Source organism: Photinus pyralis, unplaced genomic scaffold (assembly GCF_008802855.1).
Source record: "Photinus pyralis isolate 1611_PpyrPB1 unplaced genomic scaffold, Ppyr1.3 Ppyr1.4_LG3b, whole genome shotgun sequence".
Taxonomy (NCBI): Eukaryota; Metazoa; Arthropoda; class Insecta; order Coleoptera; family Lampyridae; genus Photinus; species Photinus pyralis.
Window position 1 is genome coordinate 6,878,775 of NW_022170510.1, and position 144,179 is coordinate 7,022,953.

The 144,179-nt window shown below is 35.6% G+C and overlaps 8 protein-coding genes across 9 annotated transcripts; 6 read left to right on the forward strand and 2 right to left on the reverse strand.

Moving 5' to 3' along the window:
• The first annotated feature begins 12,253 nt into the window (after window positions 1-12,253).
• On the forward strand, window positions 12,254-13,801 carry LOC116167056. Its single transcript, XM_031482292.1, has 3 exons — window positions 12,254-12,370; window positions 13,468-13,646; window positions 13,698-13,801. The coding sequence occupies exons 1-3, from the start codon at window positions 12,264-12,266 to the stop codon at window positions 13,799-13,801; spliced, it is 390 nt and encodes a 129-aa protein (XP_031338152.1). The 5' UTR covers window positions 12,254-12,263.
• A 4,125-nt stretch (window positions 13,802-17,926) lies between these two features.
• On the forward strand, window positions 17,927-18,738 carry LOC116167431 (putative odorant receptor 85d). The gene is made up of 4 exons (XM_031482794.1): window positions 17,927-18,122; window positions 18,175-18,276; window positions 18,374-18,529; window positions 18,577-18,738. The coding sequence occupies exons 1-4, from the start codon at window positions 17,937-17,939 to the stop codon at window positions 18,628-18,630; spliced, it is 498 nt and encodes a 165-aa protein (XP_031338654.1). The 5' UTR covers window positions 17,927-17,936; the 3' UTR covers window positions 18,631-18,738.
• A 10,314-nt stretch (window positions 18,739-29,052) lies between these two features.
• On the forward strand, window positions 29,053-32,728 carry LOC116167430 (odorant receptor 43a-like). The gene is made up of 8 exons (XM_031482793.1): window positions 29,053-29,275; window positions 29,351-29,585; window positions 30,689-30,867; window positions 30,916-31,012; window positions 31,862-32,090; window positions 32,142-32,243; window positions 32,337-32,492; window positions 32,540-32,728. Exons 1-8 carry the CDS (start codon window positions 29,056-29,058, stop codon window positions 32,591-32,593), a joined length of 1,272 nt encoding a protein of 423 aa, XP_031338653.1. The 5' UTR covers window positions 29,053-29,055; the 3' UTR covers window positions 32,594-32,728.
• A 6,246-nt stretch (window positions 32,729-38,974) lies between these two features.
• LOC116166584 (odorant receptor 43a-like) lies at window positions 38,975-44,460 on the forward strand. Its single transcript, XM_031481581.1, has 5 exons — window positions 38,975-39,055; window positions 43,637-43,865; window positions 43,919-44,020; window positions 44,114-44,269; window positions 44,317-44,460. Exons 1-5 carry the CDS (start codon window positions 39,039-39,041, stop codon window positions 44,368-44,370), a joined length of 558 nt encoding a protein of 185 aa, XP_031337441.1. The 5' UTR covers window positions 38,975-39,038; the 3' UTR covers window positions 44,371-44,460.
• Window positions 44,461-51,086: 6,626 nt separating this feature from the next.
• LOC116166593 (odorant receptor 43a-like) lies at window positions 51,087-54,392 on the forward strand. Its single transcript, XM_031481590.1, has 5 exons — window positions 51,087-51,165; window positions 53,605-53,833; window positions 53,887-53,988; window positions 54,064-54,219; window positions 54,265-54,392. Exons 1-5 carry the CDS (start codon window positions 51,146-51,148, stop codon window positions 54,316-54,318), a joined length of 561 nt encoding a protein of 186 aa, XP_031337450.1. The 5' UTR covers window positions 51,087-51,145; the 3' UTR covers window positions 54,319-54,392.
• Window positions 54,393-60,774: 6,382 nt separating this feature from the next.
• LOC116167411 lies at window positions 60,775-87,590 on the reverse strand. 2 transcript variants are annotated; one of them, XM_031482768.1, is made up of 7 exons: window positions 87,410-87,590; window positions 68,727-68,795; window positions 68,479-68,670; window positions 64,025-64,157; window positions 63,835-63,968; window positions 61,185-61,383; window positions 60,775-61,134 (listed from the first exon to the last, which is right to left on the reverse strand). In XM_031482768.1, the coding sequence occupies exons 2-7, from the start codon at window positions 68,769-68,771 to the stop codon at window positions 61,046-61,048; spliced, it is 792 nt and encodes a 263-aa protein (XP_031338628.1). In that variant the 5' UTR covers window positions 68,772-68,795; window positions 87,410-87,590; the 3' UTR covers window positions 60,775-61,045. The 2 variants fall into 2 exon arrangements, with proteins under 2 accessions (XP_031338628.1, XP_031338627.1); XM_031482767.1 differs by lacking the exon at window positions 68,727-68,795 and having other exon boundaries at window positions 68,479-68,687.
• An 11,241-nt stretch (window positions 87,591-98,831) lies between these two features.
• On the reverse strand, window positions 98,832-100,242 carry LOC116167089. Its single transcript, XM_031482328.1, has 3 exons — window positions 100,202-100,242; window positions 99,657-100,142; window positions 98,832-99,603 (listed from the first exon to the last, which is right to left on the reverse strand). The coding sequence occupies exons 2-3, from the start codon at window positions 100,068-100,070 to the stop codon at window positions 98,956-98,958; spliced, it is 1,062 nt and encodes a 353-aa protein (XP_031338188.1). The 5' UTR covers window positions 100,071-100,142; window positions 100,202-100,242; the 3' UTR covers window positions 98,832-98,955.
• Window positions 100,243-134,502: 34,260 nt separating this feature from the next.
• LOC116167057 lies at window positions 134,503-135,493 on the forward strand. The gene is made up of 2 exons (XM_031482293.1): window positions 134,503-134,919; window positions 134,981-135,493. The coding sequence occupies exons 1-2, from the start codon at window positions 134,503-134,505 to the stop codon at window positions 135,491-135,493; spliced, it is 930 nt and encodes a 309-aa protein (XP_031338153.1).
• The last annotated feature ends 8,686 nt before the right edge of the window (window positions 135,494-144,179 follow it).

Genomic DNA, 144,179 nt, shown 5'->3' on the forward strand with positions numbered 1-144,179 from the left:
TTTATAGTTTCTCCCAGGACTAATAAAGTGAGACATTTTATTATTCCATTCCATAACGGAGGTACTAAAACATATCTGAATAATATCCAAAGCTGCAGCTTTTTCCATTGTAACAAACAAGCGAGAAGGCAAACTGTGGAAGGTAGTATTTTATTAAGTTACTTACGTAATATTTTGTACTGGCGCCATTTGCCCGTTTCAGGATCGCTACACGGAGATAACTGGATCTGCTGATATGAAGAACTGCGTTTTTTCCCAGTTCCTCCATTCGGAAATCTGTTCTAAAAACTCAGGTAATAAACTTGATCATGGGATGGGATAATTTATGTTATCAAAAGTTTATTTCTCGTCTCAAAATAAATCCTTTCGAGGTTTTCCCAACAAAATATCCGTATTCAACCCTTGGACGTTGCGATGTTCCACACATTGCAAATTCTGTGTCTTGTTCACGATGGCTAAGTTTATCAAAACTAGTGCTAGTTAGTCCCACAGCTTTCCTTTCTAATGCCACAATTTTGAACATTCTATGACCTTCTAACTTAGCGTCTGTTAACTCCACTATAACTCTTCTCTTCTCTTAAAGCTAGCACCATAATTTTGCCTCATTAATTCCAAATTAATAAGATGCAAAATGCAAAATCTCCAAATTTATAGTAGCTAGAGACATATGTCTTTATATTAATATTTCGTAGTCTATTTACGTGTATAGGTCATGAAGCAATTGTAACAGTTTGCACCGCATGTCATAAGCAAATTCCTTTTGCAAAACAGACGTACCAGAGCCAGAACCAGAACATCAAGCAATGATGGTATACCTGAGTAGTATCCAAAAGAAGATATCATCTCAACAAATTCAAGAAAAGTAGTTTCTGACAAGGGGCAAGCAAGTCTAATCTACCCATCGCCGTTACAAGTAGACGGAGAAGATCTGGAACATCACATCAAAAGTTTAAATATTAAGGTAGGTCATCACCCTGCTCTCAACAAACATCTTTCGCGGTACGAAAATCTGCTCACCAAAATAACCAAGGAATGGGACGTGGTTCAACAACAACACGTAAACGTCGTAATCTACTACGCAAATTCCACGCGGACATATCAATCAGAAATCTTCAAATTAGAGCGTGACGTCGATGAGGCAGTCGAAAAGTTACAAGCAAACATTCAAGAATCTGGAAACAACTAACCCAACACTAAATTTACCGACCTTGGACAGTGGACAGTGGATAGGTCCATCTCAGCTACATCAACTTCTTTGATGCCCACCAGCACAGCGACTGAACCTTATCCGGGACAAATGGTCACCGAAATATATAGGAGCATAAGTAAGGCAACCATCTCAAAGAAATTCTCTCCTAAATTTGATTGGAAGTGGCACAATGCGAGTGCTACAAGAACAAAGATCAGAAGAGCACAAAAGCTTTACAATGTAGTTCCGAACTGTGGTGGTGGAAGAATTTAGTTGTGTTAAGCTAACGCCACTAGCAGAATGCGCGGTGGTTCAAGTTGAGCGACAAATTCATTGAACATTAATTCATTACTGAGCTAGCCGCGGTATTAATTATTTTTTGTTAGCTGATTCCGTCTAAAAAAAGAGCGGCCTTTAGATACCTGCCAACTTGTTTGCCAATCATTATTCTCATTAGTTTTTAAACAGAGACAACCGAAATTTTCTTGATGAAGTGTCAAGCAACACATAGATCCTTCAGATAAGCGATCTACTGATAACTTTGTATACTAATTGATCCATTTCATTTCGGGGAAATTAAGCCCCATCAGAGAGTGGTCAGACATCTTTTTACCTCTCCTTAGGTGACCAGGCAGACTGGTTAAGGCTGATTTGTCTAATTTTATTGCTCTGGGCAGTTAAAAATTATACTATGAGAATTATTCGGTGAAAGAACCCATGTCCTAAAATATCTGGAGTAATAGAAATGGAAGGAATTAGATTTCGTATATATTATACATGAAAACAACTATTTGCTCTTATTAAGAATCTATGAAATTGGAGCGAGTAACTTCTTTTACGTTTCCAGTCGTAGTGAGAAGTAGCAATATTTGTGCGATAACGGAAGCTCGTCGGTTAATTACGGAGGTTTTAGTAAAGTCGTAAAAGAATAACGACAATAAAAATAGGAATATTACGTAAGGAAGGTTACAGCAGTTGTTCAAAAACAACTCCGTACATACTATTACACCGTATCAGTTGGCCAGTGAATACTTTTTACAAGTTCTAAAGGATACTGCGGAGGCTCAAATGTGCTGCAGTTATTTTTGGGTACGCTATAAAAATGGTAATTCGATCTTATAACTTCAATAAAAATACAATCATCTCAGCAAGGTTGCTTCTATTTTTTCAACCTCTATTTTATGTTTCTTAATAGTTCAGCTTTTATTGTTCATCGTAAAAATATTTTGTTCGAAACTTATTGCTACACCAATTTTAATTATTATTTAATTCATGTAACTGAAAAACATAGGAAATGCGTCTTTTGAATGGTGTGTAAGCGGAAAATACAGATCGGAGGTTAAGAAAAATTATTGTGACCTCCTTATAGAGAAGAGAGCTTCGGCACCCTTTCTTTGCGAGAGTGCTGCAATTTACTTTTGCAATTTCCATGGGAAAAGCTGAATTTACATTTAATTGAAAGCCAGATAGGTGCTTTTAGAAACGAAATGTACTTTCTGTTAATAATGTAAAGATTTTTATATTTTTTAGAATGCTAATTTCGTTATTGAATACCGCGAGTGGGTGTACTCCATTCCATTCAACTCGACTCAAACGCACAACTGAATTTAGAAGTAATACGTTCAAAGTAAAACGGTCTCCTAAAACACATACCTGGAGACGGTTGTTATGCATGAGTTTCGCTCTTAAGAAAGTACTAGGTATTTCTTGATGTAGAGCATAATCGTTTTCATTTTGTTTTCGTATTGGGTACGTTGTTTCAAGAGCGGTTTTTCCCTACCAATAAATTGAAAGGTTGTGATGTGACTGGCTGGGCCGTGTGAATTAAATTCCTTCCATTGTAGGGCTATATACAAACTCGTTCTGCTTTTCTACTTCGATTTCGTGTAAATAAATACATGCCATAGATATATGAAGTGATATTTTATTATAACAATATGCTTAATTCTGGTTCTACCATAACTAGTCCAGTCCAAAGTAGCACAGCTTTGAACAATGGTAACTAGGAAAAAGGAAAAAGGCCAACGTGTTTCATTCCTCCGGCACCCCTGACTACAGGGATACCGGAGGCGGGCTGCTCAGGGCTTCCTGGCCCTCTTCAGCCAGAGAACGGGATTGTAAGGATGGGTTAAGTTAGGGATGGGAAGGGAAGGAACGGAGTTAGGGTGCTGAGGGGGAGAGTACTGCTCCAGCATTCGCCTCGTAGATTTGCTACGTATGTCTGAGGAAAACCCCCTGACAAAACCCCAGACAGAGCAGTCGGCAGCGGGATTCGAACCCGCAACCTCCCGAATAGCATCGGTGAGCGCATCCACTGCGCCACGTGCCTCGGTTGGTAACTAGGTACATTGTGCAATAATCTCGGCAATAATAGTAGTCCCATAATTTACCATAACATCACCATAACATCTACTATAGGATGTGGAGATGAACCAGATTTATTTATCAATCGACTTAGGCCCGTGAAGTTGTCGGTACACATTGAAGATATTCAAGCCATCGACACGCTATAATTTTGTGCTCATTTTATGCCAATTTCTTCTGTGTAATGCAAATTTTATGCTCAAGCCATGTCTGAGATATTGAAAATTTTTATCTGTACAGTACATCCAACTTCATTTTGTTCATAACTCATGTCTAGGAAGAGAACATGTAAGTGCTGTCATTTAAAAACTGAACGATACCCACCACGTTTTAAATTTACCCAATATTGAACCATAATGTGAATATTGCAATCCTTCAACAAACTAATACATAGCGGAAGAACTAAAAATTACAATTTTAGTGGTGTGACTGAAGCGAATTTTCCGATTTGTCGTTCTTTTTTTGGTCACGTATATGGCCATTTATGGAATGGATCAATTTTACGGGTTAATTATTGTCGATGACCACAAGATCGCAAATTCGTCAATGATCACGAATTGGGCAAACAAATTTGATGCAAAAGAGGTTTAGGTTTTAAAATTGACTATAGGTGAACAAAATCATAAAAACCTGACAGTGTTGTTGTCGCATGGTTTATTTTTTTCTGTAATTTTTCATACCAGTTTTGTGCTTCCTATCAGTAGTGCTCAAAGCATTGCATATGACCGATGCCGTTTTGAATTTAGCTGTGTAATGATAAAAAGATACTTGAATACATTGATGAAATACAAAACACCCCTTCAACTACGTTCCTGACGTTGACGTACTTTCGTTGAAACGTATTTGTTAAAATTTGTGTAGATTCTATGTAAATTCCTGTTATAAACACAAGATACAGTGTCGTTATGTTTTTTATGACACAATATCGTACAAATACTTACGTAAAGGAATAGTGATAGGTACAATGCTGATGATGAGTTTTATGTTCGCAAGCTTACTTTTTTATAGCTTCCTTGCCACTGAACTGTAAAACACCGCAACTCTTCACAAGAGAATTATTAAATTATTCATCATTATCATAATATTCGGGTACCCTGTACACTGTGAATTTGCAAATTGTCATCGCATGGATCGTAGTGTCCTGAATTAAATATCAACCTCCACAAAAACCGGCGATATAACGATGTCACCGTTTGTCAAGAACGGCTTTCGGTAGAAACTTGACTGATACTATATCGCAAATACCGATTATAGAAAATGCCATTGAAAATAATTCGCCTCGAGTATTAGGTAGGTATAGGAAGTAAATTCCGAAAGCTGCTTAGCGCTTACGTGCCATATTGCAGAAAGATGAAGGAACTTCAGTTTCAGATCCTTCACACAAGGGACTTGTTTTTGCTGTAGCTTATTTTAAATTAACGAAACACGTCTACTAAATTGATTCACTTTTAATTAAATTTAATCTTGCATAACTCTTTCACCTGTATTCTCGCTTTTACGGAAAAGTCAAGGATTCTATATAATATAAGGATTGCTCGATCCCTAAACTTGTAATGTTGCCCGCATTTAAGTCATATGTGACGTCACCAACGGACCTGGCTGTCAGAATTGACAGTTATAATTTGCTAAATTGTCAACGTTTTTGCATTAGAGTTATAACTGTGTGTACAAGTGTTCGCTATATTGCAACAAAAATGCTTAGACGTCGACGTGCTGTAATAACAATTTGGGGTAGTATTCACATTTTACACTCAACTGACGCCCATTTTAGCCAGTGTCAAAAAGAACGTCGAGAAATCGTTATTTTAAGATGGACAAAGTTTAAATAAACTGATTTAGCTGCAATTTCCATGGATGATGAAGAGCAAAAAAACCAAAAAAGCAGAATGAAATGGGTTCACGACATTTTGAGTATGCGAAAAACCGAAGGAGAATTTGTACAGTTGTAGTGTAGACGAGGAATGACAAGTGTTTCTAATTTAAATACCTATCTATAACCTATAACATCCATTTGGACGTATTAGAGCCCCTTCTTATCAGACGTTTTTTGAAGCGGCTGGTAGCGTGACCCCTTCACACGGTACGATTTGCAGCGCCACAAGTAGCACGAAGCGATTTTCAGAAGCGCCTTCACGCAACAAAAGCGCACGTACCAAGAAGGGGCGTCGTTTTTTTAAAAATGGTGTCTGGTTTGAGGAGAATTGATTTATTTGTGTAATATTTACTTTAGTAAAGAGCGTACATATTTGTGCAGTGATATTTTGCATATAAAGCTAAGTTTGTTATGTTTAAGGCTCCTCTGTAGTCAATTTGTATTTCAATGTTATTACAGTTGGTTAGACCACCAACAATACACATCTCTAGACGATGTACCTCACCTTGAGTGAGACCAACGATGTATCCCTATCCTTTCCAGTTTTGCATATTCTCTTCATTTATTGTTAAACACAATAGACCATGTATAATGGTCAAGGACTAATATTATGTAAACAAGTTTAGCGAAAAGCTGTACAATATTTGAATGGAGATGCACAAATGCCTATTTCTGTTACTATTGAGTAAATTACTTATTCAATGCATTTACTGCATTTTTCTATAATGACACCTTCTGTAAATTACCTGGTTCTTAGGTCATTAGTGGACTAGATTAGCATTGTTTGTTAACATTTTTAATTAACCCTTTATTTCCTGTGAGTTTGCCTAATTAATTTTACTGATTTATAGATGTTTATAGTTATTAGATAGACATGTGCATGAATGAATTCACATAGGATTTAGGTATGGTAGAACCTAATAAACCGGCACTTCGACCACCTAAAATAAATCTCTTTATTTTCTTATACAATAAGGGTGAACAACAACAAAAAATGTATTTTTCTTATACATTCTGTTACAATGATTAAAAGTATAACATACACCGATTTTTAAATAAATTCTTATCTTTTCAAAAAATAATAATTGTACATAGTTATACTTATTTATATTTATGCACAACTCATGTAGATTTTTTCCGAACATCTTATGTGCAGCAAGATGACTTCGCTTATTTGTCCTAAATTGAGAATTCAGTTGTAAAATTGGTTGATTCCGCGGTTGATCCTCTATTTTCTGAGAGGCAAGATCCGAGATGATATCAGTTCATATTCGCTAAGTTGATGTGAAGTTTACGGGATTCCATCATATTCTCAAACGCAAAAAATAAATAGTTGAAATTTTTTAAAAGTGGGAGAATTTTTTAACCCACTTCTAATTACCGGGAAAACCCAAAATTTCACCCATGTTTTGATACAAATATTCATTTTCGTGATATCACACTACCTTGACTTGACATGAGCAAAACAATGACACTTTTTTTAAATAAATTTGTCTGTGTCGCCTATTAGTTATCGTATCCCGCTTAGAAATTTAGCTAAAAAGGGGAATTGGAACATTTTTTGTAAGTTAAAATTAACAAAGTGGAATTGAATTTCTTTGAAATGGTAGGCTCAGAATGTGAAAACTATTGGGCGTAACTTTCTCACCAATTTATTTGTAAAAATCGAAATTTGTCGTTGCTTTATTTTTTTGATAAGCGGATATTCCTGATATCTGATCATATTGAAAAAATAAGTAGCACTTGCCTCTCTAAGTTTCGACTCAGTAGTAGTGTTTGCGAATTGTGATACTGTGCTACCCGCTTGTGTGGTGGTCATGCGTTAGTCCAAAAAATCAAAACGGTGCCACATTTCTACACAAGAACAAATTTGCGGCAAAAATGTTTCTAATTACTGGTACAATCGTATTCCGCCTAGGGGTTTAGCTAAAAATTGGGCTACTATTTGATACCTTCCTAAACAAATTTCTTGAAGCATCCTGATAGAATGAAAAAGGTTTTAGAAATCAAAAATTATTTCCAATGTACCTACAATAAATATGCATTTAGTACACTTTTCGTCTTGGGAATATGTGACATTATGATTCACAAATCAACAGCATTCATGAACATTAGCTAATTATATAGTAATTTATCTAATCCATATCATTAGGAACGGCGTAACAATGTGCAGGATAATACCAGGTAGTTTCTTTTGTTTTCCCTTTCAAGTAGGTAATGAGTTGTCGCCTCAGGAGTTATAGTGCAATATGAGTTGCCTATCCTTACGTTAGCGTTTTGATTTTTTTCTAAAGATCGCGATACATATTTTTTTAAATATATGCATTATCATAATAGGTGGAAAGAATATCTTTAAGTACCGCCGTAGGAAATTCTGTCGGATTTCCAAATTGGTGCTGTAGGTTTTTCTACTTCCATTACAACGGCTGTTATTTACGAAAAACGATTTTTCTATTCATCGATCTTCCTAAAAAACTAAGACCGATATTTCAACTTTCTTTAAGTACCGCCGTTCTTTTCATCATTGCAAAGAATATCCACTATCGAGAATTTGTTAGACTGCAACTACAAAAGCAGCATTTGATAAGAAAGTTTAGCTATTTTTCCAATATGGCGGATTGACTACAGAGAAGCCTTAAGATTGTTGTTACTGATATGTGGGGGTTGTAGTTCGACCTTTGAAGGAACGCGAAGCCGTATTAGGCTAAACACTTCATATTGTGTGGTAAAAACCATTGTAGCACGGTGTGGTAAACTCCAAAATTATAACAGAAATTGTACAGAAGAGACTTGTAATATAGCATGCGGTGCGTCTGGGTCCGCCAGTGACATCACTACACGCGGCGAAAAAATTCAGTGATCGAGCAATCCTTATATTAGGGGGGCGCTCGGCGCCGAGCACTTTAAGTAAATACTCGAGTATCGAGCACCAAGCGGCCGCTCCGAAAGGTGATCGCGAGCAAGCGCTTTTTCCGCTTGGGACGCTTTTTCAAGCTCGCGAGTAGTACCCAGCTCTGGTTGAGAATTGGGCAGTGTTTGAATTGTGACGAATGAAATTTATTTATTAGGTCAGTCAACTGAACTGAAGTTGAACTATTGTGGTAGAACTGGTCCCTTGTAAAGCGCGCTTTATTTTCAAGTGATAAAATTTGGAATTTGACAATGACGTCAAATCTTCCTAACAAATTGGATCATTTGTCCTAAGTGGGGTGGTATTCTGCAAAATTGGCGTCATACTGCCAAATGTCCAATTTAAGGCTAGTTGTGAGTAATTATTCTATTCGTATTTTAGCCAATCTTTTACGCAGTTGACTAGAACGATGTTTCATTCGTACCAAAAGTGAACTATTATGAGTCGGAAGATAAGTCCAGAAACAGGCCATTTTATAGCGTATACTGAGTCCTGAAACAAGTAACCATGTGTATCGAGGGTACTGCAGATTATTTCCGAGGGCAACTCCAAAGAATGAGTAAATATTGAAAAACATATTAAACACATTATTATTTGCAACGATAATTTAAAAAATCAAAATGAACAATTTGACGATGAGAATAATGGTATTTTGATTTCCAATTTTTTAAAATAAAAAAATATACAAAACAGATAATAAGGCTATTTTTTCCACATTTAATAATACTGCTACAATTGTAGAGTGGTTCATAAGCGAATATAATGATTATTTTAGCCGCACCACCGTAAAGTTAATTTGTCCAATTAACATTTTTTTAAAAGATGCATATCGCGATGAAAAATAAATGATGACAGTAAAGTTTACGCGCCCAAAGACGATAAACAAATGACCTGCAAACTTAGCAGCAGTATGATCTTGGGCCAGCCACCGTGAAGTTAGTTCGATCATTTGGAGTTTTTTTTTTTTTTTAATTTAGGCTTTTGCCTGCTCAACAATTTACTCACACTGTTATACAAGGCATTGTTAACAAGGATGTGTTTAGTATATAACTAACATGAGCGGTATGTATGACCGCAAGAATGTTTAAATGTTACGCTACGTTCACTTGTGAGCACTGGATTTGTTGGAACTGGTCACTGGTCGCTGTCGTCGCTAAGGAATATATCTTGGGGTAGTTTACGCTTGAGTCGTACATGGATACCTCGTCGTCCCAGTGTGTAGTGGGCCGCACCACTGCAGTTGTTGAGGTTGGCGTGAAATTTTTTAGTAAGTTTCGCTATATGCTGCTCAACTGTATCGATGCCTAGTTCGTAATGCAGTTGTTGGTTTGTGATGAACCAGGGGGCGTTGAATGCAATTCTGAGGATCTTGTTCTGGAGTATCTGAAGTCTTTGAAGATTTGTTTTGGCTGTGTTTCCCCATACCACACACCCATAGAGGATTAATGGACGTATCAGTGCTTTGTACAGGATAATAGTGCATTGAGGAAGTAAGGCGGACTTTCGGTTTAGAAGTGGATACAGCTGGATTAGTCTCGTGTGTCCTTCGTTTAGTTTTTTGAGTATATGGTGTTTCCACGTGAGTTTACTGTCAAGGTATATACCTAAGTATTTAACGGGCTCCTCATTGGCGTTCCATTGAATGATGTGACCGTTAATGTTGATGTTTGGTGGGTTATTAATACGTCGTAGTGTGAATATTTTTGTAACGCATTTATCATAATTAATGGATAGGTTCCATTTCTTGAACCATCTACTGAGAATAGTGCTGGCGTCTTGCAGTTTGGAGATGGCCATTTCCAAGCATTCATCTTTGGTTATTATGACTGTGTCGTCTGCGTACATTGCAAGGTCTGCATTGATAGTAGGGAAGTCCCGCATGAAGATATTGAAAAGGATTGGGCCTAGGATACTCCCCTGCGGGACCCCTGATTGTATGGTTTTGGTGGGGGAAAAAAAAAGACATTACGGAAATGTAAACAAACGATGAAAATAGTTAAACAAACGTAAACAAACGATAAACAAACGATGTGCATACAAATAATATTAATGTGAACAATGGGCGGTGCCAACTTCACGGACGTCAACTTGTCCGCTAGTGTCAGATACCTCCATTCTCAACATTCGCAAAAACTGACCTATATACACAACGCAAATATTGACAATATCCTGTCTAAGAAAGACAAAATTAGAAGATATAATAAAGGGTGTTTTTTTAAGCCCGATAGAATTTTAAACTTGAATAAACAATACAAAAAACAGCTTTTGATAAAAAATCTATGTTTATTGGAAAGATCAAAATATGACATTAATGTTAAAAATTTTTTGAGGCATATGGCCACCGCGGCTGTCTCTGACGAAGCGAATTCTGTCAGTCCAATTTCAGGTCACTTTTTCGAGCATTGGTGCCATTATGTTATTAATCATACGAACAGTGTTGGCTTCCAAGGCGTGCAGGGTTGCTGGTTTTTTGGCAAAAACCAATGACTTTACGTAGCCACATAGGAAATAATCAAGAGGCGTCAAATCGCAGAATCTGAGTGGCCACTTGACAGGTCCATTTCTTGAAATCAACTTGCAACTGCTCTAAAGCCCAGAACGCCGCAATCGATGGTCTTGTGGCTTTAACTCCTGCAGCAACTGTATCTTATATGGATGTAGCCCAAGATCTTTGTGAAAAATTTTCCATGTAGTGGACGGACAAAGCCCTACCTACTGAGACAGTTTTGGATTTTCTCGCACACTTTCATTTACAGCGGCAATATTCTCTTCAGTGCGCACATTTCTTCGACATTGGTATTACTGCATCCATTAGAGAAATGGTGGTACGCAATCTTTCCACAGTCCGAAGAATGGCTATAGTTCAGATGGGCGATTATGTATGCCGTAAAATTCACGGAGGCGTCTATACGCTTTGCGAATCGATGACTGACTTTCAAAGTAAATTTGAATAATTTGATAGCGTTGTTCAAAAGTGAGTCTATTCATGATGATTTGTCACACTATACTAAATTTAAATGTCACTAATAATGAGCAAACTGACACCTGATTTCACAGCCATCGCGATGGAAAGTTCTATCATGCTTAAAAAAACACCCGATATAAAGATACAATACCACTAAAGTGAATTTCGAGGCTAAAAATCAGAAATAATTCATAAGGGACAAGAGGTTTGCCCACTCCATTTCTAATTCCATCAAACTGAACTCGCTTGTAGAAGTTGGAAGAAGTAAGGATTGGAACCAGCAATTAAATTTTTCGAAGATATTGATCGCGTTTATCGTAGCTGACGTGTATCTGAAAGTTAATAACAAAACTTTACCAGAATTACGTTTCTATTAGGTAATTTTTCTTTGGTGTTTAAGTAGGGAAGTAGAAGAGTAATTATACGGTCAAGGTATCATGTTGAAATATATATTAACGAAAACTACGGTGTGCACCTTTCAGAAGCGAGGTAGCGCTGCTTGAAGGTAGACTTCTTTACAATTTGTCGTCTAATAATGGGCGAGCAGAAACTGCTAGAATTTAACCTACAGTACGCAGTGTTATGTTCATTAATTCCGCCGAATACTAGTAGTACATGGATTAGATTATTCAGTAATTTTGGCAAATATGCCTACCTCTGTATACTCTACATGATATTGTTACCATTTCTCTACGAACTCTACTTAGCCGACAATTTAAAGATAATAGACTATTCACTTACTATTATGAATGCGGGTAATGTATTCTAAAATACTTCAACTATAAGTGTATAAAAACATAGAAACTAGTAAGTAACTCCACCCAAATTTTTAGGTATTTATATCTGCACTATTTTAACAATACACTTTTTCATACGATATGGACGAAATGGGAGAAATTTATTAGAGCATCTGAACAGAGCATTTAAATACAGGACAAACAGCGACATCGTTGAAATTGGCATGAGGAAGGAAAATCAACGTACGAAAAATATCACACAAGCGTTTTTGTTATTGGTTACGTCTGGTGTGATGAGCGTGACTGCTATTCCGATTTTAATGAAGGGAAGGTAAATATGGGGATTTTTACGTGCATACAGAAATGATCAGAAGTACCTTTGGTAGACGGATAAAGTAAACTATGACGTTTGATGGCGAACTAAAGATTTTATATTTTTTATCGCGATCGATTTCGAGTTTGGTTCCTATCGGGCCTAGCGTCAATTATAAAATTAGAAAATAAAAGATATTTTACATGTTGGTCTCAGTTAAAATGGGTTATATGACAATTTTCTCACGCAGAATTCGTGAAGAATTTTTTAATAAACTTGAAACGTGGTGTGAGTGTAGGGTTTCAACTTTATTAAAAAAATAGATTGATAGGTACTTATCTCCACGTTCACCATTGTATATACACAAAAATAGACAAAAAATAACAATTTGTATATGTTCCAGTAAATAATAAACCAAAACGAGTAAATAGGAGCAGATAAATCGCAGATAGGTACCTCATTAAACAATTATTGTTGTGTTGAGGTTACCATCACTTAAAAACCAAGTTAATATTAATTCCAATTGCATTATACAATAAATTAAAAAGAGAAAAAAGAACTTAAAATTGCAGTAATAATGATATCAGTGACGAGAGATTTAAAGACTACTGTAGTGGTGTACTAAATGTTAAACTTTGGATAAGAAAATGATACACTGTGAACATATCCTCTTATTATCAGTATAAATTGCATTCTTCACAGATTCCACGTGATAAAATTGGCTATACCATTAACAACCATTTTAACTTAGACCAAAATGTTGTTTATCTTTTATTGTCAAATGTTATAATTGACGCTAGGACCCGATGATGGGATCAAAACTCGAAATCGATCGCCATAGAAAATACTAAATCTTTCGTTGGCAATCAAACGTCATAGTTTACCTTATCCATAAGATCAGCGTCTAATAATGGACAAATTCATAAAACATACCTTGGGTAGAATTTATACTTCCATACATTATTAAATTTCTTGGGAACGAAACCGGTGGAATTTTTGCATTGTACGGCCGCACCTGCACAATTTCCACCAGTGCCTTAGAGACGGAACGTACCGTGATGATAGTAGAAATGAAATTTTAAAGAAACTAAACTTATTTCGTGTTAATTTTCCAGATTGTTACCATTACCTGGAATATACCCTGGAGTAGATACTAAAAACAATACGCTTCATTATATTGGAATATACACACTTCAAGCTATGGGGCAAATGATCGTGGGACAAATATCTTCAGCTTCGGATACTCTATTCATAGCCACGGTGTTAATGACTAGCCAACAATTGTTGGTGTTCGGTATGATTAAATTCTCACTACTTACCTATAGGTACTAAATGTTGTGTGTAGGTGCCGACATATGCAATTGCCTATATGACGCTTTGCTACAGCACGGTGTAAATAAGGAGAAAGTATTACAATTCAGAGAAATGTTGATGCATGGTGCAAGGTAAGAACTTAATCTATACGGATGCTCTGTTTCAAACTTTTTCCCGTGAAACCCGATTTGAGGGTTTACGATCTCGTAATGAAAAAGTCTCTGTGAGACCCATACGTTAATCTAATCCCCGCAACCATACAAATATTCTCAACTATGCTTTGCGCGATTTCGAACTTGACAAAAAGGTATGCTCTTTTGCTCAATCAAAGATAATACTCGTATTATACTAGATAGACACCGTCTGTATAAATTTTAAACGCTCACAATATATTGAGGAAAAAATCGATCTCAAACATCGTATAAAACAACAAGTAGACTTAGATCGATCAGTTCAATACCTGGTTACTCTTATTCAAGAAGCGGCATGGGAAGCTACGACTAAAGTAACAGAACCTGATCATCAGACAAAAAACGTCCCTTTCTATATAAAGGAACTAATTGCTGAGAAAAGACGAGCTAGGGCGAAATGGCAAAGATCTCGAAATGCTACTGACAAATTAAGCTACAACAGGCTGACTCGACGTCTCCGTACAGTCTTACTGGATTGTCAAAATGCCAAATTTAATTACTATCTCAAAAATCTTAAACAAGAAGATCATACCATCTGGAGGGCAACCAAAGGATTCAAGAGACCACAAGTCGGCATACCACCCATGAGAAAAACTAATGGAGACTGGGCAAGATCTAACAAGGAATTATCTAACACCTTTGCTGGGCACCTATCTAAGGTATTCCAACCCTTGGAATCAAACATAGCTGACGAAGCTATTGAGGAATATCTGGACATTCCCTGCCAAATGTCCCTAACTATCAAACCTATTTCGCCAGCAGAGATTCGGTCCGAAATGAAAAAGTTAAATAACCATAAAGCACCAGGTTATGAGCTAATAACAGGACAAGTTCTGAAAATGCTCCCAGTAAAGGCTATCGTGTTATTGGCAACTATATACAACCGCATGTTAAGTATGTCCTACTACCCCATCTTATGGAAATATGCGCAAATAATAATGATTCCCAAACCCGGGAAAGCGCCAGAAAACGTTACATCATACAGACCGATTAGTCTTCTACCATTGCTAGGAAAAATTTTTGAGAAACTTCTCTTTAAAAGGATAATGAACAATACGAATATATATTATCTCAACTGCCCCTGCACCAATTCGAATTTCGAGAAGGCCACTCAACAACACAACAAGTACACCGAATAGTAAACGAAATATCAAGGAGCCTTGAGGAAAAGAGATACTGTACAGCCGTGTTCCTGGACGTTGCCCAGGCGTTTGATAAAGTCTGGCACACTGGCTTACTACATAAATTAAAAAGGTCCCTTCCAAGCTATTATTACCTTCTCATTAAATCTTACCTTTCTGACAGATTCTTCTCAGTAAAGTATAACAACGAACACTCCAACTACCATCCTATAAAATCTGATGTCCCACAAGGCAGTGTCCTTGGTCCCCTACTTTACCTAATTTAGACTGCTGACATACCCGAAGCTGCAAGCACTGTCATCGCTACTTTCGCTGACGATACGGCAATTCTTTCTACGCACGATAACGCAATACTGGCATCTGAAAACCTCCAAACCCACCTAAACCTTATAAATGAATGGCTCTGTAAATGGCGCATAAAAATTAACCAAACTAAATCCGTACAAGTGACGTTTACTACGCGGTTCAACGTGTGTCCAACAGTTACCTTAAATGACGTTCCAATACCTGTCAAGACCTAAACCAAATGCCTTGGCCTTCACCTAGACCAACGATTAACGTGGAAAAAGCACATCCAAACTAAACGTAAACAACTAAATCTGAAATTTCGCCAAATGTATTGGCTGTTTGGACGACAGTCCAAACTGTCCTTGTCCAACAAGCTACTACTCTACAAAACAATGTGGAAACCAATTTGGACATATGGAGTGCAACTCTGGGGATGTGCCAAACCCACTAGGATTAAGACAATACAACAGTTCCAGTCCAAAACCCTCCGCGCTATGGTGAACGCACCATGGTATGTCTCAAACGAAACCCTACACCAGGATCTGGGCATTTCATTCGTCACTAACGAAATTCAAAGGCACGCCCAAAATTACCACGTCAGACTCCAGGGCCACAACAATGATCTCGTACATCAACTGTCCGCTGCCCATCCACCTTTTAGAAGATTAAATAGGATCTGGCCTCATGACCTGCAAGCACCCTAATCTGAAAGGACGACTATAGGAGTACTGCTAATGAGTGGTTCCTCCCTACAACGCTCATATAAGTCGACACAATTACTTAATACTCCCTGTAGAGTAGATTGTAAATTTACTGTTAATAAAAAAAAAAAAAATTTTGTCCGCGGGATATGTCGACTCTAACATTGGCTAACGGACGCGTCAATAAAATTAATAAATCTCGGTGAACTTAAGCTGGCAAACTACTTTTGTAGAAGTGTACTGGTTCACGGTGGAGTAGCTATATTTGTGAAACATCATATAAAATATAAAACTGTCACCTAATTTAGAGAAATACAGCATGGAACAAGATTACGAATTTTGAGCCATCAAACTAATTGATCGCTGTTTATCGCTCTGGTCTCGGTAACTTTAAAGTGTTTTTGGAACGCTTAGAAAATGTATTATTGTCTGTAGCAGTAGCGATATTTTTATTCTGTGCGATTTTAATGTAAACTTTAATGATAGAAGTCGTAATCTATCTGATATGTTAGCACTTTTTGCTTCGTTTGATTGTATTCCGATAATATCTGAAGCAACCAGAATTTTTAGAGGTAGTGAATCTTGTATTGACAATATCGTTACTTACCTAAAACATTGTGAGCTCAGTGCGGGAGTTATTGACCCGTGTTTGTCTAATCACAAAGGGCATAAATTTCACTATCTTTGTTAGCCGATTTTGGAAAAATTTGTGAAACACTGATATACTAAGGTCTTTCCATGCTTAAAAACTATTGGGAAAAATACTTGATTTAATTAATTTATTTATTGAAATAAATAAAAATGACATGTTAATTTCTGTGCCACAGACGTTTCAAGATAACCGCATTAGATTTAAATTTGCATATTCTTTCTTGGAATCCAGAATTTGGATCGATTTCTCATTTAGGCAAAGACAGCGAGACATGTGGTTTTTTAGGCCAGTCTCATTTTTATAACTCGAATTTTTGCACAACTGATGCTTAACTCGTGTATCTGTTTTTATTGGAGAACTGATCTGATTTCCAAAAGCCGGCATCAAAAAAGGCTCTTCTATGATACAATTGATAAAATATCGGGTGTACTAAATACTCGTAACCTGAAAGAAATAAAACACAAACTGTTACTCCAAAGCTATATTCAGGCGAAAATTTAAAACAATTATAATAATTAAAGTAGTTGTTGTATTGTTTCAGGTTTTTGTGAATTTATGGGAATTTTTCTATGGGAACGATATTTTTTATATTTTGGATTATTAAAATAAGCGACAAAGTGACATTCCTCGAAAAAGGTGACGTTTTCGTTGTCAAATACGAGCGCAAATGTCTACATTGGATATCGATCGTAGAAAAAACAATTAAACGCTTGTCCAAAAATAGATAATAAAATCGAATTGGTTGATCAACGGATTATGTAAATAAAATTCAGGTGGAGTAACGTAAAGTTAAGTAAATTCATAGTAAAATAGAAATCCATATCCTAAGAATTTTTTTCATGAAAGTGTACCTTTAGTGTTTAAAAAACAAGTTTTTACCATTTTTAAGCAGTTTCAACTTCGAACTTTCCGTAGCGACTAAAATGACTACTTTAGTCTTACTTTTGAGAGTACCCGAAGTGCAATACTATCTTCTATTATTGAGATGATAAAGAGGTTGCTTGATAGGTTGTTATACTGGGACAGGTGATTTAATAACGATTTAATACCTTTTAAGTAATAAATTTGATTAATAGTAGATAGTGATTTCTTAAATACAGCAATTTTCTGCAAAAGGATTTGTACTCTTTATACCTTTTGAAAATTAACATTTGTAAGGTATCACTAATTCGGGGCTCTGATATTTCTACTTCTACAAACTGAATTTGAGGCAAAAAATGCATGTCGGGGGTAAATTGAATTTTTTGTTACAGATGGTCAGAGGATACCGAAGAGCGTATCAACAAAGATCGCATTATGACAATAATACGTTCCGAGGATTTTAAAGTAAGAGTATTACACCTTCTGACTAAATACATTAAACACCATCAAGAAATCCTGGAATTTTGTAAGGTCATGGATGGCTATTTCTTGCCACTCCTCTTCATGAAAATGTGCGTATCCATGTTTTACCATGTTTTCGTGCCATTTGCAATCCTTCATGTGAGTGTTTTAACAACTTTTGACACTGGAATGTGACAACGACAATTTTTAGAGCAAACAATTAGGATTAACGCTCATCTTGGTTCAATACGAAGCATGCGCGCTTACCGAACTGCTTATATTTACCTTGGCCGGACAAATACTAATAAATAAGGTAATTAAATCAGAAATAAAGAAGTGGATACATATAATGAAGCTAAATGAAAACAGTGGTGGAATACAATACATTTAACTTTGTATAATCTTTATAGAGTGAAGAACTTCACCGAAACATATTTGAGTCACCGTGGTATATGTGTGATGTTAAGTACCAGAAGTATATTTTATTGGTAATCATGCGCACGGGACGTACTACTTGTATTTCTGTGGGAAAATTGGTTCCAATGTCTCTGGCACTGTTTCTATGGGTAGCGTTGCACTTTATGCCTATGTGAAATATATCTGTATGTTTTAGATGATGAAAACTGCATTTTCATACCTCGCTGTCCTACGACAAGTTGCAGACTGATAATGCAGAACATCCTAACCGAGGCGTTTTGGTGTAGCTTTCCATTAGATTTTCACTCTCACTTTCACTAAACTGCGCACGGCATCTTACTATACGGAGTACATAACCGTTCAGATATTTTCAAACGGCACACAACAAGCCTCGCAACAAGCGCATTTGTATCTTAAATTTTCAATAATTTTAAAAATTAAATAAACTTAAAGAATGATACTTCAAGATTCAGCGTCTTATTAATTACCATGCTGCATAGAGTGTTGGGATTTGTGCTCTCAGCGCTAAGAATAAAATATTTTGTGGGTATGTGACATCGTATAATCCGTGTCCATGCCATAAAAAATGGGTATGTTCAATTGTGTTTTCGAAAATCATCTTTAGCTACCAGAACATAGCTGCTTCGTGTTCACTACGCTATACCCTATTTTAACACGATGTACATTTTTACCAACCGATTTTAGCGCAATTAGTCTCTCTCTCTCTCCCTCTCTCTCTCTCTCTCTCTCTCTCTCTCTTCCCCTCTCCTCCTCTTTTAAATAAATGTTTATCCCCATTCCCCACATCGAGCTTCCAACCGTGTTACAATTTATTCCGAATCTCTTGCTGATGTTACAGCGTCGTACGCAAGACATCCAACGGATCTCCATGTTACGCAACTATAAGAAAGGTTGCCTTCTCTTCCAGTATCCAATTATTTATATCAGCAGCGGTTTCAAGTTGTCTCAAGTATGTGGAACACGGTGATTTTTCATCGAATGTTGGTGGCTTAACTCGAATTTTTGTCGTACCCCTATTTTCACAGGGTTTTGACTCTGAGGCTTCCTTGTGGGTAGTGATGTGGATTGCAAAATAACGATTTGTAAGTTACATAAAAAATGGTTATATTACGCATCACTTACAAGAGGTTGTTTTTTTATGTAATTTATGACTTTTATGAAATTTACGTAATTAACGGTTTTTATTTAAAAAACCGTAATTTTTTTAAAGTTACATAAATGTAATACCTATTTGATACATTTTGATCGGTACTACCACAGACCAGCAACGGTACTACCAACGTCAACGATTCACCGTTGAATCTAGTTTGGTTTAATGACGATGATACAGTATGTAATTCGGGATCTGGAACCTGTCCTTCCAAACGACGCGTGATGGCGAAATACCTACTGCTTGGGTATTTTATTTAATACACCAAAATGTATAACTCAACAAGAATATTAAAAAAAACACGAAAAACATAAATGGCAGGTAATTTTACAAAAATATTTGTAAATTACGTAAAAAAAATTACTGGTAATTTTACTGTAAAATTACGGTTTTTTAAAAAAAATGGTAAGTTACATAAATTACATAAAATACCAACATAAACAATTTTACACGTAATATTACGCACTTAAAAAAAACGTGTAATTTAACATCACTACTTCTGGAAGGATTGTGGAACAGCAAGTAGATCTCATCTCATCTTACTTATTGTTAGCCCGCTTCGATGTTAGTTTCCACGGCTTTAATTTTGGTCTGTTGACCCACTTTCATTTCTTGAGTTAGTTGCACTAACACAAAAAGTATTCACACCTGACACCAGTGTAACTTAATTTTAATTGGGTCGTTTCAGAGGTCGTTTTTATGGCGATGACTCATCTTTCATAGTGCCTCAAACGAGATTTCTGGAGTATTTGCTACAGTCACCATCATTTCTTTATGGAAACAGTTACTCGATTTCCCGATCTGTACAAATTCAAGCAGCTAACATTGTTTCTCTGAAACAAGACTCCTAGTCTTCACAAAGTAGGTGCGTGATTGTGTTTATCTTTCTCGTGCTTAATTATTCCTTAATTCAGAAGGTTCAAGGATATGGTGTTACGTTCCTTTTTTTTTGTTCAGTTTGTCGTTAGTTTTGTCGCCTTCGAAACCCCTTTATAAGTTTTATTTTGATTTTATTTTAGGTTAGGATTTATATTTAGTTTTAGAATTAGGGATTTTTGTTTGGGTTTCGTTGATGGTTGTATACCAGTGGCGTACCATTCTATAGTATTCATTTTATTTCTTTTAGGACTGTAAGTTACGTTTGGAATTCGCCGTATATTTTTTTTGGTATCTATGATGCCGTTTTTACCCTCTTCCTATTTCTTTTGGCTCTTTAATCTTTTCCTTATGATTTTCTGCCCCCATCCCTTTTTCCTCCCCTAGATTATTGTTTTCCCCTCAAAAAAAAAAACCCTAACGCAAACAGTTTGCTTTTATTATCATTTTTTTTTTGAGTCACAATTTTGTTATACCTATAGTTTGTTTTACGTCCCAGGCGAAATTAAATAATATGTTATGCTTCCTTTAATTGTCGTATTTCTCCCCTTCTTTTGAGCCCTAACTTCCTCGACCATCGTAGGGCTAATTTCTAATTTTGGAGCACGGATCCCTAACTGGGAAAATAAAAATTAGTGGCGCCTTAAATTTTATCTATTACCCGCCTAGTCTCTCCATGAGCAGCCGCCGCCGTGGTTAGGGCTATTTGTTCCTTGCTTCTCTGACTTATTTTGTGCCCCGTTTACTCTGCGTCCTTGACCACGTTACAATGGCACTTGACACTTATAGCCCTGATTGGGTTTGAGAAACGTGAAAGTAATTTAGCAAGTGTGATTAATGAGAAAATGTGATGTCCAAGAAGTGAATTTTGTGCATTTGCAATGACGTCGTGGATTTAGATAAAAAGAGTTTAAAATCTTTATGCTTGTAACGCTTACTTTGTATCCTGTAAAGAGAAGAACTGGCAGCTTATACAAAAAAAAATGCGCTGTCGTACAAAATGACGGTAAATATTTTTTTGTGTTTTTATGTTTTAATTTTCTCCTAAACCGTTTCAATACAACATCATAAAGTCAAAAAGCTGTTTATAAATCAGGCTTCCATTAATTTATGCTTTCATTTAGGGAATCTTATGGCTCTTGTCACTGACGATTATAAACTCTATTAGAAGAAACAAATGTTTGTGTCATAATTCATAAATGGTAAGTGATGGGAGAAATGTGGTTGATCTTGACGTAAATGTCGCTGAGGAAGTGGAGAAATGTTTATTTATATGTCGACGATTTATGGCCGTTTATACCGAGAAATTTAAGCGTTAAACCCATGCCATCGATTATTGAGGCAATGGTTACCATGGATTTTAGATTTGTCGGTGCAAACGGCCATTAATGATTTACTACGCAGGTAAAACGGTGGGTGATATAACACGTAAATTGCAAGTGGCAATAAATAAAATTATAGAAAATGAGAATGAGTTGCATTGACGAACGTTAAACAAATTTGGACAATTTAGTACAATAACGTGCAATTTATAATTTATCGCCAACTTTTATTGATGTTGTTGATTCTCTGGAGCGTATTTAAATAATCAAGACATATTTTACTGGTTTACATACGAATGGAAGACACTTCTCGTATGTGTTTCCGATGTATGAATCAGAGTCAACTTTCTGATACCCAATTTAACGGCATCATAATAATCTACAGGGGGGACACAGATATAATAGAATCAGCTAATTTGTAATATCTATTATGTCGCTGTAAACTACTGTTGGAGGATCAGTTTGCTTAGTTTGATCAATTTAGGGATGGACTGTCCTTCAGTGCGGTTGCATAATGAAGCAGTTTGGTTTAGGTAGGCGCCTGAAACGTCCACTCCCTTTACCACGACACGAGGATATTGTACTTTATCCTTTTCATGTTTGTGATTCAAATCAATGTGGGGACTAACGGAGTTGGGTTAATAAATAATTTATAAACTAAATAAAGTTTTAGATATACAGATAATACAATTCAAACACGTAGGTAGTTTACTAGAGTGCGGTTTATTTGTCATGCACGTTATTGGGATTTCACAATTCGTTACAGTAGCAATTGCACGTTGAATGGAATAAGGGTGTACCTCTCCTGGAGCGTCATTGAAAGAATGCTCTTGTTTGGACAGACCACTGGCTCAGTAAAATGAAATAAAGACACGTTAAAGGCGATTTGTACAATTTTTAATAGCAAATTTTGAGCTACAGCTGAATTCACGAACGGTGAACCCTGCGTCACTAGTTTGTGAGGCAATTTCAAACGAGTCCTTTATTCTCTATCACATGTCAACACATGAGCGAGAAAAAGTAACAATTTGAAATAGTGACGCAGGGCTCACCTTTCGTGAATCCAACTGTATAAACTTATTTCAGGCTAAGGTTTAGAAGCAATTAGTTAAAGTATGATGACTTTCATTCGCTTGCTTTGAAACAACCTCTATTGGAAATTACAACTTTATTTAGCTGAAATTTCGATGATTAGGTTTCAAAGAACCAATAGCTTTATTCGATGACGCAATGACGGGAAATAGGAAAAACTTCCGAAACTTGCGAAATATCTGTTGGCTGTTCTTCTTCGTTCAGTTGCAGGGTCTACAAGGCTCGCCATGTGCAAGGGGTTGCATATTTTTCTCAGATGATGACCTGGAAAGCGTTTTAACGTCGTTTTTTGAAGAGCAAAGATTTTGGATTCATGCAGTATACAGCCCCTTTTTTTTGGTATTGTGCCCACTGCCTACCCTTTGGCCGGGATATACATTTGTCCTCTCTAACATCCTATAAACAGGTGCGTTCCATTTGACACAATTGTTTGTATTGGGGAATATCTCTCATACCTTATGCCTTTTAAGTTTAGTTTAGTTCGTTCTTTTTAAATTCGGTAGCTTATAGCTAGCACCTGAGCCAAGAAAGATCTTTACGATTAATATGCGGAATGGTAACTTTTTTACTTATATTGCTCTGAAATTTTAACCAAAGATCTTCTAGTAAAAATAAACATATTACATATTGTAAACGGCAGGTGTGCGCATGAGCAGACTGTGGAATGTCAATTTTCTTGATTGTCACTTTTCTTTGAAGTGTTAACCATAATTATGTAGATGTTATTAGTAAAGAAAAACATAGCGCACATAGCTATGATTGATCAATGCATGGATAAACTAAAGCTACTCGCCTTAGGACCCTTTTTTCCTTTTCGTTTCGTTTCCAACTTCTCACCCGAAAATTTATTCGGTCGCTTCACGGACTTGTAACGTAAATAACTTATTTTATGGAATGAAGCACCAGGAGAAATGCTGGGCTAACTGTGTAAGTTCAGGTGGTAGATACTGTAACATAAATTGTGGTTTATTTATTTATAATTAATTGACAATGAATTTGTTACAGTATTCAAATGGATTAATTTATAACAGTTAATTATTATTTACATAACATAACTCGAGCGCGAACTATTTATCACTGATTATTTCACTTCTGCAACTCTGTTAGAACCGACTTAAACGCCAATGCGAAAGTTCTCCAACTCTTTTGAACACTTCCAAGTTTTCTAGAACATTCTCGAAAAACACGTCACATTTCCTGGAAAGATCGCGTCACATATCCGCCTTCGTTCTTTATGGCCGATGACTAATCCATGAAGGCGCCTCAAGGTCTTTCGGGATTTTTGGAATATTCGCTACAATACGTGTAATAGAATTTGTTTATAACTGTGTACCGTTTCCTCCATAGTTAGGTAATAAGCTTTTAAAAAAACGATCTCATAGATGATTTGAAATGTGACAATGTAATTTTCGATAAAACACACACTGAAATCAAGCACAAAACACTGCTAGGTAGCTCTTCAATTTTAACTTCCTTTTCCTGCACAGATCCTCACCCCGGTACAGAATAATGATTCCATTCTGATCTCAATTGTTTTCTTAACTCCCAACAGACAGTAGCCATGCACAAAATCCTCAGGTTCCAAACGAACTTTAACAAAATTTTGACCAACACTCAAAATGAACTTTGGGCGAGGATCCAATAAAATGGATCGTGTTTTGAATATGAAACTTCTTATTAATAAAGGGTCCGAATTAACACACATCTTGAGTGAAATTTCGCATATACTTTTTATTTTAAACTAATTACATGAAAAACAAACTAAATCCTGATAAATTGACATTAATCAAAAGTTCTATATAAAAATTGAAATTTTATATTAAAATACGATTTCGGGTAAACAAAACTCGTTAGTAAAATGACACTTGACTCGCCCCAAAGGGACCTAGTACTTCAATATTTCCTCGCCAGTAATGTGTCATTTTCCTGACTTTTAACTATTATTCCTTTATTACAAATTTTATCAGTTAAACTAATCTGATTCTTCAATAACAATAATTAATCGCTACAAAGCTACAAATTGGTTGCACTTACTTGAAATGTTAACTAACGTGTTTGTTCTATGTGCAACTATCTTTTTTTATTGAAAAGAAGTTCATTCGATTTTCATTGGCTCAATGAACAAATCGCAACGTAGTACCACAGACAAAGAGTATTTTAATCTGTGGTAGTACCTTACCTAGTACATTACTTTTACTTCACCAATCCAATATAAATTCAGGTTTTATTGTACGATTGTGTAAAGGCAGCGGCATAGAAAATTGGGTAAGTTCAAATTAAGAATTTACATGGGAGAGATGCCATGTAAAAGTGAATTTCGTTTTTATATATGCGCTCAAGTACCACATGTTTAGTGATCGCAGTAGCAGATATGGATTATATTGTATACCACAGACTGTAACTTTCTGTGCAAATCAGATAGGTATAATTTTAACTATAAAGTTATCTAGCTAGAAAATTAATCCATCTACAGCAAGCAAAACCTTCCAATCCAACTTTCACAAATGAACAGGAGGGTGTATAGTAATTAATTTACAACAAACCATAATAATAAGTTAAAATATCGAACGCGTTTCAACAAAAAGGTTGTCATCATCGGCGAACAACTGAACAATAAAATACAATATATATTTAAGGATTTTTTGCCGAATATATATATATGAATGAATGAATTTTGTTTAATTCGAGACGCCCGGTAGCTCGGCCGCCCACCTCTCTACCTAGTTTGGGTTTAACAGAGCATAGAATTTATATTATCAGGCGGGTACATTTTTTCCTTATGTAGACCTTTGGCCGTACTCGAAGTTTGGTCCTAGCAGTTTATTTTTCTGTCCTTTGTGTTGGCGCCATAGGCTTACTATGCGTGCTGCATTTTTTTTCTTGTTAGTTGATCGTTCGGTAGTTGAAATCTTTGATTCGATTTCCTTCTTAGCTTAAGATAAGTTTTTGTTTCTGTTGGGCATTTTTCTGCTAGGTGGCCGGTATTTTTGCACACGAAGAATTTCATGGTAGCTTCCATAGATAAAAATATTCTAAATTCTTCTACGTCGTAGTTTATGTCAATCGAGTCTGGTATCTGGCTGATGTCGGTTTTGGTAAGTGCTGCAGCAACGGTTTTACGTGACCGGCTTTAATGAACTTCATAGGCAATTTTAGTTCCATACCAGTCTTATCGACTATCGCCTTTATAACGCCGGTGTGGGGTATAATCAGGCAAACGTTACCTATCATTACCTGCTTTAGTGGGTTAGTGAGTGTAGCTTCCAGGATATAAATAATAAAATATAATAATTATTCGTGGTTTATTAACTTTGGAATACTTTCCAGATAAGAAGTGAATATCGACAGGACTATTCCATTTTCCTTTAGTTAGAGGCTATCGATTAAATTCTGGCGCGGTAACTCAAAATTTGTGGTTGCTAAGTTTTTCATGAGAAGTATGGTACGAAGGACCACATTCAAATTATGTTGAAACCTTGAAACAAATATCGATTTTGATGTTTTGTGTTGTCATGGTCGTTTTGATCGTTCGGGATTTTATATGCGAAAGTTTCTGCATTATTTTCACGTGATTTCGAAAAAATATCTTGGCAACCGCTCCAATTTATTCTATTCCATTATGTATAGTTAACAAATTTCAGAAAAACAAGAAAGATAAATCAGGTACTCCTCCTTTTTTAATCTATACCTAACAACTGGTCCGCTAGTTTCAGATACCTCCATTCTCAACATTCGCAAAAACCCTGGAGAAGTCTAATCGCAAAAGTACGAATTGTTTTGAATTCTACGCCCCAAAATTAATAAGAAAAGTGTTTTCCCGAGAAATTTTGGTGTAGACGATTTTTGGTAAAAAAGGAAGGTTATACACTGCCTATTTTAGATCTCCGAAAAAAAATTGTCTCAGATCGACCGGGAAAATATTTTCCGATAGAATGTGCCCTGTAGAATCCATAATTTCAAACGGTTCGAAGATTGGGCTACTAGTTCAAAAGTTACAGCCCTTTGAATTTTCTTTCGAAATTGGTTTCTAGTCTATAACCTTTGATTGAGAGGTTGGATCGAAAAAGTAAGAATTGATTTGGATTCTACGCACCCAAATTAATAAGAAAAAGTGTTTTCCCGAGAAATTTTGGTGTAGTCGAATTTTGGTAAAAAAGGAAGGTTATACGCTGCGGAGGAGAAGTTCGTCTTTCATTGCGAACGGACGTGTTTTGAGCCAGCTCCGGCTGATTTTAGTGTCTTTTGTGACTGTATAGGTTTAAAAATGTTTGTCCTGTGTGGCCGGGAGCGCACAAATATTTGTAATTGTTTAGTGCTTATTTGATCGAAATCGGTTCAGTGGTTGAGATTTTACGAATTTTTAAAGTATTAAGTTTAATCTCAAGATGCATAACGCGCGGGACTAATTAAATCGTGAGAAGACAGGGCAGGAACCTCCAACCAACAGAACAAAAAGGGCGTAAAGTTAAGATAAGTGCTTGCTTACTTACTTACTTACTTAGAATTAAGGCTAAATTAAGATAGAAATAGAGCGATAGAAAAGATAGAATAGAGCGGCTCAAGTCACTGGGAGCTACATTGAATATACCTACTTCGAAGCGGGGTCAGGGTGGAACAAATTGACCCTTGGGAAAGGAAATATAAACTTGTCAACCGGAGACATATAAAGAAAATATAGCCATAAATTACCTACAATATTTAAACTCTCAAATTTCGGTTTAATAGGCATGTTTGACAAAAAAGGAAACCTTTCTTACCAAATTTAAGCGGCTTTTTTTCCTGTTTTTTACACTTTCTTACTCTCGTTAGTACCTTTAGTTTAGAGTCTCACAGAATAGAATATACGGGGTGGCTAAAGATAGACTGAAGGGACGCGAGTATTTTCCCGAGAAATTTTGGTGTAGTCGATTATTGGTAAAAAAAGGAAGGTTATACACTGCCTTTTTTTGAGCCCCGAAAAAGAAATTGTCTCAGATAGACCGGGAAAAAAAATTTTCTTATAGAATGTGCCCTGTAGAATCCATAATTTCAAACAGTTCGAAGATTGGGCTACTAGTTGAAAAGTTACAGCCATTTGAATTTTCTTTCGAAATTGGTTTCTAGTCTATAACTTTTGATTGAGAAGTCTAATCGAAGAAGTACGAATTGTTTTGGATTCTACGCCCCAAAATTAATAAGAAAAAGTGTTTTCCTGAGAAATTTTGGTGCAGTCGATTTTTGGTAAAAAAAAGGAAGATTATACACTGCCTTTTTTTGAGCCTCGAAAAAGAAATTGTCTCAGATCGACCGGGACCGGGGAAAAAAAATTTTCTTATAGAATGTGCTCCGTAGAATCCATAATTTCAAACAGTTCGAAGATTGGGCTACTAGTTGAAAAGTTACAGCCATTTGAATTTTCTTTCGAAATTGGTTTCTAGTCTATAACTTTTGATTGAGAAGTCTAATCGAAGAAGTACGAATTGTTTTGGATTCTACGCCCCAAAATTAATAAGAAAAAGTGTTTTCCTGAGAAATTTTGGTGCAGTCGATTTTTGGTAAAAAAAAAAGGAAGATTATACACTGCCTTTTTTTGAGCCTCGAAAAAGAAATTGTCTCAGATCGACCGGGACCGGGAAAAAAAAATTTTCTTATAGAATGTGCTCCGTAGAATCCATAATTTCAAACAGTTCGAAGATTGGGTTACTAGTTCAAAAGTTACAGCCCTTTGAATTTTTGATTGAGAAGTCCCTGGCAAAAAACTGACCTTTATACACAAGGCGTTATCAAATATTGACAATAAATAAATAAAGGCAAAATTAGAAGATATAATATAAAGATACAATACCACTAAAATGAATTTCGAGTGATGGGCTAAAAATTAGAAATAATTCATAAGGGACAAGAGGTTTGCCCACTCCATTTCTAATTCCATCAAAATGAACTCATTTGTAGAAGTTGGAAGAAGTAAAGATTGGAACCAGCAATTAATTTTTTTCGAAGATATTGATCGCGTTTATCGTAGCTGACGTGTATCTGAAAGTTAATAACGAAACTTTACCAGAATTAAGTTTCTTTTAATTCTTCTTTGGTGTTTAGCTATTGAAGTAGAAAAGTAATTATATGGTCAAGGTTATCATGTTGAAATATATATATTAACGAAAACTACGGTGTGCACCTTTCAGAAGCGAGGTAGTGCTGCTTGAAGGTAGACTTCTTTACAATTTGTCGTCTAATAATGGGCGAGCAGAAACTGCTAGAATTTAACCTACAGTACGCAGTGTTATGTTCATTAATCCCGCCGAATACTAGTAATACATGGATTAAATTATTCAGTAATTTTGGCAAATATGCCTACCTCTGTGTACTCTACATGGTATTGTTACCATTTCTCTACGAACTCTACTTAGCCGAAAATTTAAAGATAACAGACTATTCACTTACCATTATGAATGCGGGTAATGTATTATAAAATACTTTCCACGGTGTATAAGAACATAGAAACTAGTAAGTAACTCCACCCAAATTTTCAGGTTGTTATATCTGCTCTATTTCAACACTACACTTTTTCATACGAAATGGACGAAATGGAAGAAATTTAGTAGAGCATCTGAACAAAGCGTTTAAATACAGGACAAACAGCGACATCGTTCAAATTGGGATGAGGGAGGAAAATCAACGTACGAAAAATATCACACAAGCGTTTTTGTCATTGCTTACGGTTGGTGTGTTGAGCATGACTGCTATTCCGATTTTAATGAAGGGAAGGTAAATATGGGGATTTTTACGTGCATACAGAAATTATCAGAAGTACCTTTGGTAGACGGATAAAGTAAACTATGACGTTTGATGGCGAACTAAAGGTTTAATATTTTTTATGGCGATGGATTTCGGGTTTTGATCCCATCATCGGGCCTAGCGTCAATTTTTAAATTTGAAAATAATTTACATGTTGGTCTCAGTTAAAATGGGTTTTATGACAATTTTCTCACGCGGAATCCGTGAAGATTTTTTTTAATAAACTTGAAACGTGGTGTTAGTGTAGGGTTTCAACTTTATTAAAAAATAGATTGATAGTTACTTTATCTCCACGTTCACCATTGTATATACACAAAAATAGACAAAAAATAACAATTTGTATAATATGTTCCAGGAAATAATAAGCTAAAACGAGTAAATAGGAGCAGATGAATCGCAGATAAGGTACTTCATTAAACAATTATTTTTGTGTTGAGCTTACCATCACTTTAAACCAAGTTAATATTAATTCCAAATGCACTATATAATAAATTAAACAGAGAAAGAAGAACTTAAAATTGCGGTAATAACGATATCAGTGGCGAGAGATTTATAGACTACTGTAGTGGTGTACTAAAAGTTAAACTTTGGATAAGAAAATGATACACTGTGAACCTATCCTCTTATTATCAGTATAAATTGCATTCTTCACAGATTCCACGTGATAAAATTGGCTATACCATTAACACCCATTTTAACTTAGACCAACATGTTGTTTATCTTGCATTGTAAAATTTTATAATTGACGCTAGGACCCGATGATGGGATCAAAACTCGAAATCGATCGCCATAGAAAATACTAAAACTTTCGTTCGCAATCAAACGTCATAGTTCACCTTATCCATGTAATAATAATAATAAATTAATAATGGACGAATTCATAAAACATACCTTGGATAGAATTTATACTTCCATACATTATTAAATTTCTTGGGAACGAAACCAGTGGGATTTTTGCATTGTACGGCCGCACCTGCACAATTTCCACCAGTGTCTTAGAGGCAGAACGTACCGTGATGAGAGTGGAAATGAAATTTTGAAGAAACTAACATTATTTCGTGTTAATTTTCCAGAATGTTACCATTACCTGGAGTATACCCTGGAGTAGATACTAAAAACAATACGCTTCATTATATTGGAATATACACACTTCAAGCTATGGGGCAAATGATCGTGGGACAAATAACTTCAGCTTCGGATACTCTATTCATAACCACGGTGTTAATGACTAGCCAACAATTGTTGGTGTTCGGTATGATTAAAATTCTCACTACTTACCTATACTAAAGGTTGTGTGTAGGTGCCGACATATGCAATTGCCTATACGACGCTTTGCTACAGCACGGTGTAAATAAGGAGAAAGTACTACAATTCAGAGAAATGATGCATGATGCAAGGTAAGAATTTGACCCATACGGATGTTCTGTTTCTAACGTTTTTTTCCGTGAAACACGATTTGAGGGTTTACGATCTCGTAATGAAAAAGTATCTTTGAGACTCATACGTTAATCTAATACCCTCAACCATAAAAAGATTCTTAACTATATGCTCGCCATCCTCGAAATACTACCGCCATTTCGCCGTCGGTCCAATGTCATATTTATAAAATGAGTTTGCTAATAAATCCTCCATTCGTCCCACAAAAATGCCATTATTATTATTAAGTAGCTCGACGTATCGAGTACTTTAAAAAAAAAATAATGAAATGCGTGTCCAAAAACAGGTATTAAAATCAAATTTGATGTTTTGATAAAATGAGTATATAAAATTCATGTGGAGTAAAGTGAAATTAAATAAATGCATAGTAAAAATAGCAAAGATCGTGTAGTATGATCTTTGAAAATAGTAAATCCATATCCTAAGAAATTTTTACATGAAAGTGTAGTTGTAGTGTCTAAGAAACAAGTTGATACCAGTTTTAAGGCGTTTCAATTTTAAACTTTCCGTGGGGTAGCCTTACTTTTGAGAGTACGCGAAGTGCAATACTATCTTCTGTTATTGACATGGTGAAGAAGTTGTTACTGGGGACAGGTTTATTGACGATTTAATACTTTTTAAGTGATAAATTTGATTGAAAGATAGTTACTGATCTCTTAAATACAGCAATTTTCCGCAAAAGGATTTGTTCTTTACACATTTTTAAAATTAATCATTTGTAAGGTATCACTAATTCAGAGGTCTGATATTTATACAAACTGCACTAGTTAACTAGAAGTGTCAGGGGTAAATTGAATTTTTTGTTACAGATGGTCGGAGGATACCGAAGAGCGTATCAACAAAGATCGCATTATGACAACAATACGTTCCGAGGATTTTAAAGTAAGAGTATTACACCTTCTGACTAAATACATTAAACACCATCAAGAAATCCTGGAATTTTGTAAGGTCATGGATGGCTATTTCTTGCCACTCCTATTCATGAAAATGTGCCTATCCATGTTTTACCATGTTTTCATGCCATTTTCAATGCTTCATGTAAGTGTTTTAACAACTTTTGAAACTAGAATGTGGCAACGACAATTTTAGAGCAAACAATTAGGATTAACGCTTATCTTGGCTCAATATGAAACATGCGCGATTACCGAACTGCTTGTATTTGCCCTGGCCGGACAAACACTAATAAATAAGGTAATTAAATCAGAAATAAAGAAGTGGATACATATAATGAAGCTAAATGAAAACAGATGGTGGGATACAATTAACTTTGTAAAATTGTTACAGAGTGAAGAACTTCACCGAAACATATTTGAGTCACCGTGGTATATGTGTGATGTTAACTACCAGAAGTATATTTTAATGGTAATCATGCGCACGGGACGTACTACTTGTGTTTCTGTGGGAAAATTGGTTCCAATGTCTCTGGCACTGTTTCTATGGGTAGCGTTGCACTTTTTGCGTATGTGAAATATGTCTGTATGTTTTAGATGATGAAAACTGCATTTTCATACCTCGCTGTCCTACGACAAGTTACAGACTGATAATGCAAGCCATCCAACCGCGGCGCTTTGTTGTACATTTCCACCAGATTTTAACTTTCACTTTCACTACACTACGCACAGCATCTTACTATATGGAGCACATAATCGTTCAGATATTTTTAAACAGCACACAACAAGCGCATTTGTATCTTAAATGTTCAATCTTTTAAAAGTTAAATAAATCTGAAAAGTGATATTTAAGATTCAGTGTCTTACCGTGCTGCTTAGAGTGTTGAGATTTGCCCCCCAGCGCTAAAAAAGAAATATTTTGTGGGTAGGTGACATCACATGCCATAAAAAATGGATATGTTCAATTTTGTTTCTGAAAATCATCTTCAACTACCAGAAGCTGCTTCGTGTTCAGTACGCTATATTCTATTTTAACACGATGTAACATACCGATTTTAGCGCAATTCGTTTGTTTATCCCCATATCGGGTTTCCAACTGTGATACAATTTGTTTGAAATCCTTTTGTTGATGTTTTGGAGTCCACCCAAAACATCCAAAGGATCCCCACGTAGCGCATCTAACAGAAACGCTGCCTTCTCTTCCATTATCCACTTACTTGTATCAGCAGCGGTTTCAAATTGTCTCAAGTAGGCGGACCGCGGTGATTTTTCATCGAATATTGGTGACTTCTAACTCGTACTCTTATTTTCAGAGGGTTTTGAGGCTTCCTTGTGGGAGGATTGTGGAACAGCAAGTAGATCTCATCTCATCTTACTTCTATTTTGGCTGCCATGGCCTGTTGACCGGCTTTCATATCATCTTGATCGACTTCACTAAATTCAACCGCACACCTGAAACCATGTGACATAAGTTTATTTTCGTACTTCCGAGACTAAAGTGACACACTTCACTCCATTATGACAAGTATTGAAGTGTCATTTTTTGTCCCGCCGGGATTAAATTTGGACGAAAATCCCGGAAGGATAATTAGTATATTAAGTAACAAGGGATTAAAAAGAGTTTTTGAACAAAAACTAGTTTAATCCAGTGTTACTTATACTATTTTTTCCAATACCGACCGATCTGAATCCTTTGAAAATTAATATGCTATAAAAACTATAACTCTCGCCATGAAAGATTACCGGTCACAGAACACTTGATCCCGATCTACAATCTCTGTTTTTCGTAAGGTGCTAGGGACTGCCGGGATAGTATCGTGTCAATGTTGAACGAAAAGACTTTTTGTTCAACATTAGCACGATCCTATTCCAGAAGTCGCTTGCATCTTAATAAAAACAAAGATTGTAAATCGACACAAGGTGTGCTGTGACCGGCAATCTTTCCTGGCGAGAGTTATATGAAAAAGTAAGGTAGGCTTTTTAAGATGTTATAGTTACGCTCGCTTGTTTGTAACTGTCAACAGAAATTAGGAATTTTTTATTTTGGTAAAATCATGCCTATAATCCCTGCTATAAACCCTTCTAAAAATATTGAAGACGAAAGTGACGAAGCATATAAAGGCGCTTCCTTTATCCCCTAAGATGTCACTTGCTGATAAAGGTTAGTTTGTGTAAAATATTGCATGCTCATGCTTCCAATGTTTGTGGTTGTAGATTGTGACAATTATGGATACCTATTGGAGGAAGTTGCAGCTTGCAGATCAGAAGAATTTTTAAAAATGAACGTAGACTACATAGAAGATGGAGAACTGATGCTGGTAGTTAGAATTCCAGATACAAAAACTAAAAGTCAAGAGTTTTTACCATTGTTGAGGCGGAGAAGAATTCACTTATTTGGCATTATATGGGAAGAGCTGGATGTACACTAAGGCCCTTTATAAGTTGTGCTTTTCATATTACCTGTTCTGAAAATAAAGAAAATGAATAGGTACTTTCTGTATGTTTTACCAGAAATCAAAAATGAGGGATTAAAATTTTTTTAATCCCTAGGGATTAAAATTACCTATTAATGCACAAAAATTAGGGATTAAATTCATTAAAAACGTGTCGGCATTGGAAAAAATTACCAATAAGGCAATTTCAGTAGGTTGTTCCACATTTTGTATGAGGCACTATTTCTTAAACGCATCGTATTGCTGCTCATATAGTTTTTTAGATTTCGGTGGTATCAATTCTTTACCTACTTTGGCTGCTCTTTTATCAATATCAAATACACCTTTGTCACGCACCACCAAAATTGACACTAGAAATGACAGTTGCCAAGTAATTAAGCAAGTGTGATTAATTAAAAAATGTGATGTCCAAGAAGTGAATTTTGTGCATTTACAATGACCTCGTTGACTTGGACAAAAAGATGTTAAAATCTTTGTGCTTGTAACAATTATGTTGTATCATGTATGAAGAGAAAAACTTGCTATTTATACAAAAAAATTGCGCTGTCGTACAAAATGACGGTAAATATTTATTTTGTGTATATTTGTGTTTTAATTTTCTTCTAAACCGTTTCAATACAACATCATAAAGCCAAAAAAAAGCTGTTTAGAAATCTGGCTTCCATTAATTTATGTATTTATTTATTGTCCCTCTCTTGTTATAGACCTTCAACAGACTTTAGCCTAATTACAGAGTGACCCGCATAATTCTTTTTAGAGGTGCTCCTGCAGAAGGTCTTAAGTTGTTCTATACTCTTCCGGCATTTACTTTACGAATTAGGAAAACTGCAGGAAAACCTAATTAGGAGTATCCGGCAGAATGCTCGAAACTGATCTAAGAAAATTCCCATCTCTGCCACAGATGAAAAATTCACCTCAACTCAGCTTCGAACATCCGACCTCCCGACTGTGTAGCCCAACTTTCTACCACTGAGCCACACAGACGGTTAATTTATGTTTTCATTTAGGGAATCTTATGGCTCTGGAATTATTGGTTTAGTAGAGAAATTGTTTAAAAGTAATAGTATTAAAAAATAATAGTATATTAAGATACAAGTGTATAATCAAGTCTTTAAAGCACGCGCAACGAATTTAAGGGCACGACGCAAAGCGGAGTGCCTTTAACGTTGCAAGTGCTTTAAAGACCAATTATACACGTGTATCTTACAGTATTTTTTATTATACCTGCAGTATAATTTAGAAATAGGAAATACAATGAAGTCATATTGACGTTATACTCGAATACATGTCTAATTAAGTGGGCTGGGTGTTCGTAATTTCACGATTGCCATGGAAATGTCACTTGATGTTTGCTTATAAAAATCATCGTCTTTGTGAATTAAACGATTTCCGTTGAAAAAAATAATACACCGTCCATTAAATCGGTTGTTGTAAAATCTAAACAAACGTTGGTAGGTGTAAAATCCAACTCCAGTAAGGCCTATTATAAGGAATATGAAAAGTTGTTTCCATGGATGAACAGGAAGTTACTTACGAATACAGTCTTAAATGCATCGATAATGCTGGCATATATGAAGGAAATGTCAAAGGTATTTAAATCTTCTATATTTTGGTGCATTCATTCAAAACTTCAAAGCAATACTGCGATTCAAAAGTGGAACAGATTTGGAAGCATACCCTAAATTACGCGCGTTTGTGAAAGCTTCAGCCAAAGGATAGGTACAAAAGCCAAAGAAATGTTCTGCATTTACAGAAAGCGACCTAAGAGGATTTTTTATTTCAGCCCCAGATGACAGTTTCAAAAGTCATACTTGAAGTATCGTTACTTAGCAACTTTAAAGCACGTGTGTTTTAAAGGCCCTTTTTCGCACGCATTTGAGTGTTTAAAACGGAGATTGTGATTCAGGTATAATAAAATAGTTATTTATATAACAAGAGCGCGAAGTTCAATTTCGCGCATTGAGACTGAAGGTATTTTGACGAGGCGAAGCCGAGTCAAAATATCAGTCAAATGCGCGAAATAACTTCGCGCTAGCGTTATATACAATATTTTTTCTACAACTGAACCGATTGTTAATTAAATTTGCTGTTTAAGTTCAACTTTGTCACGTGCGCGAAATACTTTTTTTCACTGTTGACGATTTCGCGCACGTTGTCAATAGCAACCTTACTTATTAATTAACCGTTTAAAAATCTAGTATTTTGCGTTTCGAAATCCGTCAGAAAATGACAGGTTTTTTTGACAGTTGTAGAAAAAAGAATTTATTTACTTATGAAGAAAGCCGAGCTGCATCAAATGGTATATGGTGGAAAACTTAAAAAAGTCATAGACGGTTATAAATTATATGAGAATAAACCGAAACAAATGTTTGTGTCATGATTCATAAATGGTGATGGGAGCCTGGATGGGAGAAATGTGGTTAATCTATAGCATTGAATAGATAAGTCATATTATTTACTCAATGATTAAAGTTAAACCACTACAATTTGTTCTATTCTATAATAGTTAAAAAAATTTAGAAAAGCATAAAAGGTAAATCATATACCAGTAGGTCTTTTTTTTTAATCTATACCTAACAACTAGTCCGGTAGTTTCAGATATCTCTATTTCCCACATTCGCAAAAACTGATGACCCTTTATACACAACGCGTTATTAAATATTGGTAATACTCTGCATAAGAATGACAAAATTAGAAGATATAATATAAAGGTACAATCGATACCACTAAAATGAATTTCCAGTGATGGACTAAAAATGAGATTCATAAGGGACAAGAGGTTTGCCCACTCCATTTCTAATTCCATCAAACTGAACTGAATTTATACAAGTTGGTAGAAGTAAGGATTGGAACCAGCAATTAAATTTTTTCAAAGATAATGATCGCGTTTATCGTAGTTGAAGTGCATCTGAAAGCTAATAACAAAACTTTGCCAGAATTACATTTCTATTCATTGTTCTTTAGTGTTTAACTATTGAAGTAGAAAAGCAATTATATGGTCAAGGTTGTCATGTTGAAAGACATATTAACGAAAACCACGATGTGCACCTTTCAGAAGCTAGGTAGTGCTGCTTGAAGGTAGACTTCTTTATAATTGGTCATCTAACAATGGGCGAGCAGAAACTGCTCGAATTTAACCTACAGTACGCAGTGTTATGTTCATTAATTCCGCCGAATACTAGTAGTACATGGATTAAATTATTCAGTAATTTTGGCAAATATGCCTACCTCTGTGTACTCTACATGATATTGTTACCATTTCTCTACGAACTCTACTTAGCCGAAAATTTAAAGATAACAGATTATTCACTTACCATTATGAATGCCGGTAATGTATAAAATACTTCAACTCTACGCTGAAAGAACGTAGAAACTTGTATGTAACTCCACCCAAATTTCCAGGTATTTATTTCTGCAATATTTTAACAATACACTTTTTCATACGAAATGGACAAAATGGAAGAAATTTAGTAGAGCATCTGAACAGAGTGTTTAAATACAGGGCAAACACCGATATTGTTGAAATTGGAATGAGGGAGGAAAATCAACGTACGAAAAATATCTCACAAGCGTTTCTGTTATTGGTTACGGTGGGTGCGACGAGCTTGACTGCTATTCCGATTTTAATAAAGGGAAGGTGAAGTATGACGATTTTCATGTGCATACAGAAATTATTGAAATTATTGAAAGTACGTTTGATGGTGAACTAAAGACTTAATATTTTTTATTGCGGTCGATTTCGGGTTATGAACCCATCATCGAGCCTAGCGTCAATTATTAAATTTGAAACTAAAACATAAATAACATGTTGGTCTAAGTTAAAATGGGTTGTACCTATTGCAATTTACACACTATTGGAATCCGTGAAAAATTTTTTAGTAAAGTTGAAACGTGGTGGGAATGTAGGGGTTCAACTTCATTAAAAAATTCTTCAGTCCAAATTCCAAGTCTAAAAATAAAACCCATTTTAACTTAGACCAACATGTTATTTATCTATTAGTTTCAAATTTTGTAATTGACGCTAGGCCTGATGATGGGATGGGGCGAAATCTATCGCCATAGAAAATATTAAATCTTTAGTTCATCATCATAGTTTACCTTATACATAAGATCATAAACGACTAATAATGAAACAAATTCATAAAACATACCGTAGAATTTATACTTCGATCCTTTTTTATATTTCTTGGGAAGTGTGAAACTGATGCTGGGATTTTTGCATTGTACGGTCGCAGCCGTAAATTTTCCACCACTGTCTTAGAGACGAAACGTACCGAGATGAGAATGGAAATGAAGTTTTAAAGAAACTAACATTATTTCGTGTTAATTTTCCAGAATGTTACCATTACCTGGAGTATACCCTGGAGTAGATACTAAAAACAATACGCGTCATTATATTGGAATATACACACTTCAAGCTATGGGGCAAGTGATCGTGGGACACATATCTTCAGCTTCAGATACTCTATTCATAGCCACAGTGTTAATTACTAGCCAACAATTGTTGGTGTTCGGTATGATTAAAATTCTCACTACTTACCTATACTAAAAGGTTGTGTGTAGGTGCCGACATAAGCAATTGCCTATACGACGCTTTGCTACAGCACGGTGTAAATAAGGAGAAAGTACTACAATTCAGAGAAATGATGCATGATGCAAGGTAAGAATTTGACTCATAGGGATGTTATGTTTCTAATGTTTTTTTTTTCGTAAAACCCGATTTGAGGGTTTACGATCTCGTAATGAAAAAGTGTCTTTGAGACTCATACGTTAATCTAATCCCCGCAACTAAAAAAAGATTCTCAACTATGCTTGGCGCCATTTCGAACTTTACAAAAAGGTATGCTTTTTTTGCTCAAGTTAAAGATCTCACCGCCTTTCAAATAACGCCACCATTTCGCCGCCGGTCCAGTCGCCGCAGTCAAGTGTCATATTCGTAACCGGTTTCCTTCACAATGGAAACTGGCTCATGTTAAACCTATCCCAAAGATTAACAATCCTTCGTGTTACAAAGACTAGAGACCGATTAGTATACTTTCAACTATGACAAAAATCTTGGAGAAGGTTATGAAAGATCAAATAAATGAACGTCTTGCAAAGCATATTCTCCTTTCACCTTTCCATTTGGAAAAAATTATAGTTGTACTGTACTGCTGCATTACTGAGTATTACAGACGATATAATTAAAGCTACAGATGCAGAGTATCTCACAGTTTTGCTATTGTTAGATTTTTCAAAGGCATTTGATACCATCAGTCACAAGCTTCTGGTACCAATACTTAATGATTATGGCTTCGACGTGTCTTCGGTTTAAGTAATTAATTTTTATTTTGAAAACAAGCAGCAATGTGTACTAATAGATAACGGTATGTCTTCCTTACGTACTTAATGTGCATATTGAAATGCCACAAGGCTCCAATTTGGAGCCCCTTATTTTATATGTCATTAACTCGAACAATATTTGCAGGGTCCTAAAACGATGTAAATATCACCAATAACCTTCTGGTTCAAATTGCTACAAACCATCATTTATTTATCAATGCAAAAAAGTCCACTGTGCTGCTTTTTGGTCGAGAAAAAGTAGAATTTAGAATTTAGATTCTATCAGGATTAAAGTACAATTTAGTACCGGTTAGTCCGAGGCCTGCGATACTTATATGAACTTATATGAGTGTCGTAGGCCTCGGTTAGTCATATAAGTAATGGTTTGCTCCAATCAGATTCTGCTTTAAAGCGTTTATATCCGAATAGACATCTTCTATCTACTAAATCAAAGTAACTAACGGGGACACTTGTTTTGTCACATTTTAACTATTGTGATGTTTTGTATCATTTACATGTATTGACACTGTTATTTCCATCCGAATACAAAGAGTGCAAAATTCTTGTTTGAGATTTATTTATTGCATCGGACACAGAGATCATATTTCACATAAGATGAAAGAGGTGAGAGGGCTTAATATGTCTCAGCCTAGAAGGTTACATTCTCTAGTTCTTTACCATAAGGTTTCTGTCACCCAAATTCCTATTTGCTTGGCAAATCGACAGAACCAGTTTAAAAGTTTAGAAATACTTCGATTTGCACCTCCCACGTATACCGGCCACTTTTCCGAAATTTTGAGTTTTATGAACTTCAAGTCTGGCTTATATGAACTTAAAATTCCCTGCTCTCATTTTCGGGTGCAAATTGACTTGAACACCTCCATTTGCACATTCAATGCAAGCCGTGAATTTTTCTAAATCTAAAATGAGTTTTATTAAGTTTGATGAAGTTTTCCATTGTGTACTTATATTTAATAAATATTTTCATAACCACTAAATAACCCAAAATAAACATCACACAAAACCACAGATTTCAACTATCTATTGACTAAGTTCTAGCTTGCGCTTGATGCAGAGCACTGGTGTTGATTGATGGTTCTGGTGCGTGGGTGGATTCTTAAACCCCTACCGTAGAGTACGACAGATGAGTATCTCTCGTAGCGCCACCTTTGCGGTGCGCGTCGCGAGTTACGTTTTGGCGCGTGTTTGAGGTGGTCCTTCGTGCGATTTAAGGGATGACGCCGTGCCGTGTAATGTGGGTTGTGGTAGGAAGGGGTTTGTGCGTACGTTACAAGTTTTATTAACTTCAAATACATTCATCTCGTCTTATTTTTGTTAATTTTATTTAATTTTTTTTATTTTTGTTTTATTAAAGGGTTTGAATCCTCAGTGCAGTGATTCGAATACGAACTCCGACTTTAGAAAAGTTTTCGAATCCCAGATTTTAAGAATAATTTGAATGTCAGATTTCATTGGAATATGAAACGGTCTCGGATGCGACCTTATACTGTTAAGTTTATCCTACAGTTAATATCTTTAGGAACATGTATTCACATTGGAGTAATAAATTATAACGGTAGCTAGCTTGATGTACAGATTTTTTTAATCCAGGCTATATGTATAATAGTGTCTAACAAAAAAGCTAGTTCCTGATCCAGACGGGGTTTTTTATTTAGGTAAAACGATTCGAAATCAGAAAAAATAATTGAAACAGCTTAATTTTTCCACAGGCAAAATCCCTATGGTTGAAAGGGGTAGAAAGTGGTATTTTGCAATTTGTGGCAAAATTACTATGGGCCCGTAAAGTTGAGCCGTTTCCAAGATATTCACGACTCTCTATTTTCGAAAACACTCTTTTTTCTATTTTTTTTTCATCGTGCAGAGCATAATTTTCGTCAACTTATATTTTAATGATCCAAAATATAATATCCAGAAATTGCAAAAACCTGAAACTATACTTTAATTATTATAATTGTTTTAAATTTTCGCCTGAATTTTGCTTTGGAGTATCAGTTTGTGCTTTAATTTCTTTCAGGTTACGAGTATTTAATTCACCCGATATTTTATCAATTGAAGAGCCTTTTTTGATACCGGCTTTGGAAATCAGATCAATTCTCCAATAAAACCAGATATACGAGTGAATTATCAATTGGGTAAAAAGTTCTTATAAAAATGAGTCGCTGTCACAAGAGAGATTTGTCTAAATGAGAAATCGATTCAAATTCTGGATTCTGGATATGCAAATTAAAATCTATTGCGGCTATCTTGAAACGTATATACCACGAGGAGCAAGATAACAGCTTCGGTGAGACAAAAATTAACATGTCATTAAATCAAGTATCTTTCTCAATAGTTTTTAAGCATGGACAGACCTTCTGTTGTTCGTATATCAGTGTTTCACAAATTTTTCCAAAATCGGCCAACAAAGATAGTAGGTGTAGGAACACTTTAGCGTAGGAAAATTCTGGGGACTGTGGGAAAATGTTTCGACAAATTTCGGCAATTGGCTCGTGCAAAATTTTGGCAATTGTCCCGGCGTGTAAGGTCAAATTTAGGCCATTGGCCCGGGGTGGCCGGTCATATTTCGGCAGTTGGGCCGGGGTACCACATTTCGGCAGGATCCACCATCTTGGATGCTGGCTTATGGAACCAACATCATAAATGCTAAACCTACCATCTCGGATGCTTGACACATCATCTTGGATGCTGGACTCATGCTGGACCCGACACATTGACGTCATCGGTGATTGCTGGATTTTTTTATTGATGTTATGATTCGAACCCACGCCCACGGTACATATACCTGATATAGAAGGCTTACCGCGTAAATTTAAGAAAACACTGTTACATATCATACGCCACATTTATTTTTATCAACAACGGTGAAACATTTATGCCGAATTATATAAAATTACCGAAAGTAAGCTAAATAATTATGATGTGAAATAGGCTATTCGAGTGTCCGTTGTGACAGCGAGACATGTGTTTTTTTAGGCCAGTCTCATTTTTATGAGAACTCGAATTTTTGCACAACTGATGCTTCACTCGTGTATCTGTTTTTGTTGGAGAATTGATCTGATTTCCAAAGCCGACATCAAAAAAGGCTCTTCAATAATACAATTGATAAAATATCGGGTGTATTAAATACTCGTGACTCCAAAGCTATATTCAGGGGAAAATTTAAAACAATTACTTATAATAATTAAAGTAGTTGTTGTGTTCAGGTTTTTGTGAATGTCTGGGAATTTTTCTATTGGACGTACGATATTTTTATATTTTGGATTATTAAAATACAAGCAACAAAGTGACATTCCTCGAAAAAGGTGACGTTTGCGTTGTCAAATACGAGCGCAAATGTCTACATTGGATATCGATTGTAGAAAAAACAATTAAACACTTGTCTACAAACGGATAATAGAATCGAATTGGACGTTTTGATCAACGAATTATGTAAAATTCAAGTGGAGTGACGTAAAGTTAAGTAAATTCATAGTAAAATAGAAATCCATTTCCTAAGATTTTTTTCATGAACGTGTACGTTTAGTGTCTAAGAAACAAGTCGTTAACCAGTTTTAAGGAGTTTCAATTTCGAACTTTCCGTAGGGACTAAAATGACTACTTTAGTCTTACTTTTGAGAGTACCCGAAGTGCAATACTATCTTCTATTATTGAGATGATAAAGAGGTTGCTTGAGAGGTTGTTACTGGGACAGGTGGTTTAATAACGATTTAATACCTTTTAAGTGCTAAATTTGATTGATACTGATTTCTTAAATACAGCAATTTTCTGCAAAAGGATTTGTTCTTTATACCTTTTTAAAATTAATCATTTGTAAGGAGCTCTGATATTTCTACCAACTGGACTAGTTAATTTGAGGCAAAAAGTGCAGGTTTGGGGTAAATTGAATTTTTTGTTACAGATGGCCAGAGGATACCGAAGAGCGTATCAACAAAGATCGCATTATGACAACAATACGTTCCGGGGATTTTAAAGTAAGAGTATTATACCTTCTGACTAAATACATTAAACACCATCAAGAAATCCTGGAATGTTGTAAGCTCATGAATAGCTATTTCTTTCCACTTCTATTCATGAAAATGTGCGTATCCATGTTTTACCATGTTTTCGTGCCATTTGCAATCCTTCATGTGAGTGTTATAACAACTTACGAAAACTAGAATGTGGCAACGACAATTTTTAGAACAAAAAATTAGGATTAACGCTCATCTTGGTTCAATATGAAGCCTGCGCGATTACCGAACTGCTTTTATTTACCTTGGCCGGACAAACACTAATAAATAAGGTAATTAAATCAAAAATAAAGAAGTGGATACATATAATGAAGCTAAATGAAAACATATGGTGGGATGCAATTAACTTTGTATAACTTTTATAGAGTGAAGAACTTCACCGAAACATATTTGGGTCACCGTGGTATATGTGTGATGTTAACTACCAGAAGTATATTTTAATGGTTATCATGCGCACGGGACGTACTACTTGTGTTTCTGTGGGAAAATTGGTTCCAATGTCTCTGGCAATGTTTCTATGGGTAGCGTTGCACTTTTTGCGTATGTGAAATAAGTCTGTATGTTTTAGATGATGAAAACTGCATTTTCATACCTCGCTGTCCTACGACAAGTTACAGACTGATAATGCAAAACAACCAACCGCGGCATTTTTTTGTACATTTCCAGCAGATTTTAACTTTCACTTTCACTACACTACGCACAGCATCTTACTATATGGAGCACATAATCGTTCAGATATTTTTAAACAGCACACAACAAGCGCATTTGTATCTTAAATGTTCAATCTTTTAAAAGTTAAATAAAGCTAAAAAGTGATACTTAAGATTCAGTGTCTTACCATGCTGCTTAGAGTGTTGAGATTTGCCCCTCAGCGCTAAAAATGAAATATTTTGTGGGTAGGTGACATCACATGCCATAAAAAATGGATATGTTCAATTTTGTTTCTGAAAATCATCTTCAACTACTACACCTTTTCCACTTTTATTCGAGAAGTTGTAAATTGTATTTGAGAATTGTTACTTGGATTTGAGAAAACAACAAATGTAGTTGAGAATAGTCAGTTGGATTTGAGAAAACAACAAATGTAGTTGAGAATAGTCAATTGTATTTGAGAAAGTATCATTTAATTTTAAGAAGTCGTTAATTGTATTTCAGAATTCAGAATGTAATATTAAGAATCAAATTTTTATAATCCCGCTACTGTATGCAGTCCCGCAACAGCAGCAGCAGCCTCAGGCTATGTTATACATGTGATTTTGTTTTTCTCATTTTCAACTGATATCTTCTCAAATACATTTTACCATTTCTTGAATACAATTTACTACTCTCAAATTCATTTGATGCCTTCTCAAATACAAATCACTATTCTAAACTACATTTGTTGTTTTCTGGAATACATTTTACTATTCTCAAATACAATTGATACTTTCTCAAATTAACTTTATAGTTTCTTGAATAAAAGTGGAAAAGGTGTAGAAGCTGCTTCGTGTTCAGTACGCTATATCCTATTTTAACACGATGTAACATACCGATTTTAGCGCAATTATAGTTTGTTTATCCCCGTATCGGGTTTCCAACCGTGATACAATTTAATTGAAATCCTTTTGCTGATGGTTTGGAGTCCACCCAAAACATGCCTTCTCTTCCATTATCCACTTACTTGTGTCAGCAGCGGTTTCAAATTGTCTCAAGTAGGCGGTGATTTTTCATCGAGTATTGGTGACTCTTAACTCGAATTTTTCTCGTACGTCTATTTTCACAAGGTTCTGAAGCTTCCTTGCGGGAGGATTGTGGAAAATCAGGTAGATCTCATCCCATCTTACTTATTGTTGGCCCGCTTCGATGTTAGTTTCCACGGCTTCTATTTTGGCTGCCATGGCCTGTTGACCGCCTTTAATCTCATCTTGATCGACTTCACTAAATTCAACCACACACCTGAAACCATGTACCTAACGTTCATGGCGCCCGATCGGGATTTCTACAATCACCATCATTTCTTTATGGAAACAGTTACTCGATTTTCCCATCTGTACCAATTCATGCGGCTAACACTGTTTGTCTGAAACAAGACTCCTAATCTTCACAAAATAGGTTCGTAAGATTGCGTTCATCCTTCTCGGGTCCTTAATTCAGAAGGTTCAAGGATATGGCACTTGACATTTATAGCCCTGATTGGGTTTGCGAAACGTGAAAGTAATTTTGCAAGTGTGATTAATTAAAAAAAGTGATGTCCAAGAAGTCAAACTTTATGGACAAAAAAATCTTTATGTTTGTAACGCTTACATTGTATCATGTATGAAGAGAAAAAACTTGCAGCATATACCAAAAAAATTGCGCTGTCGTACAAAATGACCCTAAATATTTTTTTTTTTGTGTTTATAGATGTTTTAATTTCCTTCTAAACCGTTTCAATCATAACATCATAAAACCCAAAAAAGCTGTTTAGAAATCAGGCTTCTATTAATTCATGCCCTGATTCATGCTTTGATTTAGGGAATCTTATAGCCCTTAATTTTTGGAATTATTGGTTATAATAACGTAAAAACAACGTTTACGATAAAATTCTGATATCCAGCTACTCAGGCCGGTGCGCAATGGTCGTAAGCAAGGATAATTTATCTGTAATAAACAATAACAATCCGACAAAGAATTAACTTCCTTAGTAAAATCAGTTTTTATTAAGAATTGAAAATGGTTTTCGTTGGCACGTAGTGTACATGTAAATAAATAATTAAATTGAAATGGGATTCCTGAAGATTACAAATTAGAACAACCGCTATAAAATCAATATGGCCATATTCGTACAGAGATAGCGTCGTATATAAAAACAAGTACTTGGTTTGAATACAATTGGTACCAATGGACAAGTAGCCAAATTTAAATTACTTCTAGAACATTAGGAAAAAATCAATATAGCTGCCATCTTCTATACAACAAGTTGTCCTTGTCCAGGCTTTGAAAAGAAATTACAAACTTGTCTGAAATGAAACCAATTCCAAAACTACATACCAACGGGACTGATTTGATTGGTTTTTCATTACAGGTAGGTTTTCTTCGCACACTGAGTATTGATAGGTGAGTTGGTAGAACACCCACAGAAGTTGAAATTTTCGGAAGGTTTTTCCAAATCCAAATTAATCTGGCGCTCGCTAACACCAAACGAAAAACGTAGAACCTCAAACGTGCTGCTTTTATCGAACTCCCCGCAACGTCAGTTCGTAATTCTGGATCCAATACCAATTTTACCAGAAAATAAATCGAGTAAAAATAAAAGGCTAAAATTGTATGCATGAACAAAACGAACGCTCAACAAAAAACTTACGATTTGATAACAAATCTCTTTTTAAATAATCCTCGTCGGACTCAAACTTCAGCGAAATTTCGGTAAGTTAAAAATGTAGTTTAATCTAATAAGAAAACAACAAGAACTGTTCTAAGGACCATTAACTTTACCTAATAAATAATCAAACTTTACCTAGCTCCATATAAGGATCTGGTAATTTTAGGCACATTAATGATCTCAGTAATTAATTTCAGATTTAAGGTTAGAATGCGGACTTTCATTATTGGTGGTACCATTGAATAAGCACCTTAAAGAAGTATAACCATTGAATAAGCACCTTATATTCAATAGTCCAGGCTATATAACATTTTTTGACAAAAAAAATTAGTTACCGGTTCAAACCGGGTTTTTCATGCAGATGAAATAATTAGAAATTAGGGAAAAATAATTAAAACAGCTGAGTTTTTCAGCGGATGAAGTCCCGGGGATTGAAAGGGGTGGAAAGTGGTGTTTTGTAATTTGTGGCAAACTACTAATTTTAGGCTAAAATGTTCAATATAAGAGTTATAGAGAATAAAAAATCAACGACTTTTAACCACGTTATTAATTGTAAATTGCACAAAACTTTAAAATGGATTTCGCAGGATCGGAAGTCAAACGTGACGTATAAAAGGAAGATCACTAACATCAATAATAAATAATTCAATTTCAATGTTATTATGTATTATGCAACAAACTACATAGATAATAAATAGTACATTATACATCAAGGGAGAGAAATGCATTATTTTTCCCGCGGTGCGATTTGTAGCCAGAGGGCGAAGCGAAGCGGAGCCCGAGGGCTACAAAGCACCAAGGGAAAATGGCATTTCGCTCCAGAGGTGTATATACTATTTTTTGCATTCGCGTCGACGTTTACCTATACTCTTTAAATGAATTGATGGTTCTTTGAAGATTATAACCACATATTAATCAGGTTAGTGGAGAATTAAGTATAACCGTGGCAACCAATAAATTAAAATGTAATCATGTTAGTCGAGAATTCAGATAAACCATGGCAACAGATAAACAAACAATGTTTGCTGTTGAAAAAGTGCGTGAATTAAAATGGAAGTTGCGGGTTGTTCTGAAGAACCTTATGAAATTACAAACGCCGCTAACGCTGCTGTTGTGAATTTACTACCTGATAAGTCGAAAAAGTTGTATGAAGCAGCATATAAAGGTTTTAAAGACTGGTGCATAGAAAAAGATGTCGCGACCGTCACCGACAATGTTATGTTGGTTTACTTTAGCGAAAAAGCCAAAAAGTACAAATGTTCAACGGTATGGGCACAATATTCCATGGTGAGGTCTTGTATGCTCATTTACGACAATGTTGACATCAACAAATTTCCAAAATTGATATCATTTTTAAAAAGGAATTCTGATGGATATTCTCCGAAAAAATCGAAAATATTTAATAGAGAAGAGGTGGAAAAATTCTTGCTTGAAGCTGACGATGATACCCATCTTATGCGAAAGGTAAAATTGCGTTTACTTAACGTATTAAACATTGCTAACCATTTCCTCTTTAGGTTGCGTTGAGTTGGCATGTCGCACTGACGAATTGGTCAATATGACACTGGATAACGTTGAAGATGTGGGGTCTTCTTTCATAATTACCCTGCCACATACAAAAAACAAAACATCCAGAACGTTCGTTATAGCGAGTAATGAAGGCGGTAAAGTGGATTTTCTTCAGATAATTCGCAAATACACGTCCCTTCGACCTGGAACTAACCATGGACGATTTTTTGTTTTCTACAAGAACGGAAAATGTACTCAGCCGGTTGGGAAAAACACGCTTGGCAAGGTGCCAAATATGATCGCCAATTACTTAAAATTACCAAACCCAGAACTCTATACGGGGCACTGCATGAGGCGTTCCTCCACCACTCTATTGGCGGATGCTGGAGCTGACATCACCACTATAAAACGGCATGGTGGGTGGAAGTCCACCACAGTCGCGGAAAGCTACATTGAGAACTCTGTGGCCAACAAAACGAAGATTGCAAATCAGATTATTCAAGGTAGCACTACCTCAAATGTCAATATAACATCGGGAGCCAGTTCTGATTCGAATCTATTGATTAATAAAATTCCAGCGGTAAATTTTACAAAATGTGAAAATATAACGTTTAATTTAAATATAAACAATGTACCTTTTTAAGTTTGAGTTAATATAACCTATATAAATATCAGGGAGTTTTCATTATCATTATTTCTCAAGGGACTGAAATGCAATTTCTGTCCCTGTTTTGTGATCATAGAAACGGATTTTTACCCTCGCGAGTGCAAAAAAAAAATTTTAATTCCATTCGCTTCAATAAAACGGACTATGTAGGTACCGAAATACTCGGTGCAGAAACATAAAATAAAATAAAGCTACTTTTCTTTATAACAAAGAAAAATATGACAACACTGTTCAACTCTGATAAACAAGGAAAACAAAGGGCCCCTAAGTATAACTGGTTTCCCTGTTTAAAATAGTCATTATTTACCGCCCCAGGCCAAATATCCTTCAATATTTGTGACAATTAACCACTTTGCAGTGTATGCAACACACCTTACACCAATTTCAGGTTTTCCTATGTCGTTATACTTCTTTAAGGTGCTTATTCAATGTCTATACCTAATAACTAAAGCGCCAGTTACCGATAGGTACTATTTAATCAAAAATATATTTGTAATATTCAATTTTGCATAAGAAAGACCCAAAATTAGAAGATATAATACAAAGGAAACATACCACAAATAGCGAATTTACAGCGACGGGCTAAGAATTTGGAATAATTTATAAGGGACAAGAGGTTTTCCCGCTCCATTTCCAATTCTATCAAACTAAACTCATTTGTAGAAGTTAGAAGTATGTACTGAAACCACCAATTAAATTTTTTCAAAGATATTGATTGCGTTTATCGTAGTTGACGTGTATGGTCAAGGCTTTCATGTTTGAAATATATATTAACGAAAACTACCGTATGCATGTTTCAGAAGCGAAGTAGCGCTGATTGAATGTAGTGTAGAGTTTTTTACAATTCGTCTTCAAATAATGGGCGAGATGGAACTGCTCAAATTTAACTTACAGTACGCAGTGTTATGTTCATTAATCCCACCGAATACTAGTAGTACATGGATTAGAATATTCAGTAATATTTGCAAATATATCTATCTCTGTGTACTATACTTGGTATTTTTGCCATTTTTGTACGAACTCTACTTAGCCGACAATGTAAACTATTCGCTCACCATTATGAATGCGGGTAATGTATTATAATATACCTCAACTTCGTTCGTAGAAACTAGTAACCTAAATTTTCAGGTGTAATCCTCTGCTCTATTTTAACTATACACATTTTCATACTAAATGGACGAAATGGAAGAGATTTAGTAGAACATCTGAACAGAGTGTTTAAATACAGGACAAACAGCGATATCGTTGAAATTGGCATGGGGGAGGTAAATCAACGTACGAAAAGGATCACACAAGGGCTTATAGTATTGCTTACGCTTGGTGTGTTAAGCATGACTTCTTTTCCGATTTTCATGAAGGGAAGGTAAAGATCGCGGTTTTTATGTACATACAGAAAATCTTACAATTCTTTTTTGTGTGCTAAAATATTTCCTGTGTAAACTGGTGGAATGTTTGCATTGTACGGCCCCAGCCGCAAATTTTCCACCAGTATCTTGGAGACGGAACGTACTGGAATGGAAGAGGAAATAAAATTTTAAAAAAACTAACATTATATCGTGTTAATTTTGTAGAATGTTACCATTACCTGGAGTATTCCCTGGAATGGATGCCAAAAACAACACGCTTCATTACATTGAAATATACACACTTCAATTTATGGGGCAAATGATCGTGGGACAAATAACTTCAGCTGCGGATACATTATTCATATCCACGGTGTTAATTACTAGCCAACAATTTTTGGTGTCTGGTATGATTAAAATAAGACTCATTTATCTATACTAAAAGTTGCTGTATGTAGGTGTAGACATTTACAATTGCCTATACGACGCTTTGCTACAGCACGGTGTAACTAAGGAAAAAGTGCTACAATTCAGAGAAATGTTGATGCATGATGTAAGGTAAGAATTTGACCCATACTCTGTTTATCTCGCCTTAGGCTCTCTGGACAATAGAGCAGACGTTCTTCGATCATTTATTTCTTAGTTTTCATGTCTAATGCGAGTGATATCTTTTTTGAAATAAAAGAGCGTTTACATCGATACTCGATTAATCAAACACACTGTACAGTTTCAATAGCTGAAGGTCCCATTGATGCTAAGAAGAGGACAACCACGAAAGATTTATCGTATCGGTCGACTCGCCAACGATCTACTCCTTTAGCGGACCCGCAAATTTCCAGGAGGGCGAGATCCACATCCACTACCTCCGATAAGAAACCTATCAAAGCTATGCTGTAATGCAAAAAGTGTCCAGAACGTTTCCATGGGGCTGGCGACATCGATTCGCAACCCATGCGTGATTTTATCCGAAAGAAAAAGAAACAATGGGTAACAATCCAGGGCTCATCACATATCAATCATCTCTCACGGGCCGACTCCAAAGACACATTGACCTACCACACTGACTAACCGAAACCGTCTCAGGATACGACAAGCGTTTTTGAAAAATTGCAAATCCCCCTCAGGATAGTCGGCAGGATCACGAAACGTGCCTGAGTAGTGCAATTATCAACAAAACTCACTAACTGCTTGGGAAGAGCTACTTCTTCTCAAATTCAAATCTTTAAATATGGGAGGTTCCGAAAAAACTAACATCGCCGCAAAAATAAAATATCAAGCAGTTCATAATTAGCAGTTGTACTTCTCCAAAGCGACATCCCACATCGCTTTCCCTAGCAAAGAAGGTGGAAGTAGAAGTTTCAGACTTTGATATAAGAGGAGCAGTTAGGATTCGCTGCCGCTGATTCCTCGACATTCCAAGCGCTGCAGGTCATAGGAACATCCAGCTCCTTTCCGAACGCTCGTGTTTCTTCCCGCTCCAGAGGTCACCTTAGATCGACACATTCTGCTGTATACAGAAATACAAAAGAGATCAACTCTCTTAAAGGCATTACATCGAAAGCCTGCCGATAAGGCCAGACGACGGACACTCGACGCCATTACAAAATTTTGCAACTTTCTTTTGGAAGGCAACGTGGTCCCAGTAGTACTCCCAATCATTTACGGTGCCATTATATGGACTCCTTCTAAAAAAGACACTCACACTGTCCACTCTTACTGAGATACTGGCATTTTTGTGGGAAACTATTGTGTGCGGTAAACTACATGCAAATTTTTTATTTTTATTTATTTTATTTTATTTTATCCCCCACTTGTTCTGGGCCCTCAACAGGCTTTCGCCCAATTACAGAGTGACCCGCATAATGCTTTTTAGAGGTGCCTCTGCAGAAAGTCTTAAGTTGTTCTATACTACTCCGGTATTTACCTTACGAATTAGGAAAACTGCAGGAAAACCTAATTCGGAGTAGCCGGCAGAATGCTCGAAACTGGTCTAAGGTAACTCCCATCTCTGCCACAGATGAAAAATTCACCTCAACCCAGGTTCGAACACCCGACCTCCGGATTTATAGCCCAATGCTCTACCACTGAACCATAAAGCCATAAATTCTGCTAAGGGTAGCACGAGGGGTAGCAAAAACTAACATGCACTTTTGCTATTATACTCAACAATGGGAACTTCACTTTTTCACGCAAGTTTTCCACTGGGGCAAAATGATAAATTTCTAGAACTATTGGATATCATGGACACTAAACGTCGCTTTGACTTTTGTCTTCTAAGCTCGGTTATTCCGAACGTCAAATCCAATTAGTTAAGCTCTAAAATCCGCTATATAAAACACGCTGTACTGAACAAACGCGAAACTTCCTGGTTGGGGAGTCAAACCAGAATCTTCTCGCCTTCAACGCTCAAACCAGATTCTATCGCTCAACGTATCTTTACTGCCGCTAATCGAATCTTTTACCCTCCACTGACCAAAAGCGACTTCCTAATTTCTTGCAAAGCTCATCCCATCTTTCTACACTAAGCTGACTTAATTAAAACGCCTATTTCATGATGGAAAGCAATGGCGGCGATACTTCGTCAATTTTCATTTGTTCACGCACTCTTAGATTGTCTACCGAAAAAACTGACTCAACAAATTTTTACCAAGGAAAGCTTATTTCGCAGTGTAAGAAATGAAACATTATACTACCTCTTCTTATAATGTAAAACGAAATAAATATTTCTATGAAAAAAAATCGCAAAAACTACGCAAAATAACCATCTTGTTAAAAAGATTAACCACAAAGGAGTTTTATGAATTTAATAAAATAGGGCACTAATGAAAATAATGCAAATTTGCTTCAACACTTGCACTAGTATTTAACTCTCGAAAAGCTCTCAAATATGTCAGTTTTACTTCATCCCTGATCTGTGAGACCTAAACACTTAAAATGACATCGACAATTGTCATATTGATCATTTAATATAATACAAATTGAATTTTTTTGTTACAGATGGTCAGAAGAAACCGAAGAGCGTGTCAACATTGATCGTATTATGACAATAATACATTCCGAGGATTTTAAAGCAAGAATATTAGACCTTCTGGGTAAATACATTAAACACCATCAAGAATTCCTGCAATTTTGTAAGGTCATGGATAGCTATTTCATACCACTCCTATTTATGAAAGTCTGCCTATCCATGTTTTATCATGTTTTCGTACCTTATTGTTTGCTTCGGGTGAGTGTTTTAACAACTTTCGAAACTGTAATGTGGCAATGAGGATCTTTTAGAGCACCGAATTAGGATTATCGCTAATCTTAGTCCAATATGAAACGTGCGCGTTTACCGAAATGCTCGTATTTGCCTTGGTCGGACAAACACTGATAAATAAGGTAATTAACTCAGAAATAAAGAAGCTAAATGACAACAGGAAGGACATAATATTTAACTTCGGATAACATTTGCAGAGCGAAGAACTTCGCCAAAACATATTTGAGTCACCATGGTATATGTGTGATGTGAACTACCAGAAGTATATTTTAATGCTACTCATGCGCACGGGACGTAGTACTAGTGTTCGTGTAGGAAAATTGGCTCCAATGTCCCTGCCAATGTTTCTATGGGTAGCGTTGTATTTTATGCGTTTGTGAAATAATTCTCAGTTTTAGATATTGAAAACTGCATTTTCATACCTCACTGTGCTACGACAAGTTACAGACTGATAATGAGAAACATCCAATCGTGGCGATTCGATGTAGATTTCCACTAGTGCACTACTTTACTTTAAACGTTTCCCACAGTCTCTTAGTATACGGGGATGGAAAGAAGTTAACTGCTGAGGAATTAAAATTATTTTCTGCGTTGTTAGTAGTTGAAGTTTGTTACCTACATTTTATGTTGGTTGGCAGTTAGTACTTTCGGGTTTTTTAATAAATGGTTTGTGCTAATGAACTGCTATACAATTTTACTAAATTAAGTCCTTATGCGGTGAAGTGATATCTTAAAACTGTTAGTAAGAAATACAAGTACTTCCACAGCAATTCTAATTAACACCCATTGTGTCGACTGATACTACCTACCGTAAACCTACACGGTCTTGCAGTTTTAAAACTTTAATTAACATAGGAAACCAAAATCATCTAATAATTACTGCATTGAAATTCTAAAATATGAATTTCCCCGTCGTCTTCTAAATGACAAGAGCTTTCGGACGTAACAAAAATAATTGAAATATCTTGACGGCAACGGTTGCAAACGGTGAATTATTACAGCTTTTGTTTACGGTAACGGCGGCTGAAACACAACCCTAGAAATTATTCAATTACCTTGATCTATCCTCGACTCCTAAATACTGTCGGCACAACACTTTTCGTAACAAAGCGCCCAACTTAAAACGCTTCTTCTGATCGCTAAAACTGGTAACTTCAAGGCGCCAAACGAGTGCTTTGTTACAATATAACGAATAACGAATGAAAGGAGAAGCAATCTGAACACGAAAGAATATTTTTACTTTCAACCGCCTGGCTCCCTACTATCTCCACCTTCAAATTTTCATTAGCATCCCACCACTTCGATTAAGCCGTGTGGTCAATAGACCTTGTAGGTAAAATAATAATCTGGAATAAATTAATGGAGTCTACTGTTGTGTAAACTACGTCATGCGGACATTTTATCAGCAAAATAGCGATGGACCACCCTGTATCTATTGAATTTCATTTATTTTTAAGCGTTAAATTTTGGTCTCCAATTAATAATGAACACAATTTCGATCATGCTTCTCGAATTTCAGATCATTGTTGGTTTTGTTTGGAATTATTTATTTAATGATGTGTAATTTTTGTTTAAATAATCGCTTGTAGTTTGTTTATTTAAATGTAAAGTAATTACGTGTTAAGTTTCTTTTTTTGTAAAAGTTTTATCTTTGCCCAAGGCGATAAGAGAGCGTAGTCTAATTACTTTCAAGTTAATCACGTGTTACCGCTGATGCTTTCTCGCCGTAGTGAACACAAGAGTTTAATTTATTCAAAGACACAGTTGGAAGTGGAACGGAAAGTGAATTTGTTTAAAATATAAGAAATGGAGGTTTATGGTTTGCTTTGGTCAAGCTCTTCTGGTGGTGGGCGTTAATCGTTTTTTTTTGGTGGACGCTGAAACGTAGTCGTTTAATGTTTTGGTGAATAGCAGATTTGCCGTTATTTGAGCTATTATTGGAAAGACAGTCAGTCTTTATAATCGTAAAGTTCTTGTTATAGAAGAAAGTTAGTTGAGTGCTACGAGTATTAAGAGATTTAAGTTGTGATAAACATGAAAAGTCGAATTAAGGAGTAAAGAAGTAGTTTTTTTCTCAGTATCTGTTAAAGGTAGTTTTTCCATAATGAAAGAGCCAAATTTTACATCTTTAATTACAGAAAATCCAGTGTTGTCTAAATCCAGATGCAAGTGTTATAATTATAGTCGAGGAGTAAAGTTTCGAGCATTTTGACTTGGCGTTTGTGTTAGTGCGTCTTTAAGGTCTTCTTTTAATTAATTTGTTCTACCGATCGCTTTTTGCGTGGTGTTTGTTTTTCTGACCCGGAGCATCTTTCAGGTTATATATTAAATCGACTTCGAAATCAAATAATATGATTGACTTTGCGTTTAATCTCCAATAAACAACGCCATTTAACGTTAATAATACATAATTGAAATGCACATACAGGGTGTCCTTATCATTTTGCAGTGCCGAAGTCAAATAAAACGTCCGCCTAACGTATTTTACATAACAATATTAACAAATATTCCCACCAACCACATCCTAGCTAAGCATGATCATAAGGCACGCTTTTTTCTAATTCGTTACAGAAAACTTTAAATTCAGTTTAATGCGGTTGGCAATATTGAGGTGTTATTTACTTTTAAATATTTGCTGAATACTACTCGTTACATCGATAAAAGTATATTTGAACAATTTCCTGAAGTAGACATAGCGCAAAAGGAAAAGGAACAAGTTAAAAAGTAATCGTAAACGATTTACATAAAGCGCATTTCCACTTGCATTCATTTCCTATTTGTAAGATGCAACTTTTGTTAAAATTTCAATTTCAGTTTATAAGAAGAATTTCATTTCAATGCTTTTCTAAATAAGAAAGTTGGAACTGCGCATGCGCAAACCTAAATTTTGAAACTAATGTTAGATTTTCCTTTGTTCCAAGCGCCCAAGTATCAAATTTCACTTAAATGCTTCCATAGATAAAAAAGTTGGCACTGCGCATGCGCAAAATAAAATTTTGAAACTGGCGTTTGATTTTCCTTTATCCCAAGTGCCTATGTATCAAATTTCGTTTAAATTCTCCCATAAATAAAAAAGTTGGCACTGCGCATGCGCAAAACCAAATTTTGAAATTGGCGTTTGATTTTCCTTTATCCCAAGTGCCTATGTATCAAATTTCGTTTAAATTCTTCCATAAATAAAAAGTTGGCACTGCGCATGCGCAAAACCAAATTTTGAAATTGGCGTTTGATTTTCCTTTATTCCAAGTGCCTATGTATCAAATTTCATTCAAATACTTTTATAAGTAAAAAGTTTGCAATTCGGTTTATAAATGGTCGAGATGCGAAAAGGGCACTGTGAATTTTGAATCGATTCGATTCAACTTTTGGCATTGCGTATTATATGGCTAAAGCTATCCCCATATTGAATTTAATGCAATTCAGTTCATAACTAACGGAGATGTAAAAGCGATCGAACATTTCTAAACAAAGTTATCGTTCACACGGACAGATAGAGGGACAGACAGACAAAGGAACAGACGGACAGACCAACAGGCAGACGACAGATAGCAATGCAAAATTATAAACGATCTCTAGGATCGTTAATAAACGGCAAAAGTGTAAAATTATGGAACATGTGAAAAACGGTTTTGTGTTTTTTTTACAACTTTTTTTGTAAGCGGTACAGAAAAAATTCCTTCCTTGGTACAAGACTCGACACCATAACGAATCAAATAGCGAAAAAAGTAGAACAATAGCTCTTAACAAGATAAAGAACTAGTAGCGTCGCAAAGCGAGCGGACGGACGGACGGACGGACGGACGGACGGACGGACAAAGTGGCCACAATAGCGCATTTTTTTTTTATTTTTGTGGAAATGCGCTAAAAATAAATCTGCAATTGCCAAAACAAACATTGTTTCCGATGTAAATAATACTTTACTACTTTACTCTGCAACCAGGTAATATGTGCAGAGGTGGGCCCATGTACATATTTTGTCGCCTCCCTTATTATTTTTTTTAAGGTAGACAATTCATTAAAACACTTAATAGGGTTGATTGCATTACTAGGATTCACTAGTATTTGACTTTTGTTAGTCCACACTGATATACTGCAACTTTGTGGTATCCTTTTTGAACACAATGTTACTTACCTTTAATTTAGTGTTGGTAGTTTTATGACTTTAGTTGCTAATTATGGTTAGTTACGCATAATTCAAGAAAGGGTGCGTATACGTGCAAAGTAGGGCGTATACTGGAGATTGTCGAGCATAGGTATAACACTTGGATCATTCTAAATATCAAAATGTATTCGACATTGGATTGTGGATGACGACAGTATCAAGGCATTTCTATACAGGGTGTTTTTTTGGGAGCTTTAGTTAAAAGTTTCTGGGAAAGTAAAATAGGTAGGTTTTTGAAAATTTGTACTTAGGAGTTACTCTGAAGGCCGAATCGATGTAAAATAGGTTCAAAATGGCCGCACTTCCGGAAACACCGGAAGTAGATAGTAACTTCGTTATTTTAAATGGCAACCCCTATTTTTTATTGCATTTTTGGATTCTACGTGAAATTTCAGTTCTTTTGATACCATATGTCGATATCTGCCATTTATGGTTTTTAAGTTATTTTGACTTTAAGAAAAAAAATGGCGGATGCAGATGGTACCTTGATAATTGATTACTTGAAAACGGTTCTAGTCATGGCAACCTATTTTTATCAGTGAATAGAGAATGAATAGGGCTTTCTTTTAGTGCACTTAAAACAAAGTTAAGTTGCATACAACCGCACCTATGGAGATCCAAATTTAAGAAACTTCAAAGTCTATAAACTCAGTTTTTTTAAATGGAATGACCATGTTCTTAATATTACATGAGATAGAGAATCGAAATTGGCATATTTTGACTATACATGTTCCTATAGCTATCTTTAACAGTTTCTGATTTATTCCCATTCCATTGAATTGATCTCGGAATTGATGCCATTTTTTTCGCATTTTCTTTTTAGTAGTTGGCCATGATTTTATAACAATTGAATTTTAAACAAATCAAGGAATGGATTCTTTAATACCATTGATTCTAGTTCTAGTCTAAATAATTCATTAATAAATAACTCATTTATTAAGGATATAGGACGGAAAATTTTTGAAAAATCTAAACAGAGTCGTTCAACTGAATTTCTTAAACAATTCTGGAAATTAAGAGAGGTAATGTGATATCTGTTCTAGCAACAATTCCATACCAAAAATGTTTCAACGAAGTTTTTTATATTTTGCATTGAATTTAATATGTTAATCTTGCATTTGCAATTCAATTCATTTTCTTAAATATTCTCTTGTAGAGCTTTGTATCACTTGTGCTTCAACGGTTTGTAGTGCATTAGGGGGACAAAATTTCCAAAATTCATACAATTTCGTTCCAGTTTTTGAGTGAATGTACGGAAAGCACGCGCCGCGATTCTGCCCATTTCACCATAAATAACAATTAAATTCCAAAATAGGTGAAACCACTGCGAGTCATTTTTCGATTTTTGAAAAACTTATGTTAACCTATAACAGTGGGTGATGGATTAGTGTCACTAGATTTGTTTAATATTCAATTGTTATAGAATCATGGCCGACTACTAAAAAGAAAATCCGAAAAAAATAGTGTCAATTCAATAAAATGGGAATAAGTCAGAAACTGTTAAAGATAGCTATAGAAACATGTATAGTCAAAATATGCCAATTTCGATTCTCTATCTCATGGAATAGTAAGAACATGGTCATTCCATTAAAAAAAAACTGAGTTTTTAGTCTTTGAAGTTTCATAAATTTGGATATTCATAGGGGCGGTCGTACGCAACTTAACTTTTTTTTAAGTGCACTAAAAGAAAGCCCTATTCATTCTCTATGCACTGATAAAAATAGGTTGCCATGACTACAACCGGTTTCAAGTAATCAATTATCAAGGTACCATCTGCATCCGCCATTTTTTTTCTTAAAGTCAAAATAACTTAAAAACCATAAATGGCAGATATCGACATATGGGTATCAAAAGAACTGAAATTTCACATAGAATCGAAATCTGCAATAAAAAATAGGTGTTTCCGGAAGTGCGGCCATTTTGAAAATATTTTACATCGATTCAGCCTTCAGAGTAACTCCTAAGTACTAATTTCCAAAAACCTACCTATTTTACTTTCCCAGAAACTTTTAACTAAAGCTCCCAAAAAAACACCCTGTATATTAATGGTGATTGTGTGATTCAAGAATAGTTTCCATGCAAGCACGGTTAGAAATTGTCACCTCGATTGGATTGAATTTAGGAAAAACTACCAATGAAAGTTTTATTAGGGGCATTAAAGATTGCGTAAAAGAAAATAATCTACTTCTTTGTTAAAAATGTAAGTCCCATTTAGACTTCTCAGGTTTTAACTTTCTAATTAAATTCTTCACAAAACCATTAACTATTTCGTAAACTTATAAAGAGGATTTGAACAAGCTAATGGTGCTATTACTTAATTTTGTTGGTGTTTTCCTAAGGGAATTATCATTAATGGTATACAACTGATAGCTGAATGTATTCAATAAACTAACATAACGTGCCCACCTTTCTAAAATACTTTAACTTGAATGATCCAGCTTCTAAAGTTTGTTCGTCTTACTAAAACGTACATTCCCCACGTGATTTACGTCTACTATAAACCTAGTAGGGAGGTTTTAATTATTATATTAATACTTAAAGCACTTTCATGTATATACCGTAAACATATAAAGCTTCTCCTTTGCAAATATTGCATGAGGTTCTATTATTCAGCACGGTAAATTGTTTTTGATTACAGCCTAGCTGAAATTTCACCCTGTATTACTAAAGTACTTACCACGGCATCTATCTGTCCATCATGTGAGAGTGTGAGTCTCAATTTATTTAGGGCAAGCTAAGAATAATACTCAGTTAATGTTTTTATTAATATTATCACAGTTTACACCTTGCAACATGTATTACCGATCACTATTAGCAATCAATAAAACTGTGTCGAATATAAATCATAAACAAATTACACCAAACGAAACGTGATACATATACAGAAATCGGTGGCGTTGACTAGGTCCATACAAAATGTATAACAAGTAAGAGGTCATAGAACATCGTTTACGTTAAAAAATAGACTGCAATTTGATATTCTAAAACCCTGAACACTAATGTACAAATGCCATAAATTATTTAAACATGGATGATATTAAATTAATAATTATAAGCTTCACGATTGTTATTCTCTCAATGGAATGGCTCGAATCGTAAGCGCTTACTGAAATAGGTACGTTGTATCACTTTGCATATGACATACTGAAAGCTTACCTCGCTCCGGAATTGGATCTCTGGCGGTGTTCAGCTTCAATTCCGCATATTTATGATATATATTTTCTATTCGTGCTTCGCAGCGTAAAATTAACCGCCCAGTTCTGAAATGATCTTCGGTTAATGTTAGGTTTAACAGTAAATCGCTCCATGACGGTTCTGGTGGTATTCGCTTTTGAAAGGGATCAGTACGAGCTACCTACAAGTGCATGGTTAGTTATATCGATACTTTCGGTAGGTATGGCGTTACTAAAGGCATCAAAAATAACAATTCAGTAGCATAGCATCTCTTTTAAGTATAGCAGCATATAAATGCAACATATGCATGTATAAGAAAAGCTACCCCTAAACTTTATATTTTATAATGCATTTTATAAACTATTTTAAAGCGTTTAAAATCGAAAGGCTCGTTTAAACCACTAGTAGGCTTATTTGTTGACATAAAATTAGTTCCCGATCAAAACGGTTTCTTTTATGTAGGTGATGTGATTCGAAATCGTGCAAAATTAATTAAACGAGCTGAATTTTTCCCCGGGTTGAAAGGGTGGAAAGTGGTGTTTTGCAATTTGTAGCAAAAGTATTTAAGCGAGAGTGTTGTAGGGAATAAAAAGACTTTTGTGTCTACACTTTTTTCAGAGAATCTCAAATTTTCCGAGAAAAATTGGGAAAACTGTCTGTTCATATTTTTGCGAACAAAAGAAATAGGGAAAGCATAAAAATAAGACAATCTTGGGTCCGTAAAATTTCCGAAATATTCATGATTTTCGAAAAAAAACAACCCTTTTTCACTAGGGGATGAAAAACCTATTTTTTTCATAGTACGCGCGGGGTAGCAAAATAATCAAAAATAAAAAATATCAATCCGGCAGAAAAATTTCGAGAAAATCGCCACAAACTGGGAACTAACGGTTTTTAATATACACGTTTTTGGGCAGGAATCATAATAATTAATCATTTTTTTTTCATTAACTTTTTTTCATTTCTTTGGAGACAAGTAGCTATCAGGAAAGTGCTCATTAACATTTATTCCAGGCAGGCGTAATTCAGTTCCATAAACGGGTGTAGCAGGAGCGTAACCAGAATCATCTCCTGGAGTTACACAGCCAAGAAGGATTAAGCGTCCCATGCTTGTCTATTTCTGGTGGTGTGTTTACGATGTCTGCTATTTGCTAGAGGATGTCGGTACCGAAGGCGTCGACGATGGTGTAATGTTTGGTGATATCGCTGGTGAAACCATGCGGTCTGGTCATCCTTCCAGAATGGTGGAGGTTCATCGCCACTAGATTGACAAATGGAGACTCTGAACGCTGTTCGGTGGGTGGTGGTATGTCGCTCAGCATGGCTGATTGCTTCTACGTAGACCGTGTTTACCAGTTATAATTTCACTAACATTCTGGGTGTGAGAGACTCGGAAGCAGGCTCGGAAGTCATTTCATTTAACGATTAGAAATAAACTTCACCAGGCTTTCATTCATAATTCCTGCAAATCAACGCTCAACAGGCCCAGCAGAAGTACATCAGTAGTAAAATAGGCAGGAAAATAGAGCAAAAGAATAATTTAATTAAAGTAGGTACGTAGTTGACAAACAAAAGAAATTATTTAAGCAACATTAAATAGAAGAGTGAAAACAGATTTCTGAAATTAGAGCGGATTCAAAACGTTGATTGTTTCATTTATCACGCGTATATCGAAAAACCGTTTTTCCGTTTTTGTCGATTTTCTCGAAATGTTTCTATCGGAATGAGATTTTTTTATGTTTGAGTATTTAAATACAAGTCTTCACGAAGCTTTTGCTATCCCTCGCAGCTCTGTACGATGAAAAAAATAGATTTTTCATCCAACCGAGAAAGAGGTTTATTTCGAAAATCGTAAATAGCTGGGAAGAGGCTCAATTTTACGGGCAAAAAATTATCTTTTGTTTTGTAATAAATATGTTGTTTCTTTCAAATTTCATAACCCAGTTTCATATGTTGGTCTGGGAGTATGACCTTTCCCAAAACTCCTACCCAAAACCTGACCTGGACGAAATTTGATTCATTGAGTTTCTTAGTTTACGAAAATAAAAAAAAATTGTCATTGAAATGTTTGGACGGACGGCAAAAACTGTTCGATACAGAGAGATACAACAAACTTTTTGGATTTTTGTCGGCGACGTCCCAAACGAAGCATTTGAGGGTGTGTTTCTGTCCCCAAATAGATCTAGATCGCTCGAAAAGGAAGCTGTCAGCAGATTTATTTTCAATGAAACATTATAAATGTCAAATTTAAGGATAATTTAAAAAATGAAAGACATTTATGCTCCAGATCACGGGAGGCAGGAGTTGAAGATAAAAGTAAGACTAAGGAAAACCAAGAAGGGAAATATTTAGCAATTCTTACGATCATTTGTCAAATGTGTCCTGATATATGGTCTAACTGGGCCAAAAAGGTAAAAGTATGACCGCTTCATCATTTTCAGGCGTCAAGCCACTTATAAATGTTCATTTACAAGTAATGGTATGTCTGATATTAAGACGATAAAAAAGAGTGTGTTCTACGTCTCATTAACGTTTAAATAGGCTAAATTTCCTGGAAGAAAAACATTTCGTTGCACTATGAACAATGCATATTTTAGATGCCTTTATATTGTTAAATATTCAATATTATTACCGTTCTATTATTTAATATAAATTTTAACATGGCTGGTGGTCTAGACGGTCGAGACATGCAATTAGCTATTAGTTCATCGCCGTAATCTAAGGGTTCTCTGCCAACACTGATCGTGGGTGCGTCATCTGGTAGTTCTGGTGCATTTAAATATTAAACAATTATCAGCACAAAAGGGGTAGTGGGTACTTACGAACAACTTGCATCACTTGGACGTCTTGCCTCGTAGAAAATGCCTTCTCCGTAGTTACTTCGCACGTAAAGTTTCCAGACAAATTAAATTCGACTTTGCGAAGCACTACTTGAGTGCTATTCGATTGGTCTTTCTAGATTCATAAACAATCATTAAAAAGTTGATTTCAGACAACAAGACTCTCGTAAGTTCTTGCTAGTTTACTTTGTACACACCAAATAACACTAACTATCCAAGATTTAGAAACAGCTGCAGTCGCAGCAGTTGTTAACTGTCACTAAAAGTAATTACGAAAGTTAATTTTGAAAATCGGCATCTTAAAGTGTTTTACGGAATTAGCAATGTTGTTTGAAAGATAAATAATACAGCTGTAGTCATTTGTTTTGATTTTTTTCACATATTACACAAATTCCAGACGTGAGACTTACGCTAGACATAAATTCTCATTTATACATTCCCTGTTGCTATAAATATATCCGGGCAAAGTCTTCGGTTACTACTACTGCACGGTACTTTATTGTGGATTTGTTTTTTCTAAACGCGATTTTATGTACAACTAAGTGCCTTTGATCTTCTGCCGGATACTAATCTTTTAGTTTCAACAGAACTAGTTTATATTGTAATTTACGTTGGCATCAAACGGAAATAAGGACTTACAAGTAATCTGTCACGTTAATGTGTCTAGTAGTTACAATGGTTTGTGTAACATTCCTCATTAGAAACAATGTTAACAGATTCTGAATTTTTATATACAAACAATATACAAACAACAATAACAGTGGTTCACCAACCCCTCACATTATAAAATATTCTTTTACTTATACCATGCCAATTTAAGGCTGGGGGTTGTTTTTGACAGGGTCTAAGGTGGGGTCGGTTAGAAACTACCCAATCAGATTCGGCTGCGATTCTCAATCACAAATAAGGCAACGCCAGAGCCACAAAGTACAGTCGAAATGCTCAGTGACAACAGATGAATCATTACCTTCGTGTAGCTTTATGACGATTGTGAAACTTTTCGAGATTTGAGGCGAGACTTAGAAAAGTCCGCAAGTACAATACATTAGTTTGATTGAACCGAACTTTTTGTATATTTTAGATGTACAGGGCATCCCAGGAGGAATGGCCAATATTTTGGGAAATTAAAATAGAGATGGCAAAGAAACACCCTAATAAACTTATATTTTTATTCTCAACCGTTTTGAAGATATGGCCAACAATTGACATTGACTACCTACTTTTAATGGGGCGGCTATAAATCAAGAGGCTTTAGGCAACTACAGTGCTTGGAATCACACATGCGTATAAATAACAGTGCATCATATGCAAAATAGATATATATAAATTATTAAATTACGCAAAGTTTAAGAAGGGTAGTTAAGTGCACTGAAGTACAAGGTACAGGCACACTGGTTCAAAAGAACTGAATTGTTACCTCAAGCTGACTATAATAGTGAAAAAAGTAGAACAATAGCTTTTAAGATAAAGATCTAGTCTAGACAGATATACGGACGGACAACATGGCAACAATAGCGCATTTTTTTTATTTTTATGTAAATGCGCTAAAAGAGATGCCATTTCGAACATCCGTTTCCGAAATTAATGACATGACCGCTAGGAAAAAATTAGCCAATGAGTATAATATACATTATTTACATTGACAGGAGTCTCTTTGTGGCCATGGCACGATTACATTTTAGTGGTGGAACGGGGGTTGACTTTATCGCGAAGGACGTCACTAGTCCTTTGTATTCAAATAAGCACATCCTTAAGTAGTGATTAATAATTTAGAACAAGCGCGACAAGAGAAGAGCGAAAGCTTAAATTGATCATGTGGGACTGCAGGAATTCGGTAACATTCGTCATATTTCAATTAAGCTAATGCAAAAGTCTCTCTAAGAAACCCTAAAATTTCTTCTACTAACACAATTAGGTCAACCACAACGTAAAAATGGATCTCATACTTCGCCAACTTCTGTTTCGGAATAATGTCCTTTGAGGAACCACCAAAGCGATCACTTTATCACATGTTAAATTATGCGCACTTATAAATCACCTCTGCTATAGTGACGCACAGATTTAGGGATTTAAAATTGCGGAAGCAATTACGGTTCGCGTCAGTTTTTCACGTAAATTTTCTCGATAATAAACACAATATTTATTTTACATTAAAAGCTACTTAGTAATTCCATTGAATTTTTACCCGTGAACTTATCAAATACATTACGCCGTAAGATGGAAACTTTATTCTCAGTAAGCACTTTTTTTTACTGTAAATTTACTTATCGTTTTTCTCGATCATATGCGCTTTCAATATTTTTTAGAGTTGAATTTAGTAGTTGAAATGGCCACTAACCGTTAAAATTCATTTTTTTCTGTAGGCTTTCAGCATGACAAGGGTAAAGAAATCGTTACATAACACATTTGTGTGTAAATTTTATAAATAAAAAATGTTTCATAAACCCTTCACCCACTTAACGCTTTAATTATTTTCTTTGCCTTACCTTTTCACGATTGTGGGATTTTGCCCTATTTATTCGACTAATTTGCGCATAACCGTGCTTCGCCCTTTTTTTTTGTTTTATTACCGTAGGAAATTACAGGTTTCAGTTTAAAGACACAAAAATATAGCATTTTAAGGGGGATTTTCCGAGATATTTTCAATCTCCAATCTACCTTATTTGTGTATAACCTTTTTTTTGGTATGATTTCACCCCACTAAATTGTTGATTTAGGAACCCAAAAAATTCTCTGAAATTGAAAGCATAACCATCTGCAAATAAAATTGTTCGCCAAATAAGAATCTTCTAGCGTCAATCTAAGGAACAATTTTTAATAAAAAACCACAATTTATTGCAGAATGTAAAGGGTGTCCTATTAATAAAGTTCACCCTTAAATTGCACAGCTTGGAGGAAAAGGGACCAAGATAAATCGCTGGAAATTATTTTCAATCTTTTAGATTTGCCGTTAGGGGGCGTACGATTCATAGTTAACTGGAAGAATGATTTTTTTGGTAAATTATACCTAACAAACATGCATAAAAATACATGCATCACACTCTGGTATGAATTTTGCATCATTTTGATGCAGCACACATTACCTTAGCTCATGAAATATGAGCAGCGGAGAGAGGAACAGCTCTTTAAGGAATTTAATGTATCTTCGGTTTGGCTTAAGCGATTTTCACATAATTGGTTTTATTGGTAAGACCCTTTCTTCAGATTTTACACGAATAGAGTCTTTTTAGTAAAGGTAATGAGTGGTAGAGGGCAGGATTTGACATTAATATGTTTTCTAATTTATTTTTCTAATAGGTTTTCTTTAAAATTGCAAATGGAACGATATAATTATCAAATAAAAAACTGAAAATATCAGCATATCCAAAATTTTAAATTGCAGTATTTATATTCATCCAAGTTGACTTTGAAACAAAAGAACACGACATAACGAGCGACAATTAAAATAATAATTGATAATTAAATTTAACACTTAATATAACTTTTTAAATTATGAGAAAAAATAAATTATACAAACTATACATCACAGTAAAATAAATTAAATAATAAAAGAGACAATAGTTATGACTAACTGTCTGCAACCATTTTTGATACAAGGACGAAGTCTCTACCGAGCAGTTTTTGAGTGGCATTCTATTTATTTTGTTTCAAAGCCAACTTGAATGAATATTACAATGTAAATTTGTGAATGTGCGTATTTTCGCTCTGCTTAGGGCACAGTTATCAAAATGCGGTTTTCATTGATATTTTCACTTTTTCATATTAGGTACTTGTTATCATATAATAATGATATTGTTCCATTTGAAAACTTCGAGAAAACCTGCCATCGTATTTACTAAGTTCATACAAGATTGCGATGCATGTATTTTTTGTTGGGTATATTTTGGGAAAAAGCAAACCGAGAAACCCCTTTTGTTAACAAAATTATTTTGCGTAAGCTATGCAATTGCTGTATATTTTTGTACCATTTCAATAACCTTCTTGCTCGAAACTGACATCCTCCTACCTATTTACGTTAACCTTTGGTTTGCATCACTTCCAGTACTTTGTGTGGTCTTGGAATAAATTCGAAGGTAGGAAGAAACCGAAATTTGTCCCACAGAATATCAAAAAGGTTAAGCAAATACATCAGTGATAAACCAAGTAAAATTAAAAGGGAAAGTCTGTACGTAATTTCATTTACTCTATAAATAATATTTTAGCGAGATTATATTTAAATGTAAAATTTCGTTAGATATACCGTGACTTCAAAATGTCACTTCAAGATAAAATAGCGATATCCAGCTACTATATTTTGTAAAGTGTCTTTCAAACAATATGCCGGAAACAACTAGATGCCATTCAACATTTAAACGGTGAAGCATGGAAAATTTTGTACCGATACAGTTTTGGACACATCGCATCACTTAAATTTAATTTATCAAAGTAATACTTACTGCTACGTTTATTCCTGGAGTTTCAAATACTTTTATAGATGGCGTTTCATTAGGTGTATATCGATAAAATTCTTTGATGCCCCTATACCAGCTTACTGTGTACAAAGGGACGTCTTCTAAATCATACGTGCAAATTAGGGTGCAGTTGTTATCTCGTTCCACTATAGCTGGTTGTAACGTTAGCACCACGTTCTTTAAAGTATATACATCTAAAAATAAATTTCTATAAAAATGTCGCAAGTACATACCTTCTGTATGGCGAATGTACAAAATTCGTTGCTGGACAGTAACATATAACCTTCATTAGAAAGTTTTTCCTACATATGGTCGGGAAACTTAGAAGTTGCGACATGTCTCTACTCAAGATGATTATAAAGTTTGCACAGAAAATAAGTGTTACGTAAATATATATTAGTAAATTAAGAATTCATTATTTCATTCATTATTATAACCTCAGTAAATGATATTCTGGCCCTTAAGACGGGTTTACATTGATTTTACTCGATCAAGCAAACTTGACGGAACTTGACTGAGATAAACGCTTCTTCAAGTATTCCATTGCTCGTTCAAGTAGTACTTGATCCCTAGATTCAAGTGATAAGTAAAAAACAAAATATTTTAATAATGGTGTCTTCGAAAAATGTGAAGTTGAACATTGCACAAAAAAAAATGGTGAACAAATTGGAAGAGAAGTCATTGGATTTGACCCATTTTCAATAGGCTTCTTACAGTTTCGGTTACTGCCTCACTGGTTGGATCTTAAAACGGAAAGTACGTGTAACTCATACTTATAAATTATATTGTAACTACACCTTATCCTGCAAAAATCAGATCTGGCTTAGGTCCCTTTCACACTTATAACACGTTTACACGAGACATTTGCATATAAGCCGGGTCTCATGTTTGCCTTATGAACTGCGATGTCTTCGTGTGAACAGGCTGTAAGCTGAGTTGTTTCGATATCTCTACTGGGTAGGGATTTAGAGAAGCTATAAATAACTTCGAATAAATCACAGCATGGAGCTCAAGCGTAAGAAACTGACTCTCAAAAAATGTCATGGACGTCTAATACGTAACTTTGGTGAGCTTTGGACTTGGACAAAAATTAACTTGCACAGAATGTTGGGGAAGGAACCAGCAAAAATTGAGGAAATGGTTCCTTGGGAAGGAAAAATTTGCTGTGGCTAGCACAAATACTCTTGTGGCCGGTGCAGATGCAGTGGATGAGTACAGTGTGTCATGGAATTGTTACCTTGTTACTTGGTTACATGCGCATGCTTGATTTTATTTTTATTTTTTTTTATTTTATTATCTCTCTCTTGTTTTGGGCCCTCAACAGGCATGCGCCCAATTACAGAGTGACCCGCATAATGCTATTTAGAGGTGCCTCTGCAGAAGGTCTTAAGATGGTTTATACTACTCCGGTATTTACCTTACGAATTAGGAAAACTGCAGGAAAACCTAATTCGGAGTAGCCGGTAGAATGCTCGGAACTGGCCTAAGGTAATTTCCATCTCCGCCACAGATGAAAAATTCACCTCAACCCAGGTTCGAACACCCGACCTTCGGATTTATAACCCAATGCTCTTACCACTGAGCCATAAATCCGATATTGATTTGGCCCAATAGCTTTTCAGCTCTCCTTTTATGTATAATGTGTACCAAATTTTGTTCCGATCGGTTCAGTTGTTTAGCCGGAATTGAGTGTGCAGCCAGACAGACCGACATAGATGATTAGGGGGTGCAATGAGCAACAAATGAACGTTATATTGAAGGATAAACGCACCTAAATCGGGTAAGGCGGTAGGTACTGATTTTTCTTTCGACTGGTGACAAATGGCCCGAGGTGGTCTATGTGTAGCGTATGCATCGGAACATCGAACTTTGGGATTGGATACAAAAATACTGGTCGTTTTCCAGTGGGTTCCTTATTATACATACATGACAAGCAACAGGTCACGTATCGTTTTACGTATTTTTTCATATCCGGGAACCAGTATTTTCGCCTCAATATTGCACACGTCTTCTCAGCGCCGAAGTGTCCGACGTTGTCGTGATGGTAAAACACGATTTGACTTCGCGCTGTTTTCGGAACTACCCATCGTCTACCATTTGCTGTTTTCTTATAAATGCGATTATTTTCCAATACGTACTCGTCATGTACACGTTTCTCTTCGTCATCGATCGGTTCTTTCGTCAATGTGGAGTGCAATCGTTTACAAAAGTCATCACTTAATTGGGCAGCAAGAACCCAGTCGTCTTCGTTTACGTTTAGATGCAGTAAGTGCGCATCGTTATCGGAATCGATCCCTTCCCCTGGTATGCTGTTCCTGCTCAGCGCATCTACATGAGCCATCTTTATGCCCGGCCTGTACTCAACATCAAAATCGTATTCTTGAGTAACCACCAACGCCCAATTCTAGGTATAAGGTCTCGTTTAGTCATGGTCGCACGTATAGCGTTACAGTCTGTTTTTACTGTGAAACGTTTTCCTAGTAGATAGATTCGGAATCGTCTCATCGATTCTACTACTGCGAGGGTTTCCAACTCAAATGAGTGGTAGCCCTGTTCAGCTTTACTCGTTTGTCTGCTGTAGTAACATACAGGCTTTAACGTTTGGTCTGACTGCCACTGCAACAGTATACCACCGACTCCAAATTTTGAGGCATCTGCGTGCAATTCACTGGGAGCATCCTTGTTGTATAGAGCTAGTACCGGACGTTCTAGCAACTTCCGTTTTAAGGCTTCGTACGCTTCTTCTTGATTTTGGCCCCACGTGAATGGCGTATTGGCTTTCGTAAGGGTGGTAAGCGGCTTGGCTATCGTGGCAAATCCCTTAATAAACTTACGAAAATATGAAGTTAACCCTAGGAATTGACGTATCTCATGGACGTTAGTTGGTTTTGGATACTTTTCCACTGCCTCGATCTTCGCAATACCCGGTCGTATGCCATGCGGACTAATCTCGTGCCCAAGGTATTCAAGTTTTTCGTGGAAGAACTGACATTTAGACAAACGAAACGTCATCCCTGCATCCCGAAACAACGTAAAAACCTCTCGTAGTGATTCTAATCCTGTCTCAAAGGATGAAGAAGGCAACAGAATGTCGTCTAAATAAGCCATTGCAGTTGTAAACCTAAGTTTACCGAGAATCGAGTTAATGGCGCGTTGAAACACGGCCGGAGCGTTTACTAAACCAAAAGGCATTCGAAGGTACTCGTAGTGTCCGTCGGGTGTTACGAAAGCAGTTTTTGCAACCGAGTCATTTCCATGCATTCGTTCTAAATCATCGTCAACAAGAGGCAAGGGATATTTATCTCTTATCGTTTTTAAGTTGAGGGCCCTATAGTCCACGCACATTCTGTATTCACCGGTTTTCTTCTTCACAAGGAGAATAGGACTAGCATATGGAGACTGTGATTCTTGTACGATCCCATTAGCGATTAAATCTTGCACAATTCCTCTTACAGACTCCCGCTCTGGATACGCCAGACGATAAGGGCGATACGTTACCGGCACGTCATCGTTTAAACGTATTTGCATTTCAGTTACAGTGGTTTTACCCAGTTCAGTTGTATTTCCAGCAAAGCAATTTGGGAATTCGTTTATTAGATTTAATACTAGAATACATTCGCTTTCATTCAAATTAGAACCTAACCGCCCCTTGATATCGTTTAACTGAAAAGACGGCAAGGTGCCTACATTAATAACCAAATTGCTCACCTCGTTTTGGGAGATTTCGTTTTCACATGGCGTTCCACGTGCAATAAGTTGAATCAGAACATTATTGGTTATTACGGCCAACAAACTTCCAACAGAAACAACTGGTTTTTAAATGCATTTGTTTTAACAGTTGCTTAGTAATGTAAGCGCTGCGCGGTTAGGGAGAGCGGGGAATCTCGACGGGCACTCGGACGGCGCGGTGATCGGCAGTATCCGACTTGCGGTGGCACGCCTCGCATCTCTGTTCAGTTGGGTTTTTGCTTTCAGGGTATTATACGAATTGATTAATTAATTATTACATAATAAACGGTTATTGGGAACTCGTGTGTTTTACAACGCAGTGTTGTCCACAGCTAGTAATTAAATCAAACAAACGATGTCATTATTTTAGTAAAATTGAAGTTACGTAGCTGAAATAGCATCCATTGGTAATAACGATTTTATATAATCTCTCCAGTTCTGATAACTCGCAGCAACCTGATTTCATAGAATTCCAGATTTGTCGAATTACAAATTCAATATAATTTAATTTATGGAATGCTTTGTTTGCGACACGAGAATGCACCCTTTTGTAAAAAGTATGCAGATCTTGTAAAAGCAATATCGCACAGTGCCTAAAGCAATGCATTACACTCTTACTTAGATCCTTCTGAGAAACTGTAGGTACAACAAACGGTTACGGACTAATTCGTCCTTTGCAAGCTTAATTCACGTTGCTCTCAATATTAGTTTATTTACTGCACTCTATTAAACAGCTTTATTAACAATATTATTGAAACATCACAAATTAGTAAAATATATTGCAAATTATATAAAATATATTTTCTATTAAATCAGTCGCATTCTAAATTGGCGTTCTGCATGCTAGTGAACATTTTAAAGTCTTGCGCCTCTAATATGTAAGAGAATTGCTATTTACCTATGTCGTATGTAATTGTTCAGGTTATTATGGTAGCAGAAATCGATCATTACTTGCAGAAGAATACATGCATTACAGTTAGTGGACAATTTTTGTCAGCCTGTTGGGATTTATTTGTGCTGTATAAGTTTAGTGAATGTAGTTTCTTGATATTTTGCTGTCATCACTTCATTGACGCATGTGCGGATATATTTTGGTTTTTTTTTGTATGTTAACAAAAACTACGCATTTACCTTTTGACTCATTTTTAGGCTTTTTACTTCTGGTTTACTCATTATCACCTATCGGATTGTGTTTTCTACCTCGATATGAATGGAAACCGCCGAATTTAGGATTTCCTCAATATTGCGCAACGCAGATTCATTTGGGGAGGCCCACCGCCATCTTATCAATTGAAGCGCGCCATAGATGAGTTTCTTCCTTACCGACAGAACGCAGTGAAATTAGTGAGCGTCATACCGCCAATGCTTGTGGTCTACTTACGTGGAATTGGGTTATCTACACTTCGATAATTGTAACTGCCACGAAACGTTTGGAGATTAACGACCTTGTAAATTGTTCCGCTATACCTGGTGCCAAGGTTTTGTCCAAAGCGCTATTCTCTACCTCTCTTATTTGTTTGTTGTATTGTTTTCTGTTACAGAAAAGGCTGAACGCGCTCTTCTGAATCCAAACGGCCGCTACGACCAGAACTCAAAGGTAATTTTTTTTATTTTTCGTCGACTCCTTGATTTAGCTTTTCAAGACCAAACCAACGATCTCCTGGTCTGCCTTGTTTCCCCTTTCGTAAGCATTCTCTCTCTCTCTCTGTGTTTTGAAAGTGACTGAAGACTAATTGGCACCTATCCAAAATCGTTTTTGGCATACAGTAACAAAAGTAGTGTGTAAAAGCTTATCTCATGTTTTTCTCCGGTCGTAGTTTTTTATCTCTGTAAAGTTAATTGATTTTACAGATAAAGGCATGTTATCGCCGAAGTTTAACACACGTGCAGACTACTCTAAAACGGTGCATTAGTACAGGAAGGAGGAAGGTAGTGAAATATGAAAAATGTTTTCAATAGAAGAGGAAGACGTTGATCATGATTTCTTTTGTGGTGAACTTTGGAAACGTAGTCGAATGCTTTAGTGTAAAAAATTAAGCAATCGCCACCGTCCCTAAAATTCCAAAGAATGATAACAAATTTTCAATTAACATCTGGTGTAATTTATGGGCACTAAATTAACTTGAGAACGCTTATCTGGTTGGTAATTTAGGCTCGATTAGTCACAAAACCAACTATTTACAAATTAATAAATTTATTCGACATAAAACAATCAAATAAGCTGAAAGAAAAACAGGTATTCAGGGACAGAATAACGCACAGCACGCAATAAGCGACCGATAGAACAATGGCCCGTATGAATAAAAGTAAGCAAATGCTTATACTTGCAAAATTCAAAGTAAATACTCGTAAGTGCTCCTTCGCACTGAGCGACTTAGCAGCGCTTCTAAGCAGAAGGACAAGACGCAGTGCAGCGCTGCTAAACCATGCTAAACAGACCAGTATGAAGGGGCAGTTAGGAGTATTTACTTTGAATTTTGCAAGTATAAGCATTTGCTTACTTTTATTCATACAGGCCATTAAATCAAATAAATCTTGCTGTCAATAATCCAAAATCTTCGGTCGTAACTGCGATTTACAATAAATGACCCACAAACACCAGATTTATTGCTTCAAAACTTCACTTCTTGACCTGAATTATAGCACTCGAATCTAGATTTATAGGATACTGACTTGATTATAATTACAATTATAGTATTGACTCTTTGACGGTGGACAAAACTCCATTTCAGTGACAACTTAAAGGAAAAATGTTCAATAACTACAGCGCTCCGACTAAACTGTTTCGTAAACGTGAAAACACGCCGATTAACTCGACTTACCTAACGGTTACTTTTATCACGACGTTAAGAAAATTCTTTAAGCACTCTTTATCTTTCTTTTAAACAACATTATAATTAAACAAGACCGACTGGAACAAGCAACAATTGCCGTCCATCACCAAAAAAGTCACGATTAACATCTTATTCTTCTATTTAAAACAATTTCCCTTTATCACTTCCGTCCACCCATCCTTAACAAAATACATCAGCTTACTTCAATGATAACATAATGCTTATCTTGAAACTAATTAGCATACATAGCGATAAAGACAATATGAGATAAACTTTTACAAAAACACTAAGCTTAATTTTTTAACTCGGACCCATCATTACTGCAGGATGCCGAAGCCAAATAAAACGTCCGCATGGCGTAATTTACACAACAGTACGGCTCGTGTTCGACAAGTGTTGAACTCTGACAGTCAATTGGGTATCAAGATGCTTGCCAATGAACTGAACTTGTCGTCTACTGTTAACAATGACGAAAGTGTGCGACAAGCTCGTGTCTGCTGTCAGACGACCAAAAGACCAATCGAGTGGAAAATTCGAGTGACCTTTTGCAAGGTATTGAAATTGAACCTGCTTATTTGAACAACATTATAAACCTAGGTGTTTAAATATGAACCAGAAACAAAACTCCAAAGCTCAGCTCCAAGCCCAGAAAAACAAGAATGAGCACAGCAAAAGTGAAACCAATGTTCATTTCCTTTTTCGGCAGTAAACTATACACTGTTCATGTTGAATGCATAACCCTGGACGCAAGTGACCCGCAAGTATTTTCCGTTCCCCCAAAATACTCGATGACAAATCCTATATCTTGGTTATTTTATTTTTAAAGACACTAGAAGCTTCGATATTTTATCTCAAAAGTTATATTATGTGTTTCTACTCAGTCGCTTTTTCAACCTGTGGGTCATATATTCATCAGCGCTTTTTATTAGAACAGTAAGCAATTAGAAATCGTTCTATTTTTAATTATGCTTAGTGTCACGTCACTTGGAACGTTGTATACTGTTAAATATGAACTTAATGGCTCAACAATAATTTCTATTTATTCATTAAATCCAAATCCATGTTAATGGAGACAAAGGAATCGTTTTTCACTTGAAATATATTGACTAAAAGTAATACTACGGCGATGGTCTCGGAATGTGAAAGCATTTGCATTCACTCACTTGAAATTGCACGCTTAAGAAAGACATCGGCGCCGTTGAGTATTGAAATGAGAGTCAATACAGGAAACGTCTTTGCCTATTTCGGTGTAAATTTATGCAGTGGTAGAAGCAGTATTTTAGAAGCAATCTGTTAGAGAACGAAATGGAGTGATGATTTCATTTGTGTTTAGCCGTAAATGTTTAGTAACTCTAACACTTTCAAGGCGGTTGTTAGAATCGTCAAAATCCGTTACTTATCAATGTAATTTTCTATACCATATGCCTTTTCCATTCGGCGTGAGGTTGGAATACTTGTTGTTACATTGTAGTACTGCATCCAGCACCAATTTTAAACGTTGTACTATTATAAATTGTAGGATTCTCCAAAAAATAAATTTCAAAAGCGATGCTTGGAACACAATCCGATGAGTCTTGTAGCTTGCAAAGTACAATTAATTATAGCGGTTGATGTGCAAATTTGATTAGCGCGTTATTTAAGAACTTTTAATGCCGACCTGGGAACATAAAGGGTTGGTGGATAAATAAACTCTAAAAGCTTAAAGGTGGGTTGGAAGTTCTCGAAATGTTAGAATTTAAATTTCACATACAATATGGGATAGAAGTACAAAACAATAAACTCAAATAAGTTAAACCCATTAGAACAAAGTCTCTTTTTCAACTTTATTACAACGAGACTTGGCAAGGCTTCACAATTTTAAGCAATTTTCGTTACGTACCCGAAATTCATTAATCATTACAACTCATTAGTTACTCTAAACACCATTAGCAGTTCAAACATTCCTGCAGTATATGCTTGTTATTACTTGAAAGATGAAAAGAGCTTGAAAACTTTTTCTTCGTACAACTTGGTTCGCAGCGCAATTAGAAATATTAAATTTTGGTTCGCAATTTCTTACCGCCTGCAATATCAAACAAACATTATTAATTGCCTAATTGGTGTAAAACGTTCGCACATGTTTTCTTTGGAGAGTGTGTTCTTAATTACTGCCATTTGTTTCAGTCCCCTGAACAAACGTTTCTTTTCTGTGATCCTGTGTTTGATTTATGTTTAGTGATACTTAAACTGACCATGCCGTATAATTACGATGTCATTATAGTTCAATCGCCCAGCTGTTACTATTATTAATTACATGTGTTAAAAATACGGACAACAATTTAAAGCTTCAATAAATAACTCACTTCTATGAACTAACATCACCTGAAGAACACTGTTGGCAGAATTACTTCGCACTTGTATTTAAAGGTGAGAAACACCATTCAAGTATTGAATGGGGTTTCCCTAATAGAATCTTTCAAATCTTTAATTACTTCGTATAAGATTATGAAGTTGATTACGCGCACGACTGATGATTGGGATTGTTACGCAAGTGTTTTGACAAATACATACATTTTTTCCAATAATCGTTTCGTAATTAATAGTCCTTTTCGACAAAAAAAATAGTTCCTGATCCAAACCGGGTTTTTGATGTAGGTAAAGTCGGTGAAAAATAATTAAAACAACTGAATTTTTCCGCAGGTGACAACCCGGGGGTTGAAAGGGATGGAAAGTGGTATGTAATTTGTTATTTGGGGTAAAACTATTAGGCGAACATGTTGTAGAAAATAAAAAATGAACAATTTTCCGAGAAAAAGTCGTCTAGACCGAAATTTTGAGAAGGCATATTATTTTTTTGGAACAAAGAGTCAATTTTTGGGCCGTACAGTTGACCCGTTTCCGTGATAATTCTCGAAAAAAACACCTCCCTTACAGGGAGATGAAAAGTTTATTATTTTTCATCGTACATAGGTCTTCGTAAAGACATATTTCAATAATCAAAAATAAAAATATATAATTCTGATATAAAAATTTTGAGAAAATCTCCAAAAACTTAAAAAATGAATTAAACTTCATGAAGCTTTTATTCAAAACTCCTGTCAATCAACGTTTAAAGTTCACTAGTCAAAAAGGTAGCGTAGTAGGGTTTGTATTTTCCAACTGGTTCGTTGTTTATTTTTAAAAATAGTTTATGTTGTGGAACAAACAATTAAAATTATTCAAAAATACATCGTTATGATTCTCCTTAGCTTTTTACAACAACCACATGTACCATTTCCTCCATATCTCTATGTAAAGTGTGTATAAAATATTAAAATGAGTGTACCTACACAATGTAACAATAATCCGTTCGCAGTTTCATTCTCAATATAATTTAGAACTGGAAAATTTAAAAAAAAATGTTTCAAAACCCACTCGTGGGTGTTGCCGCGTAACACAACTGTAAATGATGAGTATCGAGGAAATATATAGACCATAGGAGCTGTCAATTATCGAAAACCCGAGGTCTCTAGGTGGCCTAGGGGCCGAGATCTTGAAGGAACAGGCAGACAGACAGACAGAGGACGGAAAATTGAGCGTCACCGCCAAGTTGCGTTACGCTAAAAAAGTTGGGGTCAACATTCACGCGGTATCATTTGGATTCCCTCTGGTTTTTAAGAAACGGTATTTTTAATTTTTGTGATATCTCGCTTTAATAAAAAATATATAGCCATTGTAAGTTTTCAAAGGCCTACACTGTATTTAGAGTCCTTTGGTATTAAGTGCTGACAAAAAATTGGCGGTTAAGAATTGTATATTGCTGGTTTATTTAGTGAATATATAATTTGAGATTTCACTCGACAGTAATATGTGTACACAATGCCAATATCAATGCGACAATTTTTAAAACTATTAAAGGAATTGTGTACTTCGTCAAAAGATTGGCACAATTGTTTCAGGTTGAATGAAGAAACTTATTTCATTGGCCTTGGAAAAATTCCACTTATAATAGAGAAGAAAGATACCCCGTTTTGAGACCATCCAAGTTTTGGCTGCCATCATCTATCATGGTGTCTACTGAGGGCCGAAGAGAAGAAGGAGCGAAGGTCATACTACCATAATGTAGGTTTATATAAATCATCGATTCCTGTACTAGATTTGTTTGAATCATTCACTTTTCTTAATTCATTCCGAAAGATACTTCGTAACGCATTTTTTTTAACAGTGTGCCCTTGGTAGCATTAGCATTTGGTTCTGATGCTTTGAGTTTTTCAAGCAATCTCGCATATGCAGCTTCTCTCTCTACAAGGTGGCCCCACGAAAACGAAACAGACGGAATAACTCACAAGGAAAAAACTCAAAAACACGTCTATTTTGGTTGGAAGCTTCCACTTCAAAATTTACACCTTTGCTGTCAACCCCCTAAGCAGGGTTGCCACTCCTTCCTAATTTTAGATTAAACGTGACGCGCCATTGGAAAGGGCTCCTAATTTCTTACACACTCATGGTTTAGTTTTTAAATTCGAGCGACTATTTTGGAAGACACACTTGACCGTAGGGCTTAGGTACAACATTAGATACAACAAACTATGTAACATAAGTACGTATTCTCCACTGAAATAAAATCGTAAAACCTAGCTAAAAACCTAATCCAAAACATTGGCGTCTGACATATCATGATCAGCTAATAATAAGGATAACTGTATCCAGTTTTATGAATTTTTTCAGGGTTATTAGGAGGTTATTATGTTGATTTCTCATGGTTTATGTTTTTCAGGTTTGTTTTGTGTGGCAAATATTTCTTATAAACGTGTTCATTCATGTAAAAGCTTGAATACCCATTTGAATTATTTGTGATTTGCCACCCTGTATCCTACAAACGACTCTCTCAAATTTGAAAAATAAACCATAGGCGGGTAGGAAATTAAGAGCCCTTTCCAATGATTTGTCACACTACCTGACGTTCAATTTAAAATTATTGAACCGGTAGCAGTTCTGGTCAGCGGGTTGACAGCAAGGGTGTAACTTTCCAACCCAAATCGACGTGTTTTTGTGTTTGTTCCAAAAATTATTTCGTTACGAGTTATTCAGTCTGTTTCTTTTTCGTTGGGTCACCCTGTATATGGCTCGCGGCGGTAATTTTCTGTTCGATCCTTTATAACCTCTTGTTTGTTTCTTGATATTATTTATAAATTACACGTAGTAATAATTACTAATAACTATGACTGGAAACACAAAATATACGAATTGAAATAATAAATCTACTGCAGACAACTGACAGTTCGACCAGGAATTCATACAACCCATCAAGTCGAAGGGTTATGTGTGACAGGGGCACCTTCGACCTGTCTACTTTCACGGCAAGCGTCAAGTCAGTTCGCAGTAACGAAAACTAACAGTTTTTTGCTCATCCACATTCCCAGGTCCACTTGACAAGTCATCTGCGATAGGTAGAATTGACAGGTGTGTAGCTGCCAATAGAACGATAGAACGATTAATTGTTTCACTCCAATCTGATGACAGAACAGTTTCTGAAGACAGTGACTAAATCGTTTACACATAAAGCAGTGAACCTGGTTGTTTGATCAAATGGGTATAATGTCATTGATTCAATGAAGATGAAATTCGATAAGAGAGGAAAAGGATGGTTACAGTGTTTAACGAATGACGAAGAATGAGATTCCTTGCCATTTTCCTACCCAGTTTATCGCAGTTGGAGAGCTTAGAGTTGGAGATTAGAAATTATCGTTGATGGTTCAGAAAGAAATGTTTACTGACAAAAATAAGACATTTCCGTTTAATGTGAAAGATACAGGGGGTTTATTAAGAGTTAAAACACGGATAACAATGAGAACTTGTCGGTGCAAACGACCATTAGTAATTTTGGTGGAATGATGAAGAAAGATGCATCTGCATAGATGCATAGAGTCCATCGGGGATAAACAGTAATCAAGTGTGTAAAAAAAGATTTGAGATTTGTAAATAAAAGTGAAAGTAACGAATGCTACAAACATACAACATTACGATGTGAGGCATCCTCCTGTTGGTATAAATCCAGCTGCAGTTTACAATTGAATGAATTTAAATGCTGAAAAATTGCGGTATTAAGTTTATCTATATTTACAACTTTAACGGATTCTTATCCACATAATCGCACAATAATAAATCAGGAATTTCATCTAACCTACTTATAGTCGTACATAGAGGGGCGCTGGTGAATTGAAGTTTAGTAGTGACGTAACGGTTTATAAAAACGGCGAGGTTAAGCGCTTCCAAAGTGAAAGGGATCGACGATGTATGTACATGACAGTTTTCCATTTAAAATAAATTGGGGTGTAGCACAACCTGTTGTTGATGCAATGTGAATTTTTATAATTAAATAATGGCTTGTTGCACACAAGGGGAGAAATGGAACAAGTAGGTGCGGATCCATAAACTTTTAGTCTATTTAGGTAATATTTTAACTTGAACTGTGTACGGGCCCATTTTTCCTACAATGAGATGCAAATGAGAAATTTCAGGAAAATGAATTTTAGGCGAAAAAGTCTAACCCAACACATACTTGGACTAAATGTAAAAATATAGGTATCAAGGGGAAACCCCGAACTTTGTGAGGGCGTCTTTTAAAAAACTTTGAGAAAAAATTGTTCTACATAAATCACATTCACGAGAAAAATGTGTGATAAATAAATGGCGCACTATACGCATACATTCGCCGTTTTATTGATGGCTTAGCAAAGATTACAGTTTGAGATTCTCATCGATTTCCAAACCGACAATGCACAATCACACACAATGGAACATTTACAGTAACATCCATAACAAAACTTTCATCCGATAGTTCGAGATGCAATCCCCATAAGTTATACCGGGATCCCTAAACTTCATTTCTAGAATTGTACGCCGTTTCGTAGGATTTGAAAGCTTTTGTGTTTATAAATAGCACTGGAGCACTTCGATGCCTCTTTTCGATACCCAGTTTTAAATACTAAATTACGTGCCGGTATCTTCAAAGAATATCATTACAATGAAGAATTCGCACCCATATGTAACGAACTTGTTAGTAAACGGGAATGGATAGAATGGGATCATTATTCGTACTGAATGTAATAATAGTTAGTGGTATCTTGCTATTAGATGTTTCTTTCGTGGCAAACTTTTCCAGAGAAGACAAATATCAGTTTCCAAAGGTAATAAAGGCGACAACAAAAAATATGTCGCGTCACAGTCAATTGATATATTATGATTGGCAAAAGGGGGAAATTATAAGGCACTAAAAATGTTTAAGAATGCTTGATTTCCACATGTAAAATAGACCCTCTATGTGTTTGTCAATTTTTTTACAGAATAAAAATCGCCTTTACTTTACGTCTGTGTTTTATTGTTTACTACCTTATTAACCCATTAACAGGTTATGGGCCTAGGTAAATAACGCGAATTGACTGAGTGGGTAGTGTGCGAAAAGTGCAGAAAGTAGAAAGACGCGGAAGTGAAATTAAAAACTCAAGTTCTAAGTTTAAGTGTTGAGTGCATAATGGAGAAAGCATAAAAGCGCAATAGAAATCCATTCAAAGGTGAAAAATACGCGATCTGGAAATTTCGTGTAAATTCATTACTCGGTGAACTCGAAGTTTTACGCGGCGTCCCCCCCGAAGCAAGTGATGCGTGGCTTAAGCAAAACGCGACTGCTCGAAATATTCTTAATGTACGTATTTCTAAATTTTGCCAAGGGCGAGCTTTACGTCAAGGTCAAAGTTATTGTCGATAGCCTGGACTTCATGTACGAGAGAAAAAGTCTCGCCACACAATTAGCAAGCCGAAAAAGGTTGCAAGTTGACAAGACCTTGTTAACGACTAAGATTTATAATTATATGAATTCACTTGTATTGACATTAATTTCTTAAAAATATCTATATTTTGTACCAAAACGGATATACTTTTATAATTCCTGTAATAAGCATTATTGCTGTTGGAATTTTAAAAATTTTTTTTATTTTGCTTTTTATTTTTGAGTGAACGGGGTTTCAGCCAAGGCTGCTCTACCAGCCCAACCCACTATACATTTACAAATATCCATGCCCGAATCCGGATTTGAACCAGGGACCCTTAGCACCACAATTCAGCTTTAACTGAATGGTGCCACACGGGATAAAATAAATAAAAAAAACGCATTTCGTCAAATTCGACCAAATCATCACTCGCGTACATAATGATAAATCAAATTTAACACTTCCGAGTGCAATTACGGGACTATAGTAATAGCTAATGGCACTTATTTAAAGCAATCACAATATTACCACACAAGATGTTCAAAGCCTTAATACGTGGCCAGTGCCATTCTAGTGGGTAGTTATACAATTGTGTTACCATCCAAAAACATTGTTGTATTACTAATAAAAAAATTATAACTTCTAAAATTTTATTTTTGGCTTTTTTCTCGTGGGAAAATTAAAAATGGTTCGCTGGTGCTTTAATAGTATGTTATATACCGCGGGACTGAAGTAGTACTTTTAATTATTAAGACTAAAATTTTGGACCTCCAGGCATATGTCAAAATATCAAGTATTCTTCAGACTTACCAAATTCAATGACACATACACATCAAAAAATAAAATAGGTCTCCAATTATTTTGCGGTGGTTGGGAAACTTTCTAATGAAGAAATCATTATAAAAGAAATTTGGAAAATGAAAAGAAATTATGTTTGAGAAAGTTTAATTTCATAGATGAAGTCTTCCTGGACACGCCCGTAAAGGTGATTTGAATAAGATCGAGAATGCATTAATTGGACTAAAATGACACGTAAAGGTCCTTTTTAAGGATTACCCCCCAGCGAATCATCGCCATCATACTGTGCGATAGCTGACGCTTTACGATCTAAATATTTAACCGTCGACGAGGCAGTACAAGAAGAGTTGACATATTGCCTATTGATAAAAAGAAGAATATCGGTTGGATTATTGATCCCACTGTTAAATTCGAAGTAGACGAAATACAAGCCAAGATTTATGGTCCAACAACAGCCTTCTTCAAAGAATTATATGGATTACAAAAAGTCGATATCCTTGGACTACTTGTTGGTGCTCTCTTTTTTCAAAGAATTTTCCCACACTTTTGGATTACCATCAAAATTCTTAAAATTAATATCAATAACTACCATACAAAATTCCATTTACATTTTAAGAAATCATTTATGTACTTATATAATTAATTCGTTTGCTCTTTTTCATGTTTAAAATTGTATTGTAACCTTTGTTTGTTGTTGTTGTTTCATCAAGCCAGAATGTTGGGAAGGTGAAATTTATATAATAAATTTCTCTATACATACACAAATACGGTAATTATTCACACCTTTTATGTGCTATATCCAGGGGTTTCCCCTACAAAAAATCCGTTACCAAGTCTAGCTGTGTTATTAGCAAGACTTGCAAATACTGTAATTTCGTTAAAATTTCAAAAACCGTTTATTATTGCGGTTCAACCATATAGTACTCTCGTGGATAAAAATAGCCAACTTAACCCCTTTTGTAGCGCACAGAGTGATCAACATTAACGAATTAACAGATATGGATCATTGGAGACATGTGAAATGTGAACATAAAGCGGCCGATATTATTTCAGGTTGAATCAAACTAGCACAACTGTCACAGTTGGTGATTGGGGGGTGCAGGGACCGTCTTTCATATTCAACGGTGAATAGAAATCAGATATTTTTACTGAACAACGCTATCTCATCATTACCAGACATCAAACTAACTCTTCGAGATGATGAATTTAATAAATTTATTAGATATTCTACGTTAAGCCAATTGCAAGGGGTAGTAGTATTCTGCTTCAGATTTAAAAACATTACTTAAAAAAAACAAGATATTGACAAATACTCAGTTTCAGAGCTCGAAATATCACTTACAGCTTTAATTAAGATTGCTGAACACGAACAGTTTTCACATGGAAATCACACTTCCCCAGAAGTCACGGTCATACGTAATAATAGTAAATTAATTAGCTTACATCCATTTCTAGATGAACATATAGCGTTATTAGGGAAGGAGAGAGATTGAAAAATTCTCTTTCTGCTGAACTACGAAAACCAGTTTTCCACAATTTTGTGTGGTAAACATATTTTTACAAAACTCATCATTAAACACGAACATCTGAAACATTTACATGCCGGGACACGTTTAAAATATTGGACTATTCACGGTATTGGTGAAAACATACATACATATATATTTTTGTATGTGTCTCAATTCACGCAGTTCATATTGAACTAGTAAGCGATCTTTCCATCATCATAGTTTTATAATAGCAGTAAAGCGTTTTATATCACGGAGAGGAAAGCCAAGTGATTTGTTCCCGAAAAACGGATCTAATTTTATTGGTGCTCAAAACATTTTCGCGAACTCTACCTAGCTAACGCAAAATTCAGATCATAATGAGCAGGTTTAAATTTTTTTTCACACAAAAAAATTACTTGGCATTTTATTCCCCTTAGAATACTTCATATGGGAGTTTGACTTTGAAGTCCGTTTGACTAATTTCATTTAGCTGTTAGAATATTAAGAAATGCAAATGTGACGTATGAGGAGACGATAACAGTTTTAACGCAAATCGAGGTATGCACAATTTATTGTTTTTCTAAGCTTCCATTAGGGGGTTGGAGTATGTGCAATTTGCAAATATAATATCTAGTTAACAGAGAGTTTGTTTTAATGTAAATAAAGAAAGTCAGAAATGTAACGTCACAAAAGTAATCTACAGTCCTTCGATATTTATTTAATCAAAACCAATCACACGAAAGCCTTAGACGAATAAAGATGGTCTTTACTTTACGTCTGTGCTTTGTTGCAACTACCTCATTAACCCATTAACAAAGACATTTCAATAAAGACCATAGAGCTGATGATTTTTCCAAAACCAACATTCGAAGTAATCTTCAACACTGCTAAACGAATTTCCATGTGGCCATAAACATATCTGAGTTGTATTGAAATCTCTCACAGATTCCAGTAATTCTCATTGGACAAATTCACAGTAGGCAAACAAAAGAATAAGATTAAAGACCGAATTTTTGTTTAAAGAGGTACTTTACCAAAAGCTGGACTGGTCTTAGAGCATATCGGTTTATAACACAAAAATAATATCGATGCAAAAAGAGAGAAGACTCGACATTTGGGACTAATAAAAAAATAACCATTCGACGGATTTTGATGGTATGATACCAAATGAGACATTACCTAAAAAATTTTCGGTAATTAAACGTAGTGGTTCCTACACGTTCCCTTGTTTTATGTGCTTATTTACGGACACGTTTGATTAAAGACTAACACCTTTTATTACTGGTTCCACTTTTGTGTTGTATCAATACCACTTCGAAAATCTATATAAAGTGTTTCCGATTCTGAAAAGCTATATGTACATTCAAATTACATAGCGCTCAATCAAATCCAGATCGAAACACTAGCAGCCCATTTTTGAAGGATATCATGACATTGAAGGCGAAGTATGTCAAATTTGCCTGCCACGGTACAAATCATCTTCTGTATTTCAATTTGCAATTTGGAAAAATTAAGTAAAATTGGTTTTGTCAAAGTTAACAATGTGACGTGCAGAGGGGAAAATCTCTATTATTAGATTAGTTAAAATTCTAATTAAGAGATCATAAATATTTTTCTAGCTAATAAAGTACTTGAGATCTAATTAAGCAGAGCGGAGTCGTAATAAATAAAAGGTCGGAGACTATAAAGAACTTAAAAATATTTAATTATGATAAATCGTCGAACCTAAACGTACTTATTAAATTAGCCTTTCCAAAAATATACTCCCCTGTAAACGTGCAGTAAAATGTGGAATTCATTTTTCAGTCGCCCTGAAATTTGGTCAAATCGGTATTGTATATTTAATTTATGAAATTATGACGTACGAAAATTAGGTACCTTTTAAGCGATCCCAAAAATGCAAAAGTACTGTCGAATGGGTTTAACACATGTAAAGTTATCTCAAAGCCAAAAGGCGGAGAGCATTCAATTTTGAAGGTGACGAAGGATTAAAGGGAGGTTCTATTAAGGGAAACTGAACTAAATGTGTCAAATGCTAATCTTTGCTTAATTTAAAACGTGAGCACGCCATTTACATTAATTTCGTACCGAATTAATAAAGCAAAGGTCGTCGATTGTGTGACAAAAATATTAATTGCTTGCAGCCGTGGTAGCCACAGACGAATTAGTATTCGTGGTACGAGACAGATCATAAATTGGTTGATATAATAATTCGATAACTCAAACTATTCCCAATTGAGCGTCGAAGTCGCCTCGTCAATTGGAAATTAATTAAACTCGAAAACGCAAAACATATTTTCTGTGCAAACATAAAGTGTTTATCCTATTTTAAAATTACCTGTACAAAACACCGATATTTCTAACATCATCCTTAAAACTGTCGTAAAAATTTTCATCGTGTACATTCTAAATTGCCAAACTACATTATTTAATGAAACGTGTGAACACCTCACTTTCGAGACATAGATTACGAAACTTATGGAGGGAAAGCAAGTCACGTGTACGTAAAGCTTTCTATACGGCTACGCACCTACAGATACACTGAAAACAGGGAGCAATTCTGCAGCTTTTCCAAAATTTTGTGCGCAAGCGTTTGATTATGACGAACGTTTCAGAAGTTATTTTGTCAAGTAACTTTTTTCCGATTGTTACTATTACGGCATATTTTTTTTAGACACTGTCTTTAACGTTAAGGTTAATTGAATGAAGCGTTTCTTAGATCCATGTAATATGCAATGAGCAGGTCGCTAAAAAAGCTTAATACATTACGACGTTGGCTAATTTCATATTCCTATCCAATATTACAGCCACCTCACAGCAATTAACCTTGTTAAGCTTGCTAACACCACATTGCTTTACGTTAACACTACACCATTAATTTGTAAATCTTTGTACCTACTCCGGAACTACGGTTAGGTATACTCTCCCATTTTCTGCTGAGGACAAGCGTTGATCGTTGAACACAACTGAGAAATGGTATATGGGTAGTGCAATGATCCTGTAAATCCTGTAAACGCTATAAACACCATTAACCATCTCGGCCCGGTGTTCTGAAGAATCACGTACTCAAATTACAAATTTTGTCTGTTAACAACTGAAGGGGATTTATTTCTTTTCTGTTTACATTTTATCCTGGTTACAGCCCTTTAAATTTTCTTTCGAAATTGGTTTCTAGTCTATAACTTTTGATTGAGAAGTCTAATCGAAAAAGTACGAATTGTTTTGGATTCTACGCCCCAAAATTATTAAGAAAAAGTGTTTTCCCGAGAAATTTTGGTGTAGTCGATTTTTGGTAAAAAAGGAAGGTTATACACTGCCTTTTTTTGAGCCCCGAAAAAAAATGGTCTCAGATCGACCCGGAAAAAAATGTTCTTATAGAATGTGGCCTGTAGAATCCATAATTTCAAACAGTTCCAAGATTGGGCTACTAGTTCAAAAGTTACAGCCCTTTGAATTTTTCTTCGAAATTGGTTTCTAGTCTATAACTTTTGATTGAGAAGTCTGATCGAAAAAGTACGAATTGTTTTGGATTCTACGCACCAAAATTAATAAGAAAAAGTGTTTTCCCGAGAAATTTTGGTGTAGTCAATTTTTGGTAAAAAAGGAAGGTTATACACTGCTTTTTTTGAGCCCCGAAAAAAAATTGTCTCAGATCGACCCGGAAAAAAAATTTTCTTATAGAATGTGGCCTGTAGAATCCATAATTTCAAACAGTTCCGAGATTGGGCTACTAGTTCAAAAGTTACAGCCCTTTGAATTTTCTTTCGAAATTGGTTTCTAGTCTATAACTTTTGATTGAGAAGTCTAATCGAGAAAGTACGAATTGGTTTAGATTCTACGTCCCAAAATTAATAAGAAAAAGTGTTTTCCCGAAAAATTTTGGTGTAGTCGATTTTTGGTAAAAGAGGATATTTGGTTTTTCTGTCCGGCCATGCGTCCGTCCGTCCGTCTGTGTACATGATAACTCGCGAACGGTTTCGAATTTTCCAATTCTGTTTTCAGTAATAGGGCGACAATGGTCCAAGGGACTAACTGATTCAATTTTGGTCAAAACTTGTCAACTGGAAGAGTCTTTGTCGCCCGTCGTCTGTATTGGGGCAGTTTATTAGCTCTAGTCACAAAGTAAAGTAAAGTGAAAAACAAACATAGTTCTAATTCGTAATCACTATCGAAATTTCTCATGGTCTAAGCGAGTTCTCGCATAGGTCCTTTTCTCTGAGATATTATTGGCCATAATAAACTAAAACCGAAACTAAAACTTAACTAGACACTTTTGAAATTGATGTCGATTTCGTTGCTTGTTTTTATTAGCATCAAGCGCAAAAATAATGTTTGCGTTACTTTGCAATATAAAAGAGGAAAATACTTTCGCAGGAAACCTGGCCCCAACGCTTGATATTAAAATTAAGTTCAACATGCCATAGGAAAGTGTGTCTCGCGCCGATAATGAAATACTTTAGAGGGGTTTTATGTTATATGAAGAAGTGTTCGAACCAGGCAAATCGTTTTAAAAATCCTATTGAATTTAGAATCACGTTGGATGGAATGTGCTTACAAAGTGTTAAGTGCATTACACTATTATATTATGTATAAATTAATAGAAGATTAAAGGAAATCGCGCGTAAAGCGGCAGATGAGTGGATTGGATTTGAGCCATTTTCAATAGGCTACATGTGGTATTATACCACTGACCTATATAATATAGGTCAGCTAAAGAGATCTCTTTTGGATAACACAGGAAAATATTTGCTTTGAAAGGTTGGTAAGAATTTATGAGCTTATTACGAAGCTTTATGCATAGTGTTTGCGCTTTAAGTCGCGTTTAAACCGATGACAAAGATAAAATACAATTAAAATTCTTATTTTTGTATGTAATTTAATTTTACTTTCGCATTAGAATTAGGTAGTATTGGTTATTTTCTTTGCAGCTCCTAGAAGCTTTACTTTTGTCACGTGGATACCTCCTAGGATTATTTCATTTTCATGATCTTTGTGTCCACTGATGAAGATCAACAATCCTGATCACGATTGTTGGATGTTATAATGAATAAATATTATACCTGAAGATGAAATGGCGTCAATGGAAAAAACTCTCCTCACAATGAACATTGAACAATAGACGAATCTGTGTTACAGCGAGGATCCCTACCACCTTATTTGAAAAACCAAATAAAACTGCTAAATCATTACAACCGTTCCCATGATGGCGTTTACTGAAAGTGCTCGGCGCTCGAGCGCCTTTTACTGTTTGCGAGCGTTTTTTCCGCTCATGAGCCTTTTTTGATCGCTCGCAAGCTCTTTTCCTCTCGTGAGCGTGTTTTTTTCGCTCCCGAGCACCTTGTCCGATGACACACGTTTATTCGGCTTTAGAGCTTTTTTCCGCTCACAAGCGCTTTTTCCGCTATTTAGCGTTTTTTCCGCTCACGAGTACTTTTTCCGCGCGCACGCGATAAACCGCTCGAGCACTTTTAGGAGTGTTCGGAACTCAGAAACGAATTCGCTTTGCAAAACCGCTCGATGCTCGCGAGCGTTTTTGGGACAATTAAATCGTCGCTCGAGCGGTTTCTGAGAATGTTCGAGCCAGCTCTGTTCTCACCTAACCTAACCTCATTCGTACTTTAACATAACCTTCAACCACCTCCTCGCACATTGCTTTAAAAAACATTATGAGGGTCACACTGTAATTGGGCGCAAGCCTGTTGAGGTCCCAGAACAAGAGAGGGATAATAAATTAAAAAAAACATATTCTTCTGATCACTTACCCTAACTTTCACTCCAACCTAACCTCACTAATACTTTAACGTAACCTTCAATCACATCCTCGCACAGTTAGGCTAGGTGAAAAATCTTGTATCAGGAGAATGTAATGTGCGAGGAGGTGATTTGAGGGTTATGTTAAAGTATTAGTGAGGTTAGGTAAGATGCGATGTGAGAAATCTTGTATCAGGAGGATATAATGTGCCAAGAGGTGATTGAGGGATACTTTAAAGTATGAGTGAGGTGTTACCCCGAATAATGGTTTTTCTCCCGCGCCCCTCGAGCGGCGGGATTTCGAGTTGGCAAATTTGGGTGTATCTTTAGAAAAGCATTCTCAACCATCTCACCAAATTTCATCTCTCTATCACATTTTGCAATTAGACCCCGATTTTTAGTCAGCACTAAAATATTTTTATGCTATCCGATCCCACTAATCCGCCAATCACCTTTTTTTTTGTATTCAAGCGAAAAATCACTTAATTCGGATGAAAAAGTTTTTTTACAGTACTTTTTGAATATGATATCGCGTAAGTGGTCGCCATTGGCTCGCCTGACCAAATGGGCCCGCTTTCGACGTTTTTCATCGTTTTCGCCAATGTCTCGGTCGAGATGGCGGCTATTTCCCGTCGAATATTGGCCTTAGGTGCACGTACGGCCTTCGGCTTGTTCCCATAAATCTTTGACTTCAGTATCCCCAAAGGAAAAAGTCCGGCGCCGTCAAATCTGGCGATCATCACCACCACCTTTTGATATTAAGCGGCCAGGGAACAAAGTCTTCTATAAGGGTATAGTTTCTTTAGCAGTGTGTGATGGAACACCGCCTTGTTGGAACCAGAAGTGTTCCATACCTTTTTCACGAAAACTCGGATCATAGCCCGATAGCCCACTTGATTAAGGGGTTGTTCGCTGACCACGGTCATTTTCGAAGAAAAACGGTTATGGGATTATCCATGGGCTAATAAGGGTAAGGCCATGGGATTATCGACAGTACCAGTAGACAAAAATCTGTAATGATAGTTATATACAGAGTGTTTGTGATGGGTGTTTTTGTACCCATACCGTTAACTGGTCGGCCATTTTGTTCCGACGAGACCAAATTGGTTTTTTAATTAATTTAAAACGACCTAAAATAAGTCAATACCATTCATCCATACCATTTTCGTAGTAACACTGCCGATTGGCAAAATCGAAGGGATACAACAAACATTACTCATAAGGTTAATACAACACAATACTTGGCCCCATTTGCGAAATAATAAATAAATCATTTATGATTACAGGCGGTCGAGATTAAGAATTGAATACGTTCCTTTTGTTTTATATCTAAAACAAAATAATTGGAATAACAAAACTTGAAAACAAAATTAATATTTAACGTAACGGTTTGATGTATTATAATATAAGCAAGATGATAATTTAGTACGCTATTACGTTGGAAAGCAAGCAATATTGCGACGATATAATACCAGCCACTCAATAATAAACGGGCTGTCCAAAACAAATGGGACATTTCAGTAAACCACAAACACCAACCATATGCTTTAAGATACGTAAGCAATCGTCAACTACCCATCCTTTTATTTATGAAATCTCTCTCTTTTTCCACCCTTAAATTGAGTCCGAACGTCTCCATTTTCAAACTTCAAATGCAACATTGCTCAAAGTAACTAAGTTTAATAAACATCAGCTCGAAAAGAACGTCCCAAACTTTTAAAACTAAAACAAACACTCCTACAATAAAATAATTGGAATCTACATCCAGTTTCCATTAAATCATGTGATTTAGTTGCTTGTTCGTATACTCTGCAATTGACAATTATTTATTGTTATTGAATTTTCCCTTTATCTGTAGCCTAATAAATTTTTCCTTGTTATGTGAGCTTGGTCATAAAACTTGCAGAGAAAAGCTAACGTTTATGAACGTGTATAATTATAAAAAGAGAAGCTCCAGACGTGATATCAGAGAGATTGTTTTCGCCCCTATTTTTTTTGCCTTGATATTGGATGAAGCTTGCACGTTTGCATTTCTGGCGGAATAAATTTAAAACGGGACGCGACCGGATTTAACTGCGCTGCGATTGTCCGGGAAAGCAGAGCAAAGTTCCATTTGTTGTTTGTCGCTAATATCTGTGTCAATTGTGAGAAGTTTATGAATGTTTCGTCGGATTCAAGTCTATCTCCAAATCAGTCATTAAAAATACTTCATTGTTCTGTTTTTAGTATGCAAACGCCGAGAAAATTATTAGAACCAGGCAAATCAATGTTCTCTATTGTGCTGTAGCCTTATTAATTATTACACTAAGTTTTTCTTCAATTTATGGAGATAGGAATTAATTAATGAAAGTTTACATAGTAAAAGGGGTTACTTTTCTTTTATTTTTCTCTATCAATCTTTAATGTTTTTTTTCTAAATGTAAGATATAATCAGTTCCTTACAGCGAGCCTTATAGAAGTTCTATGCACTGTTTTATGAAGTTTTACTGATTTAAAAAAGATTATTCCATTATTCCAATAAATTCCATGCTTCAAGAATCAAGATATGTAGAAGAGACAAGCTACATCTGACAAAGTATTACCGCAAATTTCAAATTGCATCCAGGAGCACCAAACGAGGATTTCATACAAATTCCAAGAAACAAAATACATGCAAGTTGACTACAAAAACAGTTAGAATTCGATAACAATTCCAGCAATCCAGTGTTATAAGCTTTGTGTCTGAAGTATCTCTTTAAAAACCCCTTGCAGTTTTCTAGGCCAGGTTATCCATTACTCTGGTCGTTGGTGTTTGGATCTTTTGCCAGGTATGCTCTTGATAGATTTCATTGTCACTGAACCTCGTAGCTGGGCGCCCACGGGTAAATCTTCCTTTTTACTTTGTGACTTTCTTATGACTGGAACCATCGCGCTAATACTAATTATATCCCGTTTCACTCTCCCTATTAACTCGATCTTTTCCCTCTCACTTTTTACCCTCCCTGTTTACTCTCCCTTTACACTTTCCATTTTCACACTACCTTTTCACTCTCCTTTTTTACTTTCCATTTGGAATTTGGGATTTCTGTGAACAGAATTTTTCTACTTCGGTTCGGACGACATATAACTTTCAATTCAGGCCCTAGATGCCGAGCACTAGCCTAAGATACTGGAGAAGGTGGTCTTTGGGAAGACTAGAGAAATTATAGGGTACAGGTCGGGTTCTGGTTATGACTACTGGAGCTGGAGGAAGGTGAAGTAGAAGTGATGGAATAATTGGAAGAGGTAAGAGGAGGAAAGAGATAACTGAAAGTGGTACTTGTGAGAGGTAGAAAGGTGAGATAGGTGGCGGCATCTCACAGCAACTAAGAAAGTAGTTTTGTCATTAGCTACCTAAAATAAATATACAAAACTATCAATATTAGATTCCTTACAAGTTCAGAGTGTAGGTAGTTTTGTTTAATTTGTCCAAGTGGAGCGAATTTCAGGGGATATCAGGAAAAATCCTATTGGCTCTTAAAGCTCCTAGTGCACCGTGCAGCTTTTTTTTCGCGGTTAGCCAAAGGAGAACTAAAATCTTGCCATTTCGTACAAAATTGTCTTTTTATAAAGTTCTAAACATGGCCGTAGTACAATAAAATATACGTAATCATAAATCTTGATTGTTGTCATAACTCGTTCCTGCAGTGTTTTATTGTGGAAGGTTATTTTTGTACGTTATTTTTGGATTAGCTCTGATTCTATATACATTACTTTATGTGACAATTTATTGTTAAGCAAATAATTTCATTTTGAGAAGGGGGCACGGAAGTTTGCATGGTCATTTATTATATACGTACCTAACTGTATAATCAAGAACATTTGATAGCGTAACAAACTTATGATAAAAAAATGTAGAGGAGTTTTCTGTCGGCAGTCTATAGAAACACGAAGTAAGAAAACTGATGGTTGAATAAAAATAGATTCAAGACGGGATTGTGTAATAAATAGGGTTATAGATTACAACAACAAAGGTTGGTTCGAAGGGTAGGTGGATGAGAAATCTATTGTATAAAGAGGTTGTATTAACAGTAAACTAGTTTCAGAGCGGAACTTCAGCAGTATTCCGCTTGAAATAGACTGAATAAGTTACAAAAGTGCCTTTTTGGTTTTTATCATTGAAAAGAAGCGTATTGCAGGTAGACCTTGGAATAATTAAGCATGAGTAATAGTGGCGAATGGGAGCACAGGCATGTGAAAAGCACGCGCACCGACGGGAATACGAAACTGAAATTATTTACCTTTCAGAGCCGAAGGTGTAATTCACACTGATACGTTAATACATACATACCTATCACTCTGTACAACACAAAACTGAGAGATAATATTTTGGGGGAAATTATTTGTTTACAAGGTTATAGCGGTTCGGAGCATCCCTATTTTTCGTATACCTACTTTGCTTTAGAATGAACCCGTCAAAGTATTTATATAAAAATGCAGGTTTGATTTTGGGTAGGTATATCAATAATTGCTTCCCCCAAAGTACAGTGTTTTCCACTCACATTATCTCATAGACATATGGTGTTTTTAAGACACCAAAAACAGCACCACATTCTGAGGTAGGTACATTTGCAGAGATCAATATAAAATTAATAAGTCTATTGAAAACTACACATTTTAAATTCTTTTGCGCTATATAGAATGCTTTTTTATATTAAGAGATGTTTGTAGAGATAAATCTACATGTTATAAATTTGAGTACACGTGAGTGATAACATTATCTGCTATAAATCAATCTATTCAAGGACTGTTATAAATTCATTATTAATTTAACTGTAAATAAATAAATCACGTACCTAATTAAATTTACGTTACAATATGAATATCTCATATGAGGTTAAACGTATTTTTAACAGACTGGGTAGCGCATTTATTTTCCGAATTTCTTTAATTTTAATTATTGACTATTTCGGGATCTATGCCCATTCAGCCACATTTTCAATAATCAACTATTCATTTACCCACCCTTCTCACCAAGAGGTCTATCATGGCATTTTTTATGTGACACCGGTATAGACATTGAATTTTTATAGTTGTCTATGGGCCATACTGGAAAATTGCCTTTTTGACAATCATTTGAGTGGACAAAGCGCCACTTTGGGGGATGATAGTGGATGCTATTGTAAGCATAAACAGGTATGATAGACATCTCAAAAGGGTAGCTATTCAAAATGGCGAATTAGCCTAGTACTAAAAGTCGAATATTCCTGGTGGAAAGTCACATCAAGAGCTGTAATTATTCTAAGCTTTTAGAAATTGACACAGCTCAATGTTTGCAAAAGCTGTTATGCTGCTATACCTGCAGCTGTCCCCGACTCAACCGTTAGAGCAAAAAAAAAGGAGTATTGAGGCCTTTAATGATGATTGATGACATACCACCTTACGTTTACACGGCAAGAAAAAAACCTCCCGTTGTGATACTCGCCAAGAAAGACGATAGAGACCTTTGTCAGATCTGCATTCAGAAGTGCTGAAACGTTTTGTGTGTGTGTTAAGTCGTATAATGGATTCGACTGGCGACAGAGTAAAATCGTAGACTGGACTGGAAAGTGAGAGCAGATACTTACCCACTATCAACTTTCCGGCGACAAATATGGTCTCCGATTAAGAAATGTTACGAAATTGTTTTTTTTTTGTTTATTGATAAGAAAGAAAATAGATTTGGATAAAATTGTCGTTGTGATGGATCAACCTTTATTCTCGAAAGCTTGCGAAATTGTATGGTGTCACCCACTAATATATGATTCAATAATCCCAATGATTACAATTTGCAATTTACTTGCGACATATGGAAAATGTTTTGGTGATAGTGGACGCCGGGATTTAGATGTAGAATCGGACACTATTTCTGAAGGATCTATAACGAAAGTACTGGAAGGGCGACAGTACAATTGCGGTACATATATTAATATACGAAGTCAGTATGAGAGTCCTTTGGAATAGTTTTCAAGAGTGGTTGAAAATGCCAGATGAAGAGCTCGGAATTTTAAACGAGCACCGAGGAAATATTTTTTATAAACTCCTCAACGGTTTTACTTCGCAATCGTTCAGTCCCCGATTATGCTCAACATATTCGCCTATTATTTAGATTTAGACATTTCTCCGACATACTGGATGTACCTATTACCCCGAACTTATTGAAATTCTAGTGGGATTGCTTCGGGTAAACTGTAAAGGAGACTGCAATTTATACGTGCATTGTGCACAAGAATCTAGCCAGCTCGTTCCCTTTTATCAATTATCACGGCACAAAACTTCTCCCCAGCACAGAAGAGAGATTCGACTCTGCTCTCAGTTAACCTGTTAACTTCTAGCAGATAGTGGGTCAGACCAAATACCTCAAACTTAAAACTGAAATTCAAAATTTTTAATAATTAAAGGACCTTGGGCAAGTATCCCATAAAAACACACGAAATTAGAAAAGACGTCGTTATAAATGAAACACACGGAAGTTAATGTGAAACAATTACAAAAGTGCGATTTAATTCTAACACACAAGGAAAATGGTACAAACACACAAACAATTATTACAAAAAGACTAAAATTAAAACTTAACTAGTTACATTACTTGTCCGAGAATTGTATTCCAAATAAAAAGGTATCCTTACACAGTTTACAAAAACAATTACAATTTTCAATGAATGCACTTTACACTAACGTCCGGGTGATCGCAGCATTTATAGGGGCGCCGAAAAACACCTCTCCTTGCAGCACCTTTGATGGCCAAGACTTCAAAACGTAGAACAAAAACTAGCCGCGAATTCGGGTTCCGGCTACGCAAACGAAACTTCGAACTTCAAACTCACATTAGGCGAAACTTTCAATACTGGCCGTCGCTTCAACCCAAATAATCCACGATGGAACTCACAAAAAGCGAAATAAATTCTTCTACGAAACGTGACTCGGTGCTGACGTAGCAAAGAGCTGAATTAAATTGGCCGCACTTTGACCCCAAACTTGGCAAAAACCTGTTTTTAAAAACTTCAATGGAACATAGTACGGCGTAGACTGTGGCAAAAAGTAGATTTCGAATTTTCAACGAAGCGCAGTACTGTGTTGACTGGCTAAAAGCGACGCTTTTCTTCTTCACGTCCTATTTAAGGCGAAACTCTTCTTCTGAAAATCAAAATTATAACAACCAATCATACACAGTTGACAACAAAGCCTACTCCCTCAATGTATGTACGTTAATAGACCAAAAATAGCGGTCGGTGTTTGTTATCAGACATTAAGAGACCTAATTCTAGTAATTACCAGAAATTTCTACGTTAAATAAAATAAAAATGTAAACAAAAACAACGTTGACCGCTTTCTCGTATGACACAAATAATCTCAATGAAAATTTCCGAAAATGTCATCCTGCCAGACGAAGTAAACACAACAATAGCTGAAAATCAGAAAAATGACATGCGGGAATTATTTACTTATTCTCTTGGACCAGTTGCTTGGGTAATTGTAAATACGGATGTCTAAAGAAAAATAATAAGGCTTCGTTGGGCGCTTTGAGTTACTTTCCTGGACTGTAGAGTTTGAAGGGATTGCGTATGGTAATGACGGAAAAAATTTAACCTACAGCTGGTATCTTCATGCGTCAAATAATGCACTGGTCGAAAATTAAAACAATAGGCACGTTAATAATACCCATCAAATGTACTGACTGACTTGTGAAATAGTTGTGGGCTAAGTACTTTTTTGTAGATACACGTTACCAAGCCGATGACATTTTCAAGTGCCAGCCAACACACACACACACCCACACCCTCACATCAAATAAATGTGCTTTATGAGAGTCGAAATTGAACTCCATTTACAGACATTCAACTTTCTCATAAATAAAGAGCATCCAACAAACCCGAAATCTTTTATTAATCGTAAGCAGCGGCCAAGGCAACTTTATTTGATACGACATGTTACCTTTGACCTTAATATTAAATTTTGTTAAATAAAAATATGACGGCAGGCCATTTGAATTGAAATAAATTCTTTTTTGCACTCGCGAGGGTAAAAATCCGTTTCTATGATCACAAAACAGGGACAGAAATTGCATTTCAGTCCCTTGAGAAATAATGATAATGAAAACTCCCTGATATTTATATAGGTTATATTAACTCAAACTTAAAAAGGTACATTGTTTATATTTAAATTAAACGTTATATTTTCACATTTTGTAAAATTTACCGCTGGAATTTTATTAATCAATAGATTCGAATCAGAACTGGCTCCCGATGTTATATTGACATTTGAGGTAGTGCTACCTTGAATAATCTGATTTGCAATCTTCGTTTTGTTGGCCACAGAGTTCTCAATGTAGCTTTCCGCGACTGTGGTGGACTTCCACCCACCATGCCGTTTTATAGTGGTGATGTCAGCTCCAGCATCCGCCAATAGAGTGGTGGAGGAACGCCTCATGCAGTGCCCCGTATAGAGTTCTGGGTTTGGTAATTTTAAGTAATTGGCGATCATATTTGGCACCTTGCCAAGCGTGTTTTTCCCAACCGGCTGAGTACATTTTCCGTTCTTGTAGAAAACAAAAAATCGTCCATGGTTAGTTCCAGGTCGAAGGGACGTGTATTTGCGAATTATCTGAAGAAAATCCACTTTACCGCCTTCATTACTCGCTATAACGAACGTTCTGGATGTTTTGTTTTTTGTATGTGGCAGGGTAATTATGAAAGAAGACCCCACATCTTCAACGTTATCCAGTGTCATATTGACCAATTCGTCAGTGCGACATGCGCCAGATATTCCAAAAATCAACGCAACCTAAAGAGGAAATGGTTAGCAATGTTTAATACGTTAAGTAAACGCAATTTTACCTTTCGCATAAGATGGGTATCATCGTCAGCTTCAAGCAAGAATTTTTCCACCTCTTCTCTATTAAATATTTTCGATTTTTTCGGAGAATATCCATCAGAATTCCTTTTTAAAAATGATATCAATTTTGGAAATTTGTTGATGTCAACATTGTCGTAAATGAGCATACAAGACCTCACCATGGAATATTGTGCCCATACCGTTGAACATTTGTACTTTTTGGCTTTTTCGCTAAAGTAAACCAACATAACATTGTCGGTGACGGTCGCGACATCTTTTTCTATGCACCAGTCTTTAAAACCTTTATATGCTGCTTCATACAACTTTTTCGACTTATCAGGTAGTAAATTCACAACAGCAGCGTTAGCGGCGTTTGTAATTTCATAAGGTTCTTCAGAACAACCCGCAACTTCCATTTTAATTCACGCACTTTTTCAACAGCAAACATTGTTTGTTTATCTGTTGCCATGGTTTATCTGAATTCTCGACTAACATGATTAAATTTTAATTTATTGGTTGCCACGGTTATACTTAATTCTCCACTAACCTGATTAATATGTGGTTATAATCTTCAAAGAACCATCAATTCATTTAAAGAGTATAGGTAAACGTCGGTCGACGCGAATGCAAAAAATAGTATATACACCTCTGGAGCGAAATGCCATTTTCCCTTGGTGCTTTGTAGCCCTCGGGCTCCGCTTCGCTTCGCCCTCTGCGAAAATGATTCTTATCTAAATCACATCTAAGTTTGAAACGTTTGAATTGATCACGTGATATTGGAAAAGTACTCTATAATTCACGGAAGGTGGAATAGGTAGTTACGGTATTTAAATACATTTTTTCATTCAGTAAATTGAAAAGAATATAAGGTAAATTGAATCAGTGTTAAACTGCTTTTATTATGTTTCTTTATCAATTCAAAAGAAATTTTAGATTACTTCAAATTTTATTACAACCGCGCCATCTAGGTTGTATCAGGCGCATGTTTTCTCGTCTAGCCTGGAAAATGATTTGCATACCATCGATGGATATAATAATGCTTTAAGGATTTCATTTCATTCATAACTAATTATCTTGATAATTTAAAAAAGGTTTAAAGATTTAAGAGAGGAAGAAAATTATTAATTATTAGTGAGCTTGTGCATTATATACGATTTTAATAAGTTCCACTGTCATACCACCGAACTATAAATTTGTAGAGAATATACATCTGTTTTTTCGCCCTGCATATCTAATATTTTAAAAAAGTTACTTACTCCCTAAATAAAAATTTCGTTTCAGCTCAAATCTTTTTGAAGTTATTTATTGTACTGAATAGTATTATTTAGTAACCTAGGAGTAACGCTATACTTTGTTTATGGCTAGGTTTGTTTTTTTTTTGTCATAAGTATTATATTTATGTGTTAGGAATTAACTTGTAGTCTTAGTTGCTTCACTTCTCACTTATCACGGTTAAAACAAGTATTACTTTTTTTTTGTTTTTTATAGTCATTATTCTGTATACTGTAATTATTAAATTATCAAATGTAGCTTATCCACTAAGTGAATTTATAACTGAATATTGTTCAATTATGGACCCGAGTGTCTGTCGAACAATAAATTCCATTATTATAGTAGTATAGGTACTCAGACAAATTGCAATGTATAAATAGGTCAATATACATAGTGGCAAATTTTGTTACACAGTTTTTTATTGTTGATATTTGGATATAAGATAGTAATGCGTATGCTAATAACATATCCGAGCATCTGGCAGCAATTTCTCGGATGGTACGGCGATGGTGAGTGGTCGAAGAGGGATAAAAATTTGAACATCTAAACAGTTTTATTATAATAATTCTTTTATGCATTAGTTTTTAAATTACTTTCGTTGATTTGCCTGATCGACAATCCTCTTCGTACGTGTTGCCAGTGAAAGCTTCTTTTTTTACAATTATTATATGTATAAAAACACGCGCACGTCCGGGGTTCGAACTCGCGACGCCAACGTCGTGTTCAAAGTTGGCAATCTAATGTGCGCCAATCGGACGGCAGTGATCTTCGTTTATGGTATTATAAATGGACAATTCGCTATTACGTGTAATTAGTGGCGTCTTTCAAAGTCTATATTCCGCAAAAATCGTCCTGCATAATTATTTATTATTTCAGTACATTCATAAGATAAACAAATTAAGGCAAAGGTTATTAATAATAAAACTGCTTGATTTTTCAAAATATCTTCGACCACCCACCACCTTCAGCGCCGTCCACAAAATTGCTACCAGACGCTCGGATATGTTATTACTTATTAGCATATGCATAACTATCTTATATTAATATATCAACAATAACAAAACTGTTTATAAAAAATAAGCCACTAGCTCTCCTACTAACAAGCTTGCAAACGAGCAATTTGCCTTCAGTAAATCCAAGTAGGAAACGTTAAATCAATCTAGACATAATGTAATCGAATCCCCTGGCAACGTATGTACTATTACCATTGAATTCTATTACGTACAGAATTCAAATACAATTGCGTATATTTTCAGCCTTGTACCGGCAGCTGAATCACACTTCGTTAGCTTTAATAACAAAAATTTACCTTGCGGCTGTTGCTAATATATATTTTTGTTTTTGCCCTCCGTGAACTAAATCAACGTGTTTTGTCTTTCATTTAAAGGACTAAAGCGAGGACTAAAGTGTCACGTTTTCTCCCGGAGGGATTAAAATTGGCAGTACACAACGGAATGTCAAACACAATTTAATTATTAGTGGTTACCTTCAAATGTAAATGCTGGTTCTTAGGCTATATTTTCTACTCCTTATACCGTTTTCTCTACAATTTTTTGAATTTGGGAGAAGTGATTTCTTCATAGCTTATTCTGCGGTTGTTTAAACAACAATTTCTGCCGGGTTATTCGCAAGAATCTTTAAATTACACACACATTTATTATTATACCGTAACAATAGTAAAATTACAATGTAGGTATGTAGATTCTACTATCTTTTTTTTTCAAATTTATGTCTTCAACATTGAAATTGGTGTAGAAGATTACCGGAGTCGGGAGTACAAAAAATCGTTTATGCTGAAATTTCAAAAATATCGCTCGACCAAAAAGAAAGTTCTAGCAAATGCCAGTGACTACTCTGTTTCTTACTTTAAGCGAGTGCTACATCGAGAGTGCGTGGTTTGTGGAACGTGAAATACAGGTGTACACACAACCTCAATTTCGTAATATCGTTCGCTTTTAAATTTCAAATTTTAGAAATTAACCACTTTGGGGTAAATGAATACTATTTTAATGAAGCTATTTAAGTAACGCTTTCCATATAATATTTTACCATTTTATGTTGCCTAAAACCCAACAAAAGATACTTCGGGCCAAATTTAGAATCAAACACCTACTATTATATTATTTAAAATAAACAGTTCTGGTCGAGGTTCTTGTAGTGCAGCTAAACCAAAATTATGTAGTCAAGAAACAATTGATATTGTATAAAAAACCAAGATCTACGCAAAAACACGAAATGGTGACTGTTGTTTTAGTAACGTAGATTAAATCAATTATCAAATTCAAATATTAATATTGAAATGAGCAACTTTTCATACACGATATTCCGCAATATACAGGAATCTTTTTACCTCTTTGATTATGATATGATGCGACCAGGGATGCGACAGATAAAATAATGTAATTACAAACTACCGTTATTTTGCAGTGTAAAAATGCATTGGTGTTCAGAAAAAAATAAACTAAACGAATAAAGTTTTCTCATTTCCAAAACTATAAAATTGTTTATTTTCCATTTGAATGCATACTCGAATTATACATTTTTAAATAGTATATGCATGGTTATGGCTAACTTGTAAAGTTTGTCCATTTTAATTCCTTCTACTGTTATTTATTCATTAAAATCGATTTTATATATTTGCTCAATTGCAAAAGAGTCACATAAATATGTTTTAGTACCCGAATTTTTTACGAAATTTATCTTCGTTGGGCTTTTGAAGGAAGTAACCGAATAGACATTGCTGCCAACTTTCTTAATGTGCCATTTTAATATTAGAAATTTCAGTTTTAACGAAACAAGGCAGTGAAAGCGATTTAAAAGACAGAGCACCTTCAAATGTGTATTGTTCTTTTCTACTAAACCTTTTGCCGTGCAAATTTTAGTGCATGTAACACCTTCTTGAAAGTACCGTCTGTTTTCGTAAACGAGAATTTCATCTTGTATCCATGCGAAAGATCAGAATGAAGTAGGTGATCAGTATTCGAGTAAGATACAGAAGGCACAACATTAAGTAAACGTTTTTATACTGCTGAGCAATTAAACCCTCTTTTTGTATCAAACATAAAGCCTTTTTCTATGTAATTAAATGCCATAGAAACCAAGCTAAAGTTTTTTACGAACTCCAACGTAATTCAAAACGATTCGAACGTGGCAACTCGAAACCTATCCAATAAATAATTCTCCACCCTTCATTTACTCTTAATTAGAAACAGTTGCGGTATAAATTAGAAGCTGACGATATGAAAGAATTCGTTAATTTCCTACCGGGTTTTCGACGAAATCAGTCAGAAAATGTTTCCTACTGACTTCGATCGGTATGCGGAAGCTGTTTTAAAAAGCTCAGATGGCAGTTGCTAAAAGGTCTCGCTTTGCGAGAACCGTAATTGTTTGCAGGTTGCCGTATAGACTTGCAGGAAGCTTTCCAGGAAAATGTTGGTTGCCGTTTTGGATAGGGTGAAAGAGGTGGCGCCACACTTCAAATTTCTGAACGTCTGCCAAAATGAGGAACGGCGCCAAGTTCGTCCGAAATTAAACTACGTTCATATAACAACAAATATCTACAGTAAATGATGTCAAAAAAATAATTGACGTCTTTTTGTATACGATACAGAATCTTGTGGGTCCTTTCAGTTGTGTTATCGTGACATTGGCCCAGGGATGATCCTCCCTGTCTGAAAAAATATTTTTTTCCGCAAATAAGTTTGGATTATTACTAATTATTACTATTTCTGAGACCTACACATTTCATTTCATTTTAATTTACCCCGTTTGAAATATTTGTAATGAATTTAGTGATTTGCAGTTCCTATACTATTGGGGCGTGTGAGGGTTGTGGTAAGCGTTTATAAAATGCTTCAACTGCTTTGGGGTTTTAAAGCCTGTAAGTCCCCCTCCCCCCAAAGATTTGCATGCACAACACAATTTGTAAACACTCAGAGCTTTCATCAAAAAAGGGTAAGTGCAAACATTCGTTAAAAATTACAGTCCATTTAAATATGTAACAGTATGTTGGCGCAAAATTGTGCACTTAAGATGCCACTTGGCTTATTTAAAGTATATCTACTAAGACCTAGATATTTTTGGTATCGACACCTCACACCACTTTTCAAGATGGCAAACCCAATGCAGTAAGTAGAGCTTTCAGACGTTTTGACGTATACAAGAGCAAAATTCATCGATAATAAGTTTCCTACAGATTTTATTATTTGCAATTAAGTCTGAAACACTGTTAGGTACATATTTGACTGAAATGGAACAAAGAACTACTTACTCCTTGAGACCTAAAGTTCCTAAAAAGTATTTCAAAGAAGATTTTCGAAAAGGATTTTAAAAAGTTTCTAAAAAGATTCGACAGATATTTTTTAAGATTCCCGGGTTCTGCCTTCGAGTAACTTCAGCTGGATGGCCAGAGATCAAAATTCAGAATACTTTGAGACTCTAATTAAGTAAACCGTTTTGAGACTCCCATAAATTATTTGTTACTGAACTATATTAATTATTACCGAAGGGGTAGTTTTTCGTAAGGCCTTAATTTCGATCCATTTTGTGAAGCTCTTGTGAAACACAGTGGCGTAAATGTTACCCTTGGCGCATTTTCGGAACCTATGAGGGTCGTACTGCCTACCTACCTGACAGGGTTGATTAACTTTTTATTTATTATTACGTGCTTTTGATGGGGTATACACAGTTTCCATGAGGTGGGAAACCTTCAGCCACTTCCGTTGACGAAACAGGAAAGGACAGGTACACTTCTCCGTTACGGATCTGGTAGCCTTTGTTGTTTTCGGCATGCCTTTGTATGTTGTTTTTCAATTTCTTGTACAATTTACACTTTATTTCTACCGGTTCGGTTCCTTCTACTGAGGATTCTTCCTCCTTCTCAAAGTTACGCGACAATGCGTCGGCTACTTGGTTGCACGTTCCTTTTCTATAAACAACAAGGAACCTGTATTGTTGTAATCTAATAAACCCTCTGGTTTCTGGAAAGAATTCCCCTTATGTGCGATGGTTTTGTCCGTCTGTTCCTTGTCTAAGTCGAGAACAGAAAGAGACAGCGATGCTTCGCCAATTGACTTAGTGCGATTGAATATGAACTAGATCAAAGCTCTGGTTTCCGAATACGAGATTACGAGCGGAATGACAAAAAAATTCCTGGAAGCATTTCCAAAAAGTTCTTTCTACAAATACTTCTAAGGAAAGTAGGTAATATAAAGATTTTCAAAAATTATTTTCCGAAAAGGTCTCGGAAATCTTGGCAATTCGAGGTCTGTTAAAATTGTCTAATCCGCTGCGTTTATTTATTTAAACAAAGATCAATAACACTTTAACTTTAAATTTACAGATTTATGTACAGGGTGGTTCAAATGCGTGGCTCACCATTGGGATCTCCGCTACGGTGAGAGATACAATGTAGGATAGATGGGGGGCAAGTCCCCCTTGTGACTAAAAAACGCTTTTGAAATTTTTGAATTTAAAATAACAAAGATATCACCGAAGACCGGATCATAATAAATTTCTTCACCTTCTAAATGTAGAAGCTACAGGCTATACTGCTTTCTTATTTCTTATGGGCACCATATTGGATTTTTACGGAATGATATACTTAAAGAACAAAAAAGAAAATGAATTACAAGGACCGTTTTAAAATTTACATTCATTTTTCAACAAAACTCCCATGGGTAACTAGATCTTGCTGAAACAATGTCTCTATGCTGACGATGATTTCAAATGAATTTTTTTGTCTTCTATCTCATTCAGTAAAAATTCATTGTTGCACTCATAGGAAATAATGAAGTAGTAGTCTGTAACTTCTACATCTAGCGTGTTATGGAAATTCTCATTACAGACTTAGATTCTTCGAATAAAAGTGTCCACAGAAAGTGCTTTCGACCCTTTAAGCTAGGGAAAATGAAAACGAAGTTTCATAGTTTTGCGGTAACATCTCAGTCATTTTCAAAGATTTTCAAATATTTCAAATACGTTTTTTTAATATTAAAAGGAGGCAACTTTGTCTCCATTTAACCTCTCACTGTTACGGAGATCCCAATGGTGAGCCACCCTGTACGTGCATCACGAATGCAATTTATTTTGAATCTGCGCATTTATCATATATCCTTTGAAAATATCAAACTTCTTTTTGGAGTAATTCCGTAACCCGCAACACTAAAGTGTGAAAAGCAAAGCGCACGTATGTGTTTGACAATGCAAACAAGTTAAATAGTAATCGTAAACGATTTACATAAAGCGCATTTCCACTTGCATTCATTTCCCATTTGTAAGATGCAACTTCTGTTAAAATCGTAAAAACCCGGCCACAAATATGAAAGATAGCGTTGCACATGGGCAATCCATTTTTGACGTGCTACTTCAATTTCAGTTTATGAGAAGAATTTCATTTCAATGCTTTTGTAAATAAGAAAGTTGGAACTGCGCATGCGCAAACCTAAATTTTAAAACTAATGTTAGATTTTCCTTTGTTCCAAGCGCCTAAGTATCACATTTCACTTAAATAGTTCCATAGATAAAAAAGTTGGCACTGCGCATGCGCAAAGCCAAATTTTGAAACTGGCGTTTGATTTTCCTTTATCCCAAGTGCCTATGTATCAAATTTCGTTTAAATTCTTTCATAAATAAAAAAGTTGGCACTGCGCATGCGCAAAACCAAATTTTGAAATTGGCGTTTGATTTTCCTTTATCCCAAATGCCTATGTATCAAATTCATTCAAATACTTTTTATAAGTAAAAAAGTTTGCAATTCGGTTTACAAATGGTCGAGATGCGAAAAGGGCACTGTGAATTTTGAATCGATTCGATTCAACTTTTGGCATTGCGTATTATATGGCTAAAGCTATGCCCATATTGAATTTCATGCAATTCAGTTCATAACTAACGGAGATGTAAAAGCGATCGAACATTTCTAAACAAAGTTATCGTTCACACGGACAGATAGATGGACAGACAGACAAAGGAACAGACGGAGAGATCAACCGGCAGGCGAGAGATAGCAATGCAAAATTATAAACGATCTCTAGGATCGTTAATAAACGGCAAAAGTGTAAAATTATGGAACATGTAAAAAACGGTTTTTTGTTTTTTTAACAATAACTTTTTTTGTAAGCGGTACAGAAAAAATTCCTTCCTTGGTACAAGACTCGACACCATAACGAACCAAATAGCGAAAAAAGTAGAACAATAGCTCTTAAGATAAAAAACTAGTAGCGTCGCAAAGTTAGCGGACGGACGGACGGACGGACGGACGGACGGACGGACAAAGTGGCCACAATAGCGCATTTTTTTTTTATTTTTGTGGAAATGCGCTAAAAATACGTGTGCGCTATGCTGTATCTGTTGACAAGTGAACGAAATACGCCATTCTCACGTCGACTTATTTCAATGGAGCACACACAACATTTTCCAAGGGAATCGTAGGAAAATTAATTTATAGAGTTTCAGATCTTACGTTTTGGTTCCCTTTGCAATAAAATACCGTCCGTTTAACATTATGCTTTTTATTACAGGAGCTATAAAATCCACTGTATAATGTCTAGGTAGGTACTTCAATAAAATATTTTATTTTGTTTTTGTTAGGAAACGATGGTTGGATTGGGATGAATGCAGGTTTTTCGTAACTATGTACGTTTACTTATAACAAAATACATTTTATATCTATTTAATTAATTTTATTAAGAAAGTAGATATAGGGATTTACGTATATTGTTTTTCCCTATGTCTACTTTTCCCTCCGAAGTCTTATAGGAGCAAGGAGCAAATCCATTTAATTTGTTATGTTCAAAATTATTATGAAGAAATTAGAAGAAAACCAGATAAGAAAATAGTTACAAAAAACAAACAAAAAAAATCAAGTCCAAATTCAAGAGATTCAAGTAGTTAACTATAAAAGAAGAAAATTTCGACAATCCATGGTGTGATGAAACTCAAAATGGGGTTAGAATAAAGTCGTTAAAATAACCATCAAAAACACAAACCTTTCCCTAGTGAAGTAAATGAAGCTTATCTTAGTTTATTAAAAGTTAGTTTAGTGAAATGAAGTTATGAAGTTGACTACAAGTTATCGAAGAAGTGAAGATTCTTAAGGAAGATTTTTGAATATAGTTAAAAGTAGTGAAATGAAGTGAAGTGTCTATAATGTCTTTTTCTTGATTAGGATTAGGATTTTTAGGTTGGATAGGATAGGGTTTTGGGATTTCTTAGGAGTTAGTTAGATTTGTGCATTTGCCATTCTTGTTTATATGATTTGATAGTTTTAGGAGTTTTTTGATTAAGTTAGTTGGTATGGTTTTTGATTAGGATTTGTGGTAGAAATTTTTTTTAGTGTTATTTAGTAGTTTATTTTTTAAGATCTCGTGTCTTTTATCGTTGTTTTTCAAAGTTCATCAGGTTTTTTTCGTTTAAAAAACAGAAGGGGGTACTATAACAAGGGGAAAATTTTGCGTAAATTTTTTGCGTCGTATTACATTAAAAAATGCGGAAACATACAATAATTCTAAAATTAAAATGCAATCAATGTTTCGTCTATATTCAACGAACCAAATATTCATCGGGCCACATTCATCATTTGTTTTGTCGATTGGATTTCGGCGAGCTTTACTTTCTCATCTCTGTCAGACTTATAGGAGACTTCTTTTTTTGAATGGCATCAGTCGCCACATGAGCAAATAGTGTGAGAAGGAACGATTGGGAATTTTGCTGTATAAGCTATTTTGATAGATAGTCCTCATGTTAGGTACCCAATGAGAATCCAGGAATTCGCTAAATAGATCCGACATTGCTGTCCATTTTGAAATGGCCGTTTGTACCAACAAATTTAAGTGGAGCAAATCACTACGTCTACTTCTTAATAAATAGCTGAAATTTGAAAACTATGAAAAACATGTGATTTCTTGATATAAATCTTTTCCATGGCCCTTATAGTTTAGTAATTTAATTGATCACCTAAAGAAATCACTTATTCAGCGCCGCCCCCAGTTAATGCTGCTAGTTACGACTGGCAGACGAGTAATTTTATTTTTACATAGTGATGAAATTATCGGACTTTTTTTAACGAAAAATCGTATGGAAAGTGGTACTTTTTTTTACGATTTTTACTATGCGTTTCGATGGAGTTTAGTCCTGTCTATAAACTATAGCATCCATTTTTGAGTGACAGTTAATCGCGAATGTCAATAAAATTATTCAATTGTTGGGTATTATGGATCACTATGCAAAAAAATTCGTGTACAACACGTGTTGAAAGTGTCTTTTTTCCATTAATTTGCTTGATTAACTCGGGCTTCGCCCTCATTAATCAAACTGCAAATTCATGAAAAAAAGTATCACTTTCAAAACTAGTTGTACAAATAGCTATTTCTAGTTTTCAACGTACTTTCAGCGTGAATTGTCGAATATTTCGTCGGTTACGGTTTAGTTACTATGTACGCTGCCTTGTGTCTTCAAAATTGATTATAATAATAATTATTATTATTAGGAAATGCATTAAATTTGCAAACTACCAATAATTAATTTATTTAGTTATCAACATATATTACAATTGGATGGATTTGAAGTAATCGCAAGTTTTCTCTCTTCGTTCTTACCTCTATTTCGGAAACTTCTGTTAACAGTAATTGTAATTACCACCCGAAGCCCCTATTAACCTTGATCACCTTGTACTTGAAATTTCAGTAGGTACATTAGAGTAAATTACGAACATTTACCCTCAAACTACACGGAACATAAACATAATTGTATAGAGAATAACTACATAAAATTTAGTTCTAATATTGGCTTTACATAATGTAGATGTAGGGGAGCTAGTAATGGAGATAAGAAGTTTAGTACTCTTAACAACTAGTCGATTGCCTATTAAGAAGGTTAGTATCCAAAGTACTTGACTAAAGTTTAAATGTAAAGTAATAATTTCTCTTGTAATGGACACAAAGTTTGGTTAATTGAATTAAATTTGGGTAGTTTGGAAGACGAGGTCAAACTATAAAAGAAAAATTAGGTATAATGCTGTCATCACAATGGAAGTAAATTTGTTTTTTTAGTTAACCTGCATTGATCTCTATAATGCTGTAAATATAAAACTCGTGTCTTTATAGGATACGTTTGCTGTAATTTAAGTTTCTAACTAGAGCCAAGTTGGAGAAGTCGCGCAAAAGTTACAAACATGCCGGTATCAGCGGTTACGAGGGCAGTTTGGGAGCTCAAGGATCCGTAGCCAGTAAATATCGACGGCGCTATAGCTCGTTTACTTCTCTAAGTAACATATAGGTTATATTTGTGAAGGACGGTTTATTATTCAATTCGCAAACTTTTGAATATACTCCAAGGAAAGTTTGATTGGATTATTAGCATCCACAAAATATTGGTATTATCCTTTCAGTATTCATCCAATGGACTTAATAGACTGTGATAATACATTCCTTCCCCCTAATAAGCGAAAGATAGTTTAATATAGTACCGAAAGTTAGTCGAGAATATTTAAGTTAAATCTTGAACAATTAGGATATTTCGAGCTTATGTTGACTTTTAATTTATACGTGATAAATCTCGTCCGCTTTCCTTACGGTTTTCACAATTCATGCAAGTCGTTCTTACATTTTATTTGCTAAATAAAGTAAATGAAATGAGACGCTAATGTCATTACACGTAACGCTACATAATCCTCAAGTACGTGCGCCTTTACCCAATTGGATACTTTGAAATGATCCGGCGACTGCGTTTAAATTAAGCAGATTAATTGGTTTTCCATTACTTAACACGTTTAAGGTTTGCGCTATTCGCGTTCAATGCTAATGTAACGTGATTTATAAATTCGGGTTCGATTTATATTAATATTTATTAAACAAAACTAAAACACTATAAAAAAAACCGTACAATTTATATCGATTATTTATATCACACACTTCGCAATTTATATTTCCGCGCTCTAATGTTTCATACGTACTCGATCTCGTTCGATAGTAAACTGCCGCGATGTTCGGTCCGCAACCATTTATACACGCAAGCAATGTAAGTCCAGAACATTCGCGCAATTACCAGACACGCTGCAAACATCCCCACCATCGCGCGTTTAGAAAATTCCAGAGCGCCAAAGGCGACGTCATGTCTGGAGCGTTTCCGTTACAATAATATTCATCGATGTGTTCAGACTATTATAGCAATTTCATCCAAGTGTAGAAAGGGAAATTCTCAAGACAAATCGGTTGGTAGCGAGATTCGAAACTATGATCACTCGAATAGTACCCGAAATAGCAAATCACTAAACGATAGGTGGGTACTATTAGACATTCATATGTTATGCAATATGTGGAATATATGGTCACCAACGTTTTTTCCATAGGGCTTTGCCTTGAAAACTTTTATTTTCGGTGGCATATCGACTTAAATCGTTATTTCTTTTTTGCGAAATTAGATCACTCATTAGTAGTAGTATCTTCAAGTGAGAATAACTTTTGTTTGAAAAGTTATTTTAAAAAACTGTTCGACAATTTTGTTCCTTAACTCATCAAGTATGTACACAACAAATTTCGTGGAATTCTCTACATTTTCGTTGTCCGGCCAAGAATTGCAGTGGAACTTTTTTTTAGAATTTTCAAAAACTAATTCCAGATTCGTGTTCAAAAACCCCCTGATCCCAAATTTCGTCGAAATCAGAATTTTTGTCGCACTCCCAAGTAGGGGTGCGCCCTTTCGTGGTAGGAATGTAAAATGCTCGAAAACCTATTCAAAGACGCGCCACTCATATTTGTAACTTTTATGGTTGCTGAGAAAAAAAATTAAAGAAGAAATCCATATTTCACCACTTCTTTGAGGGAGGATCCCAAAAGAAACACGTTGGACCCTCGATTTATTTGGAAAAAGTGCTTGTCAAGGAGGTCAACCCTCTATCATCCAATTATAGTAGTCTTGAGATATGCGGATGGACTTTTATTGTATCTAATTCTGGGAAGTATTGAACATGCTAAGTACCCTTAATTGCGTGTAATTGTGTCATATCCTGTTGCAATTAGTATTGTTATAATTTCCTGTTGGAATTAGTGGTTGATTTGTGGAGGGTAAATGTAACGTTATACCCAAATTTGAGTTTACATCATTTGTGTCATACAAGTGGTACTTTCAAGTTGGTGCTGACTGCTGAGCGTATTTCCAAAATGGCTGAAGATTTCGTCTCGAACAATAACGTTAGCTAAGAAAGCACGACAAATTTGTCGTGGTAAGTCTATTATTTTCAAATTGGGGTGGGAGCAAAGCATATATATATTGGCTATATTTACTTCCTGTTACTGTTATTGTTACTAGGATCTCTCAATAAGTAAATATTGGCTGCTTTGTAATGAAAAAACTAAACCGTAGCAAATGTTTGTAGAATAAAGATTCGATAAGTTTAATTCGGTCTAATATAATTGCACTGGTACCTGTTATATCGGGTGATCAAAAAGAACTGCAGACAGTTTAAATTGGGCGCTTTAAGTTTTTAATATTTTTGACTTGGCAAACATGTTTAGAAGGTAGTTTATTTATGCATTAGTGATTTAAATTCATCCACCACTGCTTTTACATAAATGACATTTGGTATGTTACCAACGTTATAAATGTTTAGTTTTACGGAAAATTCAAATTGTCCGCACTACTTTTCGATCACCCGGTACTACCGATGACATCACAACGATTACCGTTGGCCAATGTACAAAATTAACTATCGTTTTCGTACAAGTATCCATAATCATTACTGAACTTGAACATTGAATGTCATCTTTCTCAAAATCTTTCTTAACTAACATTGTGATTTTTTTACATGGACGTAAAGAGAAAACAAAAGACTGTCTAACCATTGCAGGTTAAAATTGACATGTCATCACATTCTGAAACTATGACGTCAGAAAAAAAATTGAAAACCGTCAGATTGTGGCAAATATTTAATCATTCAACTCTTATTAACAAATTTTTTTTATATGACCAATAGTAACGGATCTAGCATCAATGTTCCTTACTTTTTATTCACCCGGTATGTGTAAGTAATTTAGATAGGAAGTTAGTATTGATATATTGTGATCACGGGATAGGTGTTACATTTTCTTTGTATTTTACAACCAAATTCATGTTTTATATCAGACGGAATGTAAGGAAAAATGGAAGTGGATCGACTTTATTTTTCTGAATATATTCGGTCATCAATTGATTTTGAAGAGAAGAAATTTGCAACGACAACGAAAACCGAAATGCAATGGAAATAAGGGTCTAGGGACCTTTATGGGAAACGAAAAACAGATATAATAGGGGAGAGACTGAAATGAAAAATTGGAACGAGATACATGGGATGAGGAGCGCGAACCTTAAAAAGAAACATATGTACTTACATAAACAGAAAGTCGAAGTCTAGACGATTCGGGACGAAACGAGACGGGAGTCAGAACTGAAACGCAGAAACGCAAAAAAAAGGAACACATATAAAAAATGGAAAGTCAACGTGTAGACTAAGCAGCGCCGAACCGAAAAATAAATAATAATGGGGACACAAAAACGGGCGGAAAAAACTAGCAGGTTGTGTTTCAGCCGCTGTTGGCGTAAACAATAACTGTAATTAATTCGCCGTTTGCAACCGTTCCATTCCAGATATTTTAATTATTTGTGTCGTGTCCGAAAGCTTTTGTCATTTAGAAGACGTGGGCGAATTAATATTTTGGGATTTCAGCTCCTTAAAATCATTATTAGCAGGTGTATTATAAAGTGCAAGGCCATACAGGTTTATGCTTGTATCAGTCGTGAGTGGTTTCAATAGAGGCGCGCTTAATTAATTGAGATTTCCCGGATTTTTATGATGACCAGAAGCGGAGAAATTTATTTAAATTGTAACAATTTAAACTAAAGGCAAAAAGCTCCCCCACTACTCTGGCAGCGCGCTCTTAATTTTGGAACGTTCTTATCCGAATACACTGGGCTGTTCGGGAAAAGCGGCGTTGCCTCCAGAGCATGGCCAAATTTTATAAAGATAAAGCCCTTGTTTAGAGGAGATCTTTTCTGTCTTTGGTGTTTTAACCGAAACGTAAGTTTTTTTGCCTTTGTACATTTTTTAGTACCGTATTAATTTTTTGATACTTTTCGGAAACTTATTTTGCATTCATACTGTTTCATTTTTGCTTTTACATTGTTTTTACCGCACCGTATTTACAGCTTGTGCTTTTTCTAGCACAGTAACTTCTACCGCTACGTTTAATTGCAAGGCAAGATTTTTTTGACTATCTGTCCCATTAGTTAGGAGGGGGGGGGGGTATCGTTTCGCTTTCCTGAATTAATTTCACGTAGCTAATTAATAAAATTTGTGTTTTGTTGCTTTTGGTGCGCTGTAATTTTGTTAGAGTTCTTCCGAAGTGACCGTCACCATTTGCTAAATTCGTCCGATTCCTGGAGCTATCTTTACTCTGATTGAGTTTACCTGTCGCTTCCAACCCCTTCTGGAACCGCCGTTTTCCGTCTGTTTATCTGGAACTATCGGCGACCTTAACCAAAAGCCGGGTTTTCGCTCAAACTGCCGAAGTTCGTAGCAAAAAAGAACAAAGTAGAAAAAGAATACAAGAACAAGAAATTTGTGAAAGAATATCAACGATTTGAGAAAGACTGACTATTACAAAATAACCGTTAAAAACAAACTTATCCGCACTAGACCCATCTTAGGGAATTACATTTTATAAATGCACTTCGATTACCGATTCCCTTTCCTTGCATTTCAATTTCAGCATCAGAGCACTTCGAGTTACTACGGTGATCAAAATGTGGATTGAAATAAAAGTAATGTGTAAATTCACAACTCTCGTTCTTTTATAAGTGTATTCGAAGTGACGACTTTATATTTAGCAGAAAAATTCTTTTTAAATTCATCGAATTTATAGACAGTTACACCCTTTCATGAGTACCCTTTTTTGTTATAACTATTATCTTTCTTTGCAGGAGTTCTCGTTAAGGCGCCCGATGATGCTTTTACGTTACACATTCAGTAAACTTTGATTTCGTTAGCTGTTTATTTTTGTAGATTGAATGTTTGGACAGCTAACCCATTCTATTCTGAATTATTAATAGCAGTCTAGGGTGACGTTTTGTGGTTTTGCATTATACAAAATTTCTCATATTAAGTTAGATGAAACTTAAAGTTCGCAACAAAGCGAAATACACATTTAAAACACAAGCTCAACTTTTTGAAAATGAATGAAACCACTAGAAAGGTAGATACGTCCTTAGGAACATATTTCTGTACAATTTAAAGCAAGTGCTAGAATTATTTACGACCACTCAAACAATGCAAATTTAATATTTGATTTAAACTTCGTCGAAAGTCGAAAACAAATTTAAATTTGATGAAGTTGAGCACAATATCTAATGGGGTTTGAGTAGCTGCTTTTATATCGACTTTGATAGGGGGTTCATCTGGGTTAAAGTGAAATGGCACCTTATGTCTTTCGCCAATGAAATACAACCCTAATAAATAGGACGCGTTTTTATTTGATAAAGCTCTTCGATCCGGGCGGTGTAATTTCAATCTGCAAAGTTTCGTTCTGCCACAACAAGACGAGTAATAACAGTCACAGCGACTAACAAGATTTGCACTTTTCATAAACTGCATAAAATTTCGCAACTTTCCGCAGCTGAGAGTAAACTTGTTTTGACATAAACATAAATTAAATTTGTTGACGCGTTTATGAATTTTAAAACAGCTCCATGAAAGTTTTCATAAATGTTTTCAATAATAACGGTACAAAATTGAAATTTATAGAAGAAAGTTTGCTATAAATTTATGGGTAAGGCGTGTCCATAAACAAACACCGATTATCGGAAATTATAATACGGGAAATTGAAAAAAAAAGTGTCAGGATGGGAAGGGAAAAGCTCGTAAGGCAATGAATAATAGATAACTTAAATGAAGCCACTTATGTTTCGAACTTAAGGAGCTGTTTTAGCTTTAGCATGACAAAGTAGCATTATCGCCATAAGATCTTGAATTAGTAAGTAAATTTCATTGCACTTCGTAACTGAAGCGTTATCCTTATAATTAATTCACGAAGAAAAGCTCAAACAAAGCTGCTTTTCGTTCGGCGTCCTAACTGAAATGAGCCGTTTTCATTAGTACACCTAACTGAATTGACAATCATTTTCTAATTTTCACCATAAATTTTGTAACAATTATGCATTAGCAAGCGCTATCCTTTCGAGGACGACAAGAAAATTAATGGAATTCGCCGTTTTTAAACCAGTTAGCTCCCACTTTCTAAAATGACAGGCCTTTTATGTGTATATCGTTTAGTTAACATATCTAAAGTGAATAGATTGTTTTACCTTCATTTGAAAAATGGTTATGTGGTTGAAACAGTACATTTGAGATACCGAACAAAGGATTAGATAGCGGACGGCTTAGTCTCGCAACATAAAATGATTTATGATGTGAATTTATGAGGATGTATTAAGTGAGTTTATATAAAGCCTATAAGCCTACCATTCTTGCAATTTTTTGATTTATTAATGCATAAGAAAGGGCAATAGGGAGATGTTTTTAGGAAATCACGATAATGGACTTCACGTAGAAGAAATGATAAGATAATACCTAAAATATAACTGAACGTGCACTGGATTCAAATCCTTACATCACATAAGAATAGGAATACATTTGGATACGTATCATTTTGAACACTAATTCGTTATTGTAATTGCATTTGGAATGAAATTCAAGGGTTACCACATTGATACACGCTACCTTTATATGCAATCCACTGAAAGCACAAACCGCGAGATTCTTTGAGATTCCAGGTTTTATTACAGCTCCCTTCCTCATTTCCCTTTTTTGGAAAATTTGCGCTTACTGTGAAAATAGCAACAAAAAAGGCAATTTGATCTAATCATATTATGATCAAAGAAAAATATTTATTCAAAATGGTTCAGATTCTGCAAATACAAAATAAAAATTTATCTTTTGGAATATTTTTAAATATAGGCGCCACACGCAAAGAATATTGACAAATGGAATACAATACCTACCTTCCCAACTACTGCAACGGATTTGCATATAAAAGGGGTATTTCGACCAAACAAAATAAATGAATAAATAAATCTTAGTTACGTACTGATTAATTCGCCCTTTTTCTTCTTTATTTTTCTGAAATTCATCTTTCAAATTGCTTGCTCTCAAAAATAAACACAAATTCATCATATAGTTTTGGTTTATTGATGAAAAAATCAAACAGTGAAATGGTTCCTATTTACATTTCCCTTTACAGGATTTTCTATTTCTGGTTTCGATATACATTTCAGAATAACTAGTTTGTAACCACGATTTTTGTGAATTACCCCTAACTTAATGCCTAACCTAACAAAAATATACGCCAGAATTTTTTATACACAAGTTTACCTTATAAAAATCATAATGGAGCCATGAGTTTGGAGATATTCTTGCTTGAATTTAAATACGGAATTGCTTTTCTCTGCCAAATTGAATTCCGATGAGTTCATAAATGGGAAAAATACATGCAATACAAACGACTTCACTTTTCCCAGAGATTGTAATTTTTAAGAAAACTAATTGTAGTTTACGACAACCCTTATCCCTGTACCTCGCAAAAAGAATGCGTTTGTTTAGAACAATTTTAGTATTACGAATACAAACCACATAGGTCGGTTCTCTTTTTTTTTGGTTTCACTAGCTGTAAAATAACTACGCTAAAAAAAAATGGCAAAGAAAATTACGCGCTTAATTAGTTAGTTCTTGATGCAAACACGGTCCTTTAATTTATGCTACTAAAATGTACGCATTTTCGCGATAGAGAAACTGACACATTTAGTAACTCGCTGTTTGTAATCACTCTTTCTAACCCAGAGTCTGATCTCATATTCTATTAGTTGGACGGTTAACAAACCCGTTATCCAAACTCGAATGAATTTTTACCTTTTTCTTTGTAACTGAAAAATTAATGTTCTTACGATCAAAGGACCGGATTCTTTTTTTAAAACTTTCCCGGAATAATTCTTCCCCGATAATTTCTCAGGGAAATTTTGCTAACTACTGTTTACTCTGGTAACCAAGACCGGAATGAAATGAAAAATGTTACTATAGGCCACGTATCGGTGGCCCAAACGCGAATGAATCCAGCATCTTCCAGAATAACCCCTCCTTATTCGCTTACTAGGCAATTAATGAACGTCTGATAACTTCTTGTAATCAAGTAAACCGTTTTTAAAGAGAAAATCTGACTGGGGTACCCCCCGAAATATTACAACGGCGGAACGGTCAACTCGGGCGCCACCAGGGGATGGTGCAACCTTGCTCCTGGCCTGGATCGGTCTCGGAAGTCTCGGGCAAACTCAAACGGAGCAATCTTCCTAAGCGGAAACAGTAAATAATCAGATTCGGTAGCGGTATCTACGGGAAAGAAGGTGCAGAAAAACGAAACAATATCCCCACCCCCTTGCAATTAAACGGGGCGGCGGTAAAAATTACTGTGCAAGAAAAAGCAAAAGTTGTAATTACGGTGCAATGTACAAGCAAAAATTAAACGGTATGAATGCAAAATTTCTCAAAGTTACGGTACTTACGAAAAAAAGCAAAAGACCTTACGTTTCGATTAAAACACCAATTTTATAAAATTAATATGTAAACCATATATAAACACTTTTTTGTGAAAGACAGAATAATTTGAATAATTAACATCCCAAACAATGATGGACCCACCAATACAGTATTTTACTAGAGGTAGTCGTTGATGATTTATTTAATTTAAAAGATTTAAATTCAATCCATTTTCGGTTTATTTCAAAGAAAGGAATCGCCACACCCTTAGATGAAAAAAGTCCATTTTGTACTCTTAGTTTATTTAAAAAAGGCTCGATTAGGGTTCCTAAACGACCTAATTTTTTACCTGGATTTTAAGTTAATCACATGGGAAGTTGAGATTGCAACATCAGATGTTAAAACTCAATCCTTATCTTAAATATTGAGAAAAAATACTTTCATAATATTTCTACCTTTAAGAAGTGTAACACAAAAGCTTTTTCCGAGGAAAATAATGTAACCTATTAGGAGATTATCTAAAATACGATCGGGAATTGTGAACAAAGCAAACGGCACAAATGGGCTTTGTCTTTACTGATAGAGTTTGACGTACGTTACGACGGACAATGAAAGTACACGGAATGAAATGAGCCTAATTTATCAATACACGAACGTGATTTTTACATCAATGTTTACACAACTTTTAACTCGAAAGAAGGACGGATTACCAGGTGACCCGTATCAAATTTAATAATACGGTCAAATGCCCTTTACAACCAAATTGCCTTTTGATCTGTTGATGCTTCTTGTATATTTAACCCGTGCGGTCTATGCTTGCACTTGACTTCATTTTAATTATTTCGCCGTTTAATATAATTTTTTTTAATTTATTGTGATCAGTATTCAATTCTCGCAAGCGACCCTTATTGACATCGGGTATTGTTCAATAAAACCTCTGTCAGAACCCACACGTCCAAAAAAATTGTGTACCGAATAGAATACACGATGAGAAATATTATGTTAGCTCCATATTTCTGAATATTCGACTTTCGACTATTTCTATTAGAAGCGGACATCCAATATTTCATGCAAGGAAAGTATTTCCCTTAATAATTTGGTATAAGTGCCCCGTCATAAATATGCAGTAAGTAGAAGCACGGATAGGAGTAAAATGTGACTGTAGCGCCAACCATCATTAGCAGCTGTGCCACCTGAGTTTGCGTTCCGGATACCCGGACCCAATGCTGATAATACTTAAACTTCCCCCCTTCGATCCGCAAATACACAATTTATAGCTTGATCTTCGCTGTAAATTAGGTTAGCTTGGCTATAACAACGTATAATGCCAGCTAGCTAGAGCCCTTTGCTTTCTAACTGAAATTGGAGATTTCGGTAATCCCTTTGAAATACTACGCGAAATAATTAATTATTCCATTACACAACATATGATGCTGTAATTGAAATCTACCAGAAACTTATTTTCTTTTAACGAGGAGTTCGATTTTTCAGTAAAAAAGTGAAGACAGTAAAACGTGCCGATGAAAATTCGAAGGCGTATTTACAATGTATTATATTATTATTTTCTTTAGCAGGTTGATTTGTTTTAAGTACTCTATTAGTACATCTTGAGTGAAGTCTCTGCCGATGTGTATTTAGTGAGGTTTTCCATATCCGTCTTCTACGAATTTTTGTAATTCGTCGTATGATAAGATGTATTTATCTGGATTCGTTTTTATTTCTTTTTGTAATGGTTCTAACGACATGTGCAGGACTTTGTGATCTGGGTTATTTGAACGTCTGTTTTATTTCAGTTTCATTAGTATATAGTACCCTATTTCTTTGGGTACTTATTGTCAAAGGTTTGCTTGTTTCATTTGATTCTGGGGCTGCTCGTTTATTTGTTGGTTGGTGGGTCTTTTGGTACAGTTGGCGATTCGTTTATTGTTTCGTGTGTGATAGTATTTACTGTAATGTTGCTGGGTTGGTGGTTTGTGTTTAGGTCTTCATTATTTTCTTCGCAATAGTTGCTTGTATGACCTGTTTTTTTTACGGATGACGCATAGTGTTGTTTCCTCACTTACAAAAATTCTATATTCGGTTTCTTCGTATTCGATTGTTATTGACGAGGGGATTTGTACGATTTCCTTCGTTTTTGTTATATACACTTGGTGTCTAAAGCAAAATATGTGTAAGTATTCGGTCTCTTGCGTCACTACTTTTAAAAACGGTGTTGGTAAAGCTAAGTGTAGTCCAGTATTTTCTAGTGTTTCCTCTATTATGGTGATTATTCATTTTGAGGTCGTTATCATTCGCCGATTATAGATTGCGTTTCCATGTTTAGGTCTGTGTTATGATTGGTTACTATTTTTTCTACCATGGCTTCCGTTTGTATATAAATGCATATTCTATTTTTAGAGATTTTGAATGCGAACAATATATTTTTTGGACCTATGATGTTGCCTATACATAAAATGTAGTATTTAATTTTTAGGGAGTCTATACTGCTTGTTCCTTTTTGGGTGGCCTCTTGCGATAGGATGGGCTTTTTCATTGGCATTAATTATACAACGCAAACGAGGATGCAAAGTTGAACAAAAGCCTCAGGAGAACCAACAAGCTCAGGCCGAGAACAGTAGGAAAAGGAGCAGGGTAGTTCTGTCTTTAGATGATAGCACATGATGCCCTTAAAAACCCCGTCTCATCTCCTCAACTTCAGATTCGAAGAAAGAAGACGAATATACCTCTACATTTCTACAAGGGGATCAACTTAGGGATCTTCTCGACATACCTTAATCTGGATACCACCCCCGATGAGATGTTGAAATTACTGAAAACGAACATCGTCGAAACGATATTTGACGGCGAAGGAGAGACAAAGCCCGTTTCTAGGAATCGGTTACCAGGCAAGGTCCAGTGGTTAAAAAACCACACCAAAACAGCCAAATCGTGGAAGGGAGCTCGAACTTCGGAAGGAAAAGGATCTCACGGGCCTCACGTGTTCATGGCTCATTTTCCGGGAAAGGCAAAAGAGTCGATTTTAAAAAGGTTACATAACGTGGTGATGGTCGACAACACCACCGCGGTATAGTGGTTTTCACGCTCGACAATAGGTCGACCAGTTATCTAGACAAGAATCCGCGATTGATTTACAAGCTCAGGCAAATTCTGTTCACTCGCAGACAGAGAATGACGGGACAAAAACCCACCGATGAGTCTGGGCCCTCAAAACCCAAAGAAGCCTCTGGTGGAACACTCAAATCAGAACCCAACAACGTGACTTCAATCATACGAGCATAAATAAATAAATAAATAAATAAATTAGGGTGCTGGAGTACACTCCAGAATGCAAATACTTAGGAGTCATGCTGGGCAAGAGACTAACTTCGACTCATCAAACCACAATGACCGACAACAAGGACACCACGGCCTTAATGAGCTGTCGAAGCCTTATGGGGAGGAAATCGGGCTAAATTCCAGCTTCTCCTTCTGGCTATACACCACTGTAACTAGGCCTATTTTGACCTACCTTGCTGTCGTATAGTGGTCCAAAGCAGAAGGCTGTACCAGTCTTCCACACAAACCTAGAACAAATAGGCAGGCCTAATCGTGTAACGTTACTGTTGATTGTTGGTGCCAAGCGCTAAGGGGATAGCCAGTAACGGGGAGGCTGATCGCCTCGCTAAGTCGGCCTCAAACAGCCCTAATTTGACCGGAACCCTACTGTTGAGCAAGCAAAGTGCGTAGGTGCGATATAGCCCAACCGAAGGAGGTAAAAAGTACTGAATCTTTCTCAAAATCCTAGCCACACCAAACAATTTTGTACTGGGTTTTTGGTATTTTTCTGGCAAAGAATGATGTTATTCTTTAAAAAAACATCCGATCACATGCCTTAACAACGCTGTTAACCTGACAACATAGTTAAGTATGCTTCATAATAACGGCCGCTACGCTTCCAATGAAAAAATATTGCTTACTGCGGCAAATACGAACCTAACAAATTCGCGTTTCCATAAAAGAACTACTGCTATTTCTATAAGGTCTAGCTATAGACACGGAGCACTGAGGACTACACTATTTGTTAATTTTCACATTCACCGCAATGTACAATTCTAGATTGCTTTCAATTTGCATACGTAAATAGTGACACGTTGGCTTAAACAGATGTTAGGTCAGACCGTATTATTCACAGTGGATTGGAACTGTACAATTAAATTAATAGAGCATTCTCGAATGGAATCGTTTACGAAAAGGGCTTCTTTCGCAAGAAGGTGAATTCGAAAACACTATTTTTCGTATCGAGCGAATTTCTGCAGAAAGCGAGTTACGAATAGTAGTGTTTCCCAACTTGTTTCACACAGTATTTTTCCTAATTTTGATACTTTTCATCACAAGTTGCCAAATATTTTACTTTTCCCAACGAGTTTTTTAAAAGTGTCACTTTAAATATCAAAATTAGATCGATCGTCAACCTTTGTGTATCTACCTATAATAATAAGTACCCGTTATGAAAAACTATCAAATCTTAAATAACTTTTCAAACTATTGTTTTTACAACTCTAATTAAAGTGCCTTATTACGATTTAAACTTCTTTGATTTACTTATTTAGATTACATGGAAGCCGCCGCGGTCTTGATAAAAGCAGTCCTTTCACAAATGGCAGTTTGAAAATATCTCCACTATTTTTTCATAAACTTGTATGTACTTTTCATTATAAGTACTTTATTGTCTTTAGTTTCTACTTCTCATTAATATTGTCTCTGTCGCCGTATTTATTATGAATTATATCAAAAAATAACAAGCACAGCACATTGCAATTTCGCTGTGATAGCACGAAGTTGCCTCTGTATAACTCCATATAATTTAACTTGCTAAAGTTATCTAAATAGTTGTTTGTATTATTCCACTTGGTTCATTTCCAGCCGACGGGCAGCTGTCATAAACTATGTTCCAATCAAAACAGAACGCTGAAAGCGTTGGTAATAAATCATTTCGGTTTATTTAGTATTTGACGGAATTAAAGCTTCCTTTAGAGAGGTTACTTTGGTAAACAATTCAACGTAAATGTAACTCGATCAACACATATTATCAAACAAAATTGTATATCTGCGTATAAATCCTGAAACACGCAAAGCAGGCAAATACAGCTTTTGCGGTAAACCATTTTCCTTTAAGGTACCTATACCTTTTTGGTAAAATAATTCAAACCAAACTTGCAGAAGCTAGTATTAACTATGAATCAACTATTGTAACGTAAATTTAATTACGTGATTTATTTATTCGCAATTGATTAACAGTCTTGAAATGGATTAATTACACTTAAGTAGTATTTATCACTAGCATCCGATGGATGTTGGAATTGGAACTATTACGACACACAATTCGATTTGCTTCTATACCAAAAAATCTTTCCAGAATGTTCTTCGAGTGCTCCCGAATAATAATAATAATATTTTTATTCCTAACTTTGCTTAAGTACAAAAAAAATTTAACAAAATAAAATAAGGTAAAACTAATTAGTAAGAAAAAAGCAAAGCGTAAACCAAAAAAAGGTATTAGGAACAGTAGAGAACTAAAGATATCTACTAAACAAGATAAACCTATAGATAAACTAATTGCAGAAAAAACAAAATTTAAATCCATGTAAAAAAGAATGAAAAAGTAAATCCTAAACTTTAAACAAATATTTGTTAAATACTAACATACGCGTAATACTCTCACAGTTCCCTTACCTTCCCTTAAAGTTTCTCAGTTTTCTTTTACGTTCTCATCAGTCTTTCTTTTGGATTACGAGGATCTCTTCGTCTGCGTTGTTTCCCCATTTTAGGTAAGTATTCTCTCCTCCCGTTTGAAAGTGACACTAAGTGGTGCCTGCCCGATTTACTATTACTACATTTTCCTTTTCTTTCTCAAGTAATTTTGTTACTTTTGACCCTGCTTTTGACTGAAGTAAACTTCACGTGTTTCTATTTTCTGTAATGTTGTCTTGTCTATTTATTTGTGTTTCAGGCTGTACTGTTATAACTGGTCGAGCTATGATCCTTTTGAAGTCTAACAGGTGATGTTCTGGCTTCAAATCTTTTCTTGGGTTACTCCAAGCGTTGTTTTCTCCAATGGCGGGGACTGTATATTGTAAGGTAACAATGTACCCGTACTTTATTTATAGAGCGTGTAAACGCAAACGCTGCTTTACAAATTAACTACATTGTCGATCACCAGATGTCGCGAACTAACCATAAAAAATGATGAATCGGAGATATCCATGGTGTGATGAAACTCAAAATGGGGTTGTGTATATTAGAGTCGTTAAATCCCAAAAAGGGAAGGTTTTGTGTCTTTTTGGGATTTAAAAAATGATAACAAAGTGTTATTTACCTTCCTAGTGTCATTCATATAAAAACAAAACACGGCGTTGCCCATAATTCGATAACAGATATATATCCCTAACTTATATAGGTAATTGTGGTTATATTGAATAAATATACAGGGTGTACAATATTGTTGCAAAATAAATCCAAGGTGTGTGTTTATAAATTTTATTTAGAATCTTGATCATGACTGCAGCTATCCGAGTGCCCACCAAGAAGCCTTACAATATTCTTTCAATTCTCTTGCAAGTTGCAATAATTCCGGTAAGCTGTTAAAATTTCTTGGTTGAATGTACTGTTAAGGAACCAAGTAATCCCTCGTATTGGACGTTGCGGCGTGCCATAAATGGACAGTAAAATAACGCTTTTATTTGCAAATTTTTACGAAATTTCGTTACACATACAATGGTTCAGTCAGATTTGCCAATAAGAACTGAGGGCACTAGAGTTTTAAACGCAATACACGATATTATCAACGAATCAATACTTGCAAGCCATTCTGGCGAATTTGTTTAATCGCGTAAGCTTATCTTAGTTTCCATTCTCAAAACTCATCACCGTTGAAGTGAATCCTTTCGAGTAGTTCAGCGCTGCAAGCTTTCGCGTCGGATCATATATCTCAGTCAGCCTGTTGGTAGCGACTTATTGTCCTCTTCCGGGCTATTTGCTGTTAACGCGGACTCGAACCCAGAATCTATGGCCACATCGGCTGCGAGGGACAATTGATTTAATGACACGAAAAATTTCATCGAACCAGTAGTTTGCAAATGTTCCACCACTGCACTTAGGTATGACATATTGTGATTGACTTCAAGATCTTTCGCACTTAGTATTTACAAATCGTGAATGCATCAATTTAGTGTGTGTAAACTGCTGATATTCTCAAAGTCCGCATAAATTAAATAGGGGTTGAGGATATTTTCTATTTAAAGCGCTACTGCTGTAATCTATCATCAAACTTGACCAACTAATCAACTTACTATCTCGGCTTTATACATGCAACGTTCAGCTATCCATAACTACAGAAGCGTTAAGAACAGCATACGTTAGTTCCTCGTCAATAACTAGGAGAGCTACCTGATGCGCTAGAACCAAGAGAAACATTTATAGATTTTCATATCGTACCATTGCGTCCGTTATTTAGTCACATCTAAAGCAATAAAAACCCGGAGAGTGTCTCGGGGAAAAGAATGTGCCATAAATAAGAGTTGGCTTTATTACCTGCATTAAAATAATTTCTACTATCCACAGGACCGCAGGTGAAATATGATCGTCGCTTTCCATTAGAATTCCAAAATGTTCTTTAGAATTTTGCGGTTTTCGCGCAAGAATTGCAGAGAATGTTAAATGAGAGTTATTTTATATTTTAGAACGCTTTTTATTCCTTTCCAAATTTATCGGTTAGAATAAATAAAAGTTTTAAAGAAGTTCCTCATAGGCCCGAACCTATATAATTTTGACCTTTATAAAGTTAAATTGTGTTAAAGTTTTTCTTAGTCCCAAACAAAATATCCTAACAAAGTCGATACATATTGAAGGAAAATAAATTTTGGCGTAGCGTCTTTGGAGCTTTTCACTAAGAGCGCAAGACAGACGAAAATCCACTTTATAGGGAATTAGAATAATGGTCTTAGAAGTGTCGTCGAACGCAATCTTTTATCGACAGGCGTAAATTTTATGTCACGAAGCGAGAATTTTCCTTGTTTCAAAGCAACTCGTTTTGTTACGAGACTGTTTGAATTTTTGTTTATTTTTTCTTTTACAAATGTCAATATTTTACATGAAACTCATGGACGGCTGAGCATTCCATACACTTATATAAATGCACTTCGTCCTAAGTTTTGCAATAAAACTAAATAACAAGTGCAAATTATACAACTTCACTCTAACGTTTTACTTTTTATGCCGAAGGAGTTTACATAGTGTCACATAGTATCAATATTTTAATTCCCTAGTAGCGTATGTACAATAATTAAGTAAAATGAATTAGACTGAACACATAAAGCACTACCCAACTTTTCACTGAAAACTTCACCACCTTCGCTGTTTCCGTTTTTCCGTCAACTCATCAAAACCTAAAAAAATGGGTTTTATATTTACGCACGAGGTAGGGAGAATCTTTTACAGGCCACTGCCCTCATACATTGATTGGCGAGAGATACTGCTTTTAAAACCCAAAAACGATTATTTTATATGGAATTGAAAAATGTACAAAAGAAATTTGTGATTAATTAATAATTGAGTTATTCACATAAAAATGATAAAAAAAGGCCTTATGGTATCTATGAAATCCTAATGTTGTGTTTGTGTCGCAAGATATAGAACGCAATTTAAAATTTCAAGGTGGGGTGTAATGGGTGAAGGTTTACTAGTTTAACCCTAGTTTACTGGCCACTAAAACTTTCAAGTTTACGGGCGTGGGGTGGAACGAACCCCAGATAGAAAAGACTAAACTTGGAAGGTACTCGAGCTCCCAGGCCAAAATATTGAAAGAAAAAAAACGCATGGACAGTGAAAGTGGCTGTGGGGTGCGATTCACCCCAGACCTGTAAATTAGGGTTGGTAACTGCAATCTTGTACGTTCGGTTAGTTCCCTTTCCATACTACGAAAACGGTTCTGAATACCTTTTGCTATCTCTAATAGGAAAAACATGACCCATTAGGACTATTACATTTTTTCTATATATATATTGCTGTGTTTATTTCGTCCGGCAGGATGAAATTTTCGGAAATCTTAATTAATATGGACAAGGGTGGTCTCCTTTTTATGTAATTAACTTTTGTAATTAAATTTTATTAATTTGTCGTTGGTCTATGTAAAGGCATGGGGACTATTGTGTCATGTCAAGGTTGTTTTGGTTTACATTTGTATTTTATTTAACGTAGAATTTCTGGGAATTGTTGGGTCTTTATCTGTAAATGCTTAATTTAATTGACAAGTGCCTGTGATTTATAGATTTTTGTGTGTAGTTAAGAGAGATGAAAGTTTATTTTTTCCTAGAATTTAAGTCTCTTAATGTCTGATAAAAAATTGATTTATAAAAATTAATTTACCTTAATTTTTCTTGGTCTACTAACGTACGTTGAGGGGATAGTCTTTGTGGTCAACTGTGTATGATTAGTAGTATTTTAAACGTCACGCATTGAATTAAGCTACTCAAATTAGCAAATTAAATTATATTTTATTAGGCTAAGGTCGTCCATTCGGCCTAGTTAACAAGTCAAAGTTGTGAATAAAAGCAAAACCTTTAACACGCAAAGGAAGTACTTTTGCATTAATAATAATAATACTTTATTATCCTGGAGACCAGCTGTAAGCTGTTCTTCCCAACCAGAATTACAATTTTCTAGAAAATATTATATTATATAATGTACGAAACTATATGAAACGAAAATACATGAAATCTTATAAGAATACGACAGATTGACAAAATTGACAACTTTTATCCGCGTGTGTGCATATATCTGTGTATAGAACGATACATAGAAAGATTAAGTAACAGAAACTTGTTATACTTAAAGGTCTATTGTCTATTAGACGAGAAAAACTGTCAACTAATAAAAATGCAACAATTGCACTGCGGCTTATGCGATTTTTTATACATGAGTTGAATTGTCATTGTAAATCATAATTTTTACTTTGCGTCTTATTAGTGGAAAATTCGTAAATAAGTGTAGCTAGAATCAAGATCGCGTCCAGTGACTGATTTATTCATAAAGAGGAAATTTTCCGAAGCCTGCGTTGTTTTTGCGATAACTGTGTTATTCTTTCAGAAGCTTGCCTTGTTTTGTGGATTCCCTATCCACTTCTAAAAAGGATGTAACTTGACCTTTACTTCCACATTCTTGACGCCAACATGAATTAAAGAATAAAAAGCTCATTGAAAGTGAACATGGAAAAATGACGCACATTACACTGATTCCAATCATCCAGATCAAATTCTTTATATTATTTATCATAGCAAAAATTTGTTTGGGACTTTTGAATCTTCACATTTTTTACAGAATAAAACTTCTACTTTCCGTATTTCGGCGGAAAATTCGAAAAAATCAAGTCTAATATAAAACTTTCCGTTACAAGTAATTGCTGGTAGTGTTAGAGGGCCGACTCGAGAGATTTTTTCGCTTAGGGTGAAATAATTTTGCCACCTTATACGTTGGCGAAATATAATTCTGTTGTTCTGTATTACAGGTAGCGGACTGTTACAAGGCGGGGATTGTAAACCCTTAATCGTAATAATTAAAATCAAGTTTATATGGCAAAGTTTGAACGATTTTGTGTATAATTAAGACTAAATGTAGGTACCTACAAATAAGCCAAAACTTGATGAGAACACAGATTATTAGACAAATAAGGAAATTGCAGCGTTATTGCTTTATAAAGTCCATATAAGTTCGTCCCAGAAAATTTAATAGCATTAGAGCCTGTTCGTACAAACTTTATTAACGTCAGTTATCACCTGCTGTGTATATTAACTTAATAGCAATTTATAACTTTAGTCCTCCTTCCAAAAGCGATCCATTGTCTAGTATACAGCTTTACTAATTAAGCACGTCTGTCCTCGTTTCCAATATTAATGTTTAAACAACCTTACTTTGATGAAACACTGTTTGCGAGGTAAAGTATTGTAGGTAATTAAGCATTTTTTGACAGGTAGAAAAGTACCTTTGTTGAAAACATTTTCCAAATTATCTTTATTGCTACAGTTTTTACACTACTTCCATAATATAGTAAATTCATAACATTTTGATGGGAGCTAATGAAGGTAACTTTCATTGTACACTAATAAGGATTATCGAAAATGTTCACCCAAAGGATGAGATTCGCGTTGAAACGAGGCGTGACTTTAACAAGTGTTGTGCTTTTTTAAAAACAGGTTCCAGGTACGACGGTACTGTATGATTAATGTCGTAATCTTATAATCAATAATTACAAACTGAAAACCAAAACATTTGGCAACGTAAGCCACGATAATGGTGTTGTGCGGTATGAATCATAAGCAATCTAGTGTTAATTAAAGTATACTGTGACTTTTTTTTTATTTTCTTAACAAAAAGGGAAAACTCGTATGTTTCTCAAACTGTTTAGTGAAAGATGCTGCTTCTCTTGAAGATATAATTATTCGTATGATATTATGAAAATTATTGGCGTAATGCCTAAAGCGCATAGTTTAGTTTGCATGCATGAGGACGTTACGGGTTCAAAAGCTGTCAGCGATATAATTAAACGTCACGACGGCTTACGAAATGCACGTACAGCGTCCCCTTCGCAACCTTTATTAACAAACTTCAAACGTGTGCAACTATACAACAACGATGTCTAAAAACCAGAAAGCCCGCCTTCCATCAGACGTTACTATAGGTGAAGATTGATAAATCACATTCCAATATTTTTGTCTCTGCTCAGCCCTCAGTGTCGCCTTTCGACGGTTCTTCTAGATGAAATTCAAAGCATTCTTCAGCGAAGTAGGGAGTAAGTGCGGGGATCAATTCGCTTATTATTATTCAATAAAATCATTGTTATTGGCTATCGAGATGGAGGTGACGAACTCATCATATTAAAAGGTTTTCATTAACATTTTATTATAATAATTTAGAGCAGGATCTCGAACTCGAGTAAACTGCGATTGAGTTTAATCGTATGGAAATCGACAAACATATTTTATTGACAGGGTGTCAGCGATTCGAGAACGATGTTTACTTATTCGTTCAAGGGATGCGTTGGAAGCAGTGAACCACTCAAAAGACCGACAATTGGGACAAAGGGTCATATCTGGGTCGTTACTATACAAATATCACTAATTGATGTTGCAAATTCTTATCGTAAGCGCTTCTAATCAACCTAATTATGGATTTGGAATTAAATCTCCTGTAGAACCATTACACATTACGACGTATTATTTTTGCTGTTCATTCGTGAGAGCTTTTAGCACTGTCTCATGCAATACAGTAATCTCAGTCTCTAGCACTTGACACTAAAGCGGAAATTTCAATTGTCAGCTGGGATTCTTTTATAAAAGAAACGTTTCCACATATTAAATATTAAGTTAAGTAAATCTCAAGAGGAATAGCGAACAAATGACTTTAATGTAAACATCCTTCCACTTTTGTTCAATTGATATTTGGAGTTGCAAATAAAAAAAATTAAATCTTTATTATGAACCTAAATAATATGATAAAAAGAAAAAAGTATCAAAATACGTGTAAGGTATAAATGGTATGTCAAAGTAGATCGCGGGTTTCAATATCAAAATTACTGTAACAATTTCTATACCCTTACGCAGTATGTACCACATTGCCTGTTCACAATTATTTTCTAACGTGATTCAGGAAACAACGGTGTGTAAAGTAATGGTTCGCCTTCCCCATGTCCTGACGAGAAAATTTTGATATTAATTAACTGAACTGGGAGTAATTATTTTCTTGAATTGTTGGTTTGGCCGTTATGCAAACGGGGCGTTTGATAGCTCGCCTAAAGGGATGAGACCAAACTCATAAATTAGTTGATAAATATTTAGTCCTCGTTTAAGGAAGAATGGTGGTCAAATTTTAGTTGAAAAGCTTAAAATTTCAATACATGTATCCGATATAATCAATCGATCTACTATAAACTGAGATTAACACATCTTACTCTACCCACCAATTTACCGACCATCAGAAACATTTCCGTTAATTAATTATACTCAATACCAAAGTTCTTCGGGAAACAATTTAAAATTGCTTAACGTGATTTATACTGCAGTAATTCGGTTACGGTACATTTTTCTTCATTCCACAAACTAAAGTGCAAAAACCAATTATTAACTTCACTGATGACAGCGGTATTATAGGGGAAATGGAAAGCCGATGTCATTGATAATACTCGAGGGGTTGGAAATAATTTCATCGGCTGTTACAATCGTTGAACTCGGAAACTTGCGTTTAAAAAATTAAAAAATGAAGTTATTGCACTCGCTCCTGCAATTATGCATAAATCGACATTGTTGCGCCGGTAGTACGAAATTGCTTTGAAATCGGCACGTTTGAATCCACTTTATTATGCCCTAACCGATTCGAATTGATAATGAAGTGCAGCTCATAAATTAAGGCATATTGTGTTCAACATTTTATTTTATTGATTATATTTACTACACTCGACACCGATATTTAAATCTGTCTTGAAAGAGTAGATAACCACTTTATTTATTTTTGGGAAAACTGAATTTTGACGCCAATTTTTAAATTTCTAGGTAGTAATCGCAGGGTGATACACACCGTTGGTTTTGAATACCTTGTTAATCAGAATGAAGGTGTAGTCCTCTGTTTAGAGGTAGCCCGTTATTAAAACTTGATTGTGTATGCAAAAAGGGAAAATTTAATATGAAATACAGTTTCCCTATCGGAAATTTTGTTGTTGGCTATAGTAGGGGAGCTAGCACGAAATCCACTGAACGAGAATGATCAAAATTTTAACCGATGGAGTTCCATTTTGCCCTATCATATATAACTAGGTTAAGGTTGGACGAATGAAGCTGATTTTTTTACAGACTAATGATAGGTACTACTAATGACTTAACGGTGTTTCGTTTTTAAATTTTTTCTCTAATTATAAGATTATCTTATTATAAGGTATCTTATAATTAGAGAAAAAATTTAAAAAAGAAACACTGTCATAGTCATTGGCTGTACCTATCATTAGTCTGTAAAAAAAATCAGCTTCATTCATCCAACGGTAACCTAGGTATATCCGTAGAAAGTTCGTGAAAAACCGACTAAGAATTGTTTTTTTACGGAGTTATCAAAAGTGCGCGATTTTTTTAAATATTTTTTTAAGAGCTGTATATTATCAACGTTTTCATTTGGTGTATAACTTATTTTCTCGAAAAACAACCTTTCAGAAGTGGTACCCCAAGAAGTACCCGCAGCGCCTTAAGTCATATGACCTGCGCCGGCAGACGATCGATTTTAGCATACTCTGATAGGGCAAAATGTAACTCCATCGGTTAAAATTTTGATCATTCTCGTTCAGTGGATTTCGTGCTAGCTCCCCTACTACTATAATCGCAATTATAGTGGTGTCGCCCAATGGCTACTAGTGTACAAGTTCGAGTTCTACGCTTGATTGAAGATGTAAGTAGTCATTCGAATGATTGCCGGCATAAATGTGAAATTATTGTTGTTATTTGCGGTGGATCCCAGTACAGCATCAGTTCTAGCGAATAGGTAGGTAATTAGCGTGAGCAGGTATTCCATATCGGATGTAGGTCGTAGTACAACAAAGTTGAAGCAAGGAACAGTGCCTAAGTGGGTATTTCTAAATCGGTTTGTTAGGAGTAGGACGGTAATAAATACTGTTGGTAACCGCGACTAATTCGATATTTGGTGGGATTATTTCCTACCCCGTAATAGTTATTTATGGTATAAGTGTGTTATATTACAAATAAGTCACGCGAGAAAAAAGTAAGCCCACGAGGCCGTCAGGCCGAGTGGGGTTATTTTCTCAAGTGACTTATTTGTAATTAACACACGTGCTCCATACAAAACTTTATCCAACACCTCCTCAAGCTGGTTTAAAACGTGGAAATCTTAAAAACTGCGTGTTCCGCGAAAAGCTAGAGTGCATGGAATACAAAAGCAATAATTCGTTGCTATGGGGAATAATAAACAAAAAAAAATTTAGTCAGAAAATTTTCTGAATAATGGCAGATTTGCAAGAATCCCTTTTTGTTCCTGAAGAAGTAATGAAACAGGCTGAGGCAGCATGTCTTAGTTTGCTGCCAAGAAAATCTAAAGACAATTACGACAAAGAGTTCCGCCAGTTTGAAGAATGGAGGGAACAGCAAGGTCTGAATGGAGTCAACGAAGAGGTCATGCTGGCTTATTTCCACAATTACAGAAGAAAATTGGCACCTTCTTCGATGTGGACGAAATATTCCATGGTAAAAAGTACTTTGAAGGTATATAAGAATGTCGACATATCAAAATATGGAAAACTGATCAGCTATCTGAAGAATGAAGCAAGGACTCACAAACCTAAAAAGGCGAAGACTTTGGAAAGAGAACATGTAGAGAAGTTTTTGACACAGGCACCTGATAGTAAATACTTGATGATAAAGGTACCGATTCATAATTTCTTTATATATTAGCTTTATGTTCATGTGTTTTGTATTTTTCTAGGTTGCATTGGTAATGGGGATATCAGGTGCCTGTCGTTGTGATGAAATCACCAAACTGACAGTTGATGATATTGAAGATAAGGGAGGATACTTATATGTCTCCATACCCGACTCGAAGACAAATGTGTCACGAAGTTTTACTATCATGACAGAAGGATTCTCTATAAACATTCTGGAGCTGTACAGGAAATATGTTTCTTTGAGACCCAAGAACGTTCCACACCGCAGATTTTTCGTGAATTACCAGAAAGAGAAATGCACTATCCAGGCAGTTGGTATAAATACCATATCTAAGGTACCCCAGGCAGTTGCTTCCTTCTTGAACCTACCCGAAGCCCACTCATATACTGGACACAGCATGAGACGTGCGTCTGCAACTCTTCTGGCAAACGCAGGAGCCGATATAACAACACTGAAACGCCACGGTGGATGGAAATCGTCCACGGTGGATGGAAATCGTCCACGGTGGCCGAAGGCTATATCCAAGATTCAGTCAACAACAAAATCGATATAGCCAAAAGGATTCAAGGAGGCGCCAAAAAAAAGTCGTTGATATTCCGTTAGCCCCGACTTCCTTCTCGAATGAAATGGATTGTGTTTCTGTTGAAAATTCTTCCGACATACTTCATGATTCCAACGCAACATCGAAGAAGAAAACGATTTCCTTTAATTTCAATATCAATGTGAATTTAAATTAGATTTTTGTGTTGATTTTGTCAGAATAATTAATAAAAGAATGTTCCTGTACTTTATCTTGCTAGTGAGTTATTTTACGTCCATAACTCATTAGTGGGTTATATTATACCTTACTCGTTTAATTTCGTCATGATAATGACTGGATAACATAGAGGTGTTGGATAAAATCATAAATTTGATTAGTTATCTTGCCACATCCCATAAACTGTTCTAATTAGAGACAGAAGTGCGTAGGAATTAAAAAAATGCGTACGGAAGCAAAGTTAGTATCCTTAGGTAGGTAGGGAGGGTTCATTGAAAAGATATTATCATTAAAATAATAGCAGGATTTATTGGCAGAATGTTGCAAAAAGGAATTAGTAAAATTAGTAAAAATTTATAAAAATGTAAGAAATTCATTAAGTGAATTTGGTCTGGGAAACATCTGGATGATCGAATCTACATACTTTGTTTTAGATATTCCATGATTTTTAGTTCTCCAGAGCTTTTTCTGATTTCTTGTCCTAGTAATTTCATTAGGTTTTTGCATTGATTTCCCCAACCTCCAATTGTTTCGTATCCTATAGGAATCAGTTGGTCATTATCGGGCAATTTTAAATATTTCTGTAATTTGTCTTTTTCTGCTTTGTTGGCAGCTCCTCCGGCAGTTTTCAAAGTTTGTGGGTGATGGGATTCGTATATGGTATTCACACATGTAATATGCCATACAAATTGCTTTCCGTGTGTCCATGGGATTATTGTCAATCCATTGCCGTGGAGTTTTAGAGTGGCAGGGGTTCCAGTAGAAATTATGGCTCTTTTCATTACATCGTCGAGTGTGATATGACCAGTACGACCTTCATGAAAGGAGCATCTTAGACCGTTATGACCTAGTTCGTCAATTCCTTTCCCTCAGATTATACAGATAGATTCGGGGATGATCAATTTTGCCCCGATCCTGAGATTAAGACAAATCGTAGGACAAATCGGTAGTTGTATATTAGATAACTTGTTCCCCAGAGAAGAAGATGGTATTGCATGGAGCCAATCACCTGAATCCTTAGATCAGGTGCCTAATGACACGGGAAGAGTCAATAAAGGACGAGGAACTTTTCCTCATCAGTACACCAAAGAATTTTTGAGCGAGTTGAATGTCCCAAGCTTTTTGATTTTTTTTATCTTCATCTTTTATGGGTATATTCATTGTCAACAACTAAAGCGGTCTTCATATAATTGTCTGATGGTTTGTTTCTCAATATTGGACCAATTCTAGATTAGCGAAGTAGGATGAGCGATAAGCTGGTATAGAAAGTTATGATGTTCTCCTAATTCCTAATCCTCCCAGAGTTACGGGGAGACTTACCTGGATCCTCTGATCTTATCCAAGTTTAACATTAGTGATTTCCTCCAGCAATAAACGCGCTGTATCATCGATATCCTGGAGGGATTCAGGATGAGGCCAGCATGTAGAAGTTCTTAGAGTGTACATGAGTTTCGTAATTCCAAGAGCGCTTTTTAATACCAACAATGCGGGATGGGAGTCCAGTAGTTTCAGTCTCTCACCCAGCAGCTTTGGCTTGTTTTTGTTATTTAAAAGTATTTTTGGGATTCCTTCGCAGCAGTACCAAGGAATTTGGTTAAATGGGACAATAGCTGGGAAGATATCGTTTAGGAAGAGATATTCTCACCAACAGCCAAGCTACACTGAAGCCGTTAATAGCCGGTATCTGCGACTCCAAACAAGTCTTGAAGTGCACCTGCAATCTAAAGAAATTGGCAACTGAGAACCGCGTCAGACTATAACGGTGGGTGTCAGAGCATTCTGACATTGCCGGCCAAACAAAGAGCCAGACGTCAAAATACCCTCAGTCTCAAGAACTAGAAATTGACCTTTGCGCTCTTGTTCTAGAAATAACTATTTTGTGAATGAATGCTCTTCAACAATTTGTTTTCAAGGTCGTTCCGTCTCAAACCTCATTCACTACTATGTATTCTATTGCAGATAAGATATATCTTAATGAAAATAAGAACTATTTTGATTATCGGCTTATTGTTTGTCTCTTTGCCGTTTTCCTTAAGAGGTCAAAAAAGAATTACCTACTGACAGCTAGCCGGAAATCCATTTACATATAATTACATAACAAGAGCCACTCCCAATTTAGTTAAGTTGCATGAAGATTAATCAGAGGTAGAATGGAGTAGAAATAACCGTAACATCCCCCCAAGGGAAGCATCTTGTCGTGGTGGGGGGGGGGGGGCTCAGTAAGGAAGCTAAGCTATCCCATGTCGTTTTCTGTGGTGGTTATAGTCCTGTACCTCGTGTTTCATGTATTTCAAAATCCCAGTAGCGTCGGTCCCATAGTGGGCGGCTACTGGGTCGGCGTCTGTTAGGGGCGGCCGGTTTATATGCCGCAACTGACATGGCGATGGATTCAGGTTTTTCGCGATCGAACATTACGGCACAGGGGTTCGGCAACTTTGGGATTATTTGGATAAAAGAAATTTTTGACTTATCATTATTACCATTAAACTGTAAACGAGAGATCATTAAGTTGTTTGAATATTATGTAAAAAATTATTTATATATTTTTCTAATTTCATCTAAAGAAATTTCTGAGTTTGTGACCAGTCTTTCCAGACTTTGTATTTTCCGTCTAAGCTAATTCCAACTAAACCTCAGATTAAAGAGATCGAACTCAGTGGGATTCCATTAATTCTGTGGCTTGAAGCTAAAAGGGCCAATGTCAAAATCTTCACATTTGAGAAAATTGCAGTTGAAGTTTTTGTCTAAAATACTTTTAACTACAGCTTAAGTTGTGTCCAAGCTTCACTTACCAACTTTGGCTCAGCACTTATTATGCTTCAGCAGAATATGATAGTGTTTTTAGTTTTTTGAAAAATTCAAGCATTTTGAAAAAAAAATGACTTTGGCCCTTGTTGCACAAAATTTATGATTTTTTTATGTTTTTTTTGTCACATTGGCCGTCATAACAAGAAGAAATTTTGCTTGTCTTTAGATTCATATTCATTACCTTTAATCAAAACACTAACACTTTAAAACTGGAATCACACATACAACAAACTAGTCAAAGTGATTAATACAATTACGGCCGATGTCGCTAGTGTCACTAGAATACATTTGTATCAGTTGGAGCTAGAAGGGCCAATGTAGACATTGGCCTACATTGGCCTGCTGTATATTTCACAAAATAATAACATCAGTTGTCACTAAAACGGCCAAAGTAAACTTTGGCCCCTTTAGCAGAAGATGATTGAATGAATTCATAATGACATTGGCTACTAATACATTCTATTTACCGGCTATTGGTTGAATTTGACATTGGCCGTTTTAGCATATGCAAGAGTGCAAGACAATAAACGTAATGCAGGGGTTAACTCAAAACAGCAAAATATTGACATTGGCCCTTTTAGCTTCAAGCCACAGAATTATTGTAACAACCTAAAACAAATTAAGTTGCATTTGAGGTACCAGTCATTAACAATCTTAGTATAAATTATCCACCAATTTAAATTTAAGAAAGAGATGGCCACCTCTAGCTAGAAAGTAATTACTTATGTCTGTGCTAGTTAGATACTTAAAGTTTAATCATTTCCATAAGAAATTACTATAACTAAGGAGATGCATATTTAAATGTCCGAATATTTTCCTTGTCTATTTTTATTAATATATCGAAAGTTAACCATTTCTGTTGTCATTATCTTGGACGGTACAAGTGTCTAGACCCCCTTTCTGGCGTAATCCTTTCAGCTAAAGGAGATCCGTTAAGCAAAGTGATTAAAATTGAAACTTTAGCCTCAAACGAACTGGGTGTGCCTTGAAGGTACAAAACGTCGGCAATAAAAGGTGAAATTTAAAATTCGAAAATTGAATCTGATCAATGAAGCCAACTGTAATAACGCCAATTTCCCTACAACACGAACTAATGTAATCCGATTATATTCTAGCACTTTCAACGTAGCAGTTTATACATCAATAAGCGCTATTATACTAACAACTTATACATGATTTTTCGAATGAGCGAGTTCTAACGGTAACGATCCAGCTATTTTCGGTTGAATAACTCTGCCTAATGAACAATACATTTGTCAAATCGTGAAATAGTTGTTTGATCATTGCCGAGGAACATCAAATATGTTCCCTTGGATTAACTGAAACTAAAATTAGAGTACTGCGTTAGATACGTGTTAGAGAAACGGAAATGTGTCGAATTTTGTTTGTTAATGTAATGCGTTTTAAATCGCGAAAATCCAGATATTCTTGTGCTCGAATTGTTCAGAACCGGAAAACTTAGCGAAATGCTTTGAAGTTGTATATCACTTTGGAGTATTCGTCTCTGGTTATTAGCAACGCAGACAATTGAGACGCATACCTGATAACTACTGGAAATGCGAGATCAAACGATGAGGAATTTTCAAATATACGCACATCTCTAGGTATGACGTGGAAATAGCAATTGGGGTGGAATATTGTTGCGAAATAGCTCGATACATAGTTTCTTGGGACAGATACTGACGATCCCTTATATTGCTGCCTAAAGAGGTAAAACGGTATGTGGCTCTTAAACAATGGTATGAAATGCGCAACTCGGTCACGGAACGAATGAATGAATTATTGAAGACAGTAATTAGATTAAATGGTAAAGGGTTTGCAGCTTCTTTTTACGAAATTTGAAAGTTCGGATCGGATTCATCCGGGTGTTTACAAATAAAACGCGGATCATAATTAGATTAGAAAATGCTGACCGCGAAGAAACGCGTCCCCACTTAAACCGAAATAATGCGCGTATCGTTGACCACCTGCACCTCTTGTTATCGGCACCAGAACACGCGCGTTAGTTAACTTACGTCCGATAAGGAAACTTCTTATGGCAAACAACCAGATATCCCTACATTTTAATGCACAATTTCGACACTTTTTAAACAAAAATGATGCAATGGAAAACAATTCTAAAAGGAACAACAAATACGGAAATACAGATACAAAAAAAATCAACCAACTCTGACCTTATTCGTTCCCCCCCCCCCCTAGACTAGCAATGTATCCAAAAATATTTTTTTTTATTTGGAGCTATTTATATGAGAAGCGAAATCAATTACCGTTATGATCAATGAATTCTTTGCATTTTACTCCATAAGGTTTACTTCAATTTAAAAAAAATCGGTTCATATTCCATCGTTCCGGGACTTACATCGCGCTCTACACATTCAATGTAGTCAACAAAATTGTTATTGAAAGTAAAAGGTCACAATCTTTCGACAGGCTTCGTAAACATTCAATTAACTTACACTTTGCACGTGGGTTACCAATAACCCTGTGACTTAGTTAGTAAATGGTTCACGTTAGGAGGATTTCCAAGAGTGCTATGGTATAGTGCTAAAGCTACATCAAAAGCGTTGCTCTCGGCTTGGATTTGGGTAAGCTACAAGCCACCGCACTTTCAATACATAAAAAGAATTGACTGCTACTATATACATCAATTTATGACCGCATCGGCGAAGTAGTGCACATAAATTGCGATTAGTAGACACAAAGGACTGCGTTACAAAAAAAGTTACCACAGTAATCACCATTTTTCTCAATAAACGTAGGTATCCTTCGAACTGCCCGTTACATTTATATATAAACTCACCTTAGTGGTTTAATGTTAAAAAATCTCAAATCCTAATGTATTTATTTATTCATTTGACACCTCTCACCGGTTCCATTGTCGAGAATGCACACGAGGGAATTCTCGTTCGCCTAAAAGAAGATGAATGTTTTCAATTTGCTGTTGCGCAAACTACCTAACACACGTGTGGAATAACAAAAATGAATGATGCTGTAAAGTTACGAAAAGGAGAATGTTGGTGGTGACAATAATGAAGTCACGTCGAACCAAGCGAGAATCGCTTTGCCTTTGGCGTTCAAAGAACTTAGAAGTCCACATAATGGAAACTGACGCCCTTTTTCGAGTAATTTTAAATAAAATTATTAGATAAATTTAATGTCGGAATTGCCGTAGGAGCCGAAGTAAATTTTTTAAGCGAGTTATAAAGATACGAGGGATGAATTTTGTTAACATTATGCGTGTTGGATTATTTTGGGAGACATTAAAAGTATGAGAAATCTAAACCTGTAACTTGCCCACAATAGAAAAGTTCATCCAGAATTGTACCACTTCTACTGGATGGCCCTTATTGAGTAGCCTAACTCAGCACTTAAGCACGACAGCTGTTAAAATTTTATCAAGGAAAATAATACGCCCCACACTCTCTTCACACACTAGCTACAAAAAATCTACACGAGAAATATACATCAGATGGCGTAACGGATAGTGAATGAAATAATGAAAATGAATTTAAAATCTCTTTTAGTCATTAGAATATTAAAATTATATGCGTAGCTATCCTCCAAACAACTTTTCAAAGGATGTCTTCAATGTAATTAAAATGTTCTGGCAAACCTAAACAAAATTGTGCGTCATATACGTCATGCCAGTGAGAATGTTTTATTGTAAACGATATATCGTGAGCCCAAAATTTACTTGTCCGAGAAATTGTTCGAAAATTCACTTTAAGCGATCCGACTAACTAAAACCACCTAAACACAGCGTTCCATTAGACAACAAAAATTGGCTAAAGAACTTTATTAAAAAGTGATATAATGAGGTTCATAATATAGTAACTTTTGTGCTTCGGTCACGTTAAAGGTTTATGAACAATATACAAAAATTACTGTTGACATTATATAACAATGTCCCATGTGTGCAGGTTCGATAAAAATTGCTTTATAATATAGTTTTAATAACGGCGTCCGTAAGCAAACTTAATAAGAGGCTTTACACCTGTGACAGTTTGGAGTTTAATTTTTTATTAACGTTACCGACCGTAATAAAATAAAATTTTATACGAGAGATTATTAAGGGTAAAGTGTACACTAAAAGGGGTTGTTTACAAAGTATTTCCGAAATATTTAAATTACGAAAGCTTTGAGTGTAACCTAGAATTCCTAGCAAATTAACACGTGGTTTAAGTTTCCGTAGGGCGCACAATAAATAGCGTCCATTATGCAGTCGGGGTCATCGTAATCTTAATCCCCTTACCCTTATGCCCAAATAACTAGCCTTAGGATTTAAGGTCTGAGCGGCATATGAATTAGCGGTGTTATACCAATCGACGTAAATATAGTAATATTTTCAGTTAAGCCTTTTTTTATCCCGGTCATTGTTTAAATCCCCTTCGGTTTAGCTATGACGAAGACGAACACACGAAGCTAAAGCTCTCGAGTGTTTCACATTCCCTGTAGCCGGGCGGTCTATCCATCAAGCAGACGTGGCTGATTAGTTAGAATTGTAGATAGAGATCGCAATACATTTGTTAATATTGCGCGTGCCTTAAGTGAAAAAGAGAAGGAACATAAATTGGGCGAAAAAGATATACCGTTTCAGATTATGGAATGGAAATTGTAACATATAGCGTTACTCAGAATGGTAGAGAAGAAGCGTATAAAGTAGACACAGGGAACAGGAAATCAACAGGAAATTAGCTCTCAAATCCTGAGCAGCTCGATATTCAGAGTAGGTTACGGATGGTTTTACTTTCATCATGTGTGTGTTGTTTTTGTGTACAGTTTCACGGCTGTATTATTTTAGGATGGAGGAGTAGGCTAACTGTAGTAACATTTCCGAAAATGACCTGCGTTGCTCCCACTGTGACAAAGCTTACATTAACATTTCGTAATTATATATAATTACACTTGAGGAGCAGTTTATATAATCCAAAGTAATTCTTATGGAGATAACCGTTTATAACTTCTAGTGTTATGATATACTCGAGGATGTACTTTATAAAATTGATTCCCAAATAATTATTGTGTGGCACAAATAAATTTAAAGGGATGCAACTATGTAAGGCATATGTGGATCCTTGAATATTCAAGTACTAGAACGTTATAGAAAAAATGGTAAATAAATTATACTAATTTCTTTATTAAAGTATAATGTGCAAAAGAGAAAAATTGTTTCTTTTCAATAGCAAGATGCTTCTATAGTCCACTCAGCAGATAGTATCCTCTTTTCAATTTTCAATAATATAAGATACTAGCTGCCCGACCCGGCTTCGCAAGGGTGTTTATAATTTTCGTATTCGTGGTTACATGTTGGGATGGATGTGCATGTGCATGTGCACCAAAAAATGATGTCATTTGGAATACACATCAGTTATAATGTTGAATATTCTGCAAGAAATGGTTCGATAGAGGGCTTTGCTCGGAAAGAAGTGATGAATTCAGTGGTTCAGGTGGCGTTGTAAGTTGCGGTAATTTGACCTATCTACTGGCACAATTATAATCCTGCTGGTTCTAGTCGAAACCTCAAAGCGAAAGGAATTCTGTGGAGGATTGGACTCGATTATCAACTTTTTGGACGATAATTTGAAGACACTCGGGTTTATATTAGAACCTAGAACTACCGTTTTCATGTCCCCAAAAATACTTTTTCATTGTCCCTTTTTGAGCACTGTTGGAA

Bases quoted from the DNA above. Each gene is read 5' to 3' on its own strand.
- LOC116166584 (XM_031481581.1), top strand. The intron at 44,021-44,113 runs GTAATTAAATCA...TAACTTTTATAG, and splicing joins GACAAACACTAATAAATAAG to AGTGAAGAACTTCACCGAAA. The intron at 44,270-44,316 runs GTAGCGTTGCAC...TGTATGTTTTAG, and splicing joins CTCTGGCAATGTTTCTATGG to ATGATGAAAACTGCATTTTC.
- LOC116166593 (XM_031481590.1), top strand. From the start codon at position 51,146: ATGTTGATGCATGATGTAAG. The intron at 51,166-53,604 runs GTAAGAATTTGA...TTTTTGTTACAG, and splicing joins ATGTTGATGCATGATGTAAG to ATGGTCAGAAGAAACCGAAG. The intron at 54,220-54,264 runs GTAGCGTTGTAT...TCTCAGTTTTAG, and splicing joins CCCTGCCAATGTTTCTATGG to ATATTGAAAACTGCATTTTC.
- LOC116167430 (XM_031482793.1), top strand. From the start codon at position 29,056: ATGGGCGAGCAGAAACTGCTAGAATTTAACCTACAGTACGCAGTGTTA. The intron at 31,013-31,861 runs GTAAGAATTTGA...TTTTTGTTACAG, and splicing joins GAAATGATGCATGATGCAAG to ATGGTCGGAGGATACCGAAG. The intron at 32,493-32,539 runs GTAGCGTTGCAC...TGTATGTTTTAG, and splicing joins CTCTGGCACTGTTTCTATGG to ATGATGAAAACTGCATTTTC.
- LOC116167089 (XM_031482328.1), bottom strand. From the start codon at position 100,070: ATGGAAGTTGCGGGTTGTTCTGAAGAACCTTATGAAATTACAAACGCC. The intron at 99,604-99,656 runs GTAAAATTGCGT...TTTCCTCTTTAG, and splicing joins ATACCCATCTTATGCGAAAG to GTTGCGTTGATTTTTGGAAT.
- LOC116167056 (XM_031482292.1), top strand. From the start codon at position 12,264: ATGAGGAAGGAAAATCAACGTACGAAAAATATCACACAAGCGTTTTTG. The intron at 12,371-13,467 runs GTAAATATGGGG...TTAATTTTCCAG, and splicing joins CCGATTTTAATGAAGGGAAG to ATTGTTACCATTACCTGGAA. The intron at 13,647-13,697 runs GTATGATTAAAT...TGTTGTGTGTAG, and splicing joins CCAACAATTGTTGGTGTTCG to GTGCCGACATATGCAATTGC.
- LOC116167411 (XM_031482767.1), bottom strand. From the start codon at position 87,476: ATGTACACGATGAAAATTTTTACGACAGTTTTAAGGATGATGTTAGAA. The intron at 61,384-63,834 runs GTAATAATATTG...ATGCACTTGTAG, and splicing joins TTATATTAAATAATAGAACG to GTAGCTCGTACTGATCCCTT. The intron at 61,135-61,184 runs GTAAGCTTTCAG...TACCTATTTCAG, and splicing joins AGATCCAATTCCGGAGCGAG to TAAGCGCTTACGATTCGAGC.
- LOC116167431 (XM_031482794.1), top strand. From the start codon at position 17,937: ATGACAATAATACGTTCCGAGGATTTTAAAGTAAGAGTATTACACCTT. The intron at 18,277-18,373 runs GTAATTAAATCA...TAATCTTTATAG, and splicing joins GACAAATACTAATAAATAAG to AGTGAAGAACTTCACCGAAA. The intron at 18,530-18,576 runs GTAGCGTTGCAC...TGTATGTTTTAG, and splicing joins CTCTGGCACTGTTTCTATGG to ATGATGAAAACTGCATTTTC.
- LOC116167057 (XM_031482293.1), top strand. From the start codon at position 134,503: ATGGCAGATTTGCAAGAATCCCTTTTTGTTCCTGAAGAAGTAATGAAA. The intron at 134,920-134,980 runs GTACCGATTCAT...GTATTTTTCTAG, and splicing joins GTAAATACTTGATGATAAAG to GTTGCATTGGTAATGGGGAT.